General features: G+C 40.2%; 2 long non-coding RNA genes across 3 annotated transcripts; both read left to right on the forward strand.

Annotated features, from left to right (window-relative positions):
* Positions 1–32,313: 32,313 nt before the first annotated feature.
* On the forward strand, positions 32,314–43,126 carry LOC139073404 (uncharacterized). Of its 2 annotated transcripts, XR_011522099.1 has the most exons (3): positions 32,314–32,442; positions 40,416–40,522; positions 42,173–43,126. It is a non-coding gene; the product is annotated as an uncharacterized lncRNA (long non-coding RNA). The 2 variants fall into 2 exon arrangements; XR_011522100.1 differs by lacking the exon at positions 32,314–32,442 and having other exon boundaries at positions 40,399–40,752; positions 42,173–42,304.
* A 2,704-nt stretch (positions 43,127–45,830) lies between these two features.
* Positions 45,831–108,625, forward strand: LOC103566427 (uncharacterized). Its single transcript, XR_548490.2, has 3 exons — positions 45,831–46,067; positions 107,803–108,183; positions 108,489–108,625. It is a non-coding gene; the product is annotated as an uncharacterized lncRNA (long non-coding RNA).
* Positions 108,626–144,179: the final 35,554 nt, after the last annotated feature.

The raw sequence follows: 144,179 nt of genomic DNA on the forward strand, positions 1-144,179 counted from the left end.
GCTAGTAAGTGGGTGAAGCTGGGACTTCATCCAAGTTGGCAGATCAAAGAGGCCAGCTTTTAACCTTTAAACATACTGTCTCCACTTAGCAGATTACATAGCAGTGAACGCTTTGGCCATTGTAATACTAACTTAGATTTGACAAGTTTGAAAGAACTTTCACGTTTATTATTGGATTTGATGCTAGCAGCAATCCAATGAGAAAGGAAGTTTAGATTTTCTCAGCACTCCTTCTCCCCCCGCCCTTGCTGACACACACACATGCGCAGGCACACGCTCACACACACACACCCCTCTGCTGGGAGAGGTTAGGTGACTTGGGTTAAGTCACAGAGCTACTAAGTGGCAGACTCTGGACTTGAACCCAGAGTTCTCACCCTTAGCCCATTGCTTTTCTCCTGCAATAACAACACCCCTTTATAGTAAATAATATAAGGTAAAGTTTCCTCTATTAGCACTCAGAATGCATTCTATCCAAAAGTCTCTGTTAAAAGTCAAGCATACTATTCAGGAAAAACTGTATGAACATCAAATAATACATGCAGGTGTATGTTGTCAATCACTTAAAACTCCCTGAAAAGAAGAAGAATTTGAAGTGCTTTTTCAAAACTTTTGCATGAATGATTTTCGAGACATGTGCAGTGATTTATAGAACTCTATTTGCAATTAACATCTATGTTTTCTGTGTATTATGAATTGAGATATTTGTACTTTATTAACACAAGCAGAACATAATAAAGAAGATAAAAGAAAAGATAAAAACTCTATTCTGATACAGCCTAAGACGTCACAATTAGTCTTCATACAGTCCCAATCTTTCCAGTACCCTCTAGACTGCAAAATTCTGGGAACCGGAAACAGGGAGAGTGGCCCAAAGGAGAGAGCCTGAGGGGACAGCCAGTGGGTGTGGAGTCAGTCGGGGAGGGCGATGATGTCACTGCATCACTCCACACCCCAGGTTCCACACCTGCGACTGGAGGAGCTTAGAAGACCTCTAAGATCTCTAAAATGCCAAGGAATAATTCTTAATCTGACTGAAGTCTGGAGACTTGTTTTATTCAGTAGAAGATTCAACATTTTTAAGAATGGTCCAGACTTAGAAGTATATTAAGACTTTTCCATTACTCTCTTTGAAAAGTGAATTCATAGGCAGTGAAAACAATATTGACGTAGGAAACTTGGGTTTTAGTTTGACAGCCCAGGGTCACCCACCTCCTGTGTGCTTCTGATAAAACAGCCATGATGTACAACCTCAGGTCCTTTGCCACTGTTGGTAGAAAAGGTAACTGAAAGCTGTGCAAAGAGAACGTGCTAGTGATGGCTGATTCACTCCTCTGGCTGATGGTTCCTCTGACCGTGGCCTACAGAAAGGCCACCTTAGTTTGCTGATGAGAGGTGGCGCTCTTCACCAAAAGATCATCACAGCAAACCTGATGGTTGGGCTGGAGGCTTACCACTTTTATTACTTCCTTTTAACGGGCCACAGATATTCAGTATAAGTGAATGTGGAATGCGTGGATATCAAAGATGTGATTATCAAGGTACCACATTCCTTTGGATGATAAACTAGAAGAGGAAGGATGGAGGAGAAAGAGGAGGTGGAGGGAAAGGATGAAGAAAGAAGAGGGGGAGGGGGAGGAGAAAAGAGAGGGAGAGAAAACTCCTAAAAGACTTCCGATCTTTCAAGAAATGTTACAATTCTCTTGGGCCATTAAACTAATTTGAAAATTTGGGTTCCAAATTAGCATGACAAAGAGATGGGTGTAGAGGGCTTTGGTTCTGCCGGTAGAAGGAATTGGGTTTTCAGGACCTATAAGCCTGAATAATAGGCTGGGCTATTATATGTCAGCATTCATAAGTGCCCTGTATGAATATATATGTCTGGGCTAATATATGTCAGCATTCATACAGTGCCCTAGAGAAGACCATGTTATCAAAGACTTTCAAAGATATAAGCATTATTCTTAGTAAAAAGAAAATCTGAAGTATTATAAATAGGAATTAAAAACTTAACGTTTACTAAACTGTGGTTCAGATTTAACACAGAACTCCCAGAAAGCAAGGCACAAGGATTTGGTCCCCTGGTTTAAACTGATGATATTACAGGATGTATCTTTTCATACCTTACAATATTGAATCCCTTCATAGTCATGAAATAGAAAGTGCTGGAATTTTTCCTTGGTCTGGAGCCAAATGAGCTACCTCTCTTTTAGCCTCATAGAAGTGGTCCACTCTCCAGCTTATGTACCAGTATCTCCAGTTTATGTTCGAATTCCTCCAAAGATGGAGAGCTCACTGTCTCTCATGACAGCCCACCTTGGACAGTGCTTCTTATCGGATCATTCTACTTAAATTACAATGAAATTTGCCTCCCTGAAGTTTTATTTTTTTTTAAACTTGTCAATAAAACAATGCTTGAGGAAATATTTTTGAGCATCTGCCACATGTCAGGCCCTGTTAGGTCTCAGGAATAAAAAGATGAGGGAAATATATATAGTTCAACTGATCTTGTGGAATTTATGGTCTGATTTGATAGCTCTCAAGGTTTTCCATTCAAGTCTTCTGAGGAATAGAGCACACTCCCACGGGTGGCAGTGGGACTCTACTGCGGGCACATTAGCATCTCAACAGAGAAGGGGATTATAACCTGACAAAGTCCCTAAGTGATTCTACTGACCACCACGTCAGCATTTAAAAATCACTGCCCCTTCAACGGGACAGCGGGTCAAATATCTGAAGACAGTTGTCATACATCCTTCTCCCCATCCTAATCATTTCTTCCTCAGGCTAAACAAGCCACAGAATTCAAACTATGATTATTGTATTCTTAAAGAAAAGATTGGCTCAGAAAAAGCTGTTGGTAGCAGCTCTGAATGCATCTACGTCTTTGGTAGGTGGAACTGAACCCATCAGGCCAATCCAAGAGCGGAGGAGGAGCAGAGGTGATGAGCAGGGAGGAGCCTGAGCTCCGTGTAGTGTCCTGCGGATGTGGTGGAGAAGAGAAGGGAGAAATGGCTGTACTCACTGACCCATGTTCTTGTCCTCCTTCATTTTAAGGCACAACAGAGTATTCCTTGATGGTGGTTAAAAAGGAGGTAGAAGAAAGCATATTCTGTACTGATTGGCAAAACTTAAGATTTAAAGAGAGAGAGAGAGAGGAAGAAGAAGAAAAGACAAGCTAAGATAAAAATCGCTCCAGCTTATATAGCTGGAATGTTTATAATGTAAAGAGACAGCTGCATGAAAGGATTAGGCCCCGCTGCCTGATTAACATCATTTGATCTTTTGCTATTGAAAAGACCCTGTGTGTTTTCAAAGGCAGTGGGCTTCTTAAATAAAACCAGGAGTTTGGGTTAGGAGAAAGCTGTTAGAAAACAGCTCACTTTTTGTTTAATAATCTTTTTGTCCTACCTGCTTCATAATCTTCAGTTTACTTCTCTCTATCATCGGGGGGCTGCATTTAAATCTGAAAACTGGGGCTCTGGGAGATTTGATATGACAAAAACAAATATAAACAATCTTTCTGACCTAAATTGGTCAGATGAGATTTTCCCCATGAATATCATCAGAGGGCAGCTTCTTTTTCTGTTTGATTCTGAGTTTATTTCTTACTCCTTTACTCTCCATCCTCAACAATCAGCATGCCATTTCAGTGGGAGAGATTAGCACATCATTACACCGTAGCATTTTCGTGATGTACTTTCTATCTTCTCTGCTTTCTTTTCGCAAGTTTCAAGGGAGGTTGGTACTCCTACTAAATTAGACCGATCATCAGGAAGTCAAAAATTTCCATTAGCTGACATGGTGCAGCATGTCGGTGGGAGGAAGTGGAGCATCTCCACATCCATACTGTCGTCCCAGGGTGGCCAGGCGATGAGGTGGGGAGGCCTTCTGGTCGTTGGAGAGGACCGAGCAGTCGTCATAACTAGTTCAGTCTCCGTGGCCCATTCAGCTCTTGGCACCGCTGCCAAGGCAGGCAACAAAGGAGCATTGTAATCCTGACAGTTTCCCAGCATTGACTGGACAGGCGCAGACCACCAACCAGCTCCTTTTGCTTCTACTGTTCACAAGTGAGACCATGAATGGAAAAAAGTCGGTGGCAAAAATCCCACATCCTGTTGAACTTGGTGTGTGGATGCTTTTCCAGCAAGTGGGACTCCCTTCAAGCTGGTAATCCTCATACCTGTTTCCTTTTTCCTTTTTGTTTGTTTGTTTGTTTTTAAACACACTTAGCTTGAATGGTAATTTGTTATCCTCTTGATGCCTACCAAAAAATTAGGTTTGGGTTTTGAAAAAATAAGCATATGGCATGCAGTACTTTGGAGAATAGAAAGTGTAATAAAAATGAAATGTTATAAATGTAAAGGGATAAATTGAGATAAGCTGCTAAGATAGGAAGCTAGTGCCAGAGGCCACTGTGATTCTTAAGACATTGAATTTGGGGTTATAAGAATAGAGTTTTCAGGTAGAAAATGGAATCATTTTAACTCAATTTCATATTTTGAATATGTAACCAAAAATCTGCCCCTTCTGTGGACCAAGCCGAGAAAATCTCCAACTCCGATTTTAAAAACAGCAATAGGTAAATAATGCTTAAGAACAAAGTCAATTCAGAGATATTTATCATGTATTTATCATTGATTGACGGTCAGGAAATATTTTTAACAATCAGAAAAAAGGATTTTTAATACATTTCAATGGGAAATGAGGCATAATTCCACTTATTTAAATTGTTTTCTTTGTAAATATACATTAAAATAATAGGATGCCGTATTTACTTATCAATTATCAAATATTCAAACAAATGTTAGTGCTCTGTGGTGGGGAGAGGGGGAATGAGAATACGGCGTTTAAACTGAATCCGTTCCTAAAGTTTTAGAAAACAGTTTAGCAGAATCTTAATAAGAGTCTGTCCCTTTGACTCAATGATCCTACTTCTTAAAATACTTATGTTTATATATTATATACATATATACATAATATTATATTAAAGTCAAAATAAGAAAATAAATACATTATTATTCATCAAAGCAACAATAAAAGCAAAAACAAACAACAGGAAAAAACAAAAGCCCCAAACAAAACACAAACAAGAGAGTTCATTGTTAAGTAAATTGTTAACCCTAAGTAAATCTCCATGATGGGATACTATGTAGCTATTAAAATTGATATATCCAAAATTCTTAATAATGTGGGACAATGCTTATTTAATGTTAGAAGAAAAAGAAAAGAGAAGTTACAGTTAAGTAGCTGGTAATGATCTTAGTGTTCACAAGTGCAATAAAATATTAATGGTCATTGTTGTGGTTGGTGGGATTATGGTTGATGTTTCGTTGTACACTTACACATTTTCAAAATTATTCCCAAAGAGCATACGCCATTTTTTGTAATCATAAAAGAAACAATTTATTTTAAAAGAAAAACAATTTCTACCTTCTGTTGTAAAAAAGACTAATAAAGATTCTAAATTTCTGCCTAACTTACTCTTAGGGGTTATTTTACTTAAACACGATATAAATAAATCAACCCCTTATCCTGTTACCAGGAGGCCCTGGTGAGACAATGTTAGATGGTGATTAGAGAGACTTTCAGTTCCTTTATTCTCTTCTTGATCCACCCCCGAAAGTATACAACAGGCTGAGCAACATAACCTGAGGTTATTCTTCTCCTGTTTCCCTGGTGTGGCCTCTGGGCTTGTCTGAGATGGATTATCTTGGGTACAATTCCAGTCCTGAACTGTGATGGAGAATGCAGCGTGCTGAAGCCTGTGCACTGGGAGCTAAGTGCCTTTACTGACAGCTAAGCCACAGGGGCTCCTCATGGACAGTCTAAACCAAATGAAACAGCCATGAAAACTGCTGATGATCAGAGCTCTTTTGCTCCTTTAGCCTCGTATGTTTCCCATTTTGTTCCATAGATAATACACGAGTCTTTTCTACTAAACTCCAAGAGGACAGGTATTGAGTCTGTCATGCAATCCCTCATTCGGCTAGCAGTTTTTGAGTACGCATTGTGTTCCGTGAAGCTATTGAGTCTAGGGGTTAAGAGATAACCTTTGGATTTAGACCAGGTTGGTGGCACTAACCTCAGACCAAGGCAGGAGGTGGAATGGTACATGGGGATCTGCACTGGGCTCCAAATTTACAACTCCCTATTCTGGCCTCGGGGCCTAGCGCTGAGGGGTATGCAGGGTCAAGGAGCACGCGCTTGGGAGCCTGTGCTCCCCATGTTCACCCTGACTTTTAGGCCATCTACATACCAGGGATCTTGGAATTTCCTGCCCAACAGCCCAAGCCTGTTTCGACCCTGCTCAGGCCTCTTCCCAGGTCTGTTCTGAAAGTGCATTGCACCACTGAGGGATGCTCGCAGGCCCAAGAGGGGCCCTGGGACAGGCACGGTGGAGGAGCTTGTCTGTACAGACCGGCACAGAGGAATTATGAAGACTGAGAACATTTAGCACAGTGCCTAGCATGCAGTAGATGCTCAGCAAAGGTTATTTCTGATATAATCCTTTAGTATCTTATTACATAATATTTTCTGCTTTGAGAGAGAGAGAGAAAAAAAATAATCATGAGAATATAAGCTTTTACAAGGGGACACTGTTTTAATTTTTGTTTTCCACAATGGAATCTTTTTTCCAGTAACTTGGCTATTGTCCTGGCCTAATTCCAATACTCTGTATTCAAGCTAATTACATTCCTCCCCCACTGGATACATTATTCTTCACTTCCCCCGTAAAAACCATCATGTTATACTTGTGAAACAAAATAGCTTCTGTGTTCTGCCACACATGCAAAAAACGGTTGTATTTTAATACATAGTGTATTTCTCTGTGTGACTAATTTGGGGACTGCATGGGGATTTATTACAGTGAGATGTGAGTTTAATTTAGTGATGCTTCTAAATAATCATAGATCCCCTATTAAATGGAGCAATATTACAAGACGTTCTCCTGGTGACTTAATATGAGACGATTTTTTAAAGCAGTACTTGGGTTGAAACTAAGCGATTGAGTTGACTTCTAAGCCATTGCATCTCCAAGAAAGTCGTTTACCTCAGCACTTCGACTTTTAATGCCAGAGGCCTGAGCCTTCAGAAAACGGCTCACCAAGTGTTCTACATTCATCCGGAATAATTAAGAAATGTGCTTTTAAGATAAAACTGTTAAAACTGGAGAGAAAAGTATTGAGGATTGTCACTATCCTTTTTCTACTTTTCTCTGAGTTTAGCACCACTTAGGTCCAAAATCCCTTTTTGGCAATCGATTTAGGAATGTGAGTTTCGTTTCTTAAGATCACAGAGCATGGAGCGGATGGGAGTGACAAAATAACAGTGGCGAATTTTCCTGAGGGATTAGCAGCCTAAGGGCCCAAGGCACAGCTAAGAGCACACTCGGCGGGTCCCCTTTGAGAAATATCCCAAGAAATGTCACCTCTAAATCCAAACTATTGTAAATTCTTGGTTTTTAAAGACTTCAAGCCAGAAATGACTCTCGCTGAGAGAGTTCCCCTTTCCCGCATGGTACCTGTGGGGATGGGACCTTGTGATTGTGAACTGGGAGTTCGTTCTTCGAGGCTTGTTTGTGCAGCTGCTGTGTGCCAGGAAGCGAGCTGCCTCCTTGTGCTGTACTCGGCATCAGTGGAGAATGGCGCTCAGCAGCCCCTCCCTGACTTGAGGACTTACTGAATCATTGTCCCGGTTCAGGCTGAGGTAACCCGGGTCTGTGACATTTCCCTTCTGGCTTTACTCTCTAAACTTTCAGGCTGAAATGTTTCTCTCATTCTAAGTCTCCACTGCAAAAGCAAAGCAGATAATTGAAGAAATGATACAGGTCATTTGGGCCCAAGTAACTACTTGGGAAAGGAAGTATCTGAATGATTCAATCAAAAATAGCTGTTTTATCGGACTGATTCTGAAAAATAATCTCCGTTATCTGTCTTTGGGTTTGCAGCTATTGAGCTATAGTTTACATTTTTTAAAAGTTATTGCCTTATTCTCTTAGCAAGCATTGGCTGTGGAATTTACATTAGATTATCATGCCACTTATTACTGTCTTTTTGCACAGCAAATTTCTCCAAACTAGACTCAAATTGGTGACTCTAGAGTAGATTTCTTTACTATAGTAAGGGTCTAATTGGTATTCTGTGCAGTGATGTTCTTGTGTGGTTTTGGGTCGCTATCTTTATTTCTCAAGGTGTGTCTCTCCACAGATGATTATCCAAGAACGTGGAAAGAAAGGCTCCGTTTTCAGTTTCTCCAGCAGATTGATGTGTGTGACACATGGGGGGTGTTCAATCAACTTCATGCTTTAGCAAATAAAGAAGGACGTAAGGGCGCTGACTAAACTGATTGATTAGCAATTCAGTTAAATAACCAGTTGGTTAGGATTTAGTTGAAAGAACACTTGCTAATTTTGTAGTGCCCACCTGAGCAAAACTTGTGGTTAAAAGCAGGAGAATGATATATGCTAGAAACGTGAACTCAGAGGCAACATGCACATCACTTGTAACTATGGACAAGACAGGTTGAAGTCAGCTGGGTTTGAAGCACGGATTGGCCAATTACTAGCCCTGTGTTCTGGAGTAAGTTTCTTAACTTTTTAAACTCCTCAGTGTCTAAATTTCCTCATTAGCAAAATGAGGACAATAATAGCCTTCAGAGTGCTGTTTCTGTAATGTGTATATAATAATTCTGCCTTTATTTCTGTAATGAGTATAAAGTGCTTAGCATACTGCTTGGGACAAAATAAGCACTCAAGAAATAGAAGCAATTATTTTTATTAAGAAACCCAGACCATTTTCTGTTATACCCTATAAAAAAGAATATGAGTAGATTATATGTATAGTCTCTTAAAAAAAAGTCTCTCCCAACTAAAAAAATCCATGAACCTATAGGGAAATTTGCATATTAAGTCATTAGCCTTCGTTGAAGGTTCAAGGTGGTGCAGTAGGAATTTGAAATCTCGTTTAAATTTTGTGAGCTTTGCTATACAACGATGCCTCAAAAACAAGGAGAGAATAGGAGGCTACTGAGAGCAAGCATCTCTTTCTGGTTCTCATAGTTCTCTCAGTGCCACTATTACTCATTATTTCGGCTCAAAACCCTCATTTTATTTTTAAGGACGTCATATTGGTTTATAGCATTGTATAATTTCAAGTGTGCATTGTTACATTTCAGTTTCTGTCTAGACTGCATTGTGCTCACACAGATAGTCTAGTTTTTATCTGTCACCATACATATGTGCCCCTTTACGCCTTTTGCCCTCCCCCTCCCCATCCCCTTCCCCTCTGGTAACCACTAATCTGTTCTCTTTGTCCATGTGTTTCTCTTCCGCATATGAGTGAAATCATACAGTTTTTGTCTTTGTCTGGCTTATTTTGCTTACATCATACCCTCAAGGTCCATGTTGTTGCAAATGGGACAATTTTGTCTTTTTTATGGCTGGGTTGTATTCCATTATGTATATATATATATCACATTTTCTTCTTCTATTCATCGGTTGATGGGCACTTGTGTTGCTTCCACATCTTGGCTATTGTGAATAATGCTGCAATGAATATAGAAGAGCATAGATCTCTTTGTATTGTTGATTTCATGTTCTTTGGATAAATATCCAGTAGTGGGATAGCTGGGTCATATGGCATTTCTATTTTTAATTTTTTGAGAAATCTCCATACTGTTTTCCATAGTGGCTGCACCAGTTTGCATTCCCACCAGCAGTGTATAAGGGTTCCCTTCTCTCCACACCCTCTCCAACACTTATTGTTTCCTGTCTTGTTAATTACAGCCATTCTGACGGGAGTGAGGTGATATTTCATTGAGGTTTTGCTTTGCATTTCCCTAATAATTAGTGACGTTGGACATCTTTTCATGTGCCTGTTGGCCATCTATGTATCTTTGGAAAAACATCTGTTAAAATCCTCTGTCCATCTTTGGATCGTGTTGTTTGTCTTTTTGTTGTTGAGTTGCATAAGTTCTTTATATATTTTGGAAATGAACCCCTTGCCAGATGTATGATTTACAAATATTTTCTCCCAGTTGGTGGGTTGTCTTTTCATTTTGTTCATGGTTTCCTTTGCCTTGCTGAAGCTTTTTAGTCTGATGTAGTCCCATTTGTTTATATTTTATTTTGTTTCCCTTTCCTGAGTAGACATAACGTTCGAAAAGATGCTGCTGAGACCGATGTCAAAAAGTGTATTGCCTATGTGTTTCTCTAGGCGTTTTATGGTTTCAGGTGTTACATTCAAGTCTTTAATCCATTTTGAGTTGATTTTTGTGCATGGTGTAAGATAATGGTCTACTTTCAGTCTTTTGCATGTGGCTGTCCAGTTTTCCCAACACCATTTATTAAAGAGACTCTCCTTTCTCCATTGTATGTTCTTGGCTCCTTTGTCAAAGATTAGCTGTCCATAGATGTGTGGGTTTATTTCTGGGCTTTCAGTTCTGTTCCATTGATGTGTATGTCTGTTTTTGTACCAGTACCATGCTGCTTTGGTTACTACAGCTTTGTAGCATAGTTTGAACTCAGGGATTGTGATGCTTCCAGCTTTGTTCTTTTTTCTCAGGATTGCTTTGGCTATTCAGGGTTCAAAACTCTTTATTTTATTTTTTTTTTTTGAGAGAGGGAGAGAGAGAGTTTTTTAAGCTTCAGTACCTAGTTGTGTATCCTAGTTGTTACTTTTTTGTTTGTTTGTTTTTTAGTTCTCTACGTGAGCTGCCGCCACAGCATGACAGCTGACAGATGGGTGGTGTTGATATCGAGCAATGGGCTCACTCTACTTGTCACAATCTAAGCCAATCAATCACAATGAGTTAGAGATCGAGAAAGGAAGTTTTAATTCAATTAGCTGGCATAATCGGGAAGATGGCAGACTAATATCTCAAAAAAAACATCTTCCAGGATTACAGAATCTTGAGGCAGTTATATAGGGAAAATGAACAATGAGGAAATGGTCCAGGGATATTGGTCTCCAGGTGTGACAGGCTCCAGGCATCACATTGTTCCATTCTTCTGTCAGCTGTGATGGATACCTTGTAGGTGTGTTTCCAGCCTGTGGTCAGCCTGTTCCTGGAGAGAAACTCATAGAACAAAGTTTTAATGTATCAAGCTATTGGGAAGAACCTATGTAAGTGGAGGCCGTAAATCAGGAAAGCATGTGAATTATTTTAGAGTACGTGCAGAGCAGTGAGTAGTCACACAGAGGAGGGGCTGGGTTTAGCGTAACAAGATGGCCTCACTTTTGCTTACGTACAGTGTGGTTCCACGACCAGGAAATAAACCCAGGCATTGGCTGCAAACTTTAACTGCTAGACCACCAGGGTTGGCTCTAAAACACTCTCATTTTTGATGGTTCCATTCCTTCACATCATAACCAGTCAGTCTTTGTGATCTCACGCCAAGTCCTTCCTTTCTGCACCCATATCCACAACCATAATTGGTGTTGGGGTCACTTATGCTTTGACTGTCACAATAGCATTCAGTGCCCGCAGGTGCAGCTGGGAGCCCTTCTCTCCCAATCCCTGCCCATGAGGACCAGTGAGACCTGGTCCCCCGGGGTGGGAATGTAGCAGGGGACGCGTGTGTTAAACCCATTTGAAGAGATACTCTGGGCCCTCTTGCTCCTGCAGCTCCTAGCTCTCACCTCTCTGAGCTGCCTTCTCAGACAACTCTTGCCTCACCCACGAAGGGTAGGCCATGGAGGGTTAAGAGTTATGAGGCTGCCTGCCACTTTTTGCTCTAAGCTCTAGTCGTGCCTCTAGTCGGACAGACAGAGTTCTCCGTACAATCCAGCCAGCCAGCTTCAAGCAGGAGGTATCAGTCATTGGGAGTCAAGACTCCACAGTATTGAAGGACATGCATTTGCCAAGACTGGTCCTCTGTACACAACATCCCTTGGGAATCTCTCAGCATTGTGGTCAAAAGTAGTATTTGAAGATTCTGGCTCTTGGCTCAAAGACATCTCCGTTAAATTCATCTACTCCCCCAAAGTCTCCAAATAGATTTTCTGCTTTCGTTTAGTTCTTTCCTCAGCTTTCCAGCCCAGTTTATATGATCATTTCTTTTTTTCCCTTCTTCTTCTCCCCAAAGTTTCCCAGTACATAGTTGTATATTCCAGTTGTGAGTGCCTCTGGTTGTGCTATGTGGGATGCCGCCTCAGCGTGGCCTGATGAGTGGTGCCATGTCTGCGCACAGGATCCAAACTGGTGAAACCCCAGGTCTCTGAAGTGGAGCATGCAAACTTAACCACTCGGCCATGGGAGTGGTCCCCAATGAAACCTAACTTTCAGCTTATTACTTGCTTGTTCAAAAATGTTCAATACTGGCCACTGATTAAAGAATAAAGACCAGCAGTTTTTGCACGGCATTCAAGGCATTTCTGAATTTGGCCCAATTTAGCCTTCCAACTAATCTTAGAAGTTATCTGGCCTTCGCCTTCTTGTCCTTGTGTGTAGCTGGCATGACTCCCAACTTGCTTATACCACCACCACCACCCCCAGCGCCACCACCACTCCTGCCTAAGCAAAACCACAGAGAGGGGAGCATTGCTAATTAAGGAGATAGACTCAAAGCCAAGCTGCTTGGATTAAAAGTCCAACTCTGTCACCAACTCACTGTGCAAACTTTAGATAACTTATTTGTACCTTACGTTGCTCATCTGCCAAATGGGGAAAATAATTGTCCCTACCTCACAGGGTTGTTCAGAGGACCAAATTAATGAATTAATATAGACAAATCGAGCTCAACACTTGTTAGAGATTGCTATACTTTGCTGCTGTTAGTGCCCTCTAGTTGATTCCTACTCCAGGTGACCCTATCTCCTGGATGTTTTTTGCACCATCCTCTCATCTTCTGGTGCTGATTATGTCAAACAGCACTCCACTGCTATTCACAGGGTTTTTATGGCCAATTTTTTTGGAAGTGAGTGGCCAGGTCCTTCTTCCTAGTCTTAGTCTGGAAGCTTCACTGAAACCAGTCTACCATGGGTAACCTTGCTGGTATGTGAACTACTGGTGGCACGGCTTTCAGCATCACAGCAACACACAGCCGCCACAGTATGATAGCAGACAGACGGGTGATGTCGTTCCCTGACCGGGAAACAAACCCAGGCCGTGGGGGTGGCAGCACCCATTTGTAATCACTAAACCACCAGTCTGGCATTGCTATACTCCTCAACCTAAAAGCTCACACTGTCTTTGCAGGTTAATTCTCTTTCACTTTGTCTATGTTCTTTGTTAGGCACTTATTAGACCCTGCCTGATGGTACTAGACAATTTAATTGTTTTTAGTAAATACTGAACACACTCACAATGGAATATTTCTAGCATATTTGAGGGATATAAAGATAACAGCAATACAAATGTCTGTGTCTCCATGACCAAACTTTGGATTTAGAATATTACTAACCTCCAGGAGACGCTTAAGTGTTCTTTTCAAATCTCATCCACTTTTATCCCCATTCCTACAGATGACCTCCATTCAGACATTTTTCTTTAAATCAATAGTAATTATTAGAGCTAGCAATTCAATACGGAGTATCTAGTTTCTTTTTTCTCAGGAAAAGTTTCTTGAAATACAAATTTAAACATTTGTCCTGTCCCATTACTTTGACTTTTTTTCCTTGGGAGCTCCCATCTTCCTATCTTCCATATCTACTATATTTTCAAGAGTCTTTTTTCTCTCTTCATTTCTTTTTTAATTTTAAAATTATTTTTTTATCTAATTCTTTTTAAAAATATATTTTACAGCAGCTGTATTGAGATATACTTCACATAACAATTTATTCATTTAAAATGTACAGTTCAATGGATTTTAATATATTCCCAGAGTTGTACAATCAATCACATTATCAATTTTGGAACGTTTCACCACCCCAAAAAGAAACCCCATACCTATTAGCAGTCACTCCCCATTTTTCCTAATCCCCACAACCCACCCAGCTGTGGGGCAACTACTAATCTACTCTCTGTCTCTACAGATTTGCTTATTATGGACATTTTATATAAATAGAATCATAAAATATGTGGCTTTTTAACACTGGCTTCTCTTACTTAGCATAATGTTTTCAGGGGTCATCCATGTTGTGGTGTGTATCAGTACTTCATATGTCTTTATTGCTGCATAATATTCCATTGTATGGATATACCACAATTTATTGATCCATTCTTTCATCAATTGATGGACGTTTGGGTTGATTCCATTTTTGTCTGTTATGCATAAAGTTGCTATGAACATTTATGTAGCAGTGTTTATGCAGACACGTATGTTCGTTATTCTGGGGTGTATACCTAGGAGTGGAATTGCTAGGTCTTATGGTAAATCTGTAAAACCTTTTGAGAAGCTAACTGTATTCCAAAGTGGCTACACCGTTTTACAGTCCCACCAGCAGTGTATGAAGGTTCCAGTTTCTCCACATCCTAACTAATACTTGTTCATATATTTTAGATTACAGCAATCCTAGTGGGTGTAAAGTGGTATGCCATTGTGGTTTTGATTTTCAATTCCCTAATGGCTAATGATGCTGAGCATCTTTTCAGATGTTTATTGGCCATTTGTATATCTTCTTTGGAAAAATGCCTAGTTAGATCCTTTGCCCATTTTTTAGTTGGGTTGTTTGTCTTTTTGTGTTGAGCTGGAAAAATTCTTTACATATTCTAGAGACAAGTCCCTCATCAGATTTATGATATTTCTCTCATTCTGTGGGTTGTCTTTTCACTTTCTTGATCGTATCCTTTGAAGCACAAAAGTTTTTAATTTTGATCAAGTCCAATTTCCCTATTTTGTTTTGATGCTCATGCTTTTGGCTTCATATCTAAGAAACCATTGCCTAAACCAAGGTCTTCAAGATTTATGCCTATGTTTTTTTCCAAGAGTTTTATGATCAACTGGGGCCAGCCCCGTGGCCAAGCGGCTAAGTTCGTCTGCGCTGCTTTGGTGGCCCAGGGTTTCACCGGTTTGGATCCTGGGAATGGACATGGCACCACTCATCAGGCCATGTTGAGGGGGCATCCTATATAGCACAACCAGAGACACTCACAACTAGAATATACAACTAGATACTGCGGGGCTTTGGGGAGAAGAAAAAAAAAATATTGGCAACAGTTGTTAGCTCAGGTGCTGATCTTAAAAAACAAAATACTATCAAAAAAAAAGAGTTATGGTTTTGGCTGTTACATATGGGTCTTTGATCAATTTTGAGTAAATTTTTGTATATTGGTGAGGTAGGATTCCAACTTCATTCTTTTGCAGTATGGATCGCCAGTTGTCCCAGCATCACTTTTTGAAAAGCCTGTTTTTCCCCATTCAATTGTCCTGGTACCTTATTGAAAATCAATTGACTGTGAAGGAGAGGGTTTATTTCTGGACTCTTTATTTTATTCTATTGATCTCTATCATGATTCTACATATGTTCTTTTGCCACTACGATGCAGTCATGGTTACTTTCTGGGAAGTTTTGAATTCAGGAAGTGTAAGTTTTCCATATTCGTTCTCCTTGGTTTTTTTGGCTGTTCTGGGCTCCTTGAGTTTCCACATGGATTTTAGAATCAGCTTGTCAATTTCTGCAAAGAAGCCGACTGGGATTTTGAGTTACATATTCTTTAATTTCTTTCATTGATGTTTTATAGTCTTCAGAGTATACAGTTTGGACTTCTTTTGTTAAATTTATTCCTAAGTATTTGATTCTTTTAATGCTATTGTCAATGGAGTTGTTTTCTTAATTTCATTTTAAGATTGTCCATTATAAGTGTATAGAAATATAATTGATTCTTGTAATATATTGATTTGTATCATGCAAACTTGGTGAACTTATTAGTTCTAACGGTTTTTAAATGGTTCCCTAGGATTTTCTGTCTACGGGGAGATCACGTCATCTGCAGTTAGAGATGGTTTTACTTCATTTCCAATCTGGATGCATTTTAGGTTGTTTTCTTGCCTTTGTCCTGGCTAGACCGACTAGCACAATATTGAATAGAAGTGGTGAGAGCAGATATCCTTGTCTTGTTTCTCATTTTAGAGGAAAGCCATTCAGTCTTTCACCATTAAGTCCGATATTAGCTGTGAATTTTTCATACATGCCCTTCATCAGGTTGAGAAGGTCCCCTTCTATTTCCTGTTTGTTGAGTCATTTAATTCTTGAAAGATACTGTCTCTTGTATTTACCTACTCTTCTGTTCCTTCTAGTTTAGTCTTAAAATTATATCATTTTTCTTTTACTTCTAATTCTTTTGTAAGTTCTGTTACCTTTCTTTTCAAATTTTTCTTTTCTCCCATCACCTCATTTTTGAGTTTTTCTTAATTCTAATTTGTGATTCTTTACATCCTCTATCTTTTTCTTCATTTCATTTAGGTTGCTTCTAAACAGTAGATTATACTTTTTATCTTTTTGTGGGCATGTCTTTTTGACACATTTGTATACTCTGTAGGGGTGTTCTTTTGCTTGCCCCTCTTCCTTTCACTCTGATATTTTCCTGATGCTGTTTTCTAAGGGAAATGAGTTTTCTGGTATTTTAGAGTGGTAGTGGTAGTTTGGATATCTTTTCTAGTTTGATGACTTTGTGTTTTCATGACACGTATCTGGACCTTCTCTTTCTTTCATTCCTGTTGCCTCTTCCTGCCCCAGTTGGATTCTATCTCAGCAATTTCTTCTCATCGTGGGGCTCTATCCTGGAAGGGAGCTTTGGGGAAACCCTCCAGACTAAGCCACTCTCTCAGAAGCCTGTGGGACCTCCACTGAGAGCTGGTGGGATTCTCTTCTTCTTGGGGCTGCCAGATGTCCAGCTGATTCCCTCTGCTTCCTCCTGCACAAAGGATCATTGTACATGGGTCTTAGAGCTGTGGGTGTTCATAGTTTGGGGCTTGTGGGGGATACCTTGTCGCCTAGTTTACCACACATGTTGCCTGTGGGTTTTTGGTTTTTGGTGTCACGGTTGCTCTGCCTGTTCTTTATGAGGGGATTCAAGAATATTTAAATACCAGGCCTCCACCACTGCCATCTTCTCAGTCATGGTAAGCCAGTTGCAATCATTTCTGATGTGAGGCAGGATGTACAAAAACTGAATAAATAAAATGTAATGTTCTCCTTCATATACTGTATAAGCTTCTACATTACCTGTAAATAATTCATACATACAGATATACTCTGGTCAAAGGAGAACTATAGCTGTGCTTTGCAGTTTCTGAGAAGCTGCTTGCTTATTAATTAGCTCTTTAGAGTCGGTGTTTTGGGTTTTCTTCTCCCTATTTCTAGGAAGGACCGCACTGCAAACATTTCAGAAACATGAGAATCTGATACAATCTTGAATCAGAGAGGCAGCTTTCATTTTGTTTCTTTCACTTGTGTGCCTTGCCCATTTACGTGTCCCTTGAGTCCATTCTTTTTGGTTATTTTTTATTGCAGTAACATTGGTTTATAAAATTATGTGAATTTCAAGTGTACATCGTTATATATTTTTTCATTTCTGTGTAGATTACAACATGTTTACCACCCAAAGACTAATTATAATCCACCACCACACACATGCACCTAATCACCCCTTTTCCCTGCTCCCTTCCTCCTTCTCCCCTCCTCCTTATCCTCTGGTAACCACCAATCCAATCTCTGTTGCTATGTGTTTGTTTGTCATTGTTTTTGTCTTCTACTTATGAGTGAGAGCATATGGTATTTGACTTTCTCCCTCTGACTTATTTCACTTAGCATAATCCCCTCAAGGTCCATCTACATAGTCACAATGGCAGGATTTCGTTGTTTCTTATGGCTGAGTAGTATTCCGTTGTGTATATATACCACATCCTCTTTATCCATTCATCCTTTGATGGGCACCTAGGTTGCTTCCAAGTCTTGGCTGTTGTGAATAATGCTGCTACAACATGGGGTGCGTGCATCTTTATGCATTCGTGTTTTTGTGTTCTTTGGATAAATAGCCAGCAGTAGAAGAACTGGATCATATGATAGATCTATTCCTAATTTTTTGAGGTATCTCCATACTGTTTTCCGTAGTGGCTGCACCAGTTTGCATTCCCACCAGAGGTGTATGAAAGTTGCCTTCTCTCCACATTCTCTCCAACACTTATTGTTTCCTGTCTTGTTAATTATAGCCATTCTGATGGGAGTGAGGTGATATCTCATTGTAGTTTTGATTTGCATTTCCCTGATAGTTAATGATGTTGGACATCTTTTCATGTGTCTGTTGGTCATCTGTATATCTTCTTTGGATAAATGTCTATTCAGATCTTTTACCCATTTTTTAATTGGGTTGTTAGTTTTTTTGTTGTTGAGGTATGTGAGTTCTTTGTATATTTTGAATATTAACCCCTTATCTGATATATGGTTTGCAAATATCTTCTCCCAATTGTTAGGCTGTCTTTTAGTTTTGTTGATGGTTTGCTTTGCTGTGCAGTAGTTTTTTAGTTTGATGTAGCCCCATTTGTTTATTTTTTCTTTTGTTTCCTTTGCCCAGTTAGATATGGTACTTGAAAATATGCTGCCAAGATCTATCGATGTCAAAGAGTGTACTGCCTACGCTTTCTTCTAGAGGTTTAATGATTTCAGATCTTACATTCAAGTCTTTAATCCATTTTGGATTAATTTTTGTGTATGGTACAGGATAATGGTCTACTTTCATTCTTTTGCATGTGACTGTCTAGTTTTCCCAACACCATTTATTGAAGAGACTCTTCTTTCTCCATTGTATACTCTTGGCTCCCTTGTCAAATATTAGCTGTCCATAAATGTATGGGTTTATTTCTGGGCTCTCAATTCTGTTCCATTGATCTGTATGTCTGTTTTTGTGCCAGTACCATGCTGTTTTGGTTACTATAGCTTTGTAGTGTATTTTGAAATCAGGCATTGTGATACCTCCAGCTTTGTTCTTTTTTCTCAGGATTCCTTTGGCTATTCAGGGTCTTTTGTTGTTCCATATAAATTTTAGGATTCTTTGTCCTATTTCTATGAAAAATGTTGTTGGAACTTTGATAGGGATTGCACTGAATCTGCAGATGGCTTTAAGAAGTATGGACATTTTAACTACGTGAATTCTTCTAATCTAAGAGCATGGGATATCTTTCCATTTCTTTGTGTCTTCTTCAATTTCTTTCAACAATGTTTTATAGTTTTCAGTGTACAGGTCTTTCACTTCTTTGGTTAAGTTTATTCCTAGGTATTTTATTCTTTAAGTTGCAATTGTAAATGGGATTGTATTCTTAATTTCTCTTTCTGCTACTTCGTTGTTAGTGTATAGAAATGCAACTGATTTTTGTATGTTGATTTTGTAGTCTGCAACTTTATTGTATTCACTTATTATTTCTAACAGTTTTTTGGTGGATTCTTAGGGCTTTCTATATATAAAATCATGTCCTGCAAATAGCGACAGTTTCACTTCTTCCTTTCCAATATGGATCCCTTTTACTTCTTTTTCTTGCCTGATTGCTCTGGCTAAGGCTTCCAATACCATGTTAAGTGAGTGGTGAAAATGGACATCCTTGTCTGGTTCCCGTTCTTAGAGGGATAGCTTTCAGTTTTTCTCCATTGAGAATGAGATTAGCTGTGGGCTTGTCACATATAGCTTTTATTATGTTGAGGTACTTTCCTTCCATACCCGTTTTATCAGAGTTTTTATCACAAATGGAGCTGTATCTTGTCAAATGCTTTCTCTGCATCTATTGAGAAGATCATGTGATTTTTAGTCTTCATTTTGTTGATGTGGTGTATTGCTTTGTTTGATTTGCTGATGTTGAACCATTGCTGCATCCCTAGAATAAATCCCATCTGATTGTGGTTTACGATCTTTTTAATGTATTGTTGTATTCGATTTGCTAGTATTTTGTTGAGGATTATTGCATTGATATTCATCAGTGATATTGGCCTGTAATTTTCTTCCTTTGTGTTGTCCTTGTCTGGTTTTGTTATCAGGGTAATCTGGGCTTCATAGAATGAGTTAGGAAACTTCCCCTTCTCTTGCATTTTTTGGAAGAGTTTGAGAAGGATAGGTATTACGTCTTCTTTGAATGTTAGGTAGAATTCACCAGGGAAGCCATCTGGTCCAGGACTATATTTTCTGGGAGGTTTTTGATTACTGTTTCAATCTCCTTACTGGTGATTGGTCTATTCAAGTTCTCTATTTCTTCTTGATTCCGTTTTGGAAGGTTGTATGATTCTAAGAATTTGTCCATTTCTTATAGATTATCCGGTTTGTTGGCAGATAGCTTTTTGTAGTATTCTTTTATAATCTTTTGTATTTCTGAGGTGTCTGTTGTAATTTCTCCTTTTACATTTCTGATTTTATTTATTTGAGCCTTCTCTCTTTTTTTCTTGGTGAGTCTAGCTAAAGGCTTGTCAATTTTGTTTATCTTTTCAAAGAACTAGTTCATGGGCTCAGTGGAAGTGGAGAATGGTGGTTTGTGGTCATGCTATGAATATACTCAGGGCCAATTGACAGTCTTTTCCAAGAGACTTAATAATCTTAATATCACGAAAACAGACACATTTTAATTTTCTATGGGCTAATGCAATATTTCTTTCAGTGGATGTATCCCAACTGAGTAGTATACTTGGTAATACTGTGTGTGAGTGTGAGCTAGTATTAACCTTAGGGCTCCTGCAGCCTGTTATGCTTGCTCTGAAAGTGACTATCCTATATTGCTATCACAGTCATTTAACTTAACCATGTATATGTGCAATCTAATACACATTGGGGTTTTTTTAAGCATAGTTTTTTTTAGGGAAAAATTTGTTCTGAGCTATCGTCTATTGCCAATCTTCCTCTTTTTTTGCCCCCAAAGCCCCAGTGCATGGTTGTATATCATAGTTGTAAGTCCTTCTAGTTCTTCTAGCTGAGCCACCACCACAGCATGGCTACGATAGACAAGTGGTGTGGTTCTGTGACTGGAAATGAACCAGGGCTTCTCAAGTGGAGTGCGCTGAGTTTTAACCACTAGACCATCAGGGCTGGCTCACCATACTGTTTTATGAAACCCTTTAATGGAATAGTTGTGAAGTAATTGTTATGTCTGGTTTTGGAATCTGAGTAGATAGCACTATGATAAAGATGTGATTGTTATTGGTCAATACTCTTGAAGGAAGAGAGAGACCAAGGAAGGAAAGAAAGAAGGAAAGAAGGAACCTTCGTGTACTGGCATGTAGATGAGTGCTAAGTGATGATATACTGGAGTCCTTGCAAAACGGCCTTAAGAAAAAGAATTAAGACTTTATTTTGTTATTCTTTTGCAGGAAAACAATAAGTGAAGGTACACAATATTTCACGTAAGCAAACTACTTACGAACTCTTCATGTTATACAAACACATGCAAAAGCAGCAAATATCCCTCTACTTAGTATGGGGACCGAGAAAATCAGATTTTTTCAAAAGAAAAGCTCGAGGGTTAAAATTGTGCTTTTATAGACCATTATGTTTGTAGATTAGAAGTAAACATGGATGGAAATGTTTTATGAAGTGCTTGTTTACAGCCACATTGTTTACTATTTCCTTTTAAGTGGATTACACAGATGTTCTTAGAGCTAACACACCATCAATTTTAAGAAAATTCCCTGGGATTCTTCTGTTGTAAAGCTCATCTTTGAAGCTGAATTAAGTTGTAATTGCTGTGTCACATGGAAATCTATCCTTGTCACCAAAAACTAAATCAAAATTTTCAATGACTTTTGTTTATTAAGATTGTAGAAATAGGGGCTGGCCCCATGGCCAAGTGGTTAAGTTCGCGAGCTCTGCTTTGGTGGCAAAGGGTTTTGCTAGTTCGTGGGCACGGACATAGCACTGCTCATCAGGTCGTGCTGAGGCGACGTCCCACACAGCACAACCAGAGGCACTCACAACTAGAACATGCAACTATGTACTGGGGGGCTTTTGGGAGAAGAAGGAAAAAAAAAGATTGTAGAAATACAGTCAATCATCATCAAACAATAGCTTATTATTACATGGATGTGGATGCCCTAGGGGTCAAAGAAGAATTTTATTTGATAAATTGACTTCACAATTTAGAAAATTAGTTTGTTCCTATTCCCAACATGAGCATCATCCTACGGTTCCACTATAAGTATATGTGAGTGTATCTTTAAGTTTTTCAAAATGAAAAGCTTAAATATAACCTTGTAGATTTTCAACTTGCCAGTATGTCATTTATTCCCAATTTTCTTGCCACTTGACTTGATCATTGAGTTTTCAATATTGTTCAGAAAACTGAATATTCAGCCCTATATGCTTCCTTGCCATGTGTGGTGACTCTACAAATATTTTAGACAATTTTAGGTACTGTAGGTGACCCATATCTGGGTTTCCAGTGCAACTTGTGTCTCCATCATAGCTCCTCTCACACTGTGCTGTAAACGTGGTTACTGATTTGTCTCTTGCCTCCTTTGGGTCAATGACCAATTTCTCCATTTCTGTCCCTTATGCCTAGGACTATTGTGGTAGAGAGCAGGCACTCAATAAATATTTATCAAATGAAATAAAACTTATACTTTATGGGACACACTAGAACTTTTCTTCAGTAATGACCTTTGTTCTCATTATTTTACAAAGAATGAAGGGTATGCCCTCTCTCCTGAATGGTTAAAGACACTAAATTATAATAAAAATATAAAGGTGAAAGAAAACATTTAGTGACTATCGGTGGGCACATTACAGGATGGTCTTTATCCAAGGTACTCTTTGTAAACTGGCAGGCAGAATTTTTCATCAGTGTGCATCTATGCACTGACAAGTCATTGTGATGACATTAGGAAGGTGACAGGGCTGGAAGAATGACTCAACAAGGAAACAGACATTGCTATGGTGGGTATTTATTGAGTGACTCTAAAGAAAGTCACAAATGGGTGAAATTGTTGCTCTTTTTCAGGCAGAGCTTACAATGGTTTAATAATCTGTTAGACTTGGATTATTATATACCCTGTGGTCATAAAACAGGATGATCAAGTTCATATCTTTTCTCCTGGGTACTTTTGGTTAAGTTATATCTAATAGTATATCTACAATATTTTTTAATGCCTGTACAACTGTCATTTTCATTTTGAAACTTGGCTTGAGACACTTGAAGAGTGAGAAATAATTTAAACACCACAGCCTTAACAAGCATAGCTGCCCATGACTGTGATGGATTTGTTGTGCAGTATGAATATGTTCTCTCCAAATATTAAACAAGAATCTGGCTAGTTTTCTCTGGTCATGGGCACAGGGAAACACAGATTTGGCTTTTCATTTTTCTGTTAATTGAATTTCAATAATGCTTTATCAATTCAACACATTTTTTTCCTCTTCCTAGGAGTAAGAAAAGACGTTATATGTACATTTTGACCCAGAAATCCCACCTTAGGGAATCTCTTCTATAGATAAAGGTGCCTGTGTATAGAGGCTCGTGATTAAGGAGGTCTTCTGGAGCATTGCTGACAGTGGCAGCAAACTGCACATAGCCTGACTGTCCATCTCTAGGGCAGTGTTTGAATAAAATATGGTACATACATGCTATAGATCTATACATTTATAGACAAAATTAAAAATAAAAATACTATCATACTGTATATATCCTTCTCCCTCTTTTTTATTTAAAATATACCTTGCACATTCCTCTGGGTTAATACATATAGCTGTTTATTATTCTTTAGCATGGATGTACCATATTTGATTAGTTAATGAAGATGAGGTTCGAGGGAGAGACAGGAAGGAGATTATTAATTTTTCATAATACATCTCTTTGACTTGTTATAATGGGCATGTATCACTTTCATTATTAAGACTATCTAAGATAAAAATATAATAGTAGAAGTCCATTCAAAGGAGCCAGCTTAAAGACAAGATATTTAGAACTGAATCTCTGAATATGATGGATATTCAAGATGATTAAACAGTTTGATGACACATTTAAGATGTGAACACAAAATAATGAGTATGCTTTTGGTTTTTAGTTTTCACAAACTAGATTCAAAGGTGTTTCTAAAAGAGCAGTTCCACAGGCTTTTGGGTAAATACAGGAGGATTGGAATAACCATATGCTTCCAGGATTAAAGAAATAATAATTTGGATATTTAAGTTCTGGAATTTTTTAAAAAGTCAGTCTCAAAACTTTATTGTCATTTTACTATATATTTGTATGGATGTATGTATGTAGAGAATGATCTTAGAATATGTGAATTGAGCAGCATGAAAAGGAGAATGAATCCACGCATGGCCTATTGGTCATGAACACCCACCATTGAACAGCTAAAATAAATTCTAACTTACATTATTCTCTTCCATCCTTTATTCATTATATTCATACATCTATTCCACTGTCATTTTACTTATTACTTTGGCTAGTTAGTCTTGTGATTTTTCACTATTCAGATGTCATTTAAAAAATCGTACTGACATACTTTCCCTTGTCATGCTGCCCTTGTGAGACAAACATTTTAAGTGTTACAAGGAGGTGCTGTTACTATTACAAAGGTTATTATAGGAAGAATAAAAGGGCTTCGTTGGGAACAGTAGCTCCATACATGAGAAAAAAATGTAACACAGTTCCAGAAGCGTTGTAACAAGAGTGGAGGGTACACTAATGATCCCAGGTCACCAGATTAGTGCAGATAATAGAAGGAAGCATGTGAACCCAAGTTCCCTCTATGGATATAAACTGGGAAATACAGAGGAATCCACAGCATGATGTACTAGGAGCAGAACAGGGCACAAACGTATCCTGTGACCTGGTTATCTACAGAACATTGGGACCGGGTCCAGCTGCTTTGATCCTCAGGAGAAGCAAGCCGGCTTCCTCGTGTAAAGCTAATTTGGTAGAGTTCACGGGGAGTACAGAGTTGGGTCCTAACACAGGCTGCCCGAGTGACCTCACTGCAGGGCACATAAGGGCTTGGGTGCCTGCCATCCTCCTAATCAGAAATCCTTGATACTGCTTGTATGGTGTTGTTTCTTCCTGGGATGCAATTTTCTCACTCTCAGGACAATTCTAAGGCTAATAATACTAATAATACACTGTGTTCTGACAATTCAGGGGGTTCTGTTGCTGTTTCTGATTTCAGGATATCAGCAGTAATCCTTCTTCAAACACTAGTCCTCTGTCCCTCCCAGCAGATGGTACAGTGGTTGGAAACCTTTACAGCATCCCAGAGGAACCATTGTGCCTTTGATGCGTCATTATGCCAAGGCCCAGGAGCTATGGAACATATTACCTTCCCAAGAAAGGCCTGCCTTCCATTGCTTTGGCACTTGCAGAAACGGTCTACACACTGAGAGTCCCAGAGTGTGCCTTACAGCGTAATAAATTACATTACCAACAGCCATTATGACCTCAGTGAGAGATGCATGCAGCCAAGAGCAGCTACATGTTACTGTCAGTTAATTAGCGTTGGTATTCATTAAAAGTGGGAGTGAGAGCCCGGAAAAGATCCATTACTCATTGTGAATGGAGTCATGGGACAGCATAAAAGCTATCCAAGCAACCACTGAAAGCAAGAACCAGGAAGCAGAATCAAGATCAACGGATTGACTACTTGGTTATAGTTCTTTACTATACACACACACACTCACACAAAAACACATACCCATATACTGAGCCCTCTCTTACACATCCACACATGCATTTCAGTTAGCTCACAGAGGTCATGCTATAGGGTAGCTGTGTTCCCCCCGAAAAGATATGTTGAAGACTTAACTCTCAATACCTGTGAATGGGAACTTAGTTGGAAATAGGGTCTTTGGTGATGTAATAGATTAAGATGAGGTCATACACAGTCTGAGTGAGCCCTAATCCAATAGAACTAGTGTCCTTATTAGAAGAGAAAACAGAGACTCAGGAAAGAAAATGTCACATAAAGACACAGAGACATACAGAGGGAAGATGGCCCATGCCTCATGATGACAGAGACAGAGGTTGGAGAGATGCTGCCACAAGCCAGAGGTTGGAGAGATGCTGCCACAAGCCAAGGAATGCCTGGGGCTACAGGAGGCGAGGATGGATTCTCCTCAAGAGGATTTGGAGGGAGTGTGGCCTTGCCAACACCTTGATTTCGGACTTCTTGCCTTTAGAAATGTGAGACGACACATTTTTATTGCTTTAAGCCACCAGTTTGTGGTATTTTTGTTATAACAACCCTAGGAAACTAATATAGTTTGCTTTTATGAAATGGACACTCACACTCATGGCACTCATGTTTCTGTCTCACAACAATTCAAACTTAAACACAATAAGCTCACGCATTCCAACTCCACTGGATTCATGTCGTGCTGTTCTGTTTTGAATAAAATGAAAGATGAGTGAGAATTGCAAGTAGGCAACTACTACTTTGCGCACTGTTTGGGAAGTAAGGAAAATCTACCCCTTTCGTTATGATTCTTCAACCCAGAAAACAGTTGTGATAGAATTATAGTAAAAATCTTTATTTATAATGTATTTCTCTCATTACTAACTCAGTTTTGGAACTCTAATAAATTTGCCCGTAAGGAAAATAATCTTTGGGTGAGATTTTAATGTGGCAATTTTTAATCAATTTGAAACTCTGGCAGAGAAAAATGTTGTGAATATTCACAGCAAACTTAAAACATGATTTTTCTGTCATTCACTGTCTTTTTACTATGTCTCTAACAAAAAACTTTCCAAATGAACTTTTATTTCGCTTCCTTAAAATAATCTGGACAATTTGTCTTCACATGTATTTACTACTTGCAATGGCCAAGTTAATTTGTATTTGTGTGTTGGACTCCATGGTGAGTATAATGACACAAAGTGGTCCTTATCATTATAACGTTCATGGGCTGAAACTGTCTTCCCCAGCGTATACCTCCTGCCCACCATATATCTTTTTGAGTTCCCTGTTCCTGAATCCAGCTGTCTACTTCTGCATCTCCTCTTGGATATCTTAAAAGCATCCAGATTCAAGATATGGAAAACCAAACTTTTGATATTGTTTGCCACTCTAATTCTCTTTCATGTTTCCTTTGGTGCCACTATCCATCCAAGTACACATGCAAGTCAGAAACCTACACTTCAGGCTTAACATCTCCATCTCTTCCCACCCTCCACCACTCCACCTGCATCTGCTTAACACCGCTATTTATTTTATCTCCTAAATATCTCTGGAGTCTGTCCCAATTTCTCCATCTCCTCCGCCACTAGGGCGGACCATGCTACCATGATCTTTTCTCTAGATTATTGCAGCAGCCTCCCGATGGCAGGAAGGGTAGTAGCCACATTAGCCACACCCAGCCTCTTCTTTACACTGCATGCAAAGGGATATTTTTAGAAGGGAAATCTTAAGATGCCATCTGCCCGCTTAAATGTACAATGATTTTCCAAAGCCCTCAAAGTAAAGCCTGGGTTCCTTCACTTGGTCTAGAATCCCCGCAACTTCTCTAAGTCTCAGTTTACACTGCTCTCCTCTTTCCTTGGACTCCAAATATGGTCCCTTCTTATGGTGCAACAAATGCGCTGTGCTCCTCCTAACTCCAGGCTTCTAAACTTCTTGTTTCTTCTATCTAGAATGCTCTCCTCTTTCCCTCCCCAAATTCTTCCAGATTCTGCTCAAGCAACACTTCTCCAGGAAAGCCTTTTCTGATGTCCCAGGAGAGATCAAGGCTGCTGAGAGTATGTTTATTGATCCTCTCATTCATTCGACGGTTATCCAGCATCACTGCAGGCCAGGCACTCTTCTAGGCACTTAGGCTACATTGCTGGACATGAAGGCAAGGCTTCTGCTCACATAAGCTTATAATATAGTTGGAGGGAAGAGATAATACACAAATAAATGAGCAGGAAACCACCAGGCAGTGATAAGCTAATGACAGAAATAGAACTGAGTGAGGCATTAGGCCTCTCTGAGCAGGTGACATCTAAGCTTACAACTGAGTGTCAAGAAGGAGCCAAGGGTCTGAAATTCCATGGGAAGAACATTCTCAGCAGAGGTTCCATTGGGGGAGGGAAAGTTCTAGAGACGGGAAGGATACCTTGGGAGCCGGAGTGAAGGGGATTGGGTGATGGAGATGACATCGTAGGAGGTAGGATTGTGCAGGTCAAGCAAAAGTTTGCATTTTACTCAGAGTGTAATAGGAAGACACTGAAGGGTTTTAAGCAAGGAAAGGATATGCTCCCACCTACATTTCTGAAAGACCACTCTGGCTTCTGTGTAGAAGGATTTTAAGTGTGTGAGCATCCAAGAGCTATCCGATGGTGGTTACCGCCAAGGTCCAGGCAAAGATAATGGTGGTTTGGACTCAGATAGTAGCCATGGGGTTGGAGAAAGATAGATAAAAAGAAGACGTTAGTTGGAAGTAGAAACAAATAAGAGAAATTGCTGGTGGACTGGATATAGAAAATAAGAAAGAAAAAAAAAGACCCAGGGATGATTTCCTGATTGAGCAATGAGGTGAATTGTTGAGTAGGGATGCTGAGTAGGAACAGGTTTGAAGATGGGGAAGACAAGAGCTCTGTTTCAGACATGCAAAATTTGAGATGAACATTACATGGCCAAGAGGATGTGTCAGGTAGGCTAAGGCTTCTAAGAATCTGGAATTCAGGTGACAAGTGATGCCTAGAGTCATAGTTTGGGAAACCATCGGCATATACTATTAAAGCCATTGGCCTACAAAAAACAGTGAAGAGGGACCAGGATTGATGTTTGGGACACACTATCATTTGGAGGTGGAGCTGAGGACAAGGGACTTATCAAAGAATGAATGCTAAAAGGAGCAGCCAGTGAATGCGGGCAACCCAAGGGCGGGGTGTCAAGAAGGCCAAGACTAAAAACGATCCCATTAACTTAATTCTGCTTAGGGTAATCTATAACTGTTGCAAGTTCAGGGAAAAAAAAAATCTAAACAACCCCTTCTTAATATATTTGACAAGAATATGAATCCTTCTTTGACTCTCAAAATTAATTTCTCCTACCGAGAGGAGAAAATGACTCCTTTTGAGTAACAAACCTCATTCTCATTAATAAGTGCACATTAGTAGTAGATTTTCCTCCTGCTCTCAACCCAGTAGTCCTGGTGATCTCCCTCTTTTCCTTCTAGATTTCAAATACCGATCAGGTAAAAGGGGAATTTAAAACACCTAAAAATAACAAATTTATGTCTGAGGGTCATGGTCAAATATATTTCCAACAGCATGTGGACACATCAAATGTTGAAAGTAGGAGACAGGATACCCAGTGTGTAGTTGGTAATTTTACAGCGTTTCATTGGATATGTACGCATTTATAGCTTAAAAAGCCCTGGAATCTTCAAAAGAAATGAAGTTTAGGAGGGCAGGGAACAAGGGGAGATAGTTAACATAAATAAATAAACATAAATAATTTGTGTTCTCAAAGCATTTTCGACCTTGGGGTGTGTTTGCATACAGCCGTGTGTGTGTGTGTGTGTGTGTGTGTGTGTCGCTTAAGGGTCAAGCTCCAGCATGCTCACTGGGGGTAGCAGAGGCTTGCATCAAAACACTCATCAAAACGCAGACTGCATTCCATTTCCACAGCCCGATATCAAGATTGCCCAGAATTACATCTTTATGCCATTAGACATCTAATGCAAAGCCATCAAGGCTTTCAGGTTTCCCTGGGGACCCCTTAGGAGGAATTTCTGCAGAGAGCCGGCAACTCAGCCCTGATGCCTGTCAGGAATGAACCGTGGTGCAAGCTTCAGGGAGGGCTTCCGTTGTCAAAACAATAATAGCTGTAATTTTCTCTCCCTCTATTTACAGGAAACAAAGTCTTCCTTCCTGTCCTCTGCCTGTAGCAGAAAATAGACAAGCCAAGCAGATGTCCAAGGATGGCGGAGGAGTACGTCGGGCTGCAGCTTCCTTGGAGAGAAAGCCAGCGCTAAGAGAACCCTGGGCGTGGGGGTGGGAGGAGGGGAAGGAAGGTGGCAACGTATTTGCATCCTGATTCCTAGTGCAGCCCGTACCTCTTGCCTTCCTTTCCTTCCTTCCAACTCCCTTTGTCTCTTTCCAGCTCTTTCCTACCACTGTGAGGCGTGTGAACTAAATATGGCCAGGGAAATCTCCAGCAGTCACTGTATTTTTAAACTCTGGTAGCCTCCTGTTTGCAGACTCATGTGACGTAGATGAACCAGATCCAGAAAGTTTCTCATGGGAATCCAGGGTGCTTCGCCATAACTGCTGCCTTGGGTTGCACCATAACTGCTGGCCCTCGTTAATGTGGCCCTTAGGGTTTCGTTTTACTTCTTCAAGACTTGGGAAGCAGCAGACCCTGTCAATGTACCAGGAATGTACCAGGGCGGCGTTCTTCACGGTGCCGCTAGAGCATGGCCTCCGTGGGCCTATGAAAATTTGCAGGCCGTGTGGCTGGAGCCCAGCTCCTGATGTAGGGTAAACTGCCTGGCATCTTAATAAAAACATGGGCACTAGGAAGAGAGAATTGTTTCTCTCACCATTCTAAGAGCCCTTCACGTCCCAGCCCTTCTTGTTGTCACCGTGTTCCGTCTTGCTCTCCTCGCATATTACCCAACTTTAGCCAAGATAGTCTGCCTTTCCCCTTCAGCACTGCTACCTCCTGTGACTGTTATTTCTCTTTCTGATGCTCTTGCTGAGGTCCTTTTTCACAACTGAAAAGATGTTTCAAAATATCCTGGAATAGAAAATATTTTCTTTTATTTAATAAATACCTTTATTTTCAAGCAATTTCTTCACAAGAATGAAAGTATATTTGAGGATAAAATGAAGATAGGGGAAGCACTCACATACTTGATGAGAAAAATTACCTTTTAAACATCGATGGAAATATGAGATGGTCACTGTAGTTACAGTTTCTTGCAGGAATCCTAAAAGTGTGGTTAGCTAAGTTATACTATGTGTAACTCTGGGGTCACCATTCATGCTGTGGATTTAATTAAATATGATGATTTCCTGGCAGGTGTCATGGAAGTGTCTTGAAGGAGGGGTGCCTTTTTCTGTTTTATGCAAAAGGGCCGTATGGACTAGCAGTATCCACTTTTTTATCTTATTGCACTTTGTTTATCGAGGGCTAACTTTTTTTTTTTTTTGACGAAGATCAGTCCTGAGCTAACATCTGCTGCCAATCCTCCTCTTTTTGCTGAGGAAGACTGGCCCTGAGCTAACATCCATGCCCATCTGCCTCTACTTTGTATGTGGGACGCCTACCACAGCATGGCTTGCCAAGTGGTGCCGTGTCTGCACCTGGGATCCAAAACTACGAACCCTGGGCCACCAAAGGGGACCGTGTGCGCTTAACTGCTGCACCACCAGGCTGGCCCCTGGAGAGCTAACTTTGTATCAGCTACTAGTACAAGCAGTGTTGTGCTGGTAATTAAGCTCTGAAAAAAAGCCCTGCATTGCAGCGTTTGCCAGTTTCCATGGTGTAAATATTTCCCCCCTCAGCCAAGTTCAAGGTCCTGAAGCTCTTGAAAGTGACTGTGGAATTGAGAAGACGTGCTCGCGATCAGCTTTCCTGAGCCAGTACAAGTTGGCTCCAGCATACCACTGGTCATAAGTATTAACTGATATTAACTGCCTTAACTATAAACAAGTGTTAGTACTCTATAAAGTGATACTGTTGTTATTCTCATACAGATAAGGAAACTGAGGTGTGGTGAAGTTATGTTACTTTGCCAAAGGTGGCAGAACCAGTTACCGGTGGAACCAGGCTTTAAACCCAGGCAGCCTGACCCCAGAGCCCACGCACTTAACCCCTACACCACCCTGACGTGACAGTGCAGGTGCTCAGCAAATGATTCCAAATGAGGAAATGTCGATTTCAAGAAGTATATACTCCTTTAGGTTTTGGATCAGTCAGGGGTCCACCAGAGAAAGACCCAGTAATATTTATATGTATTTATGTGCGTTAAGAGATTTACTGCATAGAATTGGCTTATGTGATTCTGGGGACTGGCTAGGCAAGTCAAAAATCTGTAGGACAGGCCACCAGAAAGGGTAGGCTGGAAACTCCTGAGCAGGAGCTGACACTGCAGGCCACAAGTGGGGTTTTTCCCTCAGGGAAGCATCAGTTCCATTCTTAGGGACTTTCAACTGATTGAATCAGGCCCTCTCAGATAATCTAGGATAATCTTCCTTACATAAAATAAACTGGTTATAGACTAATTAAGCCTACAAAAATACCCTCACAGCACATCTATATTCATGTTTGATTAAATAAGGTGGACTATAGTCTAAGTAAATGGACATGTAAGGTGTTAGGAGTTCAACTGTGTTCCCCAAAAAGGGATGTTGAAGTCCTAACCCCTGGGACCTGTGACTGTGAACTTATGTGGAAACAGGGTCTTTGCAGATGTGATCAGGTTAAAATGAGGTCATATTGGAGGAGGGTGAGCCCTTCATTGAATTTGACTGATGTCTTTACAGGAAGAAGATGGAAATTTAGACACAGAAAATCAGAGAGAACACAGTGTGACAGTGGAAGCAGACATTGAAGTCATGTATCTACAAGTCAAGGAATGCCAAGGATTGCTGGAAACCACCAGAAGGTAGGAAAAGGCAAGGCAGGCTCCTTCCTTAGAGCCTTCACAGAGAGCGTGGACATGCCAACACCTGGATTTGGGACTTCCAGCCTCCAGAGCTGTGAGAGCCTAAATTTCTGTTGTTTCAAGCTGCCCATTTTGTGGTAATTTTTTTATGGCAGCCCCAGGAAACTAACCCGACAGGGATCTTAAAAATAACACTAAATGCTAATAAATTCAAATAGTGCCTACATCACCATCTAAAACTTCACTTCTATTTAAAAAATAGTCTTCTTCCCACGATTTTCTTAGGGCATTCTCAGCAGTGGCATCTCTGTGGATCGTTTAGAGTTTGACATGTGTCGGTAAGCTAATTTGAACAGTTTTTATTTAATTAAATACATGATGGAATTTATACACTTTTCTATCAAAGCAATCACTTGAGGAAATATTTCACTTAAGCCAGTGGGATTGATATTGTAAAAGCATCTTTTGTAGTGCATTGAAATAAATATTTATGAATGAATGAGGAATAAATTCATTCATTGCTTTCAGGCCAGTTATTCATTCTTTGGACTTCTTTTTAAGGCTATATAGGATTTTGAGTAATAGTCACAATCAAAGTCAGACGCGATGGGAAACTAAAATGGATTTGATTAATTTTTGCCTGTAGCCTATCGACTGTCTCTGAGGGCCTTTCCCAAACAGAAGAACTAAGAACCTTTTTAGCCATCACAGCAGTCTTAGAATAAATGTACAGACACATCTTACAAGGTGACAGCCTTGAAGGTCAACCGTCCTTTTGATTTGTAAATTTTGGCATGGAAGTTGGTTTTTTCAGTCCATCCTGCAATCTTATAGTCACATCTGTAACGTCATTGCAGCAGGCCAAATGAATTACTAGATTATTTGTTGTGATCCAGATAGTCATTGTACCTACATAATTCTATATCATTGTGCGAGACTGAATTAGACTGATTCCAAGGCCCCAGGCTCACTAACACACAGACATTAATTGTAACATTGGAATTCTTTCCACGTGTATAGCAGTTGAATTTCCATGCTGCATATTTGATGCCTTCTATTATATATAATTGAGTTTATTGAGCACTTGCCGTCTATCAGTAGATACTATTATTTTCAGCCCCATTTATTACTGAGGAGGAAATAAGTACAGCTAAGTGGAGTGATTCTCCCTGATGGCACAACTAGTAAGTGGCAGATCTAGGATTCGATCCTAGGCAGCCTGACTGTAGAGCCTGTACTTTTAACCTTTTCGGTATGTGAATAGCGTGGAAATCACCTTCAGCAACATTTAAGGCACTTCATTTAAGAACAGTTTGCAGGGCAGGCCCAGTGGCGTAGCGGTTAAGTTCGTGTGCTCCACTTTGGCTGCCCAGGGTTCATGGATTCAGATCCCAGGTGTGGACCTACACACTGCTCATCAAGCCATGCTACGGCAGGCGTCCCACATACAAAAAATAGAGAATGATTGGCACAGATGTTAACTCAGGGACAATCTTCTTCAAGCAGAAAAAGAGGAAGATTGGCAACAGATGTTAGCTCAGGGTCAATCTTCCTCACCAAAAAAAAACCCCAAAAAGTTTCCAGTCATTAGCGTTAAACCAATAATGGTTGTGGAGACTTTAAACGGTGAGTATATGGGTTGATTGCCTAAATGCAAAGTGAAAAATGAAAAGGACTTTATCCAATTAATCTACTAATAGAGGGTTAATTAAAAGCTAATTACAACTAAAAACTTCACACACACTTCAATGTTTCATCGTAACAGAGTGCCTACTATGTGGCGTCTCCAACTACAGCAACACATTGTATCAAGGTCAAGAGCAGCAATAAATTGCTAGGCCAGGTTCTGAGGATGTGCTGCCTCCTTCTGAGTGTCTTGGATGGGATGATTTCAGGCCACTGAGCCCCCTTACTTTATAGATTCCAGCCCTGAGGCCTTAGTTTGTGTGCGTGGTGACCCAGGTCTTCTTTCTGCGGCTAAGACTCCTTGGACTCATGACTCATTCGCTGTGTCTGGAAGGAAGTTTAGCAGCAGGACTACTGAAGAAATGGCTACTTTATATGTTGAGATACATTGAGGCTACAGACGTGATTGGTAACCATTTCTGCTTGTATGTTTTTTTGACTCAGGAGACTAGGTTAGCAAGCACTTTATTTCAGAAAAGGAGGGATAAAAGAAAGCCATGGCAAACTCTGTAAGTGACCATTATGCATTCGGCTGACTTTCTCCGTATCTGATTCCTTACTATCTTATTTGCCTCACAAACATGCCACAGCACAGGGATGATACTAGAAGCACTTGGACATATTTCAAATTGAATTATCTTCATTCCTTTTTATTTGAATACACCATGAGAAAATTGAGCTCCCAAATGCTCCTCCTGGGTACGCCTTGACAAAGAGCATTCTTGTTTCCCTGAAGCCAAGAGGACTGTGAGAAAGGGCAAGAAGCGCCTGCTCTATTTTCAGGAGGAGCGCTCCACTGCGAGAGTGGGTTTTCTCATGGCTGTCAGTTGACAAGGGAATTCCACGGGTCAAGCCTATAGTTAAATCAATTGCATGCCTATATGGGAAAAACTCTGCTTATCAAACTTCTCAGTGTAAACACATGAGTCTGGACTCTTTCACATACATTCAGGTATTCAAATTATTTCAAAATACATTTTAAGATTATGGCCACTAAATAATTTGACCAGTGCTAGGGATAAATCAATTGCATGCTTTTCTAAGACACTAAAAAATTAGTTACCACCCAGACTGCCTGTCTACCTGTTGTGCTCCAGGCCTTTTGGAGGCATAGTGTGTCTTCCAAACTACTTTTAGCTCCCCTACTTAGAATGAATGTGCTCCTGGACTCCAGCGACGTACTCCTGTGGTGTTGAAATGTCCTGTTTTGTGACTAGATTTCCATTTGGTCTTAAGGTACCAACTTGCAAAAAGTCCAATTTAAAATGTATTTAAAAGAAGATAACTACTTGGACCGAATTAACTGACCTATTTAATTGAATCACTCTTTTGAATAATCTAGTGTAGATTTAATCCAGTCATTTATCCCCTCAAAAGTTGTCTACTCAATAGCAATCACGTGTCTTAGTCTGCTAAGCTCCCACTGTTTCCTTTTTCCCATTGCTCTAGACAAACCCATAAAGCCATGAGCACCAAACATGTCATTGATCATCTGGCCTCTGTGCTTTCCCCACATGTAGCCTGCTGTCCCTCATTCCCCCTGTGGAATAAGTGAGTTAGAGAACCAAAGGCTCAAACTCCCCAGCTCTCAGGTGAACCAATCTATGTTAAGTATTTTTATTTTGGGATGTGCATAGGTTGGGACTAAGTTCAACTGCTAGTAACAGAGAGCCCCCTAGAGGGAATTAAACAGTTTAAAGGTCTGTTATCACATTAAAAAAAAGTCCAGGAGTATTTGGTCCAAGGTTGTGCGGTAGCACTTTAAAGTTATCAGGGACCCAGCCTCCTTCTCTCCTGCTACTCTGCCTTCTGTTCCCAAGGTGATGAGAGGGCTGATAGAGGTATAGCCATTCACCTCACCTTAGAGGAAACAGTAAGGAGAGAAGGGGTGCCTCTCCCTTCTAAAGAACTTCTGTAGGTACCACACAGTATTTCTACCTTCATCTCATTACCGTGCACATGGCCACATGACCTCAACAGGGAGGCTGGGAAATGTAGTTTTGGCCACATGGCCTCACCAGAGAGACTGGGAAATGTAGTTTTTCAGCTGAATATATTCAAGTTTCTGTTACAAATGAAAAGAGGAGAAATGGACATTAGAAGCGATGAGTGGTTCCTGCCACAGTTAGTATGAAAACTCAAGTTATAGAACAAAATTTTCTCACTTATTCAAGACTCAATAAGCAAATATTTATTATTAAGACACTGACCTATGCACTAAGAATTCAAAGACCAAAATGACGTTGTTCCTGCCCTCAAGGATATTATAGTCTATTATAGAAGATCATCTATGTTCATGTCCGTAGATGCTCACATAATAGAGGTATGCAGAGATTTCTATGAGACCAGCTAGGACAAGCTCCTTGTTCAGGCAAGGGGGAAGGAAAAGAAAAAGGCTTTACAGAAGCCATGAAAGAAAACTTTTGGGAACTGAAGAAGTAATCTTCAGTGACAATATGTTGGGTAGAGTCAAATAAGATAAAGACAGAAAATATGTTCATCAGGCTTGTTAAGAAAGGAGGTCTTTAGTAAGCTTGGGGGCACTGTTTCAGAGGAACGGAGGGAAGTGAGTCCAGTGTGGAGGTGTATAGGATATAGCACTGGGACATTTCAGGATGAGTATATCATAGTTGCATCATTTTTGCTTAATGGTTAATGAGGAAACAGAGAGAGAAATATAGAAAACTCTTTAAGAAACTTAGCTCTAAAGGGGAATAGAGAGGGAAAATGGCAGTTGAAGTCTAAGGGAGGGAGAGGTTTTTTAAGGATAGGAAAAATCTGAAGGTATTTCAATACTACCAAGAAAGTACAAAGAGAGATGATAGAGAGAGAGAAAAAAGGCCTTACTCCCTGAAATGGTGGAAATGCAAGTAAAATCTAATGCCAAGGCATCTGATATATAAGAAAATACTTGTAAAACTGAGGAATGGGTCTGGAGATGATCTCCATATTTTCTATGAAGTAGAATTCACGGTACTGAGATACAAGATGAGAGTCATGAAGAAGGGTGACACCTTTTAAAGCAGCTCTTACTGGCAATGAGGAGGACAGTGATGGATGACAGAAGAGAGGGAGGAAGAGTGGGAAGTACAGAAGGACGTGCCTTCTCCCCGTCCCCAGCCATCCAGGTCCCCATCACAGAGGCAGTTGCTGTCATTAATTTCTTGTGTATTTTTCTAGAGTATCTATACCAATAGAAGTAAATACCAAATTTATCTCTCCCCCTTTTTGTACACAATGGTGCATACTACACACAATATCACCTTGCTTTGGATGCCTTAAATATACAGGGTTGTCCTACTACTCCCGAAATCTCTGAGGTAGCATCAACTCCTCTTTGTCCACTCACAACCAAGGAGACCACATTTCAGAGATGTAAATTGTCTTGTTCAAGATCCATAACTGCTAAGTGGCAAAAAAGAAAAAATGGATTCCAGAATCCAATACAGATCTGGTATTAAATTTGCAACTGTTCTCTCAACTGGAAATTAAATTCAAGAGAAAAATGCACTTGGAAATTTAACACTAAAATGAGTGACAAAAATGCTGCAGCTATGCTATAATCACCATGAAATGTCCCAGCGCTATATCCTATTTCTATTTTGAAATTATGTCAAAGACCAATTGATAGCACAATCAGAAGATTCCAGTTATGTGTGGCTTTCAAAAGCCACTTAGCTCTGTTTTTAGGAAGGTAGTTTTCTTATGCTTCTTTCAGAATTTTTCTCTCCAGTTTAGTCTGAAGCACGATGGCCACACCTACCCATTTTAGGTTACTCTCTCTACTCAATTTACATTTCAGCTTTACTTAGTTACCTACCTGCCCGGGCCAATGACCTCCTTGAATCAGCTTTGAGCTCTGTCTCCTGAGTCTCAACACTTGGAGCTGCCCCTAATGCTGTCTCTCTTGGATAACTTCTTTATCTTTCTAAAGGCAGATCTAAAACGCAGATTAATTCATTGGTTCATTCAACAAGTATATACCAAGTGCCTGTTATGACCCAGAAAGTGTCAGCCCAGAAGATATGATGGAACACAAGATAGGCAAGGAATCTGCCCTTGGGACTTTACAGTCTGGTGTGGAAAATAGATAATAAATAAATGTATTAACTAGAGATCTTTTTGGGTTCTATGAAATAAACTAGGTTCTGGAATGGAGCATTATAGGAGTGAGCCATTTTAGTTTGTTAGAGAGAGATGATATTTAAGTTGAATCCTCAAGGATAAGAAGGAGCCAACCCTGTGAAGAGCAAGGGAAGAATATTCCAGACAGAGGAAAATGAATACTACAGCCCTGAAGCAGGAAAGGTTTCGCTTTTCTGGGAACTGACAAAAGGCCATTGTTGTTGGTGCATGATACACAAGAGGGTAGGTGAGGAATGTGAAAGGAAGAGATTGGAGAGGTGAGGCTGGCCCAAAGCATGGAAAGCTTTGTAAGTCAACGTAATTGAACTTAATTCTAAGGGTAATAGGGAATGATGAAAAGATTTTATGCAGAGTAAAAGGGAGATGTTTTAAAACATCTGATTTTGTTTTTAAACAGTAAATTTGGCTACTTTGTAAAGAATGGGTCAGAGGAGACAAGTATGAAAGTGGGGAATCTGATGGAGGTGTGTGTGTTAGGCTGCATACAAATGATGGTGGTGTGAGCTAGGGTGGGCTGTGGACATAAGCTGGAATCAGTAGGACTTGCTGATGAGTTTGACAGGTGCCGAAGATGATCCCTAGTTTCCATCCTTGGTAACAAGGTAGATGGCAGAACTGTAGTTCACCTACCCAGATCTTTTGTAGGGATGAAAATGATGCCTCTTCTGGGCTGACACAACCCCTCTAGGCCTCAGCTGTTGGACAGATGTCACCTTTGACAACGAAAGAGGGCCTCTTTCATCCAGACAGATGCAGCCCTGCTCTAGGACATATAGTCCACTAAGGATGTGCAACCTGGATTTCAGACCTCCCACCCCTCTGCAGGGGGCCTTTCTGGAAGCTTACTTGGTGGGTCTGGTATCATGCTACTAGTACAGCCACTGCAATGAGGGAAATTGGAGGTGGTCCAGATTTGGTAGTAGGGTGAGCGTGGAGAGGAGAAATCAAGAGTCCCATTTTGACCATATAAAGTTTGAGTTGCCCAGTGGATAATAAATAGGTGATATCAAGTAAGAATTTGGCCATACCAGTTGAGATTAGAGGGTAGTGGAGGACTACAGTGAATAAATGTTGGAGTTGTTAATAATCAGATGATACTAAAAGTCACAAGACGAGATGGGATCACTTAAAGAGGGAGAGAAAAAACCCAAAGTAGTGATCTGAGGGACTCTTAAATGTCAAGTTCAGGTGCAAGAGAGACACCAAAAGTGGAGACCAAGAAGGAAGAGCCAGTGGGGTAGATGGAACACTAGTGAAATGGAGTGGCCCTGAATCCTAGAGTGGAGTGTTTCTGGAAGAGGGTAGTAGTCAATGCGTCCAGTGCTGCCGAGAAGTTGAGTGAGATGAAGCCAAAACAGCATCCAATGGTTTTGACATCAAGAAGGTCACTCGTGACTTTTGCCAGAGTGGATTTAGGAGATTGCTTAGGACAAAAGGCAGTTAGAAGGAAGGAATGGAAAAGTAAATAGGTTAGGAAAGAACACTCTAGAATTGTTTTTCTGCAGAAGGTCAGAGAAATGGGGCAGTAGCTGAAAGACTGTGTGAAGCCTATAAGGGTACATCTAAAGACTCTGGTATTGGCCACACTAGGCTGTGACTGAATACTCCAGCGTTCTCAGGCTTCTGACTGTCACTCAGGAGCAGTCCTGCCCTGGGAGTGGGCAGCAGGTTAAGTTCCCACTTATTTCCTACTGAGCTCACTCATTCATAGATCATCAGTGTAGGCGTCTTTAGAGAAATCTCTATATTCGGTTCAAAGATAAGAAGGCAAATAGCCATTTATTTAGAAATAGTCTGACACCCGCGCTGCTCAAGCTCCCTCATTTGATATTTGACTTGCTATAAAAAAGAAAAACATCTTCTTGGAAATTGTTCTTCTAAATAGAAAACACTCCTCTGTCTGGAAGGTGACATTGTTGGCACATACACTGCACTACGTTCTACTGGAGGTTTTCAATGTGCACAAGATACAGTTACAAAGAGCGAGCTCATCCCTGTATAGACCTGAACAAGTGTGTGTTATTAACCCCAAAGACACCCAGACTTCACATGTTACTTCTTTACTGATTCTGTTCACTCTGAGAACTGGTCCCTGTCCTGACCTTTCATGCGCCTGTGCGTTCTCCTTTCTTTTTCTCCAGCAGCAGCAGAAGCAGCATCCTGCAGGGCTCTGTGAGGTTTCCCCTGCCAGGAAGCGAAGCGCCCACACAAACTTTGGTTTGTTTCTAGGACAAGGCACAGTAAGTAGGTAGGTCATGTCTGGCCTCCTCCCAGCTGTGTGAACTCCATGTCAGAGTATGTTGGTGGCCCGAGAGTGATTTCAGAAGGAGGGGCTGCCTGTCAGTCTTGAGGAAATGGTATCAAACAAATAAACTGCTGCCAAGCCCCTGGGTCAGCCTGACGTGCGGGTCCCCACTCCAACGGCTAATTCTTCTGTCCTCTCTTGCCTTTGGTTGGCAAGATTAACGCCAGAAGCAGGTGAGAGAAAATGTGGCAACAGAGGGTTTGCATGCTGACAAGGAGAGTGTGAGAGAGCTACACGTACCTCTCCATCCTCATGGCTTGAATTAGATGACTTCCTTCTCTGGGGCTAAATACAGGTCACAAGGGAGAAAATGGTCAACCCAGGAAAGAGAAGATGTTTATAGCTTCTGCTACTTTTACAAAAATAGATGAAAGGAAAGATTGTTTCTCCCCCGTTTGCAGCCTGTGAACTTCCTTAGCACTGTGCATAACTTGCTGCTTCTTCCAGAAATAGGAGAGTCTGGTGGGACATTGTGTGTTGTGGTTGTTGGGTGTGTTGTGCATGATGCCTACAAGGCAAATCTCTCCAGCTTAGAGAGTTGTTTCACTGCAGCGTCTCCTTCCTTCCTTCTTTCCTTCCTTCTTATTCTTCCTTCCATCTTTCTTTCTTTCTTTTTCTTTCTTTTTTTCCTTCCTTTTTTCCTTCCTTCCTTCCTTAGTTCTTTCTTTCTTCTTTCTTTCTCTTCTCTTTGTCTTTTTCTTTCTTTCAGCTTTATGAGTTATAATTTGCATACCATAAATTCACATGTTTTAAGTATAATTACAGATTTGTGCACGCATCATCGCAATCCAATTTTAGAACATTTTCATCATCCCAAAACAGCCCTCCTGGCTATTAGCAACCACCTCCCATTCCCAACTCCAAGCAACCACTAATCTGCTTTCTGTCTCTGTAGATTTGTCCTTATGAAACATTTCATATAAATGGAATCATACATACTTTTTGTGTGTGTGTCTGGCTTCTTTCATTTAACGTAATGTTTTTAAGTTTTATCCATGTACGTGTGAGTGCTTTGTTTTTTTTTGTTGCTAAATAGTATTCCATTGTATGGACATGGTACATTGTGTTTAATCATTCATCAGTTAATTGATATTTGGATTAATTCCACTTTTTGACTAGTGTGAATAGTACTGCTGTGAACATTTGTGTACACGTGTTTATGTGGACATATGTTTTCACTCTTCTAGAGTTAATATGTAGCAGTGGAATTGCTGGGTCATATGGTAAATTTGTGTTTAACATTTTAGAAATTGCCAACCTGTTTTCAAAGTGCCTGCACAAATTTACGTTTCCATCAGCAGCGGATGAGAGTTATAGTTTCTCCGCACGCTCACCAACACTTGTTAGTGTCTCTCTTTTGGATCAGAGCCATCCTGGTGGGTGGGAAGTGGTACTGCAGCCTTTTTTACACGAGTTGGATTTAGGGAACTGAGTTTTTCTGGTTGTCAAGGTATTATCTAGTTCTGCTAGCCTGGCAGGAGATATTCTGAGAAAAAGAGACCAAACAAAATGAAGAGAAAGTGATGACTAAAGTGACACTGTGGTTACAGTTTTAAAAGAGAAATGATGTAAAAAGAATTATTCCTTTTACAGGTCAATAATGATGAACAATTCACTGTATACTCTAATTCTCAAAAAAGAAGAAGGAAAAGAAGAGGAAGAGGAAGAATCAGTTTGTCATGTCTCCCTCCTTGCTTCCATACAATAAACAGTCCTTATCTGCCATTTGAGCCATCCCTATTGTACATTTAGGTCTCTTGGGACATCCGTATGTAAAGCTGAGATATAGGCGATGCCCACCATCTGGTTTGTTACTCCAGAACACTGGTGAGGGAAGTATGTCAGGTTTTCTCTGTACCAGTTTTCAGGGTATATGGTACCCACACTAAGATGTTCTGATCCAAGGAAACACTTCGGAGATCTTCCTGTTCCCATGGCAAATAGGTAGGAGATGAGGCTCTGAAAAATGTATCAAAAGAAAACTGGTTTTTTAAAAAAACTCTGGTTGAAAACAAAAACTGATAAGCTAGTCAAATTGAATAATTCTGATTACCATTTTCCCACATACTTATAATTTCCTCCAGTGAATATTATGTGCATCTTGGGGCATTAATAAAACTTTTAGAGTGTTTGGTCATTTTTGTGACTGCTGGGAAGTTCTTAGTCTTTCATTCTGTTTTTGGAAGTTTTATTAAGCAAAACACTGCTGATTTTCACTTAGCAATATCTGCTTTGCTCATATAGATACAGGTTTTCACTTTTGTCTGTGACTCCAGGTAAATTATTTGAAAACTCACTGGTTAAAAATGAATATTTCTCAACATGAGTCGACACACTTTTGAATGTTTGTGCATCCTGGAGTGACTTTACCACTTTTTAACCAACTTTTCCCAAGCTAATTAGCTTTAAAAAATTATGTTTATTTATGGCTACTCGTGTTTTCTTTACTGTTTAGGCATACTCCCAAATATTCTTCAAATGTATGTATTTTTTATTCTTTTATTCATGAAAGTAAAAATAAAACCTCTAATCGGGATGCAGACCTGACCATTTTTGCTGTGGTTCTTGATTGGCGTTACTGAAAAGAGAATATATATTGTAATTGTTTTCCTAATGTTGGAAAGAAAGCAAAACCTAGAAAAGTACTACCTAAAGTACAATTAAGTAAATTATGGTACATTCATTCAAGAATGGCATTCCATCATTTTTTTTTTTTCAAGATTGGCACCTGAGCTAACATCTGTTGCCAATCTTCTTTTGTTTTTTTTTTCCTTCTTCTTCTCTCCAAAGCCCTGCAAATACATAGCTATATGTTCTAGTTGTGAGTGTCTCTGGTTGTGCTGTGTGGGATGCAGCCTCAGCATGGCCTGATGAGGGGTGCCGTGTCTGCACCCAGGATCCAAACTGGCAAAACCCTGGGCCGCCGAAGTGGAGTGCACGAACTTAACCACTCGGCCATGGGGCAGGACCTTCCATCATTTTTTTATGAGAGCAAAATCATTATGTAAAAGCATACAAATGTCCTCAATATTTTAAAAGTGCAAAAGCAAGTTACAGAGCCTTATATGTAGCATGATTCTATTTGCATCCAAATGGTATACATATATATATGTCTTTTTATATCTATACATATATCCTTTTATATAAAAACATATATCCGTTATCATATATATATGTGTGTGTGTGTGTGTGTGTGTGTGTGTATGTGATTATGCAGAGGAGCCATTTTGACATATACCCACCTGTTAACAGCAGGGACCCTGGGGATGGAATGAGGTCTTTCAGTTAACATACAGTTATTTGATTTTGCTGAAATGGGAATACTTTTTTATAATCAAATCTCATGTTTTTTGGGTTTTTTTTTTTTGCCGGGAAAGATTTTCCCTGAGCTAACTTTTACTGCCAATCTTCCTCTCTCTCTCTTTTTCTTCTCCTCCCCAAAGTCCCAGTACATAGTTGTATATTCTAGTTATAGGTCCTAGTTCTTCTGTGTGAGCAGCCACCACAGCATGGCTACTGACAGGTGAGTGGTATGGTTCCGTGTCCAGGAACCAGGCCTAGGCTGCTGAAGTGGAGTGTGCCAAACATTAACCACTAGGCAATCAGGGCTGGCTCCAAAATCCCATGTTTTAAAAGAACAGGAGTATTTAAATTTTGGCATATCTGTTTAGTTGATGTACCTCTTTACATACTTCTATTAATGATCATCAATGGATGGGGCCTGTGCTATGGTTGAATATGAGTATGTCTTTTCTCAAAAGATTTATTATTGCATATTGCTTAGTGAAATCTTAATAGCCAAGTGTCCATTCTAATGCTTTCCTTTGACTTGACTCTACTTAATTTCTCTTATCTCTGGCTACACCCTAGGCCAAGCCCTTTTCTCTAGCAATGCAAACCTGCCTGATGTGCCCTCTGAGCATATTTCTCTATTTCTTTTGGTCAAAACTAGTCTCTCCTCTCCTTCACAGCCGTGCTCACGGCTCGCCACTCTGTGGAGTATCCACATAGCAGTTGGCTCAGAGACCATGGTCATTACTGCAGCTTATTGGGCTGACTTGGTTCTTTCTCTTTCCCACATCACTCATCTCTGACCATCAGCCCATGTGACCTAAAGGCCCACTGACAGCCCAAACTGAGAAAGAATACTATTTAGAACCACCTGAGTTTGTAGTATCTTCTGGTTACAATGCATTTTGAAAAAAGACGTCTGGATTTTATCTTACATCAGACTTCAGATAACCAAATTAAGCCAAAAAGAGCCTTTCTAGGAGAAGTTCACACTTGGGAAATGTTGCTTGACTAGTTCATATGGAGGCATGTGTGTTTTTATTTTACTTGTATTAAATAAAATCTAATAGCTGAAGAGATTTTTAAATCCCTAAATGGTTCTACTTTGGGATTTTAGTAGATGCTTTTACTTATAGACCATGTTATAAACCCTGTCACTTGGGCTTGGTTAGTTCATTTGGCTTCTGCATGGCACTACTAAGCCCAATATTCCCATCTTAGCTGATCTCAGTCCTTCCATGGTTACAGACTACACAAATGTGTGCCCTTGGTCAGAAGTAGGTGTGGCAGGATGCATGCCAGGGGCAGCCCTGGAAGGAGTTTGGGAAACAGGTGTGGCTGTTTCTTTGACACTTTAAAATGTCCTTTATTTTACTTTAGATAGGCCATCCATAAATGAATAGTGTCAAAACACTATTGGGCACTGCATGGGCACTTTGTGGATATTTTCAAGGCTGCATCAATTCAGCAAGCCACTAATCATCGTGCCCATCTATCCCAGGGTATGTCAGAGGAGACAGAGAGAGATGAGACACGTGGACCAATTACTAGCAATGTACAATAATTGCCTACAACTGATACAAACAAGTGTTACATGTCCCAAGGAGGGAACCAATTTTTTCTCTGAGAAGCTGGGAAAATATTCACAATAAAAGTGATACTTGGCTTGGACTTTGAAAGATGGGCCAAGTTTCAATGGAGTGGTGAAAGGCGTCCTGGAAAGGGCACACTACAGAGGCAGAAAGGCATGAGGGCATTTTCAGGGAATTTTTGATGGATTATTTTGACTCAATCAATGAGTTTGAACAGCCAGGAGGCAAATAGTTGATAAATAAAGGTTTTGCAAAGCCTTGAATGTTGACTAAAGAGTTGCACATTTTTCTGTAGAGAACAGGGAGTTATCTGATGTCATTGAGCTAATCAGCATATGACAACGTGGCAGCAGGGTGCCCTCTGGACTGGGGTCAGATGATCCGGAGACAGAGATAGCAGACCACCGTTAGGGGCCAGGAGGGGAAGAGAGGTGATTGCCGGAGCTCTAACGGTGTCCATGAGAACATCAAGGAAAAGACCGCAGTCAAGACTGTGCGCAGGAAGCAGGGCACGGATTTCACGGCTGGTAGAATGTGCCAGGCAGGGTGGAGGGCGAAGACAAGAAGACCTCAGAGCTGCAGAACCGGAGGACTACGTTCATACGGTAATACTATGCGTTCAGTAGTGACATGTCTTATTTCAAGCACCTGGAGGAGGAAATTTCAGCAGGCATTTGGAAATGCATTTGCCTAATGCAAATTAAGTATCCATTTTTGTTTTTAAAGTGAATTAAATTTCCTACGCTCAGGGTAAGTTCCCGCCCAGGAAAAGGGAGCATGAGTCACACTCTGAAAAGCTCCCCCAGGGAGGAAACTGCAGATGTCACCTCCGTGGGGCCAATTGTTGTTTCACAAACGAGGTAATGTGAAACTTCCAAAGACAATCCTGTCGTCTTTGTCGTTAGCGCCAGGTAGGCGGAAAGGGGCAGACCACGCGGCAGTGTTTACAGGCGCGGGGCTTTATCTGCGTCCGTACTCGCTGTCTCCATCCCGGCGACATTCCTGCTGCTTTCCGGTCCCATGGGATAGCGCCAAGTCTTCCCCCTCATGGCAATAAATATAAAAGCCCCCGTGCACCGGCAGCCAGCTTCTTTCATGCCACCAAAAGACACTCTTCTAGCAGGTGTTGTCCAAAGTTCAGGGAGCGCCAACGACCAGCGGGGGCGCCTGGCTGTGCAGGGTGGGCCGGCGGGGACGCGCGCTCCCCCGCGTGCGGGCTGCAGGAAGGAGCGGGGAGGGGCGCCCGGTCCAGCTGCCGGCCTCCCGGGAGAACAATGCATCTGTCACCCAGTGAATGATAGGGCGGCGAGGCCTGAAAGGGTCTCGTCTTCCCACCAAGCTGGCTTGTGCACCTCCGACTGCTTTTGGGCAAAGAGCCAGCAACAGGGGCCTTGGACGGTTCTTGACAAACACACACTCGGTCAAGGAGGACTTAAAAGAAAGAGGAACAGCCAGGGCTGACTACTGCCTTGAAAGGGCCCAGCGGATGGGAGTGCACAGGCAGAAGGGCAGTCACTGCCTTCATCCCGCCAAGCCTGGGGTCTCTCTCCTGCCTTCCTCCCGCTGCCCACACCACCTCTTTCTGGAGAGGATGGAGAGAGGGCATGTGGACTGATAAGCCAGCGAGCCACTATCCGGGAAGCCTGCCTGGGGTCACGCTGCTTGATTATCGCTGAGGAATCCTGCTGTGGGCTATTCCTGGCTCCAGCCCGAACCTGCTCTCTAACCTCACGCAGGCCCCTTTGATTGCCCTGTCGCTCAATTTCCCCTTTTCATCAATACTCAGCCGCGCTCCAGGACAAAAACCAGAGGTGAGGCAGCAAAATATCCCACCACCGGGGAGAAGGCTAGTGTTCTGTTTTGTTCTTGTTAAAGAACAAAATCCTGCTTATTACTTTCAAATGTGAATATAAGCATACATACAATACACACATTCATATATATTCCAATATGATTATTTCACGTACACATGTATTCATTGCTAATAAACTATCGACGGTCCTTTAGGATCTGATAAAATGAATAAACAAGACAGATAATTCAACTAATCCACAGCAATTCATTTAGTGATAGTCTTAAGATTATATGTGCTTCCAAACATGGTCCCTCTAACCTTGTTTCCACTTTTATTTTGTTTAAGAAGCCCCACGTGGACGTCAGTTCTCTGGAACCCAGGTCAACCTCACAAATCCTTTGCTCCCGGGTTGGTGATTAGGTTGCAAAGAAGAAGCAAACCTTCATCAAGGCCTTGAAATTAAGTTAGGGACAGAACTGGAATGGTCCCCAGGGGTCTGGATTTCCAATGCAATACTTTATTTAGTACATCCCATGACTTATTCATGACCCGATTCCACAATTAGATTGTAATGTTCTAGACATCAAGACTATGCCTTACATCTCTATTTATTCTCAACACTGAGAACTATGATTTGCATACAATAGGTGCTGAATAACTGCTGCCGCTGAACAAGTTGATTTCTCTAAAATCTCAGAAAGAAAACAAGATGAACAAAGAGAAATAAGGACCCCTGTAGTGTCACAAAGGGGGAAGAAACTCCATTATTCTATAAAATACAAGCAAGGTTGAAAAAAGAGGCAGAGAACACCTATCTGTGGATAATAACGTGGGAACTTTGGTTGTGCGGGTGCCTGGTATAATTCTGAGAGACATTTCTATGCCAGTCAAAGGTCACGGGTGAGTGCATATAAGGCAAGTTTTAAAAGAAGGATAATAGATGATGATTTTGGAAAAAAAATTCTGGAAAAGAAGGACAACTTCTGGCTTGATTTTGCATCACTATTATAATAAATAGGTCACAGATAAAAAGATCCTGTGCCCAGTGTATTCGGAAACCCGATGATTGCCGGAAGAGCCTAGAGACATACTGCAAAATCACAAATCAGATGAAGGAGACTCTTGAGGGTTTTAGTCAGGAAAACATAACTGTGAAGGAGATGTGAATTAGAAGAGGCCAGAAAAGACGTTTTGCCAAAGAAATATTTGGAGTGGAGAGAGCAGACCTGTCAAATTTCTGTGGACATATAGGAAGCAAATATCTTCCCATGAGGTGAACAGTCACAAAGGTCCATCCCATCTGGGAAAGAATCAGTATGGAGAATCAGAGAAGAAGGAAGGAATAAAAGGACAACCACGTTAAAGTTCTCCAAGAATGACTGCTGGAGATACAGAAAGGACCCACAGGTAAAAGACAGTGAAGAGGGAGAGGCGGTGGAAGCTGGAGCTCAGAAATTCAAAGAAGACTGGTGCGCCCCTGTGTTCCACTCCGAGGTTTCCTCCGCAGGTTCTCCTCAACATCGACTCTGCGCAACCTCATCATCAGAAGGAGAGACAGCACTTAGGGACATATGTCTACCCCTTCTTCTTTTACTTTTATATTCGCTAGAGAAGATGTGGAATTGGATGAGGATACTGGGCAAGGCTGAAGAAGGGAATTCTCTTCTGTTATGAGCATGAATTAAGATGATGTTACTGTCAGCCCCCATCCGTGTACCTGCCGGAACTGGGAAAAGGTGAAGCTTGCAGCCTTTCGATGAGTCTAGATTTCTTACTTCAGGCAGCGGGGTCTAAGGCAGCCATATCCGCAGCTCTGGGCTGCAGAGGGATTCTGTGCAAAATGACACAATATGCAGAACTGGGCTTTGTGTCCCTTTCACCTCCTTTTCTGAATCTGTCTCCTGTCTCTTGCTCCTTCCCTCATCTCCCAGATACTCAGCATCCCAGGCTGCCCTCAGAAATTCGTGTCTTTAGCTTGCCTTACAAAGTCTCCCAGAACTTGAACATGAACTAAAAGGCCAGCATCTTACACTAGCCCCAGAGTGGAGAGGCTGTGGTCTTGTTTGTAGCAGACCACAATCGAGTTCTGGCTCTGTCACCTCCTTTGTGACACTAAACAAGTCACGTAGCATTTGAGCTTTTGTATTATCGAAAACATTGGGAGGATAATAACTACCTTCACTCCATCACAAAGTCGTGAAAATCTGTCAGATAATAAGTCAAAAGATTGCACAAAATAGTACATTTGCAAAGGTAAATTATTTTCAATGTCTTTTACTATTTGGGCAAAAAAAGCCTCTCTTATGTAACATAACTTTATTGTCATACAAAATCTTTGTCAGGACATAGAGACATTTTTAAAGATGTATGATATTAGATTTCCAGTGATAAAGAAAAGACATGTGGACTACACACATTCATGCTTAAAAAAAAAAAACCTCATGGAAGAAATATTCTGCCTGCCAACCACATGGCGAGTCTTGTTTAGATGGGATTTTAAATTTTCTTTCTTTCTTTTTCTAGTCGAATCCTTTCACATTTATCTTTATATATATACTTATGCGCACAAATTTATCTTTTTCGAGTAACTCAGTGTGTGTAGCATGTTAAGAAGTTTCATTGCCTTCTGGAACAGTAAGGTAAACAGATTTTAAAAGGGTCTAGTGATTTTTTTTCTCAGGGAAGCAAAAGACCGGGGATGATAGTCCAGAGCTTGCCTTCACAGTGGCTTTCATTTATTCTTGCTGCTGCCATTTGAATAAGGAGAGGGAGGGCACTGTGAAAAGAGGTGTTCCAACCTTCTCACTCAAAATTATGACGGGAGAGCTCACTCTTCTCAAAGAGAAAGAGGTGGGAAAAGGGCAAGATAGTAAAATAACATTGGTGAGTAATAAATCGATGATAATTGTATCACAAAAATGGAAGATAACCCACGCAGCCACTTTGAAGGAAACTTATGCAAACAAATTTAAATGCAAAAAAGAACAATGAAAATACATGTCAAGAAATCCTAAGAAGATAGTAATATAGAAAGAAACGGGTGTACAGTTGGACAGGACTGATTAAGAGCTAAAAAAAAAAAGGAAGAAAGGTGTTGTTTGTTAATTTGCTCTATTTTTGAAGAGAAAGATGATTACAAATATTGATTATGTTTAATGATTATAAATAGAAGAATAAAGCACGGAGCTCCTGAGAATAGCAGGGTGATGGCAAGAGTTTTGGGGAGCAAATTATGAGGAACATAGAAATGTATGAATAAAATGGATGAGGGAATAGGTTATATAGAAATGTAATGAAAAGCTGCCAGTACTAGAGTGCCCAAGAACGGTGACCTATCCACAGACGCTGATGGTTTAGGAAGACAACTGGCACTGCAAACATTCTTAGGACAAAATAAATACTGAAGTCAGAGCAATACTATGAAGAGAGAAAAGAAGACAGCTAATAAGTAAGGGAAGTCATATAAATTAGAAAATGGAGACATAATGGAAGAAATTATATAAAGAAAATCACCCATTATGGATTATTGTCTGCTTCGGTTTGGTGGTATGTTTGTGGGTTTGACATTTCATAGATTAAAAATAGAAAAGAAAAGAAAAGTAGGTAGCTAATTACAATGGAAATGAGAGGAAAAGACAATGATAAAACCAAATATAATTTAAATATTTAAATTTTTAAAAATGGATTTAAAGAATATCCAAGAAGTTTCTCCAAGACCTACGAGGAGGTTCTTCTTTAACTCCATACACTTCTGTGAAAAAAGGGGAGGAGGCTGCTTTGTATGAAGTGTAGGTGTTTTCCTAGTTTAAATCTATAAGGAGACAAACTGGATTTAAACCCAGTTTAAACTATGAACTATAAGTTTCTTAAATGGCCAGGATATAAAGGAGGACCCCCAAAACAACTTGCGAGTGATGGTTTTAATATCTAATACTTACCACATGTTAAGTGTATCTCTGCTCCAAGGAATTTTAAAAATATTCAAATATTTCATATCATATAAAATTGTTGTTTTACAATTTGTGTTTTGGCTTAAATAATTTTATTCTGTCAATATTAATTTTTAAGCTATCAAATGTTGACTTTTTATATCATTGGGGAAAATGTCATAGGAAACTCAGAAAGTAGTTTTTTGAAGCTTTCTAGAAGTTTGTTTAACTATCAAGGGAAGTAATGATAAATTAGAAATTTTTTTGCTGGTGGTTTGCATTTCTGCTTAAAATCCTAGGCCAAAGTGTCAGCTGATGCATTCCTGTCAAATCATTTACTTCACAGCTTAATGAATAAATTTATTTGAGTCCTGGTTTCCTAGAGTAACGTGGATTTTTTTGAAAATCCAGTAAGTATTAAGCTTACAGGTGTCTTTTTCCTGGTGCTCTGAAAAAGTGACCAATCTCTCTGTGTGACAGCATCACACCACAGCTCGTAGCCACTCTGTGCAATAATCTGCAAATGATAAAGACTTTACAGGACAGACCCACATGTCTACTTGCAGAAAGCTCTCTGTCAGACACAGCGGGTGCCTGTGACATCTGAGAGTGGATCAGCAGAAAGACATACTCAGCAGCTCAGGAAACCAATTTACAGACCCTGGAGCAGGGCCCTCTGTGTGTGACTCTGAGGGGGCAGGTGGTCCTTGAGGCTTCCCCAAAGCAAATGACACTGGATAAAAGGAACATCATTTACCCATCAAACTGTTAAGTGGCTTAATGAAGAAGAGAAATGCCAAGAGTAGACTGGAACCCTAAGATGACAGCAATTCCTGGGCAAAAAGCAAGTCATTTCAAAATACCAGGGAAAGAACTTTGAGACCACTGGGAGAGACGTTTCAACTTGGAATAAAATGAAAGAGTGAGCCTGGCAAGTAAGCGTGGGCTGTGGAGTGTTAAGTTCTCTTCTCGAGCTGGGGTACCCAAAGCCTCGTATCTGATACCCTCACCAACGCTGAACACGGAGGAAGAACTCTCTTTGCTGGAACAAATAGCACTCCTCTGTATAAAATGAAGTTTTAAAGCTTATGACCTTATTTGGGCAAAAACATTAAATAATTTCTTATATAAACCTGGCCGTGGGGCATTTATATGGGTAAATAATATTTTCTCACTTTAAACTTGTTTGAATTTTAAAGTTGGATATAGGGAGAGGTCAGGAGGCAAACCTCAGAAAGGCTGAAAAACATAATCAAGAGACAGAACTTGAATCCAAAGCCTGATTTTCAGGAAACTTGGGATTTCACAGATGTATTTTCTGAATATTGTTATACAAAAAAAGAGAGGTAACATACAACATTATATGTTTGATTAAAATGAAATGAATACAATAAATTCACCTTCGTCCTCATTGATAAATATATATATGCTTAACGCTTTGAATCTAAAGAGGGTTTTTCAAATAAAAAGTATGAGCTATTTAAGAAAACTAGCTCCATTAATTGGGAGATTTGTTTTATTTTAATCAAGCACAAAACTGAGCCGGGGAAGGGTTATGGGGTTTGTTATTGCTTGCTGTTGCAATTATTGGGTTATTTTTAAAATGTCAGATTAATTCCAGTCTCTTATTCATTAGTTTTTTTCCTGAATAATTTGGAGATCTATGTAAATATACAATAACATTTAAAATTTGGTTATCTGCCATCATTAAAGACATTTAAATAGGAGGCTTTAGGAAATGGCAAGTGAGAAAGAAAAAAGAAAGGGTTGCAACAATAGTATCAGCATTGGCAGAAAGTCATAACCATAATCATGACTTTATGGTTAACTGTTATGACTGTTCCCATAACTATAAACGCGTGGATGCCCGTATGACTGCAGGTGAGCTTAGAATCAAGAGAGATGAAATCAATCCCCATTCTATGTGGTCTACATTTCAGTCTCCTATCCTTCTGCCCCTTGCTGGTGCATCAGTCTGCTCTCAGGCCAGGTGGACTCTATCCCAAAGATAAGTCATTGCTCAAGTTGAGAATAACATGAATAATAAAAGCAGCTAATATTTGTTGGGCCCTTAGCGCACTCTGAGCTGTGCTAACCATTTACATGCATTCACTTATTCAACCCTCGCAATTCTGCAAGGTACGTGTCTTTGTTAGATTTCAAGGATTCTGTCACACACTCTCCTCACCTCCCTCAACATTCTAACATTTCTGAAATTAGAATGCATTTACAAACAATGACAAGTCATTGATTTGTGCTTTCTTAGTTGGATATCAAATAACGGTATGGGGCCGGCCGGTGGCGCAGGGGTTACAGTTTTTGGGTTCTGCTTCGGCTGCCCAGGGTTCACAAGTTTGGATCCCAGTGCAGACATGGCACCACTTGGCAAGCCATGCTGTGGCAGGCATCCCACATATAAAGTAGAGGAAGACGGGCACGGATGTTAGCTCAGGGCCAGTCTTCCTCAGCGAAAAGAGGAGGATTGGCAGCAGATGTTAGCTCAGGGTTAATCTTCCTCAAAAAAACAAAAAACGGTGCATCTCACAATTGATGTCCTAGAATTAAAGACACATAGCACTGTCCTCATTTTACAGAGTTTCAAATTAAGGTTAGAGAGGTTGTGGCACTATTCCAGGGTCACATGACCAGGGGAATCCTGGTGCAGAGGTCACACTGGGAGCAGTCTCGCCTCCCAAGCCCTCAGTCTCCATCAGTGTCCATGGTCCCTTTGGGGGATTTCTCACAGAATCATAGCTCACCCTCAGGAATGAGGAAGTCCATACATTCTGCACTTGAGCTTGTCTCTGTATTACCTGAAAATCACCAACACTAAAAATCTAGGATTAGGAAAGACCAATTAAAACTATTTTGTTTAAAGAAAAAGATGGAGAAAATATCCCATAGTCAGTCACTCCTGATTTAATATGATTTTATTCTAATTCAAAGTTTCAATTTGAAGAACTCAACTTTTAGACTAGGAAAGGTTTGCTGATCAAGAAAAAGACATTCCTTGATTTAATCAAGCTCCAAATGCTAATTTGTGTTTGAGATTGTACTGAGTAACCAAAAGCAGCAGAGAGTATGGATCATTTTTGCTTTTGCTTTGTTTTACATTTCTTCTTCCTTTTAACCATACATTTAAGTTGATCAGAAAGACTTTTCTGTGGTTTTGAGTTAAATTTAGAATAAAAAACATTGAGAACACAGTCACTCTCTTGTGGAAAGAGTGTGACTACCAGCATTATCTCTAGTAGCTCTCTTTATCTTTTTGTTTGTTTGTTTGTTTGAGGAACATTAGTCCTGCGCTAACATCTGCCACCAATCCTCCTCTTTTTGCTGAGGAAGACTGGCCCTGAGCTAACATCCATGCCCATCTTCCTCTACTTTATACGTGGGATGCCTACCACAGCACGGCTTGCCAAGCGGTGCCGTGTCTGCACCTGGGATCTGAACTGGCAAACCCTGGGTCACTGAAGTGGAATATGCACACTTAACCGCTGCGCCACCGGGCCAGCCCCTCTCTTTATCTTTTTATTCTTATGAAATCCCTTCGTTAAGTGTCCCAAATATTTCATAGAGTGACATCACTAAAGAATAAATGCCAACATGTTCACATTTAATATTCCTGAAATTTAAAGCAAAGACCTCATTGACATTATTATGTTTTTATTGGTTCATCTTAAAACGGTTTACAGGGCAAGGATTGGTAGTCTATAATAAGCTTGCTACAAAGTGCATAAATGAACCTGGCTACAGTTTTAGACAACATTTCTACTTCTAAGAAGTGTGAGCATGCCTTGGTAAGAGGAATTTTAGGAGGGAAAGACCGTAGACACTTACTTATTCTGGCATCGTTATGTTAGAAAGCGTTAGATCCTTTTATTGATAGTAAACTTACCATATTGTTCTGAGGCTAACAGTTATGCAGGCAATGCTTATTTATTAATCCCCTCCCCTGTGTGAGGAGATGAGCTAGACATGAGGTCCACGAGTGACTAGAAAGAGATCATGCCCTGTCTGGCTCACATTGCAGGAAACATGTAAATAAACAAATATAGCACAGTGCTGCCTGACATCACAGACCTATGAAAAAAGTACTACAGGGCAAGTTAATTCTATTTCCCCTCAATTACACAGAGAGGCAGAGATTGTGCCTTACTTTCAGACTGCCTATCCCTCAACAGCTTCATGTTATTACCTCTTAGGAGAATCTGTAAACCGCCTATTGGCTTTCTACTTCCTTGTAGCATTGTGACTTCTTCATTCTATTAATATCTTCTCTGATTGATTGCCCTCACTACTTGCCACCCAGCTAGAGCTGCAAGGGAAGGACAGTTAAAGCTTCTTCCTTTTGAACACAACATGTTCAAATCCCAGTAAAGATGACAGTGTAATCAATATAATGAAAGAGAAAAATGACCGTTCCTATATTTACGCTTTCCACTGCATTGGACTAAGAGCCGCTGCCGATTCCCAGCTCCTCCATGGGAAACAGACAAGTATAGTGGCTTTCTCACATTTATATTAGAGCAAGTAATGCGTTCTCTTCGTTTAAAAAATTCGAAGGCATAATACATTTCAAAATATTAAAAAGGTGCAAAGTACATGCCCCAGCTGCCGGTTGCTATCCCAGATGAGGCTTCCAGAGATATTTCATGTATATGCAGGTAAACATTCTTCTTTCTCCCTTTATTTTCTCTTCCTTCCTTCCCGTCTTCTTTTCTTCCACACCTTCTTTCCTTCACTTTTCTTTCCTTCCCTCCTCCCTCCTGTTTTTTCTCTCTCTCTTCCCTCTTTCCTTCCTTCCTCTCTTACTTTAAACACATTTAGCAAAAGAAAACTTTACTCACTGCACTTTCCCTTGAATTTTTTTTCATTGAACAATATATTTTGGAGATCCTTCCACACCAATATATGGTGAACTTTGCCATTTTTAAAAAAGTTTTATTCTATTCCCTTGAATGGACAAATCAGAATATATTTCATAGTTGTCACTTGTGAGTAACCTTGAGCATATGTCATTTCACTAATGCACAGGTATATTTACGGGGCAAATTCTTAGAGGTGGAAATGCTGGTTGAAGGACATATACAATTGGAACTATAATGGGTATTGCCAAGCAACCAAAGATCACGCATTAGGTTTAATTATTAAAGAGTGCCTTGGGACTCTAGCTAAAATATCCAACAATGACATTATGAGAATGATTTCTATAGTAACAGGAGTATCTGGTTTTCAGTTTACTTGTCATTTTCAAATTATTCATGTTTGCGCTCTTTCCTCTGCAGTCACGATCAAAAGTTATCTCTTGAGTACCAAAGCAGATTGAAATCCAGGGAGTATAGAAAGATCTCCCCACAGTGGTTTAATCATAAAGACAAATAATTTGTAGATAGAAATGCCTATTGTACTCCACCTCTGTCTTCTCTCATCTTCTTGATCATTTTGGCCACTGATGTGCAAAGCAAATCTGTCTTTAATATAGTTACTAAACTCTGTAGGATTTGGATAATCTTTTTGCATGCTTTTATAAGCTGGAGTTAGAAACAGCAACACAATTCAGCCTCTTGCTGTGGTAACCGCAAACTTCTAAAGGGCACCCTGCCTGGACATCACTTCATAGAGAATAAGCTTTGTCCCTTGGGCGCCTTGAAGACTGCCCGCATATGACTTGTTGCATCATGTGACCTTTGGCAGTAAACTTAAATTTAAACCAGAGACAAAACAGGGTATTTCGCCTTTTAACAACTGAAATCCCTCTGATTTCTGTGATGGCGCTCTTCCCATTTTACTCCCTGCCCACTGTCCTGCCAGTTTATCATCTAAGAATTCCCGATTTGAAACCCATGTGAAAAGGGTCAACTTTATCCTAGAAGATGATTCAACATGGGCCAAGTGGCCCAAAGAGTAACAGTTTTCCCTTAAGGAAGTAGGTAGAGGGGAAGAATATTGACGGTCCCTTTGTCTTCAAAATTCTCTCTAATATGCGAGGATCACGGGAATCTGCCTCTTCACCTTGTGGCAACCAATTAGGCAAGAGAATCCCCAAATGAAAATGGGTTGTGATGTTATGTGGTGTGGTGAAATGTTGTGCAGTGAAAATATGGCCCAGTATTTTCATGAATTGTCTTGAGGGAGTGGGGGAACAAGCAAGTTTATGAAGTACATGGACTTTTTGTTCTATCTTTGGTTAGTCTGGCACAAGAGAATTCCTTGATCAAGAGAAATGAATCCCTGAAATTTATTCAGCAACATCCTTTGTACCACTAACATGGCAGTGCACTCAATGATTCATTGAGGAGTGAAATTAATACATGAGTTTTCACCTTTTTTCTCTGAGTACATTGCTTTGTTTCTTGACCAGCCAGGAAAGACCTCCTTCAGGCAGATAGCTAATTTGGAAGTAATAAGACAGCAAAATAGCTAGAAAAGCCAACTTGTGTTAAATAAAAGGATGACACTGCATGATGGCACATTGCTTAGCCAATGTTTCATTAGCCAAATCTTGTAGTAACTTTGGCTTTGGGATCATGAGAGGGAGGGTCAGCCTAGGCCTCAAGTCCCATGTGTAATACCGGAGCCAAACCTCCTTTGAATGGTCAAAGGCTGGCAGGGCCATAATAAAGGCTGGAGACCATCGTCACTAATCAGGGCTGACCTATGCAGAGAAAGAGGGAGGGTGAGTAATGAATATGATCATGACAACCAGCGTAAATGACAGAGAAGCAGAAAGGCACTCTGAAAAACAATGGAAATGAACATTGTGGGAAAATCCAAGAAGGGGAGATGAGTCTAAACCACTTTAACAGGAGAAAGAATAGAAGGAAGTGGCTATGATTTGACCAGGTGGTGAGACTAATGATTGGCAGTCCCTTGTGAGTAGCTAAAAGCGTGATAAAGGGGCCTGTTGAGATGAACCCGAGACAGGAGGTTATCTTTTTTTAAAGTCTTTTTAAAACCAAGCAGTGAGCAAAATGCTTTGGTGTGAAGTTTTTAAGAGAAAAGGAATAAATGGAAGAATATTGGGTCTTCCTGCAACCAGATCTCCGTATCTCCTGGGCAGGCGTCCATTCACTCTACTGAAAATTCCACAGCCTCCTGGAAGCTGTTACTATCCATAGGGCCTTACAGCTGGCCGGGTTACGTGACAAGAACAACAGCCAAGTGAGGCTTCTGCCTGGAGGAAGAGGGACACACAGTGCTTACCCTTTGCCACCCCACACAATGTGACTCAACTCTCTCCCTTCTTCTTGAGCAAGCAGAGGGCGACTGAGTTTTTTCTCTCGATCTTTTTCTTGTGGTGGATACACGGGTCCATGTTGTTCAGGCTGACATCTCCCATGTAAGAGAGGCTGACTCTGAGTCACCAGAAAACCACATATGGTTTCACTTCCAGTGACATCTGGAAAGCAAGGGGTCAGATATCATCTTGCAGAGATGTCCCGGTGAACATAGGGAAGGAGCCGACTCTGTTCTCTTTGGGAGATTAGTAGGGAGTGAAATAATCAGGGCTCGATGTGGATGGAATTTTAATGAGGAATTAAAATAATGTTTCTTTTCCTTTACTCTCCTTCTCACATGACCTCTAAGAGGAGAGGTAAGGATAGAGAAAAGACAGGAAAGGAAGGCTACTGGAGCAATCACAAGAATTTAAATCAAGTCACAATCCTCCAGAGAGAACTGAAAGATTTTTCAACCTCGTTTAACTACTTACCTTGTGTCTTGGCGCTGAGTGGATTCTAATTAATATTTTATGTTTAGAGAATTTGTAAATGACGTCGATACGGTCACAGCATTTTGTTTCTCAAGGTATAATAATTTTCATTTTACGTGGTCTAATAACATAAGCATTGTCACATTTACATAAATAAAAATCAAATTGGCAATAAAGAAAGCATGTTCTTCTTATAAGAGAAGCAATTTTTGAACAATTCCTACCCTCCCAACAATTGGCACTGAGAAATGTGATAGCACAATAGAAAGACAAAGCAAAGAGCATAGTCTCCCCATCCCCATGCATATAACAAGTTCCCTCAAGTCTAATCCCCCCAGCAAGGGGTCCTGCATTTTTCATTAATATAATACAAAAACATATGGTTAAAAAAAGAAAAAGAACATAAAGAAATGAGTAGAAGAGCTGCAGAATTCAAAGAAAACACATTCCCTAGTCCAGACCCACATCTAACTGCCTAGGAAATTTCAATGAAGATCAGATGTGATTTTCAACATGTAGTCTGCTTAAATAAAATGTGAGTGAAATACAAGGACTTCTCGATGCAGTGGTAATAGAATTTTCCTTCCCTGTATCGGGTTATAATAGTATAGCGTTCTTGTGAGGATTAAAATTAGATAGCATTGTAAACTGTTGAAGAATTATATTAAGTTTTCATTTCTAAATTCTGAAAATTACTGGTCAGGAGATATAGATGTGGTTACAAAAGAGAAGAAAAGGTAGATTTTTGGGCTAAATGTGTACCAACCTCAAGGCATAAATTGGAAGTTGTTTTAAGACCAAAAAAAATCCTTTATCAGCCTTTGTTTTTTTTTTAGAATTGTTCTTTTTCCCAAAAGTAAATTCCAGAGAAAAGTAACCCAGTACTCATTTCGTGTGTGTGTCTCAGTGGAATACAAGTGGAAAGAAGCACAGGGGGAAGAAAGGGCCTGCCCATCAGGTTCCAAGTTTCTTGGAAAGAGCTGAGATAAAGCTAAAAGAGTGAAAGGAGCAAGGGAAGGAGGAAAGAAAGGCAGGAAACTAAGGGGAGGAGAGAGAAGGAACGAAGAAGGAGAGAAAGCCAAGGTAAGACCCAACCAGCCAACAAATCTTAGCTTATTATGAGTCACTCGCCACTCTCCTGTTGTACACACTGCAGCCCAGGGCCACTATTTGGGAGTTAGGTTGTTTTCTAATCTGAGGCTTTGACTTCCTTTCATCTTTCTGAACCTGATCTAGTTCATCTTTAGAAGGTGCTTAAGGGACTGAGGACCGCAAAGACTCACTCTAAAGAAGATTAAGATAAATAACAGGTTGGGGAAGGGCTTTTTCTCTCTTTTAACTTCACGCCTTTGAGAACATTTTCATATTTATTTCTATTTAAAGCAAAATATAATTCCTTTACTGGAGTTGAAAGCCAGAGTCATATTATTGGTAGGAAAGAACATTCATTCCCTATTTATCTATGGGTGATGGCAGGATGCTTGAGTAAGGATAGTCATTCATTTGTCAGAGATTATTGCTTTAAATACTCTCACATATACTTATACATAGTAAGTCTAAGAGTAAGAGCTAAGATTTTAAAAAATTCTAGGATCATGAAGTAAACGTTTTAAAAATCCTAGAACATTTGAGAAAATTGGAATACAGAGAAAACGAAAGCATTAAAACAAATCTAAAATGATTTTGTTAGTTTGAAGAGCAAAAATATGTTATACATAATCTGTTTTTTCAAGAATTTTTAATTTTTTATATTCAGTGATTGAAGGCTCAAGTGAAACATGAGTAAGGAAGAAAAATATTTTCCCAACGTATTTCACAAGAGAACGGAGTTGGAGGGAAAAGTTCTTAACAATATTTCTCCCCAACTTTTCTAGTTTCATTTTTGTTATGTTTCCATAAAGCCTAGCCCAGTGTCTTGCCTTTCATAGCTTTTTGGTGAATCTATGTTGCACAATTATTTTCTGAGTATAAGACAAATTCTTGATTTAGAGACCACCTCAAATTCATACTAGGAGAAAACATTTTATTGGTTTGAAGCTGAAAACTGACCATTTCATTATATGATTTATACTTAATTCTAACCTTTTAATGCTCAAAACCCCAAACTTTCCCTTAGGAAATTGGCAATGCTTATAGCCTATTGTTTAAAATTTATTGGAAATGATGACATTGTTTTATTTTATAACCCATTAAAACATAGTTATTATAAAATTGCTTCATTATTTTATAATTCCAGGAAGTCTACATTATTGAATTACTTACAACGTGACTTGATTCTGCTTAGTATAGTTTGAGAAATAAATGGTTTGCTTTATCAGTCGGTATAGGACAGTTAGGTAAAGCTCTGGAAGGCATGATGAAAGTCTGAGCAGATCCAAACCAAAGGGTAAACATAATCACGAAGAAGCTATGATCAGAGGACTTGGGTTTATTTTGTGGTCCAGGAGGTGGAGTGTTAGGGATCAGCCAAGGTTGATCACTGGGAACCAAGTTAGAAAACTACCAGAGACATGGCTGGCAGATGGACCAGAGAATCTGTAACCTGTAAGAGCAACCCAGGAACGTGGAAAGTCAAAGAAGTCAGATGGCTCTTCTTTAGTCATGCTTTTAAAGACCCTGCCATGTCTTTCTATGTACTCTTCTTAAAGGCACTGCCCAACACCTGATACTAGGATTAATGGATTTTAGTTTGGGGAGGAAGTAGACATTTTTCCACAGAATTCCCAGTGGGTTCAATGAGATCAATGACTATATTGGTATTAGTTATCTGTTGTGTGACAAAGTAACCCAAAACTTAGCAGCTTAGAACAATGAACATTTATTATCTCATATTTCTGTGAGTCAAGAACCCAGGAGCAGCTTGGCTGAATGTTGCTGGATCAGGATCTTTCACAAGGTTGCAATCAATGTCAGCCGGGGCTACAGTCATCCCAAGCAGGAGAAGATCCACTTCCAAGGTCACTCTCCTGGCTGATGGCAGGTCTCATGTCCTTGTTGGCTGTTGGCTGAAGATATTATTTCCTTGCCACATGGGCTTTTCAATAGGGTAGCTCACCACATGGCATCCAGTCTTCCTGTGGAACAAGTAAGCAAGAAAGTGAAAGAGAATGAGAGTGAGTGAGTAAGATGGAAGTCACAGTCTTTCTAGTCTAATCTCAGAAGTGACATCACATCACTTTTGTACTATTCTGTCAGAAGTGAGATACAATGTCCAGCCCACACTCAAGCAGAGGAGATTATACAAGGACAAGAATGTTAGGAGGCAACGATCATTGGGAACCTTCTTAGGGGCTGCCTACCACAGTACTCCACAAAGAAATCTGTATCATTAGATATTTTAGATCAGAATAGACAACACTTGTTCATGCAAGGAACAGGTATTCACCTGCCTAGAGGTAGAAACTGATGTTATCTCAAAGTTCCTTACATCCCTGTGATTATATTCTCTTTACTGAAATGGGTTCTTTCTACTTTCTTGGTCAAGTCTGTCTGATACACTATGGTAGTTCAAACAGCATCTCCTCTCTTGTCACATGGGCCAAAGTGTGGCTAAACTTTCTCTAAGCAATACAGCATTGTGCTAGGCTTTGAATCCCAGATCTTGACTTACTAGCTGCTTGATGTTGTGCCTCAGTTTTCTCAACTGAAAAATGAGGATAATAGTTTGACTGAGCTCATAGGGTTGTTGTAAAGATTAAATGAGTTAAGTGTTTGGTACAGACTCAGGTGCATATTATATGGTCAATAAATGTGAGCTAACTAAAGAAATTTGACCTGTCCTCTAACTGCTGACAACTTTGAGGGAGAAAAAGAAGTTAACCTTTTTCCATATGATTTCATATGATTTTTCACGTGTCAGCCACATACAGCCTTTCTCTTTCTTGACTTCCTAAAATGAACCTTCATCAGGTTAGTCTTACCTCTAACATTCTGACTCAAATACCTAAGCACAGTGGCAAGATAACATACGTGACTATAGAGCCAGCCGAGGAGGTGAGGACTTCCATCTTCTATTGTCACGTTCTAAGCCATATCAAGCCCTTCACATGTTTATAAAATAATGATATTTCAGAAATTATTTCTCAGATATTAATCTTTTCAATTTCCACAAAACAGTTAGAATTAAAATTAGAAAGACTCCTTTGATGTCTTCTTAGTTGATTCTCTATAACCTGTGATGTTTTTATTTAAAAAAATTATACTTATTCTAGAAAAATCAGAGAATACAGATCAGTAGAAAAAGAGAAAGTAATGTAAAACATAAAAATACACAGATAATCCCAATATTAGTGATCTCTTCTTCGTTGGTTTTTAGAACTTTTGATGTTTAATTTAAAAAATCATGCTTATTCTAGAAAAACTAAAGTAAAAAGGTAAATAAGTGAGAATTTTTTTTTAAAAAGAGAGAAAATACACTGGTAATCCTATATCCATAGAGAATCATGACTAACATATTTGAGTCTATCCTGGGCATTTTTCTATATGTGTGCATAAGATGTAATAATACTAACATGCACGCTGTTTTGTAATCTTTCTTTTTACTCAAAGACATGTTGTGAGCAAGTTGGTTTACTCTAAACATAAGTAAATCAACATGGGAGAAAAACTGTTTGCGATATGAAAATGAAGAAAGGGAATCAATTCACAGAGAACAGGGGGACATGGGGAATAATACTGGGAAAGGGAAGATTGGAGAAGCACAGGGAGAGAGTTCATTTGGTTTCCCAGGAAATGCTGGATTTAACTCTTCTTTCTTAGGAAATTCTGGTTTTAATTCTCTTTCCCCTGAAATATGCAGATGCCTAAGATGGCTCAGTGTTTATTCTGGGTCTGAGGGATCCAGCCAGCTTGGGAGCCAGTAACAGACTTTCTACATAGTCACATTTTATGTGTTTGATGACTACCCTGTGTGTACAGAAGGGGGTCTTTGAGAATACGTTCTGCTGAACACCTGACATATTTTGATATACTTTCAAAATTCATCTCCATAAAGACCCCATATATGCCTCATTGGGGACTGAACTGAAAGAGCCAATATCCATTAAAAATTACCTTTTCTTCCAAAAATATCACCTCTTGAATTAAAATCCATATAATCAGCTAATATGAAATTTCACCTAATCCGAATGAAGATACTAGTCTAATTCTTTCCACTTTTAAACTTGAGAATAATAATATATTTCCTAGTATTTTCAATGAAAAATAACTGATCCAACAACCACATTTGGCATTTTAAAAAAATCTCGATAATCATATGCTTCTCAATTAAAGAAGGAAATCTAGTCTTAACTATCAGAAAAATAATTTCTATTTTCCATTTATCCCCAACCCCCTTTCTACTTCATTCTAGGCCGATGACCCATTGCTTAATTTATTGAGAAGTCATTCAAAATGAGATCCTTCAGTTGACCCTGAGCTTTCAGTTTTCCTCTCGCTTCCATTTTCTTTTGATCTAAAAGAAATAAATGCCCCCTTCATTTTATGCATTTACCTACTTTACGTTGGAATTTTCAGCTTCTTCAGTTTTTTGATTTATTGGCCTGAAACTGTTTATAATGTTCCTTCATTACTGCTTTAATATCTGTAGAATATGTAATAGTATCCCTTTTACATTCTCAAAATTTGTAACTTGTGGGAATGTTTTCTAGGTCAATCTAGTTAATTTATCAAATTTATTAATCATTACAAAGAAAAGGCTTTTGGTGTCTTTGATTTTCTCTAGTGTTTTGCTGTTTATTGTTTCACTGATTTCCACTCTTATCTTTACTATATCCTTCCTTGAAATTAATTTGCTGTTCTCTTTTTGGTTTCTTAAAACAGAAATTTATACAATTGATTTTTGGCCTTTTTTTGAATGTGAGCATTCAGAGCTACAAATTTCCCTCCAAGCACTGCTATACTTATATTTCACAAATTTTAGTGCATTTGTATTTTCATTTTTCACTATCATTCAGTTTCAAATATTTATTAATATTCTTTGGGATTTCTTCTTTGATTTATAGATGATTTAGAAATTTGTTGCTTAATTTCCAAATATTTGAAGATTTCCAGAAATGTGTCCTTTTTTGACTTCTGAAGTTGCATTGTTGTGTTCAGAGAACATATTTTGAACTATTCCAGTTCTTTAGTATTTACTTCATGGCCCAGCTTATGATCTATCTCTGTCAATGTTTCACGTGCACTTGAAAAGAATATTTGTTATACTGTCATTGAAGTAATATTCTACATATGTCAATTAGGCTGAGTTTGTTGATAGTATTGTTCAAATCTTCTATATCCTTAGTGATTTATGCTAATTTTTCATCATTTACTGAGAGAAGAGTATTGAAATCTTTAACTTCAGCTGTGGATTTGTCTATTTCTTCCTTCAGTTCTGTCCATCTTTATGTATTTTGAAGCTCTATTTTTAGATGCATATCAATTTATGATTTCTGTCTCCTTGATGAATTGATTCTTTTATCATTATGAAATGTTCCTCTCATCTTTATCATGTTCTCATCTTCTCATCTTGTTCTAAGGCCTACTTTGCTCCTAATATAGGCAAACTTTTTATGATTAGTGTTTGCATGATACATATTTTACCCTCCTTTAATGTAGCCTATTTGTGCCTTTATACTTAATGTACTCCTGTTTTACCCAGCTTATAGTTGGGCCTTGGTTTTTAAACCAACCTCGTGAACTTTATCTTTCATTGGAAAGTTTAGTCCATTACATGTAATATAATAATTGATATGTTTGATTATCAGTCTACAATCTTATTGTTTGCTTATTATTTGTTCAGATAATCTATAGGCTTTCCCCCCTCTTTTCTGCCTTCTTTTGGATTGAGTGTTTTTTAGTATTTCATTTCAACTTCTCTACTGGTTTTCTTCATACTTTCTAATTTCTTTTTTTTTTTTAGTACATAGTTGCATTAGATTTACAACAAATTTTAATATATGAGTCTCTCCTTAATAATATTATATTAATTCACATATGTTGTAAGAATCTTAACAGTATAATTCCATTTTCCTCGTTCTCATCTTTTGTGTTATTGTTTGCCACGTATTTTATAAACCCCATGATAGTTTATTGTTTCTGCTTTAAAGAGTCAATTCATTTTTGAAAAAATTATGATATGAAAAAATATTTTATATTTACCCATCCAGGAACCATATCTGGCACTCTTCATCTCTTTGTGTACAATCAGGTTTTCATATAACATTATCCTCCAATCTGAAGACCTTCTTATACACTTCTTGTAGTCTAAGTCTCCTGGTAATGAATTCACTCAGATTTAGTTGATCTTTGCTTCAACTTCATTTTCGAAGGCTATTTTATCCGGTTATGCAATTCTAGGTTTGCAGTCTTTTTTCTCTTAGCAATTTAAAAATGGTGACCCACTATTCTTTCTTCCATTATTTCTGGTTAGAAGATAGCAATCATTCTTATTATCATTCCCCTAGAGGTGATATGGTTTTTCTCTGTCTGCTTTTAAGATTATGCACCTTGGGGCAATCATGGGGCTCATCTTATTTATTTATTTTTTTTAATAGGAACTTTTTCTTTTTTTTTTTTTAAGATTTTATTTTTTTTTCCTTTTTCTCCCCAAAGCCCCCCAGTACATAGTTGTATATTCTTTGTTGTGGGTCCTTCTAGTTGTGGCATGTGGGATGCTGCCTCAGCGTGGCTTGACGAGCAGTGCCATGTCCGCGCCCAGGATTCGAACCAACGAAACACTGGGCCGCCTGCAGCGGAGCGCGCGAACTTAACCACTCGGCCACGGGGCCAGCCCTGCTCATCTTATTTTTTTATCCTCTCTCAGGGGTCACAGCCCTGTGTCACTTATTGTCAAACATCTAAAATAGTTATTTTATTTTGTCCCGTTGTATAGTTGTTTATACCTTAGAGCGAGTTTAGCACTAGTGGCAACATCACAGGTAGAAGCAGAAGTCGAATAGGGTAGATTTTAAAAACAAATAGGTAAGGAGTATCCTGGGAATAGTCAGTTCCATAGTTTGATTTTTTTTATTCAACACTCAGTAGTTATTGGTGATTAGTGACTTAGTGACATGATTTAGAAAGTTCTGGCTAATAATTGTAGCAAGAATATATCAAAATGAGAGAAATAAGGAGGCTAAGTGATCTATTAGGATACTGTTTCAATTGTGTAGGTGAGAAATAATAAATACCTACCCTAAAATGAGACAGAGAGAAGGGAGAATTGAAAGATACAGACTCTATAAATATGGACGAGGCAGAAATGGCCCAAGCTGCAGAAGCTGAGGGGCATGGATTCTAACCAAAAGAAGGTAAATGCATAGTAAGGAGGACATTTCCTTCTTTTAGGCCAGAAGAAGGTGAAAGGGAGAGAAAGACTGAAAACTCAGGGACAATTGGAGGATCTCATTTTTGATGACTTCTCAATAAATTAAACAACGGTTCATTGACCTAGAATGAAGCAGAAAGAGTGTTGGGGATAAAAGGAAAATAGGAATTATTTTTCTAATAGTTAAGACGAGATTTCTTCTTTTAATGGAGAAGCAGCAGATTATTGAGATTTACCAAAAAAAAAAAAAAAAAAAAAGCAAAAGAGCACCTTTGCATAATCCTTACAGGATTTAAGAGGCAGAAGATCTCAGAATAACTGGGTCAGGAACACCTTCCTCACAGTCAGGGCTTTACCAGTGATATGTAGCAAAATCTTTCATGACATCTGGCATCTAGGCACCACGGTATCACATCATTGCAGCCTGCTTATTTTTCTGCTAAAATACTTTAGTTAGAAGTTTGGATTTTATAATTCTATTCTGCTTCTAAAATGGTTCCTGAAGGATATTCACAAACAAGGCAGTTTGTTAAAGAAGTTACTGTCTGGATGACAGAAGGAAAAGGTGATATTTTCTGTAAATCCAGCTGACGGGTACATTTCCATTCACCTGGCTCCAGCATTCCCAAATGCCTGGTGGCAGTGTATTTTAATTAATGGAATCTACATCTGGGAAGCACATTAGCCATCTCATTCAGGCCACCTTCTTTAAAGATAAGAAAGTCGCATAGCTTCTCTCCGCTCACAGATGTGAAGTGATTAGCACAAACTCACGTAACTAGTTAGTGACAGGCCATAACTGAAAAATTACAAGGTGTCAAACACCAGGCAACCTGTGCCCAGTGTTATGCTGGGTGCTTTAGTATCATAAGGAACTCTGATGAGAAAACAGTGTCAGAGAGGTTGAGTAAATTGCCAGGATAACCAACTTGTAAATGGCAGGACCAGAATTTGATTCAACCTCTGCCTGACTCCATGCCCTGTGTACTTATCCAATACCCACAAGTCTTTTTCACCCCATTTGTACTGTGCTTTTTGTCATTTCCATTGGTAAAAATGAAAGCCTGAACTGATAGTCCTATCAAAAGTTAACTGATAGGTTGGTAGAGAAACAAACATGCAAGACCATTAAAGTAACCCACGCAGTTGCACATCAGCTTCTGACCCCAGGAAATCCAACCCTGGTGAAAAAAATGTAGGTTTTCCTCCTTGGTGGCCCTGCAACCCTATACTTCCTCTTTCTCAGGCCATTCTGCCTTAAAAAATTACACATCTGGGGTACTCACAGGCTCAATGCACCAGATCTAAATCTTTTCCCACTCATGAATGGGCTCCCATAAGACCAGTGTTTTTGCAACTGAGGATCATGACCCATTAGTGCACCATGAAATCAATTCAGTGGGTCATAACTAATGTATTTTTTAAATTAAATAAAATAGGATACATTCTCTCCTTTACCATTCGACCCCTACTAATATTTTAGGCTTGAAGGGGATTTTCTTTGATTCATATTGGGTGGCCTTGGGTAGAGGTAGTTTCTTTTAATTTTCATTTTGCTTGAGTTAACATCCATTCCATATTTAGTTTACTGGAATCAGCATAAATCCTGACCAAGAAAATTCCCTTGCAAAGGGTCCTTATAGAAGAGACCATGTTTGCCTATGAGCTGTTTATGTAATAATTATCTCAGGGTGTTGTTTTAGTATTTCCAACTTTCTCCTTGCCAGGGGGCCTAGGAGCTATGGACTTCGCAGGTTAATTGCACCCAATCTAATTCCTGCCTCCTCTGTGCAAGTTCAAGTCCAAGTGTCTCCTTGGAGCCTTGAGGGCTCTTTGAAGTTTCAGCTGCTGCATAACATGGGGCTGAGAGGATGAGAATCAGCTGGAGTTCAAGTGTCAGTCCCACCCCCTCCCCAAATGGAAAACCACATTGAAATATTTGTCCTCTGTGCTTTGTTCCTAAAGCAAACAATATTTAGCTAAGTATGGCGTAAAGGGTTACCATTTGCCACAACTGATAAATAAACTGGTAACCACAATGATGAGGGAGCAGTGGGGGTAGTTTGTGGTCTTGGGGGGAATTGAAAGCTTTCTTTCAGTGGAGACAGGCAACAAAAGACACAAATCATCAAAACAAGGGAATAAATCTTTTTCTTAGAAAAGAATCTTTGTTAGCTGCAGTGGGGGAACATCTTTTTACTTTTAGATGAATGCTCATTAGGAGGTAGAAGAATTTGTTGAATTATTTGGCTGACAAAGAGATTAAGAGTGGAGGGGCAGCTCAAATTTCGTATTTTCAAATTTGTATTAAAAAATCATATTTTGGGGCCCTAATAACTGAAAAATTGGTCAGATGACTGGATTTTCCTGGTCAAAGCACATTTAGTGGGGGAAAAATGAAAAAACAGATACCAAGTAAGTGATGCCATGGATTCAGATTAGTTTAAAAATTTAGCTGTGTATAGTAGTTCATGTTAATCCAGAAGAACCCATCTTTTCTACCCTCATATTGCAAGTGTTTCTATTTATGTAGCTTTTAGTTTTAGAGAGATTTGATGAAATTTACCTTATTTAGAACTAGCAACGTACAGATTGGTGCTAAAGAATTATACCAAATAATTTCACATTGTCTGCTAATCAGGGGAATATCTAAATTTACACTTAGTTGTCTACAAAAACAAAAATGTAATTTTGGCAATATTTTTGTGTCTTATCCATGTGTACTAAATGTGTTCGAAGAGAAAAATGAACTAGGGAGAAAAAGCTCTTAAAGTTCCATTTATATTAAAAGCTTTTCAAATCATGTGTAATTGAAGCACGATTGTGAACTATGTGTGATTTGGTAGTGTAGAGTAGCATGATTATGTAAAATGACTGGAAGTCAACTACAGTGACATCTATAATACCTATAATTTAAAGCAGCCTCTTGACTTTTTTTCTAGATGTACATAGTCAAGGTTCAAAGAGAAAAGCCAGTGTTCACTTTGTCCATATACGCCCTTAATAATTTCATAGGTTTATGAATGGCTCATTTCAGTGTTTCTTAATTGATAAACATCTTCTATTTTTTTCCATTGATAAAAATGTATAAATAGCATTTTGGCCTGTTTCCTTTCAGTCTTTTTATATACACAATTTTATATATTTATATATGGATTATGCATATTTATGATTATACTGGATATGTAGTTTCTTGAAACTATGTCATAATTATTTACCATATCAGTGAAAATTGTCAAAAATGTAATTTTTCGGGGCTATATAATATCTCATCATATGGATCTGCCCTAGTTTATTTAGCCATTCTGCTGTATTACAGGGCAGTTGGTTGTTTCCAGCCTCTTGTTATTTTAAACAATGTGTGATGAATGAGTTTTTCAGGAACTCTTGACTTTCTCTCTTGTTAATTCCTTGGAACAAATTACAGATGGTGAAAATACTGGAACAAAGATACCTTCCTCATTGATTTAAGATGCTTCATTTATCATATACTAGATTCCTGTATATTATGGTCAGCACCAGGCCTGCATGGTCTGTTACATTGATCTATCCATTGATTTCAGGACCATATTAAATTTTTATAAATATTTTAATACCTAATAAAGCAAGTTCTTCTGCAGGTACTCTTTCTATTTTTTTAATCTCCAAATATTCTTGGCTAGGCTTGTCTCTTTAGTCTTCTAAAGAAGTTTAGAACAGTTTTTAGTGTTCCAAAACTATACAATTTTTGGGGGGAGGTGGGGTAGAAATTTCACTGGAATTTGGATAAGCATGTAAATTAATTTGGGAATAATTAACATATTTGCCATATTCCATCTTTCTTGAAATATGATACATCTCTTCATATAGCAAAATTTCTTTACATCTCAGTAAATATTTATGGTTTTCTTAACACAGGTCTCATACATTTCTTGATAAGGTATTACTAGATTATTTTACTGCTAGATTATTTGATTTTTATTATACTTTACATGTTCATTACGTTTTATAACTTCTTACAATTGACATATAGTTTTATTAATTATTAGATTATCTTGGGTTTTTTCAAAAGCAAATCATATAATCTACAAATTATGATTTATTCAATTCATTCAATGACAAATATTTATTAAACATTTATGCTGCGGGGAAAAGTTTAGTGTCTTTCTAGCTGGAGAGAAGGACAATGATCCAAATTTTACAAAAGTAACATAAATTGGGATAAATAGTGGTTAGGGCAAAGGAAAAACAATTGAGCAAACAAGAGGCATATAAAATAACTAGGGTGGGGGTTGAAATTTTAGTTAGAGTAAAAGGCTTCACCAAAAAAAATATCTTCTGAGTAAAAAGATGGAATAAAATTAGCAAGAGAGTGATAGTAAAAGAAATTTTAAAAATATATAATGAGGGGCCAGATCATGGAGGTCTTTGTGGATTACAGTAAGATTCTGGAGTCTCCATTTGGAAGGAATTGGGAAGACATTGGATGATTTTGAGCCAAAAAAAAAAAAAAAAGTGAAGGAAATGCTTTAGACTGCTCTGATTCTGGCTGCTGTGTTAAGAACACATTTAAGAGGGTGGAAGCAAGGAGGCCAGTTGGGAAGTAGAGCAGAAGCTGTAGTTCTCTGTCCGTATAGCCTTGGTTTACCCCAAAGGCACCTGTAGACAGTTCTCATATATAGTGACTGCTTCCTGCTTTTCTGCTTGAGACCAGCAGCAGGAGCAGAAGCGCCAGACAGCTATACCTACAATGACCCTCAGAGGGCACATCTACCATGTGAACTAGGTCATGGATGGGCAGAGGAATACAAAGACGGATATACACGGTTTCTGAATTAAATGAGGCTTCGAGAAGACAGATGGAAGCAGATAGATAATAGTGTGGTGCACAGAGAAGGAGGTCTGCCCCTGCCAGGATGAGTCAAGGAAGGTTTTACAGAAGGGGAAACCCTGGAGCTGGACCTTGAAGGCAACTTAAGTATCTGCAAGGTGGGACACAGAGGAGGAATCACACAGGCACAATCCAGTGAGTTATGTTTAGAGCCTGATGGTTAGGGCAGGAAATGAGCATGGAAGTTTGGTGGGAAGCGAGGCTGGGCAAATGGACCAGAGCTGGGAAATAAAAAATTTGCTTATCGTAATAAAGACCCTGGGGTTTAACTCCTATGGATGAAGTAAGCATGTGGGGAGATGTGATTAGTTTCTCCAATTAGAAGGTCATTGCAATAGGCCAGACAAGAAATAGTAAGGGTCTGAACTCAGGCAATGGATAGGCATGAACCAATTTAACATATAGTTAGGAATAAACACTCATATAATTTTGTAGCTATATCTATCAGGGTTCAGTGGCAGAGAACAAATTCCACCCTGGCTAGTTTAAGCAGAAAGGGATTTTTTTTTTCCTTTTAAATAGGCTATAAATGGCTTGCAGAATGTTTGGAAGGCTAAAGCTTCAGATTATAGGCTGAACTTCTGGGAATAATTCTCTATGTCACACAACGGAACTGGGCAGCTAAGGAGCTGCTTTTCTTGCTCTAAGCATAAAAACCATATGATGAATCTAGAAGTTTCTGGAACGACCATGTCATCTGTTTTAACGTGCACCCGCAAAAAGGATGCTTAGTCTCCTGCTTATCTTCCTGCTAAACTCAATTTTGAATCAAGCTTCTGTTAATTCAAAAAGCAAGTCCTCCCATTATTTTACCCTCAAAATGAGTTTATTTGGGAATAGCCAAAAGAATCACAATTCAGGATATGCATGCTATGGTGAAACATACGCAAATCCAGAAAACAAAGAAGGGGAGCTGCTTTTGTAGAGAAAAAGGGGGAGTAGGGAGGGGCTGTTCTAAATGAAAGTCCATTGGGGGAAAGTAACAGTTTAGGGCAGCAATGTCTCCTCATTGGCTGGGCTGTTGCCAGGTGAGGAGAGAAATCTTCCTTCAGCAGTAAAGTAGTTGTATTTCCAGGCAGAGATGCAAGGACACATCTCTTCTTGTTTGGAGTAATATGACAGGAGATGAGACCCCCTCCCCACCAAGGCCTTCTCAGCTCCAATTTAGATGAGGTTTCTTTTATTTCTATACTTTACAAAATGTATCTGATTAGTGAAACCTAAATTACAATCAGATCTAGCTTCAAGAGCATCTGAGAAATGTTATTGTTTAGTTTTCAAGTCTTTTCAGTACAGGAAGACACAGTAGAAGGCCATTGGAATAGATATTGGGTAAGCAAATATCCACCATTCTATCCACCACTGTGGACAATTAAATGTAGGAGGTAAGAGTGCAGATTTAAGAATGATTCCCTGGCCCAGTTTAGGTGACTGAGCCAGGAAATAGCGGAAAGAGAAAAGAAGTTTTGGCATTCAGTTTTGGACACACAAATGGAGATTCCCACCAGGCAGTTGGATAGAAAATTTAAAAATTTGGAGGTCATCTTTTCATAGGCAATAGATAGAATTAGGGAGTGAATAAGGTCATACAAATAGATCATCATAGTAAAGAGAAAGGAAAGTCAATGACATTACCTAAGGAATACTAATGTTTGAGCAGAGTGCTAAGCAGGAATCCATTGTACAGGTTTAAGAATGCGATTACAGGGGGAAAAAAATCAAGAGAGTACTATTGCTGAAGGTAGGAAAGAGTGGCAGGAATGAAGTCAACAATGTCAAATGCTGCGAAGAAGTCACATAAAATAAAGATTGAAAAAACATCACTTGAATATGACAATTCTGAAGATGTTTGTAACCAGTCTTAGGAAGGACTATCCTGATGGAATGGTGGGTAGAGAAACTGTACAGTGAACAGAGGGATGACTTGGAGGTGAAGAGAGGGAAACAGTAGGCACAGATGCCAGTTTCAAGGAGTTTGACTATGAAAGGCATGTCGCAAGGGGCGGAAGAAGAGGGAACTGTGGATTGGAGAACACTGCTTAAAAATGGGAGCGATTTAAGCAGGTTTATAAGCTGAGAGGATAGATTCAGCAAAGATGGCAATATTGAAGATACAGGAGAACAGAGGGGACTCAATGGAGGAAAATTCTAGAAGAGACAGTGTGGTAGACAGAATAATACAAAGGTGTCCATGTCCTAACCTCTGGAACCTGTAAACATGTCACCTTGCATGGCAAAAGGGACCTTGCAAATGTGATTAAGGATTTTGAGACAGAGAGGATTATCCTGGATTATGTATACTGGTCCAATGTAATCACAAGGGTCCTTATAAGATTCAGGCAGGAGGATCAGAATGAACAATAGGAGATGCGATTTCCTCTGGGAACGTTTCTCAGAATCCTTGACCAGCTAAGGGCCCCTTCCAGCGTGCTCCATGTCACCTAATTTTTTCTACTCCTTTCTTGTGATTTTATTATGTGTCTTCTTCCCTGGAATGTACTCTGTGAGGGCAGGATCCCCAGAACTATGTCTGTCTTATTCATCACTTATCCGCGGTATGTAGCAAAATGCCTGATTTGTAATTACTATTTATGGAAAGTATGAATTGATAAATGTAATGATTTTCATTTAAGCCACTGTAGGAGTTATCTTTTTTTTTCTTTTAAAGATTTTATTTTTTCCTTTTTCTCCCCAAAGCCCCCCAGTACATAGTTGTATATTCTTCGTTGTGGGTCCTTCTAGTTGTAGCATGTGGGACGCCACCTCAGCGTGGCTTCATGAGCAGTGCCATGTTCGTGCCCAGGATTCGAACCAAGGAAACACTGGGCCTCCTGCAGCCAAGAGCACGGACTTAACCACTCGGCCACGGGGCCAGCCCCTAGCAGTTATCTTTCTTAAGGGGCATCAGAATTAGTGTGCCTTTCATCTTTTACAATACAATCGCCCTTTAATGACTGATACTGTTGTGAAATACAATAAAAACAAATTGCTAGAAAAATGAAGCCAGCAATAACAAGAAAGACACAGAAAATGGAAAGCCCCATTTTTCATTGCTGGATTCAGCAGACTTAACATACTCCGTGGGATAATTGTAAAGGTTTCTGAAGGTTTACTTTAAATTTCCGTAATTTTCCTGGCGCTGAATAGTGACAAATAGTTCATAAGCCAGCACCAGACAGCGGACCATACTTTGAGCAGCACTGGATCGGGTGACATAGGTAGTCACACCTCTAGATTTTTTTTCATCCTACCCTGATCATTTTATTGCCGAAGAACATTAGAGATAGTGCTTTTTGTTTTTGCAAAGCAAGTAAGGAGCTGATTCTCTCATTGTCACACTGGTCAATGAATTGAGCATCCCTCATAGTTTAACCCTGAAGTGGGCTACAGGTTACAGATGTCCCGGATGGTCCTCCAAGGCCGTGTGGGGAGCATCAGTGCGCATGTGTACAAGTGGAGACCTGCTGGAGAATTTGCTGCGTGACTATTACGCGGTCTTCGATGGAGTGACTACAGAGTTGGTGCCCACTCTGGTGCAGCCTTACCCTTGGACTGAGGACTGTAAAACCAAAGCCTTCCTGAAAATACCATCACTGTTTATCAATACTGTCTCCATAACCCCTCAAAAACTACAGTTTTTCCGGCCTTTAGGAAATTATTGCGCTGTTCCTACTAAGCATGTGAGAACTGCAACTTCTCACGGAATTGCCAACTGTTGTTGTTGTGGTTTTTTTCTAGAACCAAATATGCATGGACATTAAAAGTTCAGCGTGACGGTGTCTACTGTTTTCCCACATATTTTTTTTAACAGTAAAACTATGAGGAAGTTTCAACCTCTTCCCCTTGTCAACTTGGGAGTATTTCTCTGTTTAACATTTGAAGAACTGAAAAAAGTCCAGCCACACACTGGAACCTCAGTTTATATCAGGCAGAAGTTGCTGGACACAGAAAGTTCTGTTTTTAATGTCTTGTTAGGGTTGCCAGATTTGACAAATATAAATACAAGACACCCAGTTAAATTTGAGTTTCAGATGAACAACAAAAAAGGTTTTTAGTTTGGATGTGGGACATGTCCCTTGCGTGGCACATACTTGCACTAAAAATTTATTCTCTGTTTATCTGAAGTTCAAATTTAACTGAATGTCCTGTATTTTATCTGGCAACCCTGTCTTGTGTAAATTATTTTATTTAGATGGGCTCTTTTTCTTATGTCACTGCTGTGGGTTTTTTTGTTTTTTGTTTTGTTTCTGGACTCTTTTCTTCACTATTAGAACACACTTTTTGAAAGGATCTCTGCCAATCCCCAGCTCATTATCCATGACATCATTAGCATCACCATAGCTCTAAATTATGTTAAAACAGGATTAGAACTACTGACAGATTGTAAAGACAAGAGGCTCCCAAGGAAGTTAGGATCAAATTATGATCAAGAAAGGAGAGGAAGGAAATGCCAAACTTAGCCTGTAGATAATGCGCAGCAGAGTGAATGCTCTGTGATGGGGTCAGACACAGAATACCCCTGGGAGGCCGACGGGCACTCAGCCTTGCATTTCACAGATGGAGAAACTTGAACACAAAGGGAGTTAGTGACTTCTCGAGGGGGCAGGAAGCAGCTGTGTAAAGGAATGGGGGAAAAGAAGAGAAAGAAAATCTCCTGAAACCCAGTCTTACCTGGCAGGGCATGGAGAAGGCAGGCATCACTGAAATGTGGCTATTTTATTAAAATGTTTTTCTTCTTGGGGCTGGCTTGGTGGCGTAGTAGTTAAGTTCATGCCCTCCACTTTGGCACCTGGGGGGTGCAGTTTCAGATCCAGGGCACAGACCTAGCACCCCTCATTGAGCCACACGGTGGCTGCACCCCACATAAAATAGAGGGAAATTGGCATAGATGTTAGCCCAGGGCCAATCTTCCATATATATATTTCTTCTAGACAAGTGGGAAAGTTTTGTCTCTACAATCCTACCCTTTACATGCACAAATCACGGAACCAGCACATTCTAAAATTTAAAAGAGACGTTAAAGAAGATTTATCCCAATGTCTTCATTATATTGTTGAGGCCAAAGGCCAAGAGGCTGAGTGACTTTACCAAGTTGTATAACCAAATTGTATAACCTAGGCTGCTAAGAAAGCTTTAGACTCAGCTTAATTTAATCTTCATATTGCTTTGGCTCCTCTATAAAATTCTACATATTTGCTTGACTTTTGCTGTGAGTTTTATGACGACCGTGATTATAATTATCATCCTTTTTAGGAAGCCTGTAACTATACTTATGGAAATTAAGAAATGCATCCTCCAAAGGTAACTAATGAGGTCTTTAGAAACTTATTGATTTTAATGTACTTTTGTTTATCCATTCATTGCAGGGTTTTTTTATGTTCAAATTTTTCTATCTTTGACCAGGCAGATTTCCTTCAAGTTGTCTCTGGAGTCCGTCTGATACAATTCCAGTAGTCTTAGGAAGCGTTCATGCTTTTTGATATGACATGTTCCAGGCTCATCTTTTACATCCTGCCCCAGACCTGGAATTGGCCATTTCTTCAAGCTCTGGTTTCTATAAGAGGAAAATAGTATTTAGATCACATAGTCTATGTGCCAGGGGAGCACGAATTCAGAATAACATTAAGAATATTAGGAAACCAACTCATTATTCTAATAACAGGGGAGGAATGGAAATGAATCAAACATTTATATTGCTTTCCATGGGCAAATTGTACTCAAGGTAACTAAATAAGAGAACATTCTTCTTTAAGATTTCCAACTAATAAATGCATAAAAAATGGTAGAACCAGAATATTACCATTTTGCAACCCCTAATGAAATAGCACATTTAGAGAATTATAATCTATGGCTACTGAAATTATTAAGTAGAAGGTAGATAAACAACTTGTAATAGATGAGTCAGGCTGACAATATCAACTATTGATGAATTATAATGATATAACAAAAAGAGAGAGAACCGTAAATTATGTGCCTCCTGGTATGATGTAATAGGAAGGACAGAGCACCAGGTATAGAAAATGTTTGCCAAAAAATAAAACTGGAACCTAATCAAGACTCTAGATCTAACTACCAGTTCGCTGATATGCTGGACACAATGGAACATCTTAAATGACACAAGAGGGGCACAATTCTACAGCCTGGTTTCTTTAATGAAAACTTTAAAAAACTTAAAAAGGAGGGAGGAGGAATTTATACACTAAGAGAGACTCAGAGGACATATCAACAAAATGAGTGTGTGGACCTTGTTTGATTCCTGTTTAAATTATCAACTGTACAGAATATTATTAGACAATCAGGAAAATTTGAATATTTTTGTTGATATTAAAGAACTGTTGAATCGATTGTGGTATTTGGTTATGTTTAAAAAAAGTGAAGGAGTAGATTTCAAACAAGGTTGAAAAGTGCTGATAATTGCTGATTGTGGAGGATGGGTTCATGGGGTGTCACTATCTACATTTTGTAATCTCCCTATTTTTGTGTTTGTTTGAAATGTTCCATGATGAAATATTAAGAAAACTTAAAATGCGTGTACTCTTTTGCTTAGCAATTGTATTTCCAGGAGTTTATCCTGGAGATATACTTGCATTTGTGCTAAACAATGTGTATTTGTGAATATTCATTGCAGCAGTCTTGCAATATCAAAAGATTAGAAAGTGTCTAAATGTCCATCATTTAGGGACTGCTTACATAAACAAAGGTATAGTCATACATTGTAGTACTATGCAGTCATTAAAAAAAGAATGAGGTAGTATTAGATATAAAATTAGGAATGATTTCCAAGATACAATATTAGCTGAAAAAAGCAAGGGAAAAACAATTTATGTATCTATATATCATTGATGCTGGACATAAATTAGGAAGCACATAGTCTCAGGTACCATTGGAAAACATTTTGTTATCGTGAGGAAAGCTGGTATGAGAACTAAGCTGATACAAGTGCAGAACTGAGAGGATGTCAAAGAAATGGAGCTATTTTATTTTATTTCTTTATTTTTGTTGAGGAAGATAGACCCTGAGCTAACATCTCTTGCCAATCTTCCTCTTTTGTTGCTTGAGGAAGATTGGCCCTGAGCTAACATCTGTGCCAGTCTCTCTCAATTTTGTATGTGGGATGCTGCCACAGCATGGCTTGATGAGTGGTGTGTAGGTCCCTGCCCGGGATCCAAATCCACAAATCCTAGGCTGCCTAATCGGAGTGCGTGAACTTGACCACTATGCCACTGGGCAGGCCCGTATTTTACTTTTTAAGTCAACTTGGTTTGGGTTTTCTGAACTTGCAAACCCAAATAGACTAATGGACTCATCATTTGAAGAGCTGTCTTACATCACCAGGAGAAGATCATAGGAAGGGCTTGGGGCTGGGATGTGGCAAAGACATACATCACCTGTTCCAAAATGTGATAACAAGTCAAGCAGAGATATTAAGAATATATAGTTGATAGCAGAGCACATTTTTGAGCACTGCCTTTAAAAGAAATTCCTTTAAAAGATCATTAGCATAAGTATATTCCAATAAGATATCTAAGATTTCTCTCTGATTTTCTGTCCTAAAAAATTCCTATTCACTCAAATGTCTAGGAGTGTATTCTGATATCTATAACACACAGGATGTTGGCCAGAATTGTAAACTTTTTTCAAAACCTGAAATAAGCAAAAATTTCCTCGTATGAGTTTTTCCCAAATGCTAACCCAACCTGGGTATGTGTTCATGACTTATAAACCACAAAGGAGAATCCTGGGCCAAGTTTCAGGTGAAACTTCTCTTTTCCCCTTGGTTTTAATTCAGGCAAAAATCAATCTTTCAAGTCCATTAAAAGTGAAAGTTATTGAGGTCAACTGACAGGAATTCAGATAAAAGATTCTTCAACTCTGTGGTCTGAGCATCGAGCTGCACAGAAAAATCTCTGTTATTCAGGTCTTGCCATTCAGTAGCCATGATTCTCCACAGACAAAAGGGCTTTGCTTAGTTTCTGTTTGTAAACCAAACTTTAAAGTAACAAGTGAGAGCGGGTAACTTATCCAAAGCTAAGAAAGTTTAAGGCAAAGTGATCTCAAGACCAAATGATCAAAGTGAGCCTTTAGGGTGCTCATTTTAGGTGGTTTAAACACAGCCATTAGTCATCCAGTCTGCAGAGTTCTCATTTGGTCTATTAAGGAATAAAAATGGCCCAAGTCTCTTATTTGGCTTATTACGTTCCTACATGCTCTCAAGGGTAATAAAGGAATCTCAAATAACAATTTTTCCAGAAGTTTATCTGGGCCTTTAAAGCCCCTGGGTTGAAATTACTCTTTCATTAACCAGATTCTTAAGAGGACCCAGTTGCCTGATGATGTGGAAGGGGTAAGAGAAGGAGACACAGCTGCTTGCAAGTGCTGTGGGGTGGGGGTCATAAAGGAGGAGACTGCATCACAGATGAAGGGTTCTGATTCCTAACCCAGGAGAGAGTCGTCTTGTCCCCGCTCCAAAGGAGTGAGCTGTGCTGAGAAATAGGTGCGGGCCCAGGTCAAACAACCAACGTCCACAAGCATGTATATCTATGTGCACATCAGCTGTCTAATGAAATAAAGTAACGCAGCCAGGAGCAAAGTTCTTTTAAGCCTGTGGTTCTCAAAATTTACAAAACATGAAAAACCTCTGAAGGTCTTGTTAAAAATGCCAACCCCTGAGGCCGGCCCAGTGGTGTAGTGGTTAAGTTCACGCCCTCTGCTTTGGTGGTCTGGGGTTCACAGGTTTAGATCCCGGGCACAGACCTACACCATGCATGCTGTGGTGGCAACCCACATATAAAATAGAGGAAGATTGGCACAGATGTTAGCTCGGAGCCACTCTTCTTCACACACACACACAAAAGTGCCAACCCCTGCGACAACACCTCCAGAGTCCGATTCAGTTGGTTTACAGTGGGGCCTGCCCTTCCACACTTTTAATAGCTTCTCAGGTGATTCTGGTCCAGTGAACTGTGTCTCTCTCTTTGAGAAATGCTGCTTTAGACTGTGGGCAGCTCTAACCCCAGCTAAATTATGGAATAGAAAATGCTGTGCCACTTGGCATCATCCTATCTTGAACTCCAACACTCTTGCCAACCCCTTTCTATGAGTTTAGTTTCCTAAGACTAGAGGGAGACAAATCTGGATTTATGGCCTGGCTCGATCTGCACTAGCTGTGTGATCTAGCATAACATACTTAACATTCAATCGCTCATTTATTCATTCAACAAATATATGAAGACCCTGGGCATAAAATCTTGGACAAACCCTTATATGGTTTACCTTAAGCGGAGGAGGTGAACAAACATATAAACAAAGAAACAAGTAAACTTCAGAGGTTGGTGAGCAAGACTTAAAAAAGAAATAAAATAGGAAAATGAGATAGAGAATGACCCGGGGGCAGGGAGGGGCAGGTGAGGCCTCTTAGGGGCGGATGGATAGTTGAGCAGAGACTCAAGTGATGTGAAAGAGGCCATGCAAAGCTGTGGGGGAAGGGCAGCAGGACAGCAAGCCCCAAAATAAGCTTGGACAGCCAAGGGACAGGAAGTAGACCAGTAAGATAGGAGCAGGACTGGCAAAAGGGAGAGTGGAAAGAGAAAGATCGAGTGAGAGAGAAGGATGAGCCAGATTATCCAAGGGCTTGGAACCATGGTAAAGCGTTTAGATTGTTTTCTATCAGAATGGAGAGCCATTCGAGCATTTTAACAAGCCACAGTATCTCATTGGAAAGTGGTTAGGTAGCTTCTTTATAAAGGTGAATCACAGAGTGCTTGGTTCTTGCTAAGCCTTCAATAAATGGCAGCTATTGCTATTCTTTCCTGGATGAGAAAAATGCTGCCTACCTTTTTTATTCTTTTAATTCTTTTAATTTTTAATTCTTTGCTCAACAGTGCCCTAGTCCCTCCAGAGGGCATCTTACCCGTCCTGTATCTCATCATGTCAGGGTCAACTAATAAGTCTGAGAAAGCTACTTCTGCAGCCGTGTGTGCTATGAGAAGCTCCTGGAGAATGTGTGCATGGCAAAGATGGCTTCCAGAAACCTTACGATATTCCTGTTCTCTCAGAGTGGAAGGGTCTACGAGGATCATTAGTTTCCAGGTGAAAAAACCATCTAAGGGTCTCTGAGTAAATCCTAAGTTGAAAATGTGAGTTGAAAAAGTATCTTGTGTGGGGTGATGGCTCCTATGCTTCCCCTGGCCCCCAAGAGATCTCCTTAACCCCACACATGGGTCAGGCAACAGCAGCATGGTCTCCCCAATCTTCACCCTGAGCCAAATCAATAATTATGAGTTCATCTTCTACAAAAACATATGGCTGTTTCTAATACTCTCTCGTGTTGTTATTTTAAGTAAGAATTAACTATGATTGATCTAGAAGAATCATTTGTGGATCAGGTAGTCTACTCTTGGCCAACAAATATTTTTTGAGGGCCCATCACCAGCCAGGCATTAAATTTATTTAGTATAGTGGTTTTAAACTTTTTGTTCTTTTTTTAGAGCAGACACAATTTTCTTCAAACAAAATCTTTCAAGGCAATCTGACATAGGAAACAGACCACTATAAAGCACTTTTGGTAAAAGCAGGGACGGGGTCTCAGGCCTGAGATGGACCTCTCAGATCGGCCATTGCTTTCCAAGGGGATTCCCGAAGGGTTTGGAGGAATCTGAGCACACCTGAAAACTGGTACCCTGGGTGAAAAGATTCAGTAGTCCTCAGATACTGATAGAAAATACATTTAAAACACAGCACTTGGGGATAATGGCCCAAATATTAATTGTTCATTCTTTTCTCAATAAAAGGTGTTTTTGGGGTTATAGATTACATTTCAAAGCCTTTATAGTTTTTACACTTAAAGTGCCTTTTTAGTCAAAGTTCCTGCAATCTACTGCCCACGTAGCTGTCCTGAACCCTCTCTGTCTAAGAAGCCCCACCCCTTTCAGGCACTCATCCCTGCTGCATCCCACCAGTAGCATGTAGGACACAGGACCGGAAGTCCCACCAGGTGCCAGGTGCGAGACTCCTTCACACACGTGCAGGAGAGCTAGTCCAGCAGCTCCTAATGCACCGTCAGTGAAGTTGGACTGATTTAAGTATGTTAAAAGGTAAACTGAGACGTTAACTATTTTAAGAGTTTGAGTAAAAATCCATTCTAATCAGGCAGCGCTAAACCGGAAGTGGTTAGAAGCTCTCCGCCAACAGAAGCTGGGGAAAGACGTTTACCGAGAAGGGGGTGGAAGCAAAGCAGGGAATTATTTGATTGGCTGTAGCTTAAGTGTTTGCCTTATTTGGGAAAGGCTGGTCGGCTGTTTGTGATTGGTTGTCGTCAGTTTCAATTTCTTAACCTCGAGGCTAAATTTACAACTAAGGTTTTGGTTTCCTTACTGAGGCTGCTGAGGTATTGGAACCACCTCAGTCTGATGGCCTCCTTGTTTAATTAACAAGTAGGAGCAATGGAAGATGAGAGTGCTGTGATTTTAGAAAGTGCTTGCTTCTACTTGCCAAGAGTGTGACTTGAGACAGGTATCTTAATTTCTCCAAGTTAGCTCTTTTCTGTTCTATCAAAAAGGGATAATAATACCTTTCTTAGCCAAGAATGGTATGTAGTTGGTACTCAATAAATGCTCATTTCCCCTTGTCACTCTTTCCTTTTCAATTGTGTAGCACAGTGTTTCCTTTCTGGGAGTCTTCAGGGTTGGGGGAGAGATGGGGGAGGGGAGGGCTGTGCCACTATTTGTACACTCTGCGTACCCACTGTTTCCCCATGTATGCAGCTGCTGTTGAGCAAAGAAAATACAGATTCATTCAAAGTGTTTACCGAATTCAAGGTAACCTTTAAAAATATACATATACATATTTTATATATATAATAAATGTATTTTTATCTAAATATATAAAATGTTTTGTATATTATACATTTTATATATGAAAAACATATTAACATATTTATATAAAATAAAATTCATCTCCACTCATGTAAAAGCCCACAAAATAGGCTGATATTAAGAGGGCCTTCAACTTCCCAAGAGTGGGAACAGCTTTGGAATTCATAAGGCTGGACCAAGGGTGCGGCCACAGTCTCTGGCCCTCACTGGATCCTGCCGTCCCCCCCAAGAACCTCTCTCCCCATCCTTCATTTTGGTTATCAGTGGGGAGATAAGGACAATAGCTTTGCTTTTCTTCACTTCCCCTGTGGTGTTTCCTGGCTTCCTGCCCCCTCCCCTTCCCAGGTCCAGGCCCCTCCAGGGTGTCGCCTGAGAGGGCTGGCCAGAGCGGGAGAGTCACTGAGTCACAGGCTCTGCGGTGGTGCTGGCGCTCCACCCGTGGGAGAGAGCCCCTGTGGCTGCCTCTGATTGCTAATGAGCTTTCTGGTGGCCGCGCCTTCTCATCAGCACCACTTGTTTTTACAGGCCGCCCTTGTAGACTTAAGCAGACTTGCCGCTTGTTTTCCTTGCCTCCGAGGCCCTCCAAGTTTTTCCTCTCTGGGCCTGGCCGTCTCCTCTTCTTTTGAGACTGTGTGGGAGCTAAATTTAAACTCGATTAACAACTTTTAGTCCAAAGAGGGTCGGGTTACTATTTTCATGTTAAATGATGCTTTTTCTGCTTCCATTTTGTTTTGTTTTAAGACACAATAGGCCCTCACAATGAGAGCCCTTCTGATATTGTTCCTATGGTGTGAGGGACAAATAATAGCATAGAGTACTGGGGCAGTTTGATTCTGATGGAGAAGGGACCTAATACCTTTTCTGTGAGAATGCAGTTTACTATTGACAGCTGCGTTTGAAAAACTGCACGAATACTCTTAGTGATAACATTTTGACTCTTTACTTCTGAGTAATCTCCACCTACCATTTGAGGCCCAGCTTGAAGTCAGTTGCTCCGGGAAACTCCCTGACTGCCCAGATACATCAGGTCCACTAATAAGGATCCCCTTCTGCACCCAGAAACATTTCCTTTCTAGCAGTTTCTAAGGCTTGATTAAACCATTATTCATCACCTGCCTTTTCTACTAGACTATAAGCTCCATGAGAGGAGGCACAATTTCTCTGGTTCCCCACTGAGGGGACTGAGAAATACAGACAATGGCCAAACCACATCTGACAAAAGAAGGCTGACCCTCAACCTCTGCAGCAACCAGTTCGGGTAGCCAAACTACAACCTCCTGGTCCAGAATGGTCAGGTTGATGACTGCCAGCTTCTCTAATTTTGTCCCCATTTCAAACTCAGGACCAACCAGGCAAAGTAAAATATGCTCCCCAAAGCTATCACACAGGACGCCCCGCTCCTTGTCAGCCCACCTCCAGCTTCCCCAGGCCAGCAGCCTCTAATCAGGGCACACCTGGAGCCTCCCCTTTTTTCGCTGTAATGCTTTCCCACCCCCCTGCCTGCCTTGGAGTCTCTCCTGAACACAAGTGATGGTGGCTGACCCCCTCGCTACAGCAAACTCCAAATAAATGGCCTGTTTGACCTCATTTGGATTGTCTTCGTTTATTTCCACTGCTTAATTGACCTCGTATTCAGGATAGTGTGTAGCACATAGCAGAACTCAGAAAGGATTAATTAAGTGAAGAAATGATTAAATGCACATCAATCCATTTCTAGATTAGAGTTCAGTCTTTCAGTACAGGAAATTCAGGAGCCGAAAGGACCTGAGTTTTCACCTTAAGTCATGAAGTATCTGACTTGTGGCTTTGGAAAAGTCACTCAGAGAATCTAGGTACCGTTTTTCTCAAGATACAAACCAGCAAGTTTGGATTGGGTATCTGAGCCCCATGTTTCAAATATCCCTCGTAAGACTCTCTCTACAACCACGAGCTCAGGACATCCACCTAAATTTCCCCACATTGTGCTTAAAGAAGACGTGGACTGATAATCCACTTCTGCTGAATAATGGAAGGAAAGGATAGATTTAAGAAAATGAATTTGTTTCTCCTGAATTATGAGTTGGTGAGCCATGATGTATGCAAGGAAATAGAAAGATTATTTTTATTGTTGTTTATTTATTTGTTTGCTCAAGATCCTGGGGATAGAATCATGCTTCAGGCTGGAGGGACATGCTGTTAAACTCCTTCACCTCTCCTTCCCACAGCTTATTCCCCTCAGCTAGGAGGCTCCCTCCTCTACTGCCACAACGCAGACCCTCCACCTTCAAGGCCTGCCTCACATTCCATAGTCTACGTGAACTCCTCCCCAGTTACTCTGGTTCCTGACAATCTTCTTTCTAAATTCCAGTAAGGCATCACTTAGAGTTTATATACAGTCTTTCCAACTGGATTAATAATTGCGGTATCAACTCCTTCTGTGTACTCATTCCCCACACAAGTCTCTTGTCCTTCTGTGAGATCCTTTCCCAGCTGGCACTCTTCCCACGATTACTTTACCTCAGGGCTCTGAGATGTCAGTGATGGCCACCTCAGCTCTCTGACCTGGAGAGGCTAACGTTGCTGAACAAAATCACAAATCTCACACAGATTTCTTCAGAAATCAACCACTTTCCAAAAGGGCATCCATCGAGCCTTGCAATATACAATCTTAAGATCTAGCCTACACCGAATTATCATACTCCTCTTGCCATTTTTTCTGTAGGACAAAGACAAAATGCAGTGCCTGCAATCAACAGAAGTCTCCTCTCCAGAATGCCCTATTAGCCCAGAATGCCCAGCATCACGGGAAAATGTGATGGTTCATAAAAAGGACATGAGTGAGAATGATGGCAGCCGAGAACCCAAACTCGGGCCTAATCTCCATTGCTTAGAAATAGAACAGGGCAATCAGGTAGAGGGTTCGATGAAATACAAACAACCTGAAAAGACATGAATTCCACCCCAGTAGCCTTTCACTTGTGGGAGAATTTTCTATGTGTTTGCTGTGTGAAAATACTTTCATTGTGTCAATCAAAAATTCTGAGAGTCAGAAAGTGTGAGTGAATATGATTGCAATAGGGTTGAGAAGGTAGGGGAGATATCAATAAATGGGGCCACGCCATGAGGTCCAATCAGAACCTCACTTTGATCAGAAAATATGGTCATGTGGTCACTCTAATCACAGCGACGACCTCCTCCCCCCAGCACAGCTCTCATGCACATCACTCTATAGACTTGAATTTTGTTATACGTAGTCATATGTACAATAGCCCCCCCTTATTCACAGGGGATGTGTTCCAAGACCCCTAGTGGATGCCTGAAACCACTAAGGATAGTACTGACCCCTAGATGTATTATGTTTTTTCTATATGTACATACCTATGATAAAGTTTAACTTATAAGCTTTAGAGATTAACAACAATAACTGATAATAAAATAGAACAATTATAACAATATACTGTAATAAAAGCTACCTCCTGCTGGCTCTTAAGTGTCTTGAGGTCAGTTTTTATATCTAAAGTATTTTCTGTCCTTCTCCCCTGGTTTACTGTATAATTCGTAGTTTTGAATAAATGTTACTGATTAAGATATATACATTTTGTAAGCCCAGAGAATTCCTTATGGGAATAGTGAAAATGTTATGGGTTTCTATAGCTATCAACATGACTGTGACAGAAGAGTCTGGCTAATCTCATTGTGGTGTCTTATTTACATGTTAGGGGATGTATGTTTTGAGGATAAAGCTACCAATTTTCATCCCATTTATTCATTTATTTTTGAAACTATTATTATCAAGTGCCTGAGTATTTTTTGAGGGGGGGTTGTTTTCTCAGTGTTCTGTTATGAGAGTTCTTTATATATTCTAAAGGAAAGTCCCTTTTTTTTTTAAAGATTGGCACCTGAGCTAACAACTGTGGCCAATCTTTTTTTTTTTTTTTTCTGCTTTATCTCTCCAAATCCCCCCGGGTACATAGTTGTATATCTTAGTTGCAGGTCCTTCTAGTTGTGGCATATGGGACGCTGCCTCAATGTGGCCTTATGAGTGGTGCCATGTCTGCTCCCAGGATCCGAACCAACGAAACCCTGGTCCGCTGCAGCAGAACACGCGAACTTAACCACTTGGCCACAGGGCCGGCCCCGAGCCTGAGTATTAAACTTAGTAAACATCAGAAAAGAAAATGGAGATTCAAAATATTAAGACAGCCATTGACTTTTTGCACTTTTGCTTTTAACTCTATTTTATGAATTAGCACATCAGTTATCTCTTATTGCACAGCAAACAACTCTAAGACATAGGGGCTTGAAATAACCGCTTTTAGCTAGCAATTCTGTAGGTTGGCAATTTGGGCTGGATTCAGTTGGATGGTCCTTCTGGTCTCGACTGGGCTTATTCATGCATCTGTGGTGAGCTGGCACTCTGGCTGGGGATGAAAGGGCCGAGGCTCAGAGCAGACTGTTGCTTCTGCTACATTTTATTGGTCAGATTAAATGACATGGCAGCCCAAATTCAAGGGGTGGAGAAACAGACACCTCTTGGAGAAGGGAGCTGTAAAGTCACATTGCAAAGTTGTTTGCATACAGGGATGGGAATCATTGCAAATAGTTAAGTTGTTTTTAAAATGTTTAAATAATGCATGTTCATAATCAAAGTTTCAAACACTCCAGAAAGACATCTTCTGATATCTCAGCTTCACACTATACCTTCGCATATAGTATTCTGGAAATGTTATATGCATATATAAACATATATCTTTTTTCCCTCTCACAAATGAGATATTATTCTACATACTGCTCTGACCTTGCTTTTAACTCAACCGTTCATTTGGGGTGTCTTTTCCTAATATTCCGTATAGATCTAAGTTATGCTTTTTTAATGGTGGCATACTATCCCATTATATAAATGTTCTATAATAACCAATTCTCTATTGATGGATTTTTTTGTTGCTTTTTTTTTTTCCTTTTACAAACTGTTATGGATTGACTTGTACCCCTCCCAAATTCATATGTTGACGTCCTAACCCCCAGCACCTCAGAATGTGACTGTATTTGGAGATAGGGCTTTCAAAGAGCTAATTAGATTAAAATGAGCCATTAGGATGAACCCGAATCCAATCTTCTAAGAAAAGAAGATTAGGACATGCAGAGAGACACCAAGGATGGTCACAGAGGAAAGACCTTGTGAGGACACAGCAGGAAGGTGGCCATCTGCAAGCCAGGGAGAGAGATCTCAGAAGAAACTAACCTGCTGGCATCTTGATCTTGGACTTCTAGCCTCCAGAACTGTAGGACAATAAGTTTCTGTTGTGGAAGCTCCCCAGTGTGTGGCCCTTTATTATGGTAGCCCTAACAACTAACACACAAAAAATATTACATTGAATATTTCTTTACATACAACTTTCCTTATGTGTAGAATTGTTTATGGAGTTTCAGTTCTCAGATGTAGAAATGCTGGTTAAAATATCTGTGCATATTTTATTTTGACAAATACTGCCAAACTACCTTCTATAAGATTGCACTAATTTTATACTAATTTGTATTGTACTAATTTATATTTTGTGTAACAAAAGGATAAATTTTTTACACCCTTGCTAATAACACCTTTTATCTCTGTCAGTCTGATAAGTAGAAAATGGTGTCTTACTCTCATTTTAACTTGTATCTCTTTAATTACATGAGAAGTTAATCTTACTTTCATATGCTTCTTGTTCAGTTACGTTATTTTCTGTGAACTATTTATGTCTTTTGCTCATTTCTTTGAAGTGTTATCTTTTTTCTGTTGCTTTATAAAAGTTCTTTGTATATTAAGAAAATTAGCCCCCATTTGTCATAAGCATCTTAAATACTTTTCCAATCTCTCTTGCGCTTTTTCAAATTCATATTTCTTATTTACTTTATGCCTTACTGGCCATTAATTGTTTTTATGCAATTAAAATTTGTTGGATTCTTGATTTAATGTCATCTTTAGAAAATCTTTCTTCATTTCATAATTATTTTGAAAAACCTAGTGCTTTTATGATTTTAGTTTTTTAAAGTTAAATCTTTGCAGTATCTGAAAAGCCATAGGCTCTTTAAACATACATAAAATTATTGTTTCTCATCACAAGTGAATTGTAACAAAAGCAAGGAATAGAGAGTCAAAAATTTGGAAGCAAGCGCTGGCTCTGACACTTTACTTCTTCTAGCTCTAGCCTTTAATCTGTTGTCTTATTTGCAAAATGTGATGTCATGGACTGAATTGCATCCCCCCTGAATTCATATGTTGAAGCCCTAATCCTCAATGTGACTATATTTGGAGATAGGGTCTTTAAGGAGCTAGTTAAGGTTAGATAAGATCATAAGGATGGAACTCTAATCTGATAGGACTGGTGTCTTTATAAGAAGAGGAAGAGACACTGGAGAGCTCTCTCCACAGGCACGCTGAGCAAAGGCCATGTGAGGACATAATGAGAAGGCAGCCATCCTCAAGCCAGAAAGAGAGTCCCCACCAGGAATGAACACTACTGGCACCACGATTTTGCACTTCGAGTCTTCAGAACTGTGACAGAATACATTTCTGTTGTTTAAGCCACCCAGTCTGTGGTATTTTGTTATGGCAGCCCGAGCTGACTAATACATGTGAATCAAGATAATATATTTCAGACGGATTTTGTGAGTGTTCAAATTAGATTTGCAAATGAAAGACTCTTGTAAACAAAAAAACCATGCAATAGCTAACTAAGAGTAATATTTAATGATAATTGGAACTGGTAATTATATGTACTTGAATTTAACAATTGGATTAAAAGTTTCCAAGGGCATGTTAACAGGGTAGGGACCAAGTTGGTGAGGGAGTTTGAAAGGATTTATTAGCTAGGGGAGAATGCCGCTCCTCATTGCTGTTGTTATTGACTCTGCATATCATGCAAAGAAGCTGCCTAATTTCAGGATGATGAGTTGAGGAAGATTTGTGCTTTGTCCTGTGTTAGGCCCCTGGCATACAACATTTCATGTCAATGTGGGACAAATGACCCACGTGATTAGACTCCAAGTTATGGAAATAATCATCAAAAGCTAAATGGTTTTGCTTCCAATGCAACACTTCAAAGATTAGTAAGTCACATAAATAAAAGTTGAGAAAACTCCTAAGAGTGGATGGTAGAGTATTTTCCAAGACTTAAAAAAATTTAACCAAGTTAGGCTGATATGTTTTCCTGATGTTTTTCTATTTTAATCCATTAAACCAAATACATGAATGTTTACTGCTGTATTATTTTTGAGATGCCCGCCAGATCCCCTACAATCTCCTTGTCGTTATGAACTTAGAGTTTCTAGTTTTATGACATGGTTTAGAAGATGGACTCCAGGCTCTGTTTTGGAATATGAAGGCTCATCCCATGGTAGAGAGTGTTTTCTTATGTTTTAAGTGAGACCTACTTGGCTCCTTATCAAAACTTGAGGAGAAAACAGAAGTCCTATGGTAATAAAAACAAAATTGGGTTCAATTTTTCCCTTTCCATCTGGGCTGCAGGAGAGAATGGTTTAGTCACTGGAGCAGCTGGGCATCCAGCAGCCAAAAGCAGCCTTTCGGACATCTATCTGCAGGGAGATGCTGAGCTCAGTGCAGCATAAGGCAGTGAGCAGCACCAGCCAGTGAGACACCTTCCCCACTTCCAACTCAGCATAAGCCCAGGTGTTCTAGGGTCTGTGTGGCCCCAGGGAAGAGGATTCTGTCCATGAATAAGGACACAAGCTTTTCTATTTCAGCCACTCCCTTTGCTCCACTTATTTTTTCATGTACTGGGAACTGCCTAGCTTCTCTCTTCCTCCTGAGAGGAAAAAATGTCAACTCCAAAATGACATACTTGTCCAGCATCATTTTCTCCAAAGAGCCCAAAATATATTAAAAATTTTTTTTTGTTTGCATAGCTCTTGGAAGGATAGATGACAAATATTAAGTCTGCAAAGGAGAAAATCGCAAGAAAAAGACTATTCGGGATTTTCATGAGAGAAAATTTACATAGCTAGAATGAGATGTTTGAATGTTTTTCTCTATATTATATCCCATTACAAAATTCCTGCCAAAGTATAGTCTCTGTGTTCTTATACTTACAAATCACCCACGATACCTCTGACAAATTAAAAATTGGGGTAGTAAACATAAAGAAAGGAGGCGCTATAGGATCCTCAATAGTGTAATTCCGGAATTTCTAATGGGATGTGGGTGACGGATGGATGTTATGGTATTCCTTGCGCCCGCCCCCCCCAAATTTCTAAAAATACACAAACTAATAAAAACATCCCAATGATTTGTAAAGAATGATTTTTAAAATAAATCCAGGTGAGATGCGCATGTAGAAGGCACTGGGGCTTGATGATCATTAAGTGGAAAGACAGGAAGGGATTGTGGTCTGGTGACATATAAGATCTTTGGGATTTTTTAAAGCCCAGCTGGTGAAGCCATAGCCACAACTGCTGGTTGTTTCCATGAGTCACATTAGAGAGCTTAGACCAGTGCCGTCTTCCAAAAAGCTGTGCCTTTTGGTTAACTCTGCTTATAAATATATCACAGCTAGTTCCTCCTGGAGCTACAGAAAAATTTGGTTTGCTCTTTGGGTCATTTTAATGAAACGCTGACTTTCAGTTTGTGATTCTTGGCACTATCCCAATTACTAATAAAAAGAATTAGGAAAGAGACCCTTCTAAATATATACCATCAGCTCCTAAATATACATCCGTATCTGAGAAAACTCCCATTGATTCTGGGATGAATTTGTTTATGTCTGTGTCTATGTAAGAGCCTACACATGGTCTTAGAAGGAATTACCCAGACTCGGGGATCAAAGTGTACCTTTCTTAATATGTATCCTAGTTCCACCAAGCCAAACAATCAAAATAGGCTTTGCTGCCTTGTAAGCAGCCCAAACAGAGATTTTAGACTAATCTAGGATATCCAAGAAAGACGATCCTAGAAATGGGGTAGAGGGAAGCACTTTTGTGAATGAATGCACAGAGACTTGTGTGATTCTAGGCAAATAATTCAATCTTTTAAAGTCTTAGTGTCAAAGACTCCTTCCAGCTTTAACAGTCCCTGGTTTGTAATCCCCCAAAATTGAAAATTTCAATTCCAAAGTTATCACTGAGCACAGAAGATGAGCCAGTTATGTCCTGGAGCTATAGGGAGCTAAAATACTGAAGAACTAAATACAGTCCTTGCCTTCCAGGATTATGCACCAGACAGGATATACACATGAGAAACAATGAAATAAAGATTCAGATTGAGGACATGCATGCTAGTAAGGAAAGTAATTGCCATGTGAGTAATGTGGCCAGAAAAATAATAATAAAAAGGTAATTCTCAAAGGATAGGTTAGATGTGATGTGTTAAAGGGTTGAATGTGATCTGATCTTTTTCACTTAATTTTTTCTCTCCACTTTGGCATATTCCCCTTGCCAGTGGCCTTCCTTCCACCGACATGAATTTTCCCAGTCCTTGCCCGTCTTTGAATGCCTCCTGGAATTTCTTTTTCTAACGAAATTTTTTCTTTATGTCATTCCTTCAAGACAAATCATAGAACAGAGCAACATAGAACATGTATTTACTAAATGTTTGTTGATAATAATGGTAAAAACTCATTTCCAAGGTAATAGCTAAATAATTTTGTGGATTAATATAATCTATTCTGAGTGTTATTAAAAAGAGAGACATATATATGTTAATTTGATATATGTGATAAAAGGAGAAACTATATATATATATATATATATATATATATATATATATAAAATAATGAGCTTCTAGAGGATGGAGAAATTATGGAGATGATGGAGCTTCTAGATGATGGAAAAAATGAGGTAGTGACCACCACTGGGTGCCATCTTGGATTCAATAAGAACAAGTCATAGCGTACTAACTTCTTTTCTCTAATTAACACAGTTGACAAAAGGACAGGATATTGAAATGCGTAATCCAAAGATCTCCCAACAGGATTTTATGAACAAGTAAGGTCTGGAAGAAAGTCAGTTGAATGGATTCTTGTGTTGAACAACTTGCTCAATGAACATCCTCAAGGTGAACCTAATGGGAGGTTCCAATTGAGAGTGCCAGACCCTATCCTCAGTTCCATCCTGCTCCACATTTTAATCAAGGAGTTAGATAAAGTTATACAAAATTTGCTTATTAAATTTTCAGATGCTTTGAGGCTGGGAAGAATAACTTACTTTGTTTTTAGAATCTGAGAGATTTTTCAGAGACTTGAAAGTAGTGAATCTAAGATTGAATTTTACAGAGATAAATTTGAAGCCCCGTGTTTGAGAGTAAAAACAAAACACAGGATGGATGAGTTACGGTGTGGTAGGGTTAATGACTTGGAGACTTTAGTTGAGAGTCGGTTCTTAATCATCAGAGATGTGATGTGGCTTTTAAGTAAGTTAACATGCCCATAGAGTATGTAAACAAGAGAGTTACAAGTTTTATTCTGCTCTACTCTGGGCTGTTTATCCAGACTGCACCTAAAATATTTTCAGAGCAGTATATTTAAAAAGTAGACAAATCAGACTGCATTTAGCAGAGTACCACCAGGTATGGTTGAAGAAACTGGAGATAATTAGGTATAAAAAGAAAGCTTCCAGGAGTGAGGAAAGGAGTAGAGAAGAGGCATGTACATTACAGTTGCCTTCAGATATATATGCTCTCTTTAGATGAAAAGTATAAAAGAAGGCCTAGTAGATAAAAATCACAGATAACATAAGAATATTTGAAGAAAAATGTTTAAGAGACAGACTGAGTTGCTTTACAGGACTAGGAGCTCTCTTCTTGGAAAGGAATTGGGCATCAGTGGGTATTTGAATCAATGGCTTTTACAATAGCGTCTGTAGGGAGACAATTCTCCATTGACTTCTCACGTGTTTGCGTGTTTTGTGAGCAGAGTTACTGACTGTGTTTTAATTATGATTTAATTTTAATTTAGGTATGACGAGGCCATACAGAGATCAAAGAGAGAGCTGCCTTGAAGTCATAGAAGTTTATGATACTAACAGTTCCCTCAGGAGAAAGGCAGCACTCCACATAAGGGCACGTGGGGAAGCACAAGGGTCAGTCATGAGGCAGAAAGGGAGAGACAGTGGAACATTAGAAAACCCCTTTATTGCGGTTTCCACAGGAAGGAGTAGGCAAGGCAAGGAAGGATGCTCTGAGATTGATTTGCTGTATTTAAAAGTAAACTCATGCTGGGCTAAGAGTATGGGGAGAACAGGTGGGTAACTCAGGATGCTCATTGTTTACCTAAAGTAGCTGACATCCATCTTGAAGACGGTAAAGCATCAAGTTACAGAAACTACAAAACATGCTTAATACAGACTGCTTTTATTCAGAACCCTCTTTTCTAGTTTGTTTATACAGAAAAGAGCCTTGGAAGGGAGATATAGTGTCTCCCTCCAGAGCAAGGAGTAGGTTTGTTTACTGTCCAGTATAATAAAGCTAGCGTCTCCTTTCATAGCAAAGGGCAGGCAAAGTCACTGCCCATTATAAAATATTTGGCTTCCTTAAGCTCGGGTTTCCTCTCCTCTAATGCAGCCACTGCATGTGCCAGTATCACCTGGTCTTCTTTGCATTGCCTTATGGGAACTGCAGCTCAGGAAACTAGAGAAAATGCTGATACTTTGGCTACTGCTATGTCTGTGAGTAATAAACTGCCCTTTCTCTAGGACCCAAAGTCTCCTGTCTTCTGCCAGCATCCAATAAACTGTGATTGGCTAACTCGTTAGCATGAAGTAGGATAAAATTGGAGACCCTTCACAGTTCTTGGCAGTACCTTCTGATACCATGATTCTGTGATTTTTAAGAATCTAGAGATAACGCCTTAGTGCAAACAAGGTATTCTAATGGCAAGAATTCCAGTGCCTGTCGTGTGATAGAGAGCTGGCTGAGAGCAGGTAGGACGTTGAAGAGTCTGTTGGGACGAATTCACCGACAACAATCTGTTCAGCCTCTGTCATGGCCAGTTCTAGTGTAGTGCAAGATCTTTAGCACACCATTAATGGGGGTAGGAATACAACCACTTTCCAGAGAAATTGTGTTGTTTCAGCTTCCACTGAATAAGGATATTCTGTTTTGGAAAAATGAATTGCATTTGAGTCCATACAATAATAGAATAATTGGTTGTATCACACGAAATTCCTCTTATTTTATAGTATGTTGTCCCAAGAAAATGTATGAAGCTTATCTGGAAAACATGTGACATATTAATTTTACTGTCAACTTCTTATTACATTTCTTTTCCAAGAGTCCTTCCCATTAGTGTGGTCAAAATACTGAAATTATAGTGTAGGTGTTTTAAAAAAAAAAATCAGTTCTTCTTGGGAATAGTGATAAAGGAGTGATTTATTTCCCTGAAATTCCAGCAGCTTTAGCAAGACTGATGTCTGATTATATTTATGGGGTTTTTTTTCACAAGTTTTTATAATTATTTTATAAGTATTTTATCAACGCAAAGAGTGTGAAATGTCACATGTACCTGAGAACTCATGTGTGTGTTGACTTATGTGTAACATGTGCTCATGTTGACATGGGATTTACTGTCTGGATTCTGCAGGTCTTGAGCTGAGTGAGAGGAAGCTCTAATGAGTGTCAAACCTAGCCTCTCATTCCACATCTCACATGACTGGGTTTAGGACTGATGCTTTATCCAAGCTTGCTCTCCAATAAGGGGAGGCAGCTGGTGTAACATCCGGACTGGAATGGGAGCAAGGAGTGCCTGGATCTCCTTGTGGACAAGTTGACAGCTGGAGACTGTGTGTGCCAAACTGGTGTCTGGCACAAGAATGCCTCTGGTCTATGACACATCACAGCCTGCACCATAAAGACTTTGAAAAATGAAAGGGAAAAAAGTTTGCTTATTGAAATACTTGTAGTTAGGGTGGGAAATTGGCTTTCATTGTTTATAGAAATAATACATTCTGAGAATGGAGTCTAGGGGAGTGCTTTAATTTTCTCACTCCTCACTAAATCTTTTCCCTCAACTTTCAGAGAATAATATGGGGAAAAATGGACACTGATAGTTTGTGTTCAATTGGTTGGCTTATGATTGGAGAAGGGACTGTCTTAAAGAGGAAAAGAATTATCTCATGGATGAAAAACTTCACAGTCATCGGAAACTGAGCAACATTTAGGTGACCTATTAGAAGCCAGAAAGCATCCATACTTACATCCATGGACTGATCAGTGGAACGTGTAAAGCCCTGGTTCATTCCAACGGACTTGTAAACCGTGTGAAAACTGGCTAGAATTTCAGGTCAGGCATAGGCCCCAAACGGCGCATGCCGTGTGGCCCAAGCATTAGACACAATTCCTGAGGAAGATCCCAATCTCTCTGGTTCTTCTGACAAACTTGCTTTCTGAATTTTTCACGGATCCTGTATCTGACTGACTTTGTTTCTCATTAGACAAATCAATTTAGCTCTGTGTTCCTCGTCTATTCTCCGGTTCCTGAACTTGTTCAGCTTCCCATTCTTTTCCCACTAGTTTCTCAGTTCAAATTAATCACTCATTCCCATTCCCTTTTGTTTTTTTTTGGCGTCAGTTCTCATCCCTCACTCCTTCCACCTGCATCCACACCTGTGACTCCCACCTCAATCATAGCATCGTTGTCTAATGATTGACACAATAGCTCACTTGCCTCTTAAGGGCATGTGAGCCCACCACTCCAGGAGTGCTTTGCTTTGGCCACTCTGTTAGTGAGTATCCCTCCCTATGGTCACGGAGAAAAACTCTGGCAGCCTGGACTTAACTCTTCAAATTTTGACCATTATTTATGTCTGGCATTAGGAATTAGTACTCAGACTCTTCTCTGAACTTTATTAAATATTACAGAATGGAGAGTCCAGTGAAACAAGTTGGTAAATTAAATTAAATTCTTCAGAGTAATGAAAGTCCTTGTTTGAGGAGAAAAATTTCATAAAAGCGAGTAATTAGTAGAAACGTGGCAAATAAATTTCAATGTGAGCAATTGTAAGATAACGCATTTTAGAGGGAAAAAAAACAATCAAAATATTACTTACGATTATCGTCTCTGAGCTACCAAAGAAACTCTAAGCTGTCCATTGGCATGATCCTTGCAGAGTATTCCAACATTTTGCCATGACCAAAAAAGGCTAAATTATCTCTGGTATAAATGAGATCCAGAAACACACCACCACCTCCCTCACACATACTATCCTTTCCTTGCATAAAACCTGGTGAATTCACACTAGAGGATGCTGTCCTAATTGAAATATTTCAAAAGAGACATGATAGATCGAGAGGAGGCCCAAAGAAAGGTTAAAAAATTCAATTTATAAAAGGAGATTTTCATAATAAGAGAAAGTAAAAATATTTAAAATATGTGGACATCAATCTCAAAATATACAGGCAAAAGGAGTACATTCTCCTGATAACTTTTAGAAAACACACTTTTAAAAGCTGACAAAATAGTGATTTTAAACCAGCAGCCATCTTTTTACTTAACGATGCCCCACCAGAGAGGCATTCTCATTAAAACCAGAACAACATAAGGGTGTTTCTCTAACCATCTTATCAGGCTACTATTTCACTGAGCTGGAGCAATCAAAGGAGAATGTCCACAAGCTCCCATCATCACAAGTCCACTCAGCTAGCTGCATACACGACCGTTCACTCTTTCTTCTTTTCTGTTGTTATTGATGAACTGGCTGTGTTGCCAGCTAAGGTCAATCCCGCCACTCCAGGACTAGACCCCATCAACTCTTACTCACTCCAGAATACTGCTCCAGCAATTCTCCTCTGTTTGTATCATGATTTTTCCCTGTTTACTTAATTACTCTAATGAGTATAGAAATATGCTATTTCCCCATTAAAAAATTCTCTTGATTAGAAAGCTCAGTACTGTAAAGATGTTAATTCTCCCCAAATTGATGTAAGGATTCAACATAATTCTAACGAAAATATCAGCAGTATGTATGTGTGTATGTGTATAAGGTGAAAAGCTGCTTCTAAATTTTTATGAAATTCAGTAAGACTAAGAGTAACCTCAAGGTGTATAGAATTGGAGAAATTACACCACTGATTATTAAAATTTACTTTAAAGATATAAGAATAATCTTCAGGAAGAACAGAGTTGAAGGAACTACATGCTGGATATTAAAATTTATTATGAAGTTACCAGACATTACAATTTCATAAAAAGTAATCTTCAAGAACAGAGCTGGAGGAATTATACTGACAAATATCATGACGTATTATAACTTACAGAAAATAAAAAGGTGGAGTCTTTGTGTAAGAATAGACAAATAGGCTATCGGAACAGAATAGAAAGTACAGACAAATACCCAAGCATTTACGGTCACTTGATTTTTGACAAAGGTAACACTACAGTGTAGTGTATAAAAGAGGGTCTTTTCAGTAAATGGTGCTGGATCAACTGGATATTCATATTTTAAAAAATGACTCCTACCTCGTACTATATACTAAGTCTCTTCCTGATGGCTCGGACTCTTTCCTATTTCAATTAATGGAAAATTTATCTTTCCAGTCGCTCTGACCAAAAATTTTGGAGTCATCCTGATTGCTCTTTCTTACATTTCACATTAAATGCATCAGCAATATTTTCAGCTCCTCTTTAAAGTATATTCAGCATTAAATCAATTATCCCCACTTTAAGAGTAGACTTTGGTCTAAGTTATTATCCTGTCTTGCCTGGATTACTACAGTAGTCTCCCATCTTAGTTCGGGTTCCTCCAGAAGCCATCTCTAAGAGGGTGACCCCAGGGAGCATAGTGAGGTAGATGGAGAGTGAAACAAGGCAAGATGATGAAGCCGCATTAATGAGTGAGACCCTGCTGTGGAACGTGGGAGCTCAGTTCTGTTGGGAACCCTCCTAGAGACAGTGGAGAACATGCCTTGGAATTCTCAAGGGAGAGAAACTGGAATCTTTATGAGCCAACTCCCTTCCCTATTTGTTGATAAATGTTTGAGTAATAAAGATATTGGTCACAGAAAAAAGAAGAAAGAAGGAACATAGAAGTTCAGTCTCCACCATCAACAAATATTTATCAAGTGCCTACTAAGTTAGATTCTAGGAATATATGGTGAAAAAGTCATTCTTTCTTAGAGCTTATAGTCTAGTTGGAGAGACAGTTAAAAAACAAATAAACAAAATGTAAATAAAATAATGCTAATTGGTAATAAGTACCCTGAAACAAACAAACAAAAGGCTGAAAAAAAGCTGAAACTCTGGAATTACTAAAGGGAATTTCAGTTTAGAAGGGACAAAATTAAACTTCCATGTATCCATGGTCCAAAGGGACAGCTCACTAGAAATTAAATCCTTTACAAGATTTCTTGCTGCATGCTTCAGTCCTTGCCTTATTCTCCCAACCTTAGGCTCTCTGTCCTCATAGAGTACATACCTTCTCCAGTATGTCATCCTTTTTTGGTAAACCTCCCATCCTTGCTTCAGAATCAAGTTTCCTTCCTGATTGCCCAAGGTTGAATTATTCAGTCTAGAATAACGTCCTTGGGGCTTCTGTAGGGCAGACTAGCATGGGGGCAAATGAAGTCTTGACTCCTTTGAGCTCTCCACATCAATGTACACTTAGACCTCTTAACTTCCTAGTTGCTTAGTGGATATCCATTAGGTGGCTCTCTCATCTCCTCTCTCTGTCTCTCTCTCTCTTGCACGCACTCACGTACACACACACACATACATACACACACATCTACCAAGGGTAAATATTAATTCTTAAAGTTTAAACCATAATAAGGAAAAGAAAGATTTTCCTCAAAGTCCCACAATTTGTTAGATTGTCTCTCTCACAGTAAAGCTAACATTTCCCATTGTTACTGAAGATCTGTGTCCCAGGTATGTGCTTCATGCTGGGGATACAGAAACAAGAACCAAACTGACCCTGCTTCCAAACACTGAGAGTCTCGTCTACCTCAGAAAGATCTTTTGCATCTCCAGCCTTTTCTCTCCATCCCTTGTCCGTCTTCACTGCTTAACTGGAACAGCTTCCTCTCCCTGCCCTGAGCTTGCGGTTTGGTCTCAACTTCTTTTCTAGCCCTTGTTACAAGAGACTTTATTTTATTTTTAGAGTCTGTTTCCCTTCTAGATGATAAGCTCTTCAGGGAGAGGACCCAGTTTTGCTCACCTTTCCTGTGCCTAACACATTGCTTACCAGATAACAGGGCTCAGTAAACATTTTTGAATGAACATCTCTTTGATGCTCAGAAAAGATTACCCAATGACATCGAGTGGCTTTTCAAACTCCTGTTAAATATTTGAGACAGATATGAACCATCTTTTCTTGTTGTTGGAGAAATTGAAGTTCTAAGAAGTGAAGCATAGTAATCACTTGCAATTGTACGGTCTTTTTCCTTTCAAAGCTCCTTTGTGTGTAAAAGAATTTTGTAAACAGTAAAGAATGATCTCTATGTAAATGACTATCATTATTATGTTATCCCTGAGACATAGTTGTGGAATAGCTTGTGTTTTCAGTATTCCCATTTCACAATCGCAGACACTGAGAGATACGAGGCATTAGTGATTGACCTCAAGACCAGGGCTCGGTTCTTCTGATGCAAGCAAGCACTGTGAGAATTTAGTTAATTTTTTTTTTTGGAGTTGCCGATGGTTTTCCCAAGCCTCCTTACCACTGGCTAAGAGAGCAAAGAGGAGAAGTCAGATGACTTGAGTTTGAGGCTTGACCCCACTTCTGACTGGCTCTGGGTTAGCTCCAAGTCCCAAGTCATGATATTTGCTATGTCAGCTCTTGGATCAAGAGAAATAATACATGCCTACGTTCTACAGTTTATGAGAACTCTGCGTGTGGTACCATTTCTATTTTCTCCCTTGTAGATCACTTGTGAAAACCACTGTGTCTTCTCCTGGCTTTATAACACCAAATCGGAATGATTAATTTAGTGCAAGACCCTATATGAATGATAAACATGTTAAATATGTAAATAAATATATATGTATATATCTCATGAATGAGGCTATGATAAAAAATAAAGTGAATGAGTGCTTGAAAGTAGAATAAAAACACTCCAAATGAACAAGTAATTCAAATAATAGGAAAGAACCCAACATTTTGCTAGCTTCCTTCCTTTTGATCACTCCAAACATAAAATAAATATAGAGAACTAAGCACAAAACTAAAGAAGGCCATTAAAACTTGACTCAAATGCATTTCTATCCAAAATACCTAAGCCTTTTGGCTTCAGTTATATAGATGCAGGACAGTTAGTCCTTTCCTAAAACAAGAGCTGTACCTCAACTTGCTGATGTTTCAGTGGTAGCTGGAACAATTTTTGAATTTCATTTGATTTCATATTATGATACTTAGTTATGGCTTAATGAATTAACAACATCAAATTAACGCTTTCTTAGAGATTTGAAAAATCCCGGACACCACAGTCTTTAAGAGAAATCCCTTTAACCTAGTGCATCGTTTCTCATCTGGTCAGTGATGTCGAAAGTCCTGACTCAACTCAGAATCTCTTCTCAACAACGATCCACAGAGGAGACTGCATTGCGGTTTAGTTTTTAAGCTGAATGCTTCTGGGGATATTTGGGGGAAAACCCAAAGGACTTTTTCCAAAAGGTAGTTACACACCCTGCTCTCCTGCTTGCCAATGTGATCACGCAAAACCCAGTGAGTTTCCAAAGCTGGAGGACCAGCGACAACTTCTCCTTGAGGCCAAGAGTCCCACTGCCCTGCCACGCCGCCAAACTCAAGGGCATGTCCCAAGGCAACGCCTGTGTCTTTTCAGGCTGAAAGCTTTATTTGTCTTCAGTTCTGCTGAGACCCCAAAACAAAGCTGCTTTGACAGCCACCCACTCTTGGAGGAGGTCACCTGTTGCCTCACCCAGGTCAAGGAAGGTCAGCTTCTCAACAGAAATTTTAAAAAAGGAGGCAAGCACGGGTCTGTCCATAAAAGGATCTCTTTGAGGTTGGTGAAAAAAAAAAAAAAAGGCAATGCATTTTGTGCTCCCAGTTAGACCCTCTGGAACGAGGCCGCCTGAGAACAGGCCTGGGAGCAGCTCTTCTTGGAGGACGGCCAGCAGAGGCAGCCCAGCCGATTTTCACAGGACCTCTGGCTGCCACTTCTCACCCAGAGACAGCTGGAACTGGAGTCCGGGTGGCCACCTCCTGGCCCAACCACTCACCCCCACCCCCGGGTGGCTGCTGAGCAGCTCAGGGCTCTATAAGAGCGGCTGCCCCCTGATGGAATCAAGTAAGTCAGGGTCAAGGACAGGAAATCAGATTTACATGGACCAGCGAGATGAAAAATGACATTTGCTTATGACCGAGAGGGGAGTCTTCACGCTTCTTTGCCTCTTTCCCTTGTAGTGAAAAATTCGAGAAATCCACTCCCTAGCTCCCTTTCCCACACAACAACCCATTAAGCCACTATACCTGCTGGATGAGAACTCAGTCACATTTTGACACAAGGAGCAGGCCTGTGGGTGGTTCCCGGGACTGTTGTTTCTTTCCCTTTGCCTCCTTCCTTCCCTCTGGAGACCTCGGGCACACTCGAGTGAACAGCCCAGTGTGCTGGGCTTGCACAGCGTGGGAAATCGGGGCCAAGGGGCAGCCGTGGCCAGCACTCAGCGGCGGTGGGAAGGAGGCCTGGAGGCTCATTCCTAGAGCAGAGCGAAGCGGCCACCCGATCCCCACCTCGCTCCCCAGGCAGAGGACCCGCCTTACAGCTCCCTTGAACCTGAGCGCCTTTCCTCCCTTCTCTCCTGCCTCCCCTGCCACTATGACAACTATGCATTTAAAAAATACAATTTCAGAGGATCTGAGTTCAGAAACTGAAAATAATGGGGGGCTTGCCCAGTGGTGCAGCGGTTAAGTGCAGACATTCCACTTTGGGCGGCCCAGGGTTTCCTGGGTCAGATCCAGGGTGCGGACATGGCACTTCTTGGCAAGCCATGCTGTGGTAGGCGTCCCTCATATAAAGTAGAGGAAGGTGGGCACTGATGTTAGCTCAGGACCAGTCTTCCTCAGCAAAAAAGAAAAAAAAAGGAAAAAAAAGAGGAGGATTGGCAGCAGATGTTAGCTAAGGGCTAATCTTCCTCAAAAAAAAAAAAAAAAGAAAAGACCTTGGGATCAGACTCTCAGGGCCAACTCACCTGTCTTGCTCCTAAAAAGCTAAACTTGCCCTCTTCTCTCAATGTTGTCTGAAATAGAACAATTTTACTTACCGCACTGTCTAAAATTGGTCATTTCTGCTTTTATAAAGAAAAAATGTGAATACTAATAGAACATCTGAATGTGCCACAGGACTTTGTCTCAGCCTTCGGGCTTAGGCTCTTATTCTGTCTCTCCAGGGCAGCAACGCTATCTTGCTATTCTCTGGACCCAGTTCAGATATCTCCCCACCGTAGAGCCTTCTGGATGCCCATGGATATTCTCTCATCTCTATACTCTGTAAATACCATTACTACTTAGTTTCAGTGAAGTTCTCTAGCTGCTATTAGTGCAGCTTGGGTTTTAAGGCTCTTCTCCAGGCATTACAGCATGGAAACTTCACCAACGCCTTACCCCAGTGCCCCTGTGGCCATGCCCAGGTGCTTGTGGGGTGGCTGGAGGACACTGAACCCAGCAACCCCATGGGCTGGAGCTCACAACTTTGACTCATTTGAGCAGTGCTCTAACAATTCCCTTACTTGCCCTGTCCCAACCCTAAGCAATGAAGAGGCAGCACGGTCAAAGGTGAACGGGCTCCTTATCACAGGAAGCGTAGATTTGGGACCACAGCTTCCAGAAAAATCCAGGAGGAAGACAAAAGAACTCCAGCATCATCTACCCGCCCAGCCTTTGGTGGCACCAAGTCTTTATTAGATTTGGTGTGTGTTCTTTTGGAATCCGCACGTTCTTATTGTTGTGTGTTTAAGCCTGAAGCCGTCTTGGCTCTCTCGGCTCACGCGCTCATCAGAGGCTGATGGATGCCAGTTACTGTTTAGTTGCTGGTAGGATGCTATTCGAGCAAACCACATCTGAGGATGCTGGTGCTGGTAAAGCATCTTTTTAGTTGAATAATGCAAGACAGCACATTTGGGGAGGTGGAAGGCATGCGGTAGTAGTTCAGAAGGAAGACAAAGAGGAAACAGACCGCTGGCTCTGGTGGGAACCAGGGTGGTATGTGGCATCCCTCACAGAGAGACAAAGATCCCAGCAAGTCACCACAATATCAACCAGAAGGCTGTGACAGACATGACGGAGCTGTATCCCTCCTTTGTCCAACAATTAAGACAAAAATCACAGTATATGCTTTTGTCATTTTCAGCCAAGAGAATTAAAAGACATGCTTAGTTTCCCTTTAAAATGACCTCCAAAAACTCCTCAGGTGAAGCAATGGAGGATGCATACTTCCATAGGGCTGCAGCCACTACCTCAAGCTGTAAGATATTTCCTTTCAGAAATTAATGATTTCCCGTTGCATGTTTATTGGTTAATTCCTCCAACTCCTGAAGGGCCACCTGGAAGTCTCCAAGTTGCTCACCCACCTCTTCCCTTTTTAAACCCCACTTTCTTCTCAGCAAGTGGGCCTCCGTGCGGCTCTGTGGAGCTTGCCAACTCTGCTTCTGGGTGGTTGCTAAGTGGATGCATTACAGCCCTCCCTGTTTGCTGACTCCTTTGGTTGCACATAGTGGCATGACACCGCCAAAGGAAGGGAGCGCTTTCTTTGCACGGTTTTGTGCAAATCTCCTTATCAGTTGCTTGTTGTTGTTTTAATGGAGAAATGAGGAAGGAGGGGCCGCCCACTCTCCATGCTGCAAAGCTCCAGATGTTTTACCAAAACACACAGCAAATGCCAAGAACATTTTAGGCTATTGAATAAACTATAAGATGCTCCTGAGCTTGTTCAAAGCCTCTCTTCCCTCTTCTTCTCCCTGATAGCTCCACTCTGAACTGAAGATCAGGCTGAAGAGAGATCAGGAAGCTGCCCAGGTGACTCAGACAAAACACATACAAGGTGCTTTGGCTCTGCTGTAGGAAACAGAAGTCTTTCAAATAAGAAGCTCATGAAAACTTTTGGTGACTGAAAGGATATTAATGTCTTGTAATAATGAGATACAGGTAATAGTGACGTAGATACACTACAAGGCGTTGTGCTGTAGGAGGACGGAAGCTTGGAAGTTCACAGAACAGGCTGCCAGGGTGACGTCATCAATGGCAGACGTAACTGTAGGTGGCTTGAGAGGAAGGTGGGATTTAAGCTGTGCCTTGAGGATACATGCCATTTTATAACTGTCTCATTATCTCAACTCAAACCTGAATAAAACAGAACAGCTTGTCACTGTCCTGTTCTCCCTTATGTCCCAGCCATGGTGTCACTTTTCAGCTCATCACTGACTTTCACCAAGTCGTTGACCAAAACATTTTAAAACTCTTCTGAATTCATCTCCTCTTTTGTTCCTACAACTGCCAAGTGGGTCACGGCCTGGTTAATGCTTACCTGGCACATCACAGTGCCAGAATGCTGCCTCCTCTCCTTCCTTCAACGTTCCCACTGCTAAGCGCAGGTGGCATGGACTGGGCCTGCCTTCCCACTCACTGCTGGGCTCCAGGGACTAGAAAACTGCCTGCCAAGGTCAATAAATGTGGAGCTCACGTGGCGTACCAGGCATGTAGGTTATGAGAACATACTAGGACCTGTCACATGATCTTTACATGTGTAGCTGATGGAAATGATAGCAGAAGCCTGAGTTATTGACTGCTAAGCCAGTGTTTGGGGCCTAAAAAACACTCAGAGCAGAAAAAGACCCAGTTTACATCTTCATATGGTTGTACCATTGTGAGCCAAATGGCACAGACACGTAATGAAACAGTGGGACAAGGGCTATAGAGTGAGTGGCACACATTACGACTGGAATGGTTGTGCTGGAGAGAGAGGTGCCGTTCATAACTGAGGTGGCCCACTCCCAGAAATTTGGACTTGGGCAAGAACTTGAAAATGATCAGGATTTAAACAGATGGAAGGAAGTATAAAAGGTATTTCAAGGAAGAGAATAACGTATTTCTTCCAGCATTTCTCAAAAATGGTCAGTAAGAATGACATTAAAAAAGAGGTAGGAGGAGCTTAAGCATTTAAGGAGTTAAACACAAAAGTGAACTGTTATCATCCCCACAGGACCGCTTAGAAATACTAAATGATCACATGTCCAGTGAGGGAGAAATGTAGTGCTTCTGCATCCTGGAAACTAGTGTGAAACAAAATGCTCTGTTTTTTTTGAGGAAGACTGGCCCTGAGCTAACATCCATGCCCATTTCCTCTACTTTATATGTGGGACGCCTACCACAGCATGACGTGCCAACTGGTGCCATGTCCACACCCGGGGTCTGAACCGTCGAACCCCGAGCCGCCAAAGTGGAACGTGGCACTTAACCGCTGCGCCACCCGGCCAGCCCTTAAAATGCTCTGTTTTTATCATATGCGTATACACATAGTATTATCATGTGTGACGGAAAGTCCAGAGGGAGATCAGGCTTCAGGGCAGGTTGATTCAATGTCTCACCAACATCATGTAAGATCCAGGTTCCTTCTATATCCCCACTCCCATATCCACAGCATTAAGGCTGGCTTTCCTCAAGCTCATGAATTGCTATCAGCAGCAACTGGGGCCAGTACTTCCTTGCTCACGCTCAGCAGGACAGAGAGAAGCTTGGTTCTCTATCCCGGAAGGTTCAGGCAAGCCTCATCTTGGGTCTCACAGGTCCAACCTGGCTTAGGCTTGCCTGTTCTTAAACTGATCACTGGCAAGGGGATAGATAAACAGGATTAGTTCGACTGTGTGCTCTACACACACTTTGGAAACAGGGACCTTCATTCATTCGTTTTTTCAATCTTTTGTCTCTCCTTCCAAAATAGATTCCTGAGCGCAAGCTGTGTTCCCAGGTTCCTGGTCCCCTCCCTTAGGAAGCTCACCATCTGGTGAGAGGAAGATAACACTGCACTCTAACTAGCGTGCAGAGGGCACTTGTGCAGTCCAGATGAGCGGGCCTAACGAGGACTTCACAGGACGGGTACCCAGCTCTGCTTGGAAGAGAGGGGCAGACAGGAGTGTATTCCAAGTAGAAGTTGCATTTTGGCACTCTGGGGGAAAGCACGCAATTCAACAAAAAGATATAAAAAGAGAAGACGCTCAGAAAGAACTCTCCAGGAGAAGGAGTCAAAGATCTTGTAGTGCTGAGGAGATCAAAAGGAGAGAAGCTCTCAAGAAGGAAGTGCCGTGTCTAATCCCACAGAAAGGTAAGTGAGAACAGCAGTGACATCTTAGGAAGTGTCTAGCCCTGTAAATTTAAACCTCTTAACAGATGAGGAGTCTGAGGCTCCAGTAACTTCCCCCAGGGCAGGGTGCCTAGTAAGGGACTGATATGAGCTGCATGCTTGTGTCTTCCCAAAACTGGTATGTTGAAACCCTAAAGATTCATATGTTGAAATCACCTTAGGACATGACGGTCTTTGGAGATGGGCCTTTGGGTGGTCTGCCCTCATGATGAGATAATGCCTTTATACGGAGACGTGAGCTCTTTCTCTCTCTCTGCTGTCCGCAGTGTGGGGACGCAGCAAGAAGATTGCCGTCTGCAAACTGGTAAGAGGAATTTCAACAGGACTCAACCCTGTTGGCACTCTCATCTTGGACTTTACAGCCTATAGAACTGTGAGAAATAAATTTCTATTGATTAAGCCACCTGGTCTATGGTGTCTCTCTATAGCAGCTCGAACTAAGACAGGGACGGGGTCAGGATTTGAACCCAGGGAAGGCTAGCTGCAAAACACACACTGCTTTACCACATTGCTCTGTCTTCCAGTGAGAATGGTGACAGGATTTTGAAAATGGGAGATGCAGTGTCAGGAAAGGAGGTGAAAGGCAGAGCGAGGGGGCAGGTGAGGAAGAGGTAACTGCAGACACTCGGGCTGAGGAACTAGGCGCGCCATGAGGAGAATGATCCCGGGATCAACAGCACGGGCTCTACTGCCCTTCTGCCTTTCACTAATGCCTTCAACATTTTGTTAGCGGCTGTTTCTGAGGGTCTTTTCTCTTTTTCGATGCAAGTTTCATACTTCCCTGCAATTCTTCAGCTAATTGTAGGCTTGCTTATTGGTGCTTATTTCTTCCTTTAATACCTCCCCTTCATACAGTCCTTCTTGCTCCAGCTGTAAGCATTCTCATATTCACACACCTACACGACATGCCTTTTGCTCCTTATTGTTTCATTCTGTGGACTTTTTGAGACAGAGTCAACAATCTAGCAGGAGATGTTAGTCACTGAGCTCAGAATTTGTGCTTCTAGCCCAGTGGGTTATAATTCTAGCTGCGTATTTGAACCAACAAGGAGCCTTTTTTAAAAAAATGCAGATTCCTGGTTGCCCCCCAGACCTCCTGAATGGGAATCTCTGGAGATGGAGTCCAATACCCCTATTTTTGAAAGTTGCCCAGGTAAACCCATGCAGCGGGCCTGGCACTTGTCCAGGGCCAGGTGTTTCGAATCACAGCGCTAGCTTCTGAGTCACTCTTTCATTATTTAGACTCTGCCCTTCTCTAGGTTTTGAGAGCAAAGTAGAATCACCCTTGACTACGGCTGCTTTATTACTGTATCCCTCTTGCTTACAGAGTCACCTCCCATGGCTTGGGAACATTGTGGGAAATTATCCTAGGTTGACCCTGCGTTTACTGCAATTTTAAAATCATTTCATAATTATATCCTATCTGTCTCCTACATTTCCCCTGTCTGGAACCCAAATCTCTTCTCACTAAATTTTCATATCTTGTCTTAATCCAGAAAGGAACACTGCTCTGTACTGGTCTATTCTTGTAGTCATTTAAAACCAGAGTCAGCTCTCTTTGCCTTTATTCATTTAGTCTTTACCATCCTTCTTGTATTCCATATTTACATTCTTGATCCAGTTGGCGGTCATGGCACAACTCTTTGTCATATCTTTTCTTATCTGGGTTGTGTATGGCTTATACTACCTTTACTAGGGATCCAGGTTGGGGCCCACAGGGTATAACAGCGGACATTGAGTTGGTGGAAATCTAGTAGGTCAGGATGGGAAGCAGAATCACCACATGATCCTGGGGAGCCTAGAATTTTTAATTACTTTCTAGTGAGAGTTCTTAGTTCATGCAAAAGAGGCTTTGAGCGTGAGGGAGTGGGTCCTTCCTTGTAGATCTCTAGGGTGGGGAGTCAGAGCCTGGGGTAGTTTCCTAGGGATGTAGTGGGGCTTAACTGGAGCCTTGGAAGCCTCACTATGATTGGCGTTCCTGAAGAATGGAACCTGGACTGAATTCTGTGACATCTGGGTCTCTAAGAGGGATATATGAAACAACCAGAACAGGGAGTGCTGAGGAATGAGAGAAATAGAAATAGATAGAAAACAGTGATCCAGGAAAATTCAGAGACCAATGGCGTTTCTAGAAAATCCAAATTCTAATTCCATGTGAATGAAAGGAGTGGGTTTAGCATTTATGTAGCTATTGTTTGTTGAGGGGATGTGATGCTAGGAAGGACCAGAGACTGAGAGAAGCAAGGGACAGCACCAAAAGGAAGGTAATGGACATCCTGGGGAGAAGCCTGCAGAATGTGGGAGAAGCTGGGGAGACCCCGTGGCCTCTGAGGTCTTCAGTTCTTCAAGTGCTCTCTAGTCAGGGCTTAGCGTGTGTGAAAATGATGGTTGACTGGACCTTGCTCAGTTACCTGACTACTCATTCCCAATCAGGAATTTCTCTTCCAACAGTTGTGAACTGTCTGCCTTAAAATTTTAAGTTACGGGAGAATCTTACACAAGCCCTTTTGGGTATGAAAACCAAAGCACACTTGCTTTTCCCAATTTGCATTTTATGTATTATCCATTTGTGGAAACTCCTTGGTGACCAGTCTACAAGAGATGCCATTTTAGTTTCATTTTCACTTCTTCTGGAATTATTTTTTTCACTCCTCTTGGCTTAATGTATTACTAATGTCAATGTCAAGATATGTAGTGTCATTCAACCAAAAGAATATCAATAAAAAGTCATGGTATTTACCTGATAACGCAAGATGATTATCATAAGGTAAATCAGCACTTATGCACAAGTAAAATACTTTTTAAAATATATTTACACGCTCCCACCTCCAAACTCATGAGACTGGACTGTGGAAATTATTCTTGGTTTCAGCACATCAGTGGTCCTAAAATTAAATAAAATGTGGCCGAAAACTTGAAAAATTAAACATCTAAAATGAAAATGTTTCCCTTTTAAGAAAATTCTTTGTTTAACTCATTCAAATGGGACAAGGAATTCCTATACTCAACCAGCACGATGCTCCTAATTTGTGAAAGATGTTTCTTCTCATAATGGGGAATCATCAGATCCAAGAAAGTCAAATCTAACCTAGGGTTTATTACAAAAATAAGAATTGCCCAATGGCCTCCCCACTTCCTCTCCTTTTGGTTTCTTCATGATGGAACTTTTTGGGGAGGAACATTGTAATGGTGTTCTCAGATCTCTTGATAATATGGAACCAAACCACAGAATTAAAGTGTTTTCCACTCCAGTCCATAATCATTTTCCTCTTGGTATCTTAAAACTTCAGATCAAACCAGTGGATCTTTTGCATTCATTTAATAAAGAATGAGAGAATCTTAAAAGTTTACAATTTACTAGCAGAATTTAATTTTTCAAAAGATCTTTTCTTTTAAAAATATGGCAAAAGTTAGTCATTTCTAGTGCAGGAGAAAAGTAAATTCAGCACAGCTTTATGCATTCAGCAATTTGGGCAGCTCAGTTGTTCAAACTCCGTGTAAATCCACGTCACTGAAGATGAAGCGAAACATTTCTGGAATACTCGATAATAAAGTCAAGGTTACTGTTATCACAGATACAATTTGGGAGGAGAAATATCTGTGAACATAAAATGAATTTCATGACCTTCAGCAACCCCTCCTTCTCCCTCAGATAGTCAACTTCTAGCAGTATTACAAGTGCATATTTGTAACCTTGTGTCAACAGCAAGGAACTCGCAGCAGTGAATAATTTCACAACCACATATTCAGTAACCTGAAAATAGGTGTCTTAATTAGATGATTAAATCATATAACTAAATGGTCTAATCAGTAGATGGTTCTCGTATAACCAGTGGATGCTTCAGTTACCATTGGTTCAATTACATTTGATGTCTAAAAATATCAGATAAAATTGTTCTGTTTTAGCCTCCATGTGAAAAAATAGGACATGAGCCGAGGAGACAATATATCCCCATCATCAGGAACGTAAGCATCAATCGGGCAGACCTCTGTTGGTTGATTCTTCTGTGCCAACGGGAAGCTTCAGCTTGAAAGAACTGACCCTTGCTAATTAGTATTTGCTTCAGTTTCTTGCAGAAGTTCTTTGGTGTTGACATAAAATTATTCCCCTTTGTTTCTGAGACTATAGTAAATCGATATTTGGGGGACATATTTCACAGCTGTGACTAGACCACTCCTTACATGGGCGTTGCGATGTTCCCTTTTCCTATAGCCTTCTTTCAACACTTTTACTCTCTTCTCATTACATTTTCATGAGATTAACATCTATGCAAGCGACAGGATACTCTTTCCTAGCATGCTGGAAATTGAGAGCAATAAAAGATGTTACAGACGATTTTTTTTTAAAAGAAGCTAAAATTCATATCCACCAGATTATGATTAAGAATACAATACCTGTCCAGCACTAATATAGATGCTGAGGAAACAGGGATGGATAGGACGGAGCGCCTGTCCTCAAGTAGTTGACCAAGTGGAAGTGCAGATTCTTACACAGTGGTATGAGAAACACTAAAATAGTTATAAGGTCCTAGTTTTACAAGAAAACAATGAAAAGCACTATTTGGATACATTTCACAAAAGAGAGGACATCTCCTAGAATCTCAGGATTGAAAGGAAAGTCATCTACTCCAGGCATTCCCATGGACCCAATCTCATAGAACCAAAAAATTGAACGAAAAAAAAGCAGAGGACATACATCAGGTTGTCCATTTTTATTTTTCCAAGAGTGGCTATCAAAACAAATCATCAGGCAATTGCCTAGGATCTATTATCACCATCTGCTTTTATCTATTGCTACAGAACAACTACCCTCAAAACTTAATGGCTCACAACAACAGCAATTCATTATTTCTCACAATTTTGTAGGCTGGCTGAGAATGCATGCCTCACATGCTGTCAGATGGGAAGGTCAAAAGGAGCCTCACACATATGTCAGCTCGGCAATTAGCTGGGGCTGTCAGCCCAGGACGTTGCTTCTCCTCCACGTGGACCTCACCACACAGCTACCTGGGCTTCCTCACTGGATGGTGGCTGGGTTCCAAGAGGAAACATTCTATGAAATGAGGGTGATAGCTGCAGATCTCTTAAATCCCAGCCTCAGAAGTTAAATAGCATCACTTCTGCTGTGTTCTGTTCCTGAATATAGGTCATAGGGCCAGCCAGGTTAAAGGGCAGGGAAAATAGAGTCTGCCTTTTGATGGGAGAGTGACAAAGTCACATTGCAAAAGGTCATGAGGGATGGGCAATTTTGTGGCCATATTTGGAGACATTATCTACCATCCTTCATTTGAAAAAAGATGAGACATTTTAACACTGATATATTTAGAAGGACATAATCTCAGACTAAAGGATCGTCATTTAAATTGGATAAATCTAGCTTAATGAAAAACTCACAGTGTTGCTTATACTGTTCTCTATTCCCTAAATACCAAAGAGAACTTTATTAGGAACTAGCACTGGTTCAAAGACCAGCCAAGGTTTGGAGAGCAATTTTTGAAGCCAGCAGCTTTTACATTTATTCGATGACTCACAAGAAATATATTTTTACAACCCAGTGAACACATACACATACATAAAACAAATCAAAAGTTTCACAAATGTTGCACTTCAAAATATTTCTCTTCAGGGCCGGTCCCACGGCCGAGTGGTTAAGTTCATGCACTCCGCTTCAGCATCCCAAGGTTTCACTGATTTGGATCCTGGGCATGGACACAGCACTGCTCATCAAGGCATGCTGAGGCAGTGTCCCACATAGCACAGCCAGAGAGCCCTACAACTAGAATATACAACTATGTACTGGGGGTCTTTGGGAGAAGAAGAAGAAGGGAAAAAAATGGAAGATTGGCAACAGACATTAGCTGTTAGGTACTAATCTTTAAAAAAACATTTCTCTTCTTTTTTTCCTATTCCATTAAAAATAGTGCTATTAATATCCTGTTAAATTAATTTCATAACCTAATAATTGGGAAATACCTATGGTTTGAAAAAAACTGTTCTAAACCATTCCCTCCATATTCTCTCTCTATTAAACAACTGAAGTTATGACTGTCTATCAAGGCAGCTCTTATTAGCCTGACCAGTTCTCTTTGTAAGAAAATTATCCCTTTTATTTAGGTGAAATTTGCTTCCTTGTGGCTTTCACATATTCTTCTTGGAGCCCATGTCTAATGTTTCTTCCACCTGAAGGGTCTTCCAGTATCTGAGGACAGCTATCATTTCCCTCAAATCAGCTTGTTCTTGAGCCAAACACCTCCTGTTCCTTCTTCTGATCTTCAGAGAACAGCATCCTAAATTCTATAGGGAAATGGGTATGAGGGCAAGCCCTAAGTCAGTCTGCCGGGATTTGAATTTTGGCTCCATCTTTTATTAGTTGTGTGGCTTTGTGTAAGTTACTCAACTTTCCAGAGCCTCAATCTTCTCATGTGTAAGCTGGAGGATAATGATAATGCCTAATTCATAAGTGACTAGGCAGGTTAAATGAGGGAATATAAGTGAAATGCTTAGAATGATACTTGGCATGTATTAAATGTTCAAAAATTATTACATATTATTTTTATACTTATCACTCTTCAGTTTGTCTATATTCCGTTTAAGATATGACATTCAAAATAGAACACCTTATGCTGTGCATTTACATTATATATTATTTTGTATCTATAAAATATCTAACGATGGATACATAGCATTCAATGCTTCTGGTATAATTCTGTGACCTGCAGTATGAAAAGAGAGTATCACTTACCTGGATGAGCATCCTATGCTTCTGTTAGAGCACATGAAGGTGCATAACTTTCATGGTAGCCACTTTTGGTTTTCATTCAAGTTGAACTAACTGGTGTCTAAAATCCCTTAACTGTTTTTCAAACATGCTTCTGCTAAACCAGGTCTCCACCCTCCTATATTTGCATTTGTCTTTTGGGGCCCTGTTCAATTTTATCTTGTTTGATTCAGACTGCTGCTAACATCTGTTAAATAATATTATCTTCTCAGCCTGCTATCCCGTGAATTACAGCACTCTTTGTCTCCCTGTCATCTGCAGAAACGATGGGGCCATCCTCTGCATCTCTATTTAAGACGTAGATTAACATGTGAAGAGGAACAGGATCCAGCCAGAGCCCCACAACATGGCACCAGAAACACCCATCAAGACACCAAATGAAAGATCTTGTCATATGGGTTTTTCAGAGTTTGGTTGCACTATATCTTCCACATTTCCCTGAAATAACAGTCTGGTAATAACCCCATCAAAAAAAGAAATAGAAGCATCTATGGTATAATTAGAAGATGTGATTCTGTCATCTCCTAGTCTGAAGCTTTGGGCAAAGTCCAATCCAGTTCCATGGTTCCGTGACTATTCATGGATCACCTAACATGTATCTAAGTGCCAACTGGACACCTCCACTTTTGTGTTTAATAGGCATCTCAATATTTATATCTCTGTACTAGTTAGGTTAATTCAGGGAGGAGGAGAAAGAGGGAAGGGAAAACAATAAAAAGAAACCCAAAACATCAGCGGCTTAACGCAATAGAATTTTATGTTTGGTTCGTGTAACTGTTTAATGCATATGTTCCTGGGTTACCAGGGAGATTTCTTCCAAGTGGTGACTGAGGGAACCAAGATCATTACTGCTTGTGGCTCACCATTCCCTAGGAACTCAATGTCCCCTGCATCCAGCAGAGGAAAGAGAGTGTGGAGAAGGCATGTGTACTCCTTAGAAGCCTTGGCCAAGAAGAGAAACACATCATTTCTACTGACATTGTATTGGGGATACTGGCCACACGGCTATACTGAGGTGCAAATGGGATTGTGAAAGGTGGCCTCTGGCTGGGCAGCTGCTTCCCTGCTACCACTCTACTCTATGGAAGGAGTAGAGATTTAGCGGACAGTGAGCTGTCTCTGCTGCAACGTTAAAATGGACTCTTAATTGTGCCCCTCAAACCTGCTCTTTCTCCATTGGTTCCCATCTCAGGAAATCCTACCTCCATTTCATCCAGTTGCTCTGGCAAAATCCCTTGACAATATCCTTAACTCTGCTCTCCCTCTCACTCGGCAGATCAAATCTGTTATCAAATCTTGCCTACCATACCATTGAGACATACCCAGAACCTGAGCATCTTTCACTCTCTCTCTGCTGTTAAACTCTTACTCCGAGTCTATACAATTTTGATTTTTCCTCATACAGTTGCCTCCCAACAGGTCTTTCTGCACACAGCAACAAGAGGGAGGGTTTTAAAACAAAAGTCAGACCATGTTATTGCCCCAGACCCCTAACGACTTCTCACCTCACTAAGAATAGGATCCACAGCCCTCCGTCCTGGCCCCACATGACCCCTTCACCTGCCTGTGACTCCATAACCTCATCTCCTACCCTCTCCCCCAAGCTTCCCTGCCTCCTTGCCATTCCTGACACTACAGGCCTGCTGCTCTAATGCTTTGCCTTGGCTGTTCCCTCTACCTGGAATCTCTACATGGTCCACTCCTTCACTTGCTTCAGGTCTCACCTCAAATGACACCTTATCACAGAGACCTTCCCAGACACCCCGTTTAAGTAGCACCGTCGACCATTTCCTAGGTCCATGTCCTAATTTATTAGTTTATCTTCCCCTTTTAAATAGATTTTATTTTTCAGAGCAGTTTTAGATTCACAGCAAAATTGAACAGAAAGTCCAGGGAGTTCCCATGTACCCACTGCCACCGCACAGACACAGCCTCCCCACTGTGAACATCTGGCACCACGGTGGTGCGTTTGTTATAAGTGATGAACCTACATTGACACGTTATCACTGGAAGTCTATCATTTACATTAGTGTTCCTTCTTGATGCTGTACATTCTATGGATTTTAACCAATGTATATAAAGAAAATGTACCCACCATTATAATGTATACTGTACCATAGAGTAGTTTCACTGCCTTAAACATTCTCTGTGCTCCACCTATTTGTCCCTTCCCTCACCCCCACCCCTGGCAACTGCTAATCTTTTTACTGTCTGGTAGCTTTGCCTTTCCCAGAATGTCACATAGTTAGAATCATACAGTTTATAGCCTTTTCAGACTGGCTTCTTTCACTTAGTGATAGGCATTTAAGTTTCCTCCACGTCTTTTCATGGCTTGGTAGCTCCTTCTTTTTAGTGTTGACTATAGTCCATTGTCAGGATGTACCACAGTTTATCGATCCACTCATCTGCTGAAGGAAATCTTGGTTGCCTCCAAGCTTTGCCAATTATGAACAAGGTTTCTATAAACATCCCGTTACAGGTTCTTATGTGGACATAAGTTTTCAGCTTCTTTGGGTAAATACCAAGGAGCACAATTGCTGGATTGCATGGTAAGCGTTATGTTTAGTTTTATAAGAAACTGCCAAACTGTCTTCCAAAGTGGCTGTACCATTTTGTGTTCCCAGCAGCCAAGAACGAGAGTTCCTGTTGCTCCACATCCACATTTAGTGATCAGCATTTGGTGGTGTCGGTATGCTGGATTTCGGCCATTCTAACAGGATTAAGGTGGTATCTCATGGTTTTCCTTTGCTTTTCTCTGATGACATATGATATGGAACATCTTTTCATATGCTTATTTGCCATCTGTATATCTTTGATGCAGTGTCTGTTCAGGCATTTTGCTCATTTTTAAATTAGATTGTTCAGGTTCTTATTGTTGAGTTTTATGAGTTCCTTGTATATCTTGGCTAATAGTGCTTTATCGGATATGTTATTTGCAAATATTTTCTCTCAGTGTGGCTTGCCCTGTCATTCTCTTGACAGTGTCTTCCACAGGGCAGAAGTTTGTAATTTCAATGAAGCCCAACTTATCATTTATTCATAGATCATGACTTTCATGTTGTATTTAAAAAGTCATCGCCTGCCTGGTGTACTGTGAGCATCCTGGATCTGTGGTTTGGTGTCTGGCGTTAATTTGAGGAAATTCTCAGTCATTATTGCTTCAAATATTTCTTCTGTCCCTTTTCCTCTTTATTCTCCTTTTGGTATTCCCCTTACGTATATGTTACACTTTTTGTAGCTGTCTCACAGTTCTTGTGTATTTTGTTCTTTTCTTTTTTTTCAGGCTTTTTTTTTTCTCTTTGCTTTTCAGATCTGGAAGTTTCTATTGACATGACCTCAAGCTCGGAGATTCTTTTCTTAACTGTGTCCAGTCTACAAGTGAGCCCATCAAGGGCATTCTTCATTTCTGTTACAGGGTTTTTGATCTCTAGCATTTCTTTTTGATTCTTCTCAGAATTTCCATCTCTGCTTATGTTATCCATCTGCTCTTGTATGATGTCTATCCATTAGAGCCCTTAGCATATTAATCATAGTTGTTTTAATGTCATGATCTGATAATTCCAACATACTTGCCATATCTGAGTTTGATGGTTTGGTTTTAACGCTTGCTCTATCTCTCCAAACTGTGTTTTTTGCCTTTTAGTATGCCCTTGTAATTTTTGTTGATAGTCAGATATGATACCCTGGATGAAAGGCGCTCCAGTAAACAGGCTGTTAGTGTTGTGCTGGTAAAGTGCAGGAGGAAAGGAAGCATTCTATTTTCCTATAATTAGACCTCTGTCTTTTAGTGAGCCTGTGCCCCTTGGCTGTGAACTTTACAACCTTAGATGGGACCTCCTCCAACCTTAGATAGAACGGGATGGCTGGAGGGGGCTGGATTTAGGTACTCCCCTTCCCCAGGTCACTTAGGCTCTGATAAACCCCCTCAGGTTAGGATCTGGCAAAATAGTTTCTCTTGAGGACTGGGCTTGTTAAGAAGACCAGAATGATCTGGTGTGTTTCAAAATGGTTCCTTTTCCCCTCCCTGTGCATGAAGCACAAGGAAATTTGTCTCTGATCTTCATGATAAGAACCTAGTAGAGCTCCAGAATGTAAAACTCACAAAAGTGTGGAGCCCTCGGGAGCTGTTGACTCATGGACTTGTCCACAGTAAGCCTCCAGCAATTCATCAACTACAGTTCAGGTTCTGCCTGCAACCGGCCTCCAATGGTTCTTCAGGGGTGGGTTTCTGCTGCAATAAGTTGTGATTCTCTGTGTCTGCCTGTCTTTCTCTCCAATTGGGGGGTGGGGCTAGGGGAGGGGTTTCCCCTGTGAACTCACTTCTCCAATGGAATTAAGAAGAGTTCTTAACTTTTCAGTTTGTTCAACTTTTTACTTGTTAGGATGGAACATCAACTCCGAGCTCCTTACGTGCCAGCCTGGCAACAAGAAGTCCTCCTAATTTATTTTTCTGGCAGGTGTCACTACCTGATAAATTAGTGGTAGCTTTTTGTTTGTGGGGTTTTTTTCCAGTCTCCCCCGCTGGAATGGAAGCTCTCTGAGGGCAGGAAAGTATTTTATTTTCTTCACTACCAGGTTTTCTGAACCCACATTAGTACCTTGAACTCTTCTAGGTTTTCAACAAACCAGGTGCTCAGCAAAGGCTTTTTTGGATGAATGAAAGAATTTCAGTTTTTATACTAATCCTAGTTCAGCCACATCCTTTTTGTGAGGAACCCCAACCAGAAAATTAGGAGAGAAAAGCCTTACTCACAGAGTTGCTGTATGATTTAAATTTGATGAAGAATCAGTATAATAATCGGGAACAAAGGTGACTTCCAGCACGTGTCTGTGTGGTCAGAGGCAAGTTTCTATACCTGTTTTGTGTTGTCTCATCCATTTCTTCTGAGTCACACGTGCTGAAGTAGAGAAAGCAAGGACATGGGCTCCAGACAGACCTGAATTTACTCGGACCTCCATGCCTGACTAAAAGGTTCAAGTAGGGTGAATTGCGGCAAGTGTGTTGTTTGTTTGTTTGCTTTTTATAATATTCAAAAAAATCTTTTAATTTTGGAATAGTTTTAGATTTACAGAAAAGTTGCAAAGATAGAACAGAGAATTTCTATACCTCAGACCCAGTTTTTTCTATTATTAACATTTTACATTGCTATGGTGCGTTTGTCACAACTAATGAACTGATACTGATGCATTATTATTAACTAAGCTCCATACCTTATTTGTATTATGTTAGTTTTGCCCTAATGTCTTTTTTCTGCCCCAGGATGCCAGCGAGGATACCACATTAAATTTAGTCATTATGTATCTTTAAGTTCTTCTGGACTGTGACACTTTCTCAGACTTTCCTTGTATGGGATGACCTTGACAGATTGAGGAGTACTGGTCAGGTATTTTGTGGAATGCCCCTCAGTTGGGATTTTTCTGATGTTTTTCTCATGATTAGACTGGTGTTACAGGTTTTGGAGAGGAAGACCAGAGATGTAAGATGCCATTCTCAACCAATCATCTTAAGGACACAGGCTGTCAGCATGGCTTATTACTGGTGATGTTAATTTTGACAACCCGGCTAAGGCAGTGTTTACCAGATTTCGCTCTACTGTAGTCTTTAGAAACAAGTCACTAAGCATAGTCCACATTTAAAGAGTGGGGTGTTATGCTCATCTCCTTGAGAACACTGTATCTATACAAATTATTGGGAATTATTCTGTATCGATTTGTGTCTTCCTCCCCACTTATTCAATCATATATTTAGACTCTGGACTGATGGCTATTTATTTTATATTTTGCATTATAATTCAATGCTACTATATTTTGATCCATAAATTGTACCATCTTTGGCCTTAGAATGTTCTTTCAGTAGATTCCTAAACCCCTTTGACATACCCATGCCATTTTTTTGGCGCACATTTTTATTTTCTGGCACTACAAGATGATCCAAATTATCTTGTATATTCCCTGACCAAGCCTTAGCACCACTCATTTCACCAAAGATGACTGATTCGTTTTATTGGAGAATGGTATTGGCAACCAAGATCTGGGTGAAGTTTTGCTCATTGATACTGGGATAAAACTGTTTCTAGCCCCTCTTAGCAGACAGATCTGGGAAATACACGTATGCATACTAACCATGTGTACATACATATCTATAATTATTTCTATATGGATCCATCAGTATCTATTCTAAGCTAACCATGAGTTCATAATCATGCCTCCAGCTCTAATCTAGTATCAGACGGTTCATTCTAGCCTTGAATGTGGTATTTTTAAAGTTTAAACTGTTACAATAGTGTGAGATTGACTGATAAGAGAAAATTGGAGGCTGGTTAGGGGCCTGACTAGCCCAGGTGACAGATTTGGAATATTATTTGAGCAATCCACGGAGATCCAATGAAGGGAGCCACTTCAAGAGTAGAATGACTTACTGACTGCATCCAACATAGCAGTGGCAGACATTAAATAAATGCCCACTGTATGCACCGGCATTAAACAAAGAACTAAGATAGATCCACAATTATAGACCTAACCTTCTTTCCCATTTATTTATTGAACAAATATCTATTAACAGTCCATGATGGAGTAGGCCCAGACATGCACTCTGGGTATGCAAAGGTGAACTAAACTGACCTGATCCTTACCCTTGAAGCACTAGACCATAAATGAGGAGAGAGAGACAGTAAACAAACAAATGCATATATAAGTATATGGCTGTAAACCATGCTGTGGGCTGTGAAAGAAGAGAATATGAGAGAGATGAAAGGAGGAACCTAATTTGGACTTGCAATCTGGCTTCATGTTCTTTGTTTCCCCTGAGAACAGGAGAAAGTCTCCTATTTTAACAGAAAGATTTAGATTTGGGCATTTCTGATGATAAACAATGCTACACGTTGGAGTGCTTTACCAAAGAAAAGTAGAGTACTTTCTACTTTGCCTTTTTGAGGAAGGCTAATTGGCAGGGATGCGTGCCTGTATTAATCTTTTTACTACAAGTCATATTCAGTTCTGCATTTCCAGGATGGGGAAGAGGCCCAGATGCCACTCTGGTGCCTGGGTTCTTCATGTGGTTTGTCTCAAGAAAACTGAAAAACAAGCTCTTTATCCCCAGCGTTTACAGGAATCTCAAACTGGGTTATATAAAAGGAGTCATTTATTTACATGCAGCAACACAGGAATAGAAATGGCAGTCCTATTTGCTGACAGGAACACTTTGCCTAATGTCACTTATTGCAAACAAAATGTCTTTTGTAAACTCCCCAACACACTTATTAAATATATATCTCTGTGTTTTGAGAAAGCCTGGGAAGTGGTTTGGTAATTACAGCCCAGAATTCACCCCCACTTATTCAGTTCCACTTTTTGGATTCCCACTGCTTCCCTGGGACCCCTGTGGACCATCCTGACCACATCTTTGCCTTCTTGATACTTATCTTTCCAACCCAGCAATTATCAGCCAAATCTGCCCTACCACCATAGTGGTCAGAACCTCCTGACCTTAAAGACTTGCCAGGACTCAGCATTAAACAGCCTCTGGCTCTTCTTACTGTGCTGCTGACAGCTGTGTCCCCCACATTTGGATTGTGCAAACCACATTCCAAAGAATGCTCTCTCTCAAGCTGTATGCAGTGTGTGCTGATTCGTAGTTTATTTAATGTATACTGTCCTCCATATTTCCCTTTTCTTTTCTTCCTTATCCTACATCAAACTCATCATTTTTCGCCCACCCTGCCCTCCCAGCATTCCTGTCTCTCTGTGGTGTGACTCTCTGCGCTCCATTTACTTGCTCAGTGATCAGATTCGGGATGCCATTCTCGCCCTTGCCTGTGCTGTATTTCAATTCCAAGTGTCACTTCTGCCCTGATTTTGCTGGGAGGCAGTTTGCTGCAGTACTGAAAGCATGGGCTTCGGGGACAGACTTCCTCAGTTGGAATCCTGACTTGTACTTCGCAGCTGTGGAAGCTTTATCTTCTTTGAGCCTCAGTGTTCTCATCTGTATACTAGCAATAATAATAGTGCCTTCCTCAAAGTCATTGTGTGGATTTGATTAGTTAATATATGTAAAGTGCTTAGAACAATATCAAGCATATAGTAAGCCCTATAGAGATGTTAGCTACCATTATTCTCATTACCACACACTTCCTAGGAATAACATGACTTAGTATTAGGAAAGCTCACTCTGAGTCAGACTTCCTGGATTTGAATTCCAGTATCATGAACTCCTTGCTGTGTAACATTGGGCATTTTCATCTCCCTGAGCCTCTGTATTCCTCCTTTGAAAATATAGATGCTAATAGTACCTTCCTCATAGGCCGTTCATTATACTTCAAATGAAGTAATGAATATGAAGCACATAGCATGGGGCCTGACACATAGTAAAGAAAAAAAAAAAGACCCAAATGGAAATTCTACAACTGAACAATAAAATGACCAAAAACCAAGAACTCGCTGGATAGGCTTAACAGAAGATTAGATACAGCAGAAGAGAGAATTTTTGAGCTGGAATATAAGTCATTAGAACATATGCAGAGTGTAGCACAGCGAGAAAGAAGGATGGAATATACAGAAAAGAGGATTAAAGGCAGATGAGACATAGAGAAAAGGTCTAACAGACATGGATCTGGACTCCAAAATGTGAAGGGAAAGAAGATAAGGCAGACATAATATTTGAATAGTCATCAAATATCATATATTTAAATAGTCGTGACTTTCCAAGACTGATGAAAGGCATCAAACCGCTTCAAGAAGCTCCAGGAATTCCAAGAAAGGTAAATACTAAGAAATTCATATCTGGGCATCAGAGTAAAACTGTGGCATATCAGAGAGAGAGGGAAACTCCAGTAAGTAGCCAGAGAAAAGAGAAACATTACGTCTAAAAGAGAAACAATACAATTTCTATTTGACTTTTTAACGGAAATTATAAAAGCCAAGAGAATCTAATTGTAGCTTTAAAATGAAATGCCAACTTGGAATTCTATATTTGGAAAAAAATATTCCTCAGACTTGGAGGGAAAAATAAAGTTGTTTTCTGACAAACAAAAACAGAGAATATTTTTCATACCCACACCAAAAATATAGCAATGGAAATTCTTCCTTCCCATTCTTTAAGTAGAAAGAAAAGTATCCCACATAGGAAATTCAAAATAGAATGAAGATCAACTAATAGTAATAAAATTGGAGAATTTATACTATTGGGATTTGAATACTTATTTTAAAGTTACAGTAATTCAGCCAGTGTAGTTTTGATACAAGAATAGAAAAAAAAGTCCAATGGAAAAGAAATAGAAAGCACAGGAATAGAATAGAAAGTCCAAAAATAGGCTCACACATATACAGTCACTTGATTTATGACAAAAATGCCTGTTATGGGTTGAATTGTATCCCCCCAAAATATATATCAAAGTCTTAACTCTGGTACCTCAGAGTGTGACCTCATTTGGGAAAGGAGAGGTTTCAGACGTAGTTAGTTAAGACAAGGTCTTACTAGAGTAGGCTGGGCCCTTAATCCAGTATTACTGGCATCCGTACAAGAAGAGAGACATGAGCACAGACACACACACACACAGTGAGATAAAACCATGTGACGAGGGAGGCAGAGATTGAAGTGCTGCAGCTGCAAGCTAAGGGATGTCAGGTACTGCCAGCAAACCACCAGAAGCTAGAAAGAGGCAAGGGAGAACTCTTTCCTCCAGGTTTCAGAGGGAATGTGGCCCTGCTGACAACTTGATTTTGGACTTCCAGTCTCCAGAGCTGTGTGACAATGTATTTCTGTTGTTATGAGCCACACAATTATGGTACTTTTTCAGGGCAGCCTTAAGACACTCATACAATGCTGCTGCAATGGAGTTGGAATAACAGTCTTTCAACAAATGGTGCTGAGTAAATTGAGTATCCACATTATTAAAAAATGTATCTTAATATTACACTAAAGAGGATAAAAATTTTGCTAAAAAGCATAAGGGTATATCTATTTTAAGAATGAAAATATTCAAATGTCACTAAACGTATGAAAAACTGTTTAAAGTCATTAATTTTTATAAAAATACAAGCTAAGCTACAACGAAATTCCACTGTATGTCCTCCAGACTAGCTAAAATTTGGAATAAACTTGATAATATCCTGCATAGATAAGGATGAGGGGTGGCTGGAACACTCATTCGTTGCTGATAGAATTGCAATTGGTACATCCACCTCGGAAAACGATTAAGTAGCTTCTACTAAAGTAGAAAAAATACACATCCATTGATCCACCAATTCCATTCCCAACAGAAATGGAAAATATTTGCATCAAAAGACACATATAAGAATGTCCATACAGCATTACTATTAATAAACAGTGGGAAAAAAAATAAAAAACAAAAACCAGCTGTCCATCAACGCTAGAATGGATTTAAAAAATTGTGATATATGGCAATAAATATAAATAAAATACTACCACCTGAAACAACAAGGAAGACTATCAAAAACATGATTAGAGAAAAAAGGTCAGGTACAGAAGAGTATATAATGCTTGATTCTAAATACATAAAGCCCAAGAACAGGCAAATTAACCTATAATGATAGAAATCAAAATAATGATTCTCGTAGGAAGGGGGTTAATGATTTGAGGGGTAGAGAGGCTTCTGGGTTACTGACAATGTTCTATTTTTTTTATTTGGATGGTAATTATATATGTGTATTCCCTTTATAAAAATTCATTGAACTGTGTCCTTATGATTCACGTGCTTTCCTGTATGTGTACATTCAAAGATAATGTTTACAAAAACAATGCATGTGGTATTAGTTATCTATTGCACTGTAACGAATTATCTCAAAACAACAGCTTAAGACACATTTATTATCTCACAGTTTCCATGGATCAAGGATCCAGACATGGCTTCAACAGGTCCTCTGGCTCTCTCTGGGTCTCTCATAAGACTACAGACATCTCAAGGCTCAGCTAAGGAGGATCTGGATCCTAGCTCACTCCTGTGGTTGACGGTAGGATTCAGCTCCTTGCAGTTTGTTGGCTGGGGCCTCTGTTCCTCCTGAGCTTTTAACTGGGAAGCTCTTTTCATTCTTTGCCCTTTAGGCCTCTTCACAGGGCATCTCGCAACATGACAACAGAAAGTGCCCACAAGAGAGAGTGCTAGCAAGATGGAAGCCACAGTCCTTTGTAACCTAATTGTGGAAGTGAAATCCCATCCCTTTTTCCATGTTCTATTCATTAGAAGCAAGTCATTAGAGCCAGCTCACACAACATGAGTGCTAGGAGGCAGGGATCATTGGGAGCCATTTTAGAAGTCTTCCTACCACAGCATATCACCAGTTACGGCAAAGAAAAACAACAAAATATATACAAATATTTATGTCACTATACTTCCTATGCATTTCCTAGTACACAGGATAAGGTCAATCAAACAGAACTCTGTGTTGAATGGAAACTCTCTATTCCTGTTTCACTTTGTTGTGTAGATGGAGTGAGTATGGCTTTTTAAGTGACCACTGGTCTTCTCCCCAAAGAAATTAAATTAAATTATATAGAGAAAAAATATCCCCACAAAAATAAAGGGCCGAATACTTTGTTTTAATGGGTTTTGAAGAGACTCTGCCCCACTAACAAATGTTCTTAGTTATCCCACCACCCACTTGAAAAGCAACTGGCATCAGAGGGAAGAACAGTATTGTCTGGCCCGTTGCAGGAAGCCTCACTTTATTGGAATGCAAGCATTACTGCGAAATAGGGAAGAAGAGAAAGAAAAGGGGAAAACGGCCTTCAACAACTGCTTTTAATGGAAATGGCATGATGGCCACTCACCATCCTCTTCATGGTTTTAAGTCAATGATCCCCAGGGAACATATCTGAGGCTGCAATGAAAAGGCTTCATTTGAGAAAGCCTGCATGCAAGTTCCCTCTTCTTTGATGCCCCAGTGAGAGGGAATGTTTCCATTGTGTGTGGGTTTTTGATATGTAGCTTTGAAAGGAATACTAAATCCTTCCATGAAGAAGTTGAATATTGTGCTCTTTGCTGAGTCAAGAGAGTTGTTGTTTTTGAGTAAGACTGAAATCCCACACAAAGTTTCCTCTTGTTCATGATCTGCTCCTTCCTCGGGAGGCACATAAATGTTCCCTTGCTTTTATTTATTTATTTTTTCTTTTCCATGGAGGACTTGACCATTCTATGCTTTAATGAGAACAGAAATATCAGACAGAAAGAGGACAAAGCATGAAAATGCAGGTAAAATTTTTTTAAGGTTGAGAAAGAAATGAGAGGTGTTGTGTCCTCTCACTAGACCAGAGCTAGTCTAGATATACTGAAGTTGTAGATGTTGGAGGCCAAATTCTTTCACTCTGAGGGCAAAGGAATCCAGTGGAAAGTACAGTACCGTGTTAACGCATATAAATCCATTTAACTGGACCTTTCAAATAACTGGTGCTGTTTGGTGCTCAACGCTGCTGGGAAAATAGTAAGAAAGCAAAGGAGAGCTGGAGTTGGTTTAAACAGCATGCTGCATGCCCCACCCCAGGAAAAGATTCTGTGCTTCCCAAAGTTGGCTGATAATCAAAATTACCCTGCTCTTCCAAACTTAGATTTCTACAGCCTCTCCAAATCTACTAAATCAAAATCTCTTGGGGGGGGGGGGCGGGATCTTTATTTTGAAAAAGCTATTCAGGTGGGGAATTCGGACCAAAAGTTTTTTAGCTGGAAGTATAAGCACGCTTTTGCTATGCTTCTATTTACCCATGAGAAGCAGATAGAAACTTCCAGGTTATAGCAATGGTCTAGGTTCACAGACCTTCCACCCGAGAGCTCCAGTAACTGCACTTCAGCTGTGTAGATAATGCCTGAATCCCTCCATTCATTTGACGTCCACGAGGCCCAGAGGAAATAGGGCTCTCCTCATTTCCAACCTTTTGCTAATAATTTCTTTCACAAATATTTCTATGCCACTGAATGATATTTTGTTATGTCAAAAGCTCCCTGTTTCCTTCTTTTTAGAAGATATGTTAGTATCTGAACTATCTCTTGAAAGGAACAATTAAACCCTCCCTAATTACACTTTCCATACGGTTGTCATCTCTTTGTCTCCCACTTTCCAAATGAAAACAATCTGTCCCTCTCAGTTTTTCTCTTATGCCAGGCAATTGGAAACAGGGACATTCTTCTGATTTTCCCAGAAACACTTACTTTTCAGCCTTTGGACTTCAATCTCCAGCCCTCACAGTAATAATAGTTTGCAGCATCCAGCCTAGTGTCTGCAGGGCTGGACTGGAGAAGACTCATTTCTTTCTTTTCTGTCTCTCAGGGGCTGGAGAGCCACAAATACTCTGGTAAACCTGTCAGGGATGTCTTCCTTAACAGCCGTTAGAAAGATCTTCCTTCTGTCCAGCCTAGATCACAACTGTGTTAAGCAAAGCCCCTCTTCTCTGGTTCCACCAGATGATGCTCATTCTCAGGAAATGCACACAAATCCTTGAAGCCTACGACAGCAGTGTGGCACCAGTTGATAAAGAAACTTTCTCAAAGTCCTCATTCGTGTTCATTCACCACCAGATTTCTTCCTACCAACAGAATGTATCTTTACATCAGTCTGAACAAAGTTGTGTTCTGAGTCACTATTCACCCAAACACTGAGTAATTTCACACATCAGGTACCGACATAGGTGCCTCCACACTCAGCACACACTACAAATCCCAGATGAGTTTCTCTTGAATTCAGTAGCTGCACCAACTGAAAACTTACTGGCTACTTGTGTGCAGCTGCTCAGCTAAGACAGACAGAGGGTGTAGATAACAGGCTCCATTCTTTGCAAAGCATTTTAATTAGGGTCCACATGCCTGGTGTAATGGAGAAAGGCAGAGAACTTGGGAGTTTCCAGATGCATTTTGAGTCCTCACTGGCCACCTGTTCACTGTGTGACCAAGTGAAGTGGCTTTATCTTGCTAAGCCACATTTTCCTTGTTTTTAAAGTGTAGATAATACACCCAACTGATTCTCCACATTGCTGTGAGGACATGGTTAGAAGATGAATGTGAAAGAGCCTTGTAAACTGTAAAGGGCTATGAAAGTGAAGGGAGTTGTAATTGGCCATCGACTTGGTCTCCAAACCATGCTGTTCTACATCCAGTGCAGGTGAACACACAGTTGCATATGATAGACACACTTTTCATGATTTCCTTAACACATTTTTTGTGCACAAATCATGGATTGAATGATAGGGTGGGGACCTGGAGATACGAAAGTAAAAAGTCATTTACCACTTTATTGAATACTTCTTTATTTATCAGTGTGTCCTCACTATAAATCTACTCATGATTATGTTCATTCAACAACTATTTGTTGAACACCTGCTGTCTGCCAGACGCTGTCCTAGGTCGTGGGAAGGGTCAACAATTTAAATATATATATATCTTATATGGTAAATGGTGACAAATGCCAATAAGGAAGATAGAGAGTGTCTAGTGTTATCTCATACAGAATAATTATGGAAGTCTTCTCAGATAATGTGGTATTTGAGCAGATTCCTGAAGAACAGTGGGAGTGCCACAAGGCCATGAGGCAGAAGAGTGTTTACAAAAGAGGGAAGAGCAACTGCAAATATATAAGGCAGGGGTGTGCTTGGGGTGTTTGAGGAAGACTGAGGATGCCTGAGGCGGGAGCACAGTGCTCAAGGGGGAGAGTAGTGGGGGAAGGGGTTGTTAGAAGTAGTTGGGGTCTTATTCACAATAACCAAGACTTGGAAGCAACCTAAGTGCCCATCAAGGGATGAATGGATAAAGAAGATGTGGTACATATACACAGTGGAGTACTACTCAGCCATAAGAAATGATGAAATCTGGCCATTTGTGACAATATGGATGGAACTTGAGGGTGTTATGCTAAGTGAAATAAGTCAGAGGAAGAAAGTCAAATACCTTATGATCTCACTCATAAGTAGAAGATAAAAACAAACACATAGCCACAGGGATTGGACTGGTGGTTACCAGAGGGGAAGGGGGGAGGGAGGAGGGCAAAAGGGGTGACTGGGCACATGGGTGTGGTGATGGATGGTAATCTATCTTTGTGTGGTGAACATGATTTAATCTACACAGAATTCGAAATATATTATGATGTACACCTGAAAGTTATATAATGTTATAATCCAATGTTACAGAAATAAAAATAAGTAAATTAAAAAAAAAAACAAACAAGTAGCTGGGGCCAAACAGAACTTTGTAAAGACTTCGATGTTTACCCTGATGAGACGAGCAGCCACTAGCAGATTTTGAGCAGAGGAGTGGCATGCCCTGACTCAACCTGTAAAAACACTCTGGTTGCTGTGTGGAAAATTTCTGGAAGCTGGAATTTTAGTTAGGAGCCATTGTGGTAATCTAGGCAAGAGATGATAGTGACTTCGAATGGGGGGCAGTGGAGAAGGTGTTGAGAAGGTGTCAGGCTCTGGATGTCTTATGAAGATTTAACAAGATTTGCTGGCAGTCAGTATGCAGCGTGAGAGAAGGAGAGGAGTAAGGGATAACACATGATTTTTAGCCTGAGACTTGGAAGTTTGAATCTGCAGTTTACTAAGGTGGGAAGACTGTGAGTAGGTCTATAAGGTGGAAGGAGAATCAGGAGTTCCATTTTGGACATGTTGTTGAGCCTGAGATGCCCGTCTATATCTGCATCATGCAGAGCAGGTAGTTGGATATATAAGTCTGGCATTCAGAAGAGGAGTCTGGGTTGGATACAGGAATGTGGGGTCTTGAGCATTTAGACATTTTAAAGCCCTATGAGTTAGATGACATCGCCTGGGGAGGGAGTATAGACACAGAAGAGAAGATGGCCAAGCATTTTTCTATTTCTATTTCTAAAATTCCATTTAGTTTTTAGTGAAAAACCTTCAGGGAACCTTCGCCATGTACTTAGAGACTCCTCTGTCTAGTATAAGACTTTCATCACATTAGCGCAACACAAATTCTCAACCTTCTGTCTCCTTCTTCCTTATTTGTTGCTCCAAATGACTGTCACTGACTATTTTCTCAATCTTACCATACACTTTCCTACCTCTGCAGCTTTGCTTGTCTTATTTTTTCCACTGTGACTGGCCACCTACATTTCTGCCTCTTGAGATACCGCCATTCTCCCGAGGCCCAGTTCAAATCCTAAATCCATGATGGATGGAGTGATTCGTATCGTCCCACAACCAAATCTGACCTCTTACTCTTTCTCAGCAACCATGCAATCATTTGTTTCCACAGCAGATAAGGCAGGTCAGATCATGTAACACTCACCCTAGCCCTCTTTTGGACTGCCTTTTGGACTGAGAAGCTTGAAAACTAGAAAATCACTAACCCTAGACTCCTTCTTGGCTAGAGTTTCTACCTATGATCGAGGTTCCCCAAGCAAATGTCTGGGCTCACGCGAGACTTGGAAGGCAGAGGCAGCCATGGTGAGATAAACGCTAGACACAGGAAGGTATTTGATTCTTCTGAGGCAGCTGTGCAGAGTCCCCAGGGTCAAGGTGCTGAGTGGAAGACAGCAAAAGCCACAAAAGTGGCATTTGAACTCAACAGTTTGGCTGTATGGTTGGACAATTCTCTTGGCTGTGTAGCATCCAACTCTGCTTCCTTGGACTTTCCAGAAGTTCTGTCACCAGCCTAATACTCTTTAATAAACCCTTTCTGCTCCAAGTGGTTCGAGTGGATTCTGTTTTCTACAATTAAACATCCAGACTAATAAAATACCTTTCTCATGGTAGCATACCATCTTGCCTTGCTGCATGACATGTTTTACTGTCCTTTTATTATTTTCCCTATGATATTGTTTAGCTCCCTTAAGACAGCAGGTAGCTATGTCAACCTCACCCTTGTGTACAGTCCAGCACCTAACTGTGCTGCAAGGGGTCCCAGGGTGCCACTGCAAACTCCCATGGGTGCTACAAGGTATTCTAACACAATGATATGTCCATTTCGGACACTGAGCAGTCCACTACTGTTAAGTTATTTGGACCTTTCTACCCAATAAATGGAACTGTTTTTTCATATCACAAAAACATTACTAAGACACTAGCGGGATCATGAACCAAGAGAGTTCGATAACCCCTACACTGGGGGCTCACTGGGAATAAATGTGCGTCTCGTCTGTGCTTAGATGAGACTCAGGGAGTACCGTCCTTCTCAGCTGAGGAATGAAAGGAAACCTGACCCATATGGGAACCAGTCAGAGCAGTGAGGGTTGAAAAATAGGGCTTTATTTGGACTTAAATGAGTAGCATCTCAAATATAGTTTTTAAAATTTGGGTCAAAAATCATGGGAAATGCCTACAGCAGACAGAGGATCCACTGCTTATCTTTGCATCACTGTAGCCATTATGGCGGCTCTCCTGGATTCCTCTTGTCAGCTCCCTCTTTATCTTTATTGCAGCTGCATATAGCATTCTGTTGGCTAGAACGAAACAAATGAGCCCAGAGAAGAGGTCAAATATAGGCAGACATCCTAGCTGAGGCCATGATGGAGATGAAAGGCAGTATTCTGATTGTTAGCACGCCAGCTCATATCTTTTGCCAAATGATATTTATACAGCTGAGAGGAGTACGTTAGTTTCATGTTCCTTCTGCACAGGAGTCAGAGCCATTCTCAAAAGAAGGGTCCTAAATGGAATGCATATGTTTTACAATATCCAAATGAGATTCCCATCCTCAGATCCTTGAGCCCTTAAATACCACTATTTTGGCTAAGCTGGCAGGCTCCTCTCTGGCCAGAACTCTGGATACTAAACTTTAGATGATTATACTCCGGAATCAGACTTGAACCATCTTGGGGTTTTGTAGTGTGTGAATTCAATTCATTATGGTTACTGAGGTTTAGGATTCATCTGAAGGAGCTAGAATTAGTGTGAGAAGAGATTTTATCAGATAGTTTTCAATTCAGCCAAATTTTCCTGAGAGCTCAGAAACTATGGTCCAAACCTGAGATCTCATCCACCCAAAGCAGTAATTAGGTGGCTGAAAGTCAACCCACCAAGTCAACTTGGACTTGCCAAGTGGAAATATGAGTCAGCATTCTCTGGGAAGCAGTAGCCAGGGCTGTGGGCCGAGGAGTATATAGACTGAGAGTGGAAGGCATTGACAGGCAACTTCCATTTTATGGAAAGAAAGAAAGCAAGTTGTTCTACTATTTAGGGATCCCCAAAGATAAGAATGTGGCAGCTCTTAAAACAGTCATTATAGACCTCTCTCTCTTTGTGTTTTTAAATACTCAGTCAAACACCCATTTAAAACTGACTGTAGTGCCTGGGACTAGAGCTGCAGAGAAGAGAGGAGGGCGGGGAACACTGGAAATAGATTTTTAGTTAGTTGGAAGGAAATATGTGTAGTTTAGTAGTTGCTCCCTGTCTTCAACTTTTACAAAGCAGTATAGTGTGGATGGTGACTGAGAATGCTGTAGAAGGTCAAGCAAATGATTCCTTTTCCCCCCCCTTGAGAACCAAATTAGGGGTTTCTCTTTGAGAGAGAAAATATATTCTGCTTATGAGTCTGCCTGTCTGTGGGAAAGGAAGAACATCGGTGACTCCTGACAATCTATTGATCAGCTCTTTACCAGCTGAGAATGTGACTACAACAGAAAGCCAAAGGAAAGCAGACTGAAGCATGCAAATATTTATTGGCAATCTTTTTGCCAAGACTAATAGAATATTTGTGTTGGTCACGTTTGCTGCTTCATAAGTAGGAGAATTTCTCTTTACCTTGAAACATTGAAAGCAGCCTAACCTAAAATCATGAATTAAAAATTGGACATATCCCCAAGATTCTCAAAAGGTCAGTGATGTCCATAACTTAAATGATTTTGTACTTATTTTAACTTGGGGTCTTTCTGTCAGGCCTTCATTTTCTCTCCAAGGGGTTCACCCATTTGTTAGAGCAGGTTGTTTGAGGGTGGAGAACATTCTAGATCATCCAACAAGTGGCCCATCTGGCACTGTTCTTAATCAGGGTGTGCCCATGGGCAGCTCAGTTCAACTCTCTGGGACACAGTCCACTCATCACTAATGGGACAGGGCAAAATGAAAATGTTTTCTAAGATCTTTTCCAACTTGAACAATTTCCGATATTAAGAATTCACTCTGTTGGCCTTTGTGCCACTGGACCAGCCTCTACCCATCTATCCTCCCATCCTTAGCATTATTCCTCTCCTCAACACACACAGCCACATGCTAGGTTCTATATATTCTTATTTAAAAGCCAAATCAAACTCTCAGATACAGTGCCCGTAAAGAATTCATCTCATTGTGAATTGAGCCTAAGAGACGTCTTTAGATTTTTCTACAAGACTCCAAAGCAACTGTGCAATTTTGAAACTAAATCAAAGATGCCAACTGAAGAATAAATCAGTTAAATTATTGAAGGAACTGATTATTTGATTGATTTGATTAGTCACACTAGTGGCAGTGGTTTAACCAGCCTCCCTGTGCAGACATTTTGCATCAGAGTGGAAGAGTTGGGAGAGCAGGCCATGGAGAGGGCAGGTCCAGATGTGAATCTCTGTTGCACTATTTAGTAATTGTATGGCCTTATGCAAGTTTTACATCATCACGTAGCTGGAGGGTCTTCATATGTAAAAAACAAAGATGATACTCCAAAACTTAGAGGGCAGTTTACATGAAATGATGTGTGTTAAGTACCTGGCATAATGCCAGCTCACTTCCTGTCTCTCTTTCAGCTTCTACCAGGTTAAGAATTCCTTTTACAGCAATCCTGGCAAGTGGGATTGGAACTTCTGGGAAAATTTCTCCAGGGTAGGGAGCTCAGAACCAGAAAGCCGTCCAGACGGTCAGATGAAGCTTAACAAAGAAAAAGGCAATGCCTTCATTTGGACTCAAAATAGTAATTGCAAAAATTTTAGGATAAAGAGACTTCTGTAATCATTTTAAAAAAAAGCCTTCAGTTGACCTCATCTTATTTCAGCCATGGCATTTTAGCATTGCCGGTATATTCCCCTGAGCAATATTCTTCTCTTCGATATCTACAGAATCTGTCAACCGCTATGCTTCCAGAGACAGAGAACTCACTACTTTCCAATAAGGCTCTTCCACATTTAGACAATATTATTCAACATTCGTACTAAAATCTTCTTGCTTATTCCTAATTTCTACTCGGTGTGCTAAAGCTCCTCTTTGGAGCAACTTAGAATGTTCAGCCCTTGGCTGCATGCAGCCCATCACATACTTGAGGAAGAATCTCATAGCTTCCAAAGTTCACTCTTTTCCAGATAAAAAATTACCTTAACCTTTCACTATGAGACATTGAAATCTAATACTCTTCCCTGGGAGAGTGGAGGATTTATGAGTAAATATGAGGCATTTGTGCAAAGGAAAAAGTGGACGTCTGTTAAAACAAAGTGATGAGATCCGGGGAGAAGTCTAACAGAACTTTCAGTATTGCTCCTTCACCTGAAAGACAGCTGGGTTCAAATAAAGATAAATAAAATATTTCAAAACTCCCTTAATTTATTCCTCCAAATCTGACAATGGATTTTCACCTGTATCTTTAATTTCATGGTAGACACCACATGCACACACATGTATGTCAAATATTGAAAACTGATTTGGGGTCCTTTTTTCAGGAGACAAAAATCTTGAGCTCTTTCAGACCAAAATAGTAACACACATCTGAATGTCCACTGTAATAATTTCTCTTGGAGCAGACCTTAAGTGGCACTCAAAGATCAGTTTTAAATAAGAGAAAACAGCATCTCTCAGCAAAGCGTTATAAAAGTTAGAGCGTCCGAGAACAGATCCAGAGAATTCCACAAACCTGTCAGCACTGTAAGGTCGCTGGAAGCCTTTCAGAAAACGTTGCCTAAAACCTAAAGTCCAAATGTATGGCCTTCACATATAATCAGTGAGGAGAGATGGGACAGTGGCTCTGAATGCCCTGCTGAGCAGGACATCTGGAGTGAGGGTGGGCACACACAGTCTCCCTGTCAAATCAGGATGGTTCTACGGCTTTAGACTGTCCTTGCTGTCTGGTGATGTCTCCAGAGGCAAAGCAGTAAACTTCCTTAGGCTTGAGAGTCCTCAGAGACCCCTGGTAAACACTCCTGATGGTGAAAGGAGCAGCGATGCCTGGCTCTAAGCAGGGAACCCGAAGCCCCTCAGGGTTCCCACCACTTCAGCTACAGGGGTCTGTTCACCCCCTTCCCAGCACGTCCTCTTCCCCCCTGCAGAAGCACCCCCTCCCTTGTAATTTTTACTCTGGGTCCATACCATTTTGTGGCTACATTCACTATGCTCAAATTTTTTGTTTTATTTTTTTTAATACAGACTTAAAAACAGAATAGGCATTTCATTTCAAGGAAACCGAAAAAAAAAAACCTTCCAATGTAATATGCACCTTAGAATACATGGTTCTTGATGCTGACATTGTTGCTTTGAATTCTCCTTTCGCCTCTGATCCATCAGAGGATCTGACTAAATGACTTTCTGAGAAAGCAAAAACAAGTATACACCACCTAAGAAACCACCTAAGATTACAAATTGTAATCAAGAAATATAACCTTTTTCCTCCCACCTGCAGACCATAATAAACTTCCAAAGTCTCCTGCTAAACGCAATGCTCTGAATCTCAGCCAAAAGGAAAATCACGCTTCTTCTATTCCTGAAAATACTGATTTAAAATATCCAGCGTTAATTCAGCAAGTACTTATTGACCATCTCTTATGTACCAGGCACTGTTCTAAGTGCTGAGGATATAGCAGTAAACAGAAAGAGAAAAATTTGTATGTTGGATAATAAGTACTAAAGAAGAAAGGGAAGAGAAAGATGAAGTGCTGTTTGGAGAGTTAAATTTAAATAGGGAAAAACTCACTGAGAAGGTGGCTTTTGAGGAAAGATCTGAAGAAAGTGAGATCTGTCCAAGCAGAGAAGGAAATTTGATGCACAGATTCAGAAGATTTGAGGTGACAGTGTGCCTGGAGGCTCAAGGAAGAGAAGACTGGTGTGGCTAGCACAGAGAGAGCCAAGAAGATGGGGAGAGATGTGGTCCACAGGGACCAGATGATGTGGGGCTTGTGGCTCATATGAAAGATTTTGGCTTTTGCTCTGAGTGAGATGCCAAGCCATTGAAGGATTTTAAGCAGAGGAGTGACAGGAACTGACTTGCCACTGTGTTGAAAATATGCTGAAGCTGGGCAATTATGGAAGCTCCAGGTAGGAAGCAACTGGCAAGCTATAGTGGTGGCTTGGAACAAGAAGGATAGTTGTGTAGGTGTTGGGAAGAGGTCAAAATCTTGAATAGCAAACTCAAGGATGACATCAAGGAGTTTGGCCTGGGTAATTGGAAAAATGGAATTGCTATTAACTGAGACAGGGAAAGCAGCAGGAGTTTTGGAGCTGAAAGATACCAGGAATTCAGTTTTGGACATATTAAGGGTAAAAATCCATTAAATCTATCAATTTTTTTCTTTGTTCTCTGACATATAAAATAAGCTCCCTTTCTTTTATATAGACATAAACATGCACGTGCTTTTTCTACCATGCAGACTCAAGCTTTGGGAGTCCTTTGATTCTTGAAGGACTCACTTCTCTGCTGAACGAATCCATTCCAGGAGATCCAGTTGTAGCGGTTCCACTGTCCTTGAGCGTGGAGATTTCTAAGTCTCAGGGCCAAGTGAGGAGTGGGCTGGAATTTCTTTAACACTCAGCAGCAACATTTCCTAGTGGCTTATTTTTTTATTACGAGTGGGCAAACAACAAGGGTGTCAAACCACAGGAAGCCCAATGAGCCATAGAGAAAATGATAAATTTCTGACTACGAACTGTCAACTGTTTGTGATGCCCTGAAACCAGCCACAGGATCACAAATTGTATGGTTGGAGACAGTCTACAAAACATGTATTGATCACAATTATTGGCAGAGAATCATCAGCTATTATTCTAAGATAATATCATTTATAACCCAATTCTTTCTTTACTCACCTCATCAATCATTCATCAATATGTACTTTTGGAGAACTTACTAAAAGTGGCCAGCCACTGGGATACAAAAGTGAATATCATTGCCAGATCTTTCTTTCAAGGAGCTAAAGCCAGCTGGGGAGATAGGATGCAACCTAACAATATGATGTGTGGTCACAGAAGGATATGAAACTACGATGGTGATGGAAAGGCAAGAAGGATAGCTCTGCTTGGGTTGGGAGAGAAAGTGATGCTTGAACAGAGTTATAAAGAAAGATTTGACATTCCCCAGGCAGGCCAAGGGGAGAGGAAGTGAGAGGGAGCACACTTCTCTGAGATGGACAGGCTTGAACAAAGAATGAAGCTGCGGACACATTCACAAGCCTACAGATTCATCCACAGGAACACGGCATAGGGGGCAATTGGGAAAATGATGAGAGATGGGGCCAACTCTCAAAGGGTCTGGTTTGCAGGTAGTTTGTATTTATCCCATAAGCAAAGGGGACCATTAAGTAGAGAAATGGCATGATTAGATTTGCCTTTTAGGAAAAACCACTCGAGGAGAGGGACAAAGAAATGCACAGGATACCTGAGCATGTCCAAGACCCTCAGGACCGTGGGAAGGATTCCACAGGTCCTAAAGTAAAAGCCATTTCACAGGCTTTTTTCCATCAAATATACTGTAGTTTAGTTAATATAGTTCTCCTTAGCAAATGGACCTATGTGGACACTTACAGAGTTGGCTTTGCCTAAGAGGACTCGACTGCCCTCTGTTTTCACTGTCGCTGAGCCAAACAAATGAAAAACTTTTACATTTTTATCTAGACCTTAAACAAAATGAACATGAATGACAAAGAAATATTGTGAAAGTCCAGTCTATCAGAATGCTTCTTCGATTCGAGAAGCTATTCGATGCAACTCCTCTGCTTCCTTGCCTAAATTCATTTCAAGGAATTTATACTTAGAAAAGATTTATATTATTAATGAAAACAAAAATAAAGGAAAATTCAAGTTCCCAATTAATGTCGCATGTATATTTGAGGTGCATAAAGATCATTAAGAAGACTTCGAGCTAGAAAAACTGCTTTGGAAAATACCAGGTGAATGTATGGTACGACATTTCAAAGAAATGGGCGAAAAATGTCACTTATCCTAAAGGTCACTGAAGGAGTTTACATATGTCATAAACATTGCTAAAAATGTAACAAGCTTTCAGGGATTATTCTAGAGTAGATGTAAATAAACAAATAATAAATAAACAAGCAAACTGTTTAGGTGCATGGGAACTTCCAGCGTCCCTGAATTAATGGTTTTCTTACAAATGAAGCACCCAGCCTTCAAAGGCACATTGGTGCTGGGCTCTGCCCTCACTGGTGGGAGACACTGGCAGGCCTCGTCACCCACCAGTGGTGGGATTCAGATAATTGTGAGAAAACTGCTACTCCTGAGAAGTGAGAAACGATTCCAGTCATCAGGCATCATTTCTCTTTTATTGATTAGCACTGAACACAACTTGTTCTCTCAACCATTATATCTTAAACCTTTTGAAACAAGATCTCCAACCCCTCCTTACCAAGGTGGAAATGTCTATCCAGTCTTCAGACATCTTTTTGATCTTTTTCATAGCCCTCTATTAAAAAACAAAAAACAAAAAGCACTCACAAATGACAAAAGACCCTGCCACATTCCACCACTGTGTCTTCTGTGATAAACTGCTCATTTATATTTCTACATTGTGGGCCTGAGCATGAATTCCAAGGCCCATCTCTTATCTCCATTCAGTGAGGTGACTCCAAGGTGTCAAATGCCTCTTCCACAAGAATTCTGAGATTGTTTGTGGGCTAACTTGGAATGGAAGAGGAAAAGGGAACTCCAGGCAGGAGGGCCTCAATTCTGAGAGCCACCACAGACCATGATGTACAAGGGAAAGGCGGGGCAAACCTACTGCTTCCTGCCTCTGATTCTCAGCTCACGCAGGCAGATTAGAGGCTATCTGGGGCTGAGACAGCAGAGGAAAAGTTCTTTTCCTTACTCTACCTGACTTACATTAAATCTCTTAAAAAGAATGAATGGATCATTCAAACAAAGAACTACGAAGAAAGAGTTTGCTGAGTAAATTACAAATGTAATTAAGATTATAGGAAGAAAGAAATTAAGTGCTTTTGAAACACTTGAAACAAAAAGCTAGCTAAAATATTAATACTAGATAAAATGTTTCCAATACTTCTCATTTGCTCAACACTGAAGGTTAAGTACTTTGTTTACAATTTCTCACTGAATCCTCAGGTCTGATTTGGGGAAGACTTGTACAGTCTGAGAGGTGAAGGGCTTGTCCAGGACAAAAATGTTTTATTTTGTTTTTTTCATGGAGGAAGATTAGCCCTGAGCTAACTACTGCCAATCCTCCTCTTTTTGCTGAGGAAGACTAGCCCTGAGCTAACATCCGTGCCCATCTTCCTCCACTTTATATGTGGGACGCCTACCACAGTGTGGCTTGCCAAGTGGTGCCATGTCCACACCTGGGATGTGAACTGGCGAACCCTGGGCCACTGAAGCAGAAAGTGCGAATTTAACCGCTGCACCACCAGGCCAGGCCCCCAAAATGTTTTTAAATGGCAAAATTGGGATTCAAATATTGGTCTTTCTGTGCTCAATATAATATATGGCTTCTTGACTGTTATGTTAATATTGTAAGTCTCCTTGAACAACTATTGTTAATGTTTTGTAAATGATTCTTATCACTATACGTTCTTGACAGTGATACAACTGTTTTCATTTAAAAATGAATGCAATCTGGAATTTTCACCACTTCAGACTATTCTACTTAATTATTTAGAATTTGTATGACTGTACCATAAAATTCACATCTGCTAGCCAAAACCGGGAAAAAAAAATAAATGAATCCCATAAAAGCAGTCCAAAAGTCAGCATTATCTTGTTTTTCTTTAAATTGTATTCCGTTGGTTCTAATAGCCAAATGGGATTCAATTGCCCAAATACACACAGTGCAGCCCAAAACATTTTAACGGGAAGTAAGGTAGACACAGTTTCTGCTCTCTAGAAGTTTAAAATCTAAAATGTGGGCGCAAAACAATGCAAAGAACATAGCCACACACCCCACTGAGCAAGAAGAAAGTGCGCGGAGTAATAAATCTGCCAGCGAGCACACAAACGACCACTCGGTTTAACATCTTCTCTGAGGTCTTCATTGTTGGGAGCATTGCACCAAAAAAAGAGCAATTATCACTCAGATCAGAGAGGACCTAAGAAGAAATGAAAGTGAGGAGGGACTTTTCCCAATGGACAGACTGCTGGACGAAGCCTGGGAGTGGCTTACATGAAAGAGTGGAGTCTGTTCTGTAGAACAAGATGGAGCGAATGCTGAGGAGATAGGTTTGGGCAAAGTGAAGCGAGCATGAAGGAAGGGAAGAGATTCGTTACAGACCCCAGGGATCAGATAAAGAGCCCAGAAAAGGGCCCGAGCAGCCCGGCCTACAAAGAGGGAACAGAAATCAAAGGGCCACAGATTTCAAAGGGGAAGACACCTTGGGGCAGGTGGTGAAGGCATTGGCCTTGCTCCCTCACCTGGATCACCAGGGTCCGAGGTGCAATAAAGGGGGCCAGTGAGAAGGTAGTGGCCATGGTCAAGTCTGGAAGCTGGTTATTCAGAAAATAAATCCCTTTATCCACATGATGCCATTTCTTCAGATGAAAAGGATAGAATTCAAATCTACAGTAAGACCCCTTTCCCATCTATTTCAGATTTTCTGGCAATAACTCTCAGCAGAGAGTAGGGCAAAAGTAGGGAGATGGAAAGTAGGTGTGGTTAGGGAGGAAGGAAGCCTGGCCTATAAAGGGGATGAGGTTTAGTGGTAGAAACTGGCAAAGAATATACTCCCTACTATATTTTACACTTCTCGCTATGTTCCTTTGTAATATTCTGTGTCTACTCTGATCAATGAAAAATATTCAAACTTCCTCTCCAAAACATCATTACTAACAAACTCTATTTCTTTATTCCATGTCTTCATAAAAGCTCATGAATCCAGACTGCACCACACTTGCATTTGTCTCCAGCTTACTTGGTAGAGTTTTAACAGCACTTGCAGCGGCTGGGAAGCAAAGATGTGGGGCCAGACATGCCTCCATTCAAATCCAGCTCTGCTGCTTCCTAGCCGTGGGACGTCGGGAAGGTACTTAATGTCCCTAAGTCGCAATTTCCTTAACTGCTAAAGGGGATAATGATAATATCTACCTCTGTGGTTGTTTTAAGGATTAAATAAAACAATGCATGTAAAGCATTTAATATAGAGCTGGCAAACAGCAAATGCTCACAGAATATTAAAGATTGTAGTGATTTTTCCGTATGCTCTCTCTCCAGATAAATTTCAAGCTTCTTAAAAGTAAGTTCAAAGTTTATGCTACATCACATACCCCAGCAAAACGTTAAGCCCTGTCTGCCACAAATAGTGAGTGGTTGAGAAATAAAAAATATTGTGACTGTGACTACGTTTACATGTTCCAACAATATCCAGGCGGAAAACGGATAATTCTGTCCATCATTCATACAGCAACAAACACCCAGACACATTTTTGACTGAATGGATTATTGGCTTCTGAAAGAATAGATTTCAAAACTCCTCTAGATTAATCAATTTACAGGAATCGGGTCTCTGATGAAGCTTGCTGAGGTGTGGTGATGTCTGAGAGTTATTCATCCCTGATGATTTTTTCCTTCTTATGCTTCATTGTAGCGCTGGTCTGTTTTAGATAGCTTTTCATCTGACCACATGACCTGCTAATAAATTCAAGTATTTTCATCTCAATAAACTCAATTTTTAATGACAATGTCCTATTTTGAATATACATCATTGGAATCTCGCTCTTGGCGCATAATGAATCTCTCTCTGTGGCCCGCCTAGGACTCTATTAAATCTTTGTGAGCCTCACCACAATGGTTCGGTTCAGTATCCGTCCACCGCGGAATACATTAAAACCCAAACAAAACGCTGTCATACATGGAAGAGTTCATAAAATCCAGCCTGTGAAAGGCCGTCAGCAATCATTCCAAGTCACGTCCTGGACTTTTTGTTTTACGGACTTTCCCAGAATATTGGCTCAGTCTTAATAGAGAAACTGTACATAAAATTCAAAAAGAAAGAGGTCGGTTAGTCTATGGGAGACCAGAACCTAGAATACTGCCCACACCTCTGTGAAACACCAAGTTTGCTAAATCTGCTATTGTCAGCTAGGATCATACGGCTGATAAAAATCACAGGGCTCTGCAGGATGCATACTCAGCCCTTTGGGGTTATTGCTAAATAGGCCTATTAAGGTACTCTTTCGCTTTTTGCATGAACTGCAAATGCAACGGCGCCCAAAAGCAGTCATTTGCAAACACATGTTGTTTGTCCTTCCAGGCCATGGATTATTTATTTTTTTTAACTGAAATGAGTGAAAGAATTTGAAGTTCTAGGTAAGATTAGCTATCCTCATTTGCCTTGCTTTTTTTTTCCCCCAGAATTATCATTTCATATTCAGTGTTATTGACTATGTTTTTGAAGTAAAATTGTATAGCTTTAGAACTAAAAAATGTTCTTAAATAAAGGAAATTGGTGCTCTGAATTTGAAACAATCTGCTCAAAGTCCCACAGCCCGTGGGAGGTAGATCGGACCTGGGAGCCTGTTCTCCCCCTTCTAAACGCCATGTTTATACCCTGCCAAGCAACCCGGCTTCCAATAGCAGAGGAATTATAGCATCCCACATACCCAAACCTGTATAAACCCCCTTGCCCTCCTTTCAAGTGTTTCCTGCCTTAATTCTGAACACCTCAGGCTCTATGGTAATCAGATACAATTCGAGCAGTTTCAACATGTTTCATCAATACAGCTCAAAACATGACTTCTTACACAACTGCAGTGTAGGAACACAGATGTCCCAAAGGCAAAAAAATATCCATAATATGTCCTGAACCCCCCGATCTACAGGAGCACAACTCTCGAAACAGGCCCAAATCAGAAGCAAGAGGTGAAGAACATCTGTAAAAGAAAACCCTGCCGTGGGATGGGGTAGAGAGCGCTGTTGGAGAACAGAAGAGGGATCCTCGGATGGAGTCGTAGAAAGCTTCCCGCAATAGATGAGCCTGAACTAAAGGGTGAAAAGGAGTTAGCCAGGGTGAGGACTGGGCTGGGGGAAGCACCCCATCGCAATAACCAGATGTGACTTTCACCCTACCACTAACTAGCTATAAGCCCTTGGGCAAATTATACAATGCC

Source organism: Equus przewalskii, chromosome 9 (genome assembly GCF_037783145.1).
Source record: "Equus przewalskii isolate Varuska chromosome 9, EquPr2, whole genome shotgun sequence".
In the NCBI taxonomy this organism is placed as follows: domain Eukaryota; kingdom Metazoa; phylum Chordata; class Mammalia; order Perissodactyla; family Equidae; genus Equus; species Equus przewalskii.